The sequence below is a fragment of the Homo sapiens genome, chromosome 18, assembly GCF_000001405.40.
Source record: "Homo sapiens chromosome 18, GRCh38.p14 Primary Assembly".
In the NCBI taxonomy this organism is placed as follows: Eukaryota; Metazoa; Chordata; class Mammalia; order Primates; family Hominidae; genus Homo; species Homo sapiens.
Genome location: NC_000018.10, coordinates 31,307,808 through 31,435,463, shown reverse-complemented (window position 1 = coordinate 31,435,463; position 127,656 = coordinate 31,307,808). Strand labels below are relative to the sequence as shown.

Here is a 127,656-nt window from a genome sequence, read left to right as displayed (position 1 = left end):
TACTAAGGAGTGTGATTGTTGGATCATATGGTAAGAGTATGTTTAGTTTTTTAAGAAACTGCCAATTGTCTTCTGAAGAAATTGTACCATTTTTCATTCGCATCGGAAATGAATAAGAGTTTCTGTTGTTCCACATCTTTGACAGCACTTGGTGTTGTCAGCATTTTGACTATTTTAATTGATATGTAGTATTATCTCATTGTTGTTTTAATTTGCATCTCCCTGATGACATATCATGTGAAGCATACCTATTTGCTATTTTTGTATCTTCTTTGGTGAGCTATCTATTAAGGTCTTCGGCTGATTTTTAAATCAAGTTTTTTGTTTTCTTATTGCTAAATTTTAAGAGTTCTTTCTATATTTTAAATAACAGTCTTTTATCAAGATTTGTCTTTTACAAATATTTTCTTCCAGTCTGTGGTTTGTCTTCTCATTCTCTTGACATTGTCTTCGCAGAGCAGACATTTTTAATTTTAATGAAATCTGGCTTACCAATTATTTCCTTTATGGGTCATGCCTTTTGTGATCTAAAACATCATTGCCATATTCAAGGTCATCTAGGTTTTCTCCTATGCTATCTTCTAGAAGTTTCATAGTTTTGCATTTTACATTTTAGATCTATGATCCATTTTAGTTAATTTGTGAAAGGTATAACATTTGGGTCTAGCAATAGCAAAGACTTGGAACCAATCCAAATGTCCATCAGTGATAGACTGGATTAAGAAAATGTGGCACATATACACCATGAAATACTATGCAGGCATAAAAAAGGATGAGTTCATGTCCTTTGTAGGGACATGGATGAAGCTAGAAACCATCATTCTGAGCAAACTATTGCAAGGACAGAAAACCAAACACCACATGTTCTCACTCATAGGTGGGAATTGAATAATGAGAACACTTGGAGACAGGGTGGGGAGCATCACACACCGGGGCCTGTTGTGGGGTGGGGAGAGGGGGGAGGGATAGCATTAGGAGATATACCTAACGTAAATGACGAGTTAATGGGTGCAGCACACCAACAGGGCACATGTATACATAAGTAACAAACCTGCACGTTGTGCACATGTATCCTAGAACTTAAAGTATAAAAAAAAAATGGTTTGTGTCTAGATTCACCTCTCTGCATGTGGATGTCCAGTTCCAGCACTAGTTGATGAAAAGACTATCATTTCTCCATTGCATCTTTGTTGCTCTTTTGTCAAAGATCAGTTGACTATATTTATGTGGGTCTATTTCTGGGCTCTCTATTCTGTTCCACTGATTTAATTGGCTAGTCTTTAGCCAATATCACACTGTCTTGATTACTGAAGGTTCATAGCAAGTTCTGAAGTCAAGTAGTGCCGGTCCTCCAACTTTTTCCTTCTCTAATATTGTACTGGCTATTCTGGATCTTTTGCCTTTCTGCATAAACTTTATTTTGTTTGTTTGTATTTTTTTTTTTTTTTTGGAGATGTAGTCTCACTCTGTTGCCCAGGCTAGAGTGCAATGGCACAATCTTGGCTCACTGTAACTTCTGCCTCCTGGGTTCTAGCGATTCTCCTGCCTTAGCCTCCCAAGTAGTTGGAATTAGAGGCATGCACCACCACACCCAGCTAATTTTTTTTTTTTTTTTTGAGTAGAGATGGAGTTTCGCCATGTTGGCCAGGCTGGTCTTGAACTCCTGGCATCAAGTCATCTGCCCACCTCACCTCAGCCTCCCAAAGTGCTGGGATTACATGTGTGAGCCACTGTGCCCAGGCCTTTCTACATAAACTTTCAAATCAGCTTGTTGATATCAACAAAATAACTTTCTGGGATTTTGATTGGGATTGCATTAAGTCTATAGGACATGTTGGGAAGAACTGTCATCTTGACAATATTGAGCCTTCCTATCCATGGACTTGGAATAACTTTCCATTTTATTTAGTTCTTATTTGATTTCTTTCAAAGTTTTGTAGTATTCCTCAGATATATCTTAAACGTATTTTGTTAAATTTATACCTAAGTTCTGAATTTTGGAGGATGATAATATAAATGATATCATGTTTTAAACCCCAAATTGTACTTGTTCATTGCTGGTATATGGGAAAGCAATTGAGTTTTTTATTTTAACTTGTATCCTGCAACCTTCCTGTAATTGCTTATTAGTTCCAGAAATTTTTTGGTTGATTCTTTCAGATTCTTTACATAGACAAAACAGTTTTTTTTCCTTCTCAATCTATATTCCTTTTATGTCATTGTCTTGTCTTATTGCATTAACTAGTGCAGTATGATGTTAAAAAGGAGTGGCAAGAGGAAACATTCTTGCCTTTTTTCTGATCTTACTGAGAAAATCTTAGAGTTTCTTATTAAGTACGATGTTAGCTGTAGGTTTTTTGTAGACATTCTTTATCAAGTTGAGACAGTTTCCCTCTATTTTTAGTTTACTGAGATTTTTTTTTAAATCATGAATGTGTGTTGGATTTTTTTTTTAGCCTGTTGATGTGATGGATTACATTAATTGACTTCTAAAGGTTGAACCAGTTTTGCATACTGGGATAAATCCCATTTGGTTTTGGTGTATTTTTAAAAATATGTTGATGGATTTTATTTGCTAATTTTTTTTTGAGGATTTTTGTATCTATGTTCATGAGAGAGATACTGGTCTGTAGTTTTCTTTTTTTTTTTGGCAATATTTTTGTCCAGTTTTGGTATAGGATAATGCTGGCCTCATAGAATGAGTTAGGAAGTATTCCACTTTAGAGAATTGGTATAATTTATTCCTTAAATATTGATAGAATTCACCAGTGAATCCATCTGAGCCTGTTGCTTTCTGTTTGGAAAGGTTATCAATTATTTATTCAATTTCTTTAACAGATATAGGCCTATTCAGACAGTCTATTTCTTCTTGTGTTAGTTTTGGCAGATCGTGCCTTTCAAAGAATAGGTTTATTTCATCTAGACTATCTAATTTGTGGGTATAGAGTCATTCATATTTTCTTGACTATGCATTTAATGTCCATGGGATCTGTAGTGATGCCCCTTTTTCATTTCTGATATTAGTAATTTGTGTCATCTCTCTTTTTTTCTTACTCAGACTAGCTAGAATTTTATTGATTTTTTGATCTTTTCAAAGCACCACCTTTTGGTTTCATTGATTTTTCTCTATTGTTTTCCTTGGTTTCAGTTTCATTGATTTCTGCTCTAAGTTTTGTTATTTCTTTCCTTCTGCTTACTTTGAATTTAATTTGCCTTTTTTTTTGTACTTTCCAATGGTGGAACTTAAATGGTTGATTTTAGATTTTTAGTTTTTCTAGTGTATAAATTTAATGCTATAAATTTTCCTCTAACCACTGCTTTCTCTGCATCCCACAAATTTGATAAGTTGTGTTTTCATTTTTGTTTAGTTTAAAACATTTTAAAATTATCTTGAGATTTCTTCTTTGACCCATGTATTATTTAGAAGTGTCTTCATAATTTAAAAAAACCCGTTTTTAGTATTACAAAAGTAGTAAATATGCATTGCAGAAAGTTAGAACACCCAGTCCAAAAAGAAATTAAAGTCACCAAATTCTGACCACCAGAGAGTATTTTTATTAAAATCTTAAAGTACATGTCTTGTTTGTAAAATGGGGTAAATTGCATCTTCTTTGCAAGAAGTATTTGGGAGAATTAAATAATTAAACAAGTGATGTTAAAAAAATACTTAGCATAACATTTAAGTACATACAGCGTGCTCAATAAATATTAGTTCCCTTTCCTGATTGAAATTCTTCCAGTTACTTTTCTATTCACATTTATTTGTCTTTTTATACCAAGATAAGATTCTACTGTAAGTGCTATTTTGTTACATGCTTTTTGCGTGAATGAGCTCTACCTTTTAGAGCTCATTAAATATTCATCTTCTTAATGTCTGTAAATATTCACCTTCTCTAATACTCAGTCCATATTCAAATTTCCTCAAATAAACAAAACATGATTTTTATAGTTCATTTGTCTAAATCAAGATCTGACTCAGAAACACAATTTTTTCCTCAAATTTCTTTTACTTTAGCAGTGTCCTTTTATTTAATTATTGTTTTTAATATCAACTTGTTGAAAAAAACTGAAGCAGTTATCCAACAAAAGGTTCCACTTTTGCATTGGTCTTGAGATGTTGTTTAACTTGTTCCTCTATCCTCGGATTTCTAATCCCTTGTGTTTTACTCTTATATTTAAAGATTTGTCAAATTCTAATTAAATATTTTTGTCCAGAATGCATCCTAAATACTTCATATTGCATGTTATCAGAAGGCATCATAACATATGATTAACCCACTTGTTCCTTTTTTTTTTTGAAATAAGGTTGGATGGGGTCTTGCTATGTTGCCCAGGCTAATCTCAAACTCCTTGGCTCAAGCTTTCCTCCTGCCTTGGCCTCTTAAAGTGCTGGGATTTCAGGCATGAGCTACCATACCTGGCCTTTTTTTTTTTTTTTTTTTTTGTCTGAATGCTGCTAATTACTTCAGGTTAAAATGGGAGTGAAGACCCCAAGGGAGATTCTAGAGATCTGAAGTGATGGTCTATTTAACCTGTGAAACAAGTTCCAAAATATTTCAACAGTTGCAAAAATACACCAAATATTAAAGATATTAAACTAGCTCATTGGTAATACCCTTCAGGGTCCAAAGACAAAGCAGCTTATCTGTGCAGCTGCCTTCAGTGGTACCCAATAGGTCCAGACTGTTACAGGTCTAGACGGGCTGAGAAATAAAGAACTGAAAGCTGGACCAGCCCAATTTCCTCCTTTCATCTAAACTTACTCTCCACAAATAATGAGAGTAAGTTTAAGTAAGGGAAATTTAAGTAAGGGAAACATATGTTCAGGTTTGCATTTCAGATGTGTCTTTTCAGTGCCAGCACCAAACAGGCACTAAAAATACACATCTGGAATGCAAACCTGAGCATGTATTTCCCTTACCTAAGTTTTTTCAATGTCTTCCCAAATACTGTAAGATAAACTTCCAGCTATTTTGAGTGACACGTGGTTTTCCAATGCTTGGTCAATGACATTTTCAGTCTAATTTCCTGTCCTTCCCTGGCATGACTTTATGTTCTTTATGTGTGTGACATACCAGACTGCTGGTGGTTGTCCCCCCACCACCGCTGGAACAGGACTCCCCCACCCCTTTCCTAGCTGCTTCCCTAGCACTAAGCTCAGGATCCGTCTTCTCCAGGTACCCAGCTCTGAGCTCGCATACTAGCCTGTGCTCTGTGTCTGCATGCCCACAGCACCTGGGTAGTTTTCTTGAAGGTTATACGGAAATGTTTGCTTAAAAGTTAATCTCTCTTGTTAGCCTATGATTCCCCCAAGGGTGGGATTCTCTTTGTACCCCCAGTGCCTAGTCTGTTCATAGCAGATAATGCATAAATATTTGTTGAGTTGAAGTGAACTCAGTGGATTAAAAGCCTGAGCAAAATATGAGCTAGATATCAATCCTCTGAGGGTTACATAGAAGAATAGAGTTGGGGGGTCCTGGGAGGAAATTTAAGATCAGGGTCAGTGACATCAATTCAGACAGTAGTATATGGGCAAGTTTCAGTGTCTGAAACTTAAGGAATCAGAAGAGGCAGCTATTTAGTGCATCCAACTCCAAACCAGGAAATGACTGTATTCTAGAAGGCGGACTCTCCCTCTGCTCTGCCTTGGGCTGGGTGGGAGGGGCTGGCTTCTAATCACCTTTCAGGGTGTGCCCTTCTTCCTGTCTTTCTGGACCCAGCCTACTCTTTCCCGGCTTTCTACTGTCTCTTGTTCCCTCATTTTTCCTTCCTGCTGTTTCATTTTTTTCCCTCTCTGCCTATCTATTCTTCTCTTTCTGTGTTTTTTCCATTACCTTCCTCCTTTGCCTTTTCACTCTTTCTCATTACCTCTGGGCAGAATGAGGATCTGAAGCTTATATCAATCTTTTTATCAGAGGAAAATTTTGTGTTTTGTATTTTCTCTTAAAAATGTAAATGTCTCCAAATAACTTTTTCTCACTCTTAAAAAATCAGCTAATTAAATTGCTTGATGTTCATTTAGATTTAATTCAAATCCGCTGTGCACGAGCTTGAAGAAAAGCAAACTACTGTGTGTTGGGGGGAAACGTGACCACCGCCTGATCCATCTATCATCCCCCTGATCCATCTATCATCTATCATCATCCATCGATCAGGGGGATGGATGTCCTGACAAAGATGTGAGCATCCCCTTCTCTTTCAGCCCATCAAGAAGGGCAGCACAGGGAAAGAGGTGAGGTTAACACAAAATCCCAAAGAATTCTGGAGTTCCTTTTAGAAAAGTTGTCCCTCAGGGAACAATTGTTCATTGCTGTCCAAGGGGCTTTGTCCAGTTTTCTCAATTGACTACAAAACATTCTGGGTATTGCATACCTGTGGCTTTACTCACAAAGAGGATCCTTTAGGACTGATTTCTTCTTGAACAAAATGCCTGGAATCCTCAGGTCCCTCTCATTTAGGAAAGATATTTTATCCAACAGGGATTATCTTGCTAAATAGGAATAGGTGACAACTGGGCAATTTAACACCCAGAGATTATGTTGCCCAAGAAACTCACTTTTTGAAGGTGATGACCATGAAGTCCAGAGGGATAAGGGACTGGTCTACCCTTGCATGGCCTGCCAGTGTTGAGGACAAAGTGCTAGTAGATAAGGGGCACATGTATCAACATCTACAAGATGCGGTCTAGTTTTATATTTCAAAAGTTGAAGATCAAAGCAAAGACAGTCAAAAGTGGGGTTTTCTAGGCTTCATTTAAATGAATGAAGAAATATAATGCACCTACAACCACAGCCTTCTTTCTATGTAGATAAACTGCCTCTCCTTAGTAACGATTACAATGGGCCTAGAGTAGGTGAGGATCATTGAGTACTCATTTTTACAAATTCTTCTCTTGCAATCTAGGGATTTAATGACTTTCTTATTTTCCCAGTGCTTTTCCGGAAGAGGTGTTCTGTAGAAAGGACCTACCCAGTGCTTATCTTCCTGTGATGTGAATAATATGGAGTGTACTGATGGTATCTCTCACATGCACAGCATTTTTTCTGCTCCAGGGGATACTGCCTTGTGTCTATTGCTCTAGTTTCCCTCTTCCTAGCACTAAAACCCTTCCTATATCTCTCTCAACTTACTCATAGAATTCAAGCATTTGAGAGCCTGAGGAAACTTAAAATGAACTAGTCTAGTGGCTTTCAAATTTCTTTTAACCACAACTCATGGTCAAAAACATAGTTATGCCACCAACCAGTACACACACACATACACAGACACATGTACAGAAACGAAACAAATTTTTTAAGGCAATACTTACTCTTACTTTGTGTGATGTATTCTGATTTTTAAATATTTTATTTAATTTCATTAAAAATGTCTAGATAGGCATACTAAATTGACTTTATGACCCATCATTGGAGGTGTGACTAACAGTTTGAAAAACACAGATTTGGTCAAATTCTTTAATTTTATAAATAAGAAAAGAAATGAGAACAGATTTTATGTGTCTTATGCAAGAATTGGACCCAAATATGAATAGAATTCTCAATCCAGTCATGCAAAGCTGCAAGCCTTGTTTGCAAGAAGCTGAAGCATCTAATATTTTACCCCTGAAAGGTTAAAAACATATCTCTTTATAATTTCTTTTTTTAAAAGATAGATTTTTTCCCATAATCTACAGCTAATAGAAGAGATGATTTTGGTAAAAGTGTTAAGAAGTGACTGAAGAAGGATAACTCAACAAATATTCATTTTATAGGCATGTATTAGTGCCTAACATGTACTGAGCACAGTCTGACCTAGAGACATAGAGATAGATGAGATAATGGTATAATTTTGGATCAGGGTGTGCCAACAGGCATAGAAAGAAAGGAACTAATTCGATTCATGCTGTGAAGGATTATACATGACTGATTGGTTATGCAAAATTGACAAATATTTAATGAATGCCCATTACGGTGATTGTATTTTCTAAAACTCAATTTAATGTAACAAGAATGTATACATAAGAGGACAACAGGTAGATGATTTTAAGTTAAGCCTGAGAGGGGTGGTGATAATAATTATGAACCTGCCCTGAAAATTCAGGAGGTATGGTTGCTATTAATCACGCACCCAACCCTTAGAGTCACCAATTGTTTCAAATTTCAGGACTCACGAGAAAGCATTTCCTTATTTTGACCAGATTTTCTTGTTGGCAAATTGATGGATGTTTTCTCTTTCAAGTAGTCACTGCTAATCTGTCTGCCTGTCATGGAGCTTAGTGGTTTCAACTTCAGATTTCATTTCTCAGCCTTTTTTCTTGTTAAGCTACATGCTTTTCTGTCTTAGCTAAGGATGCTTGACAAGTACTTTGCCAAAACATGCAGTGAAATGAACACACCCTCATCTTCAGAGAAAGAACACTCCTTTTTATTCCACGGAAACCATAATTCCCAAGCCAGTGAGATTATCTGTGGTCTTTTCTCTTTATCCCCTCCTTTTGCCCTTTAGGGGAGAGAAGAGTGTGGAGGGAGGAATCGGGGAAGCCCAGTGCCGTACTGATGCTCTGGACTTTGTTTTTGGAGGTAGCCTGTGATGCAGGGCAGAAAAGAGCTGATGCCTTGGAGAGAGACTGGGAGAGGCTGGAGTTAATAGAGGGTAGGTGTACTGTTCTGTCTTATTCTGCTAGCGAATTGCTCACTTTTTCAGATTCTCTGGCTTGCTTTCTCCTTGTAGAGAGCCTCTCGAGCCTTTTGAGCCTCCCCTCAGAAAATCTGAAAATTGAGGAAGGAAGACACTAACTTCCTAAATTAAAATAGATCAGTTACCTAGTTGACACCAAGTTACCTATGTGATAAATAATTTTTCTTTACTTTTTTTTTCTTTAGATAATTGTTTTTTTTTACTGATACATTTTATGAAATTGGGGTGCGTGAAAAAGTGGTAAGGTTCTAGTTAACTTTTTTTTTAGCGCTTGCTCTGTGGCTTGGTCCTCAAGTACTACTAGATTTCAGTAGTTGGTGGAGGCATTCTGAGTCTTTGGTAAAGGATTCTAATCATGCTGTGAAGATTATGCTGCTGTATGAATAGATAACAGCCATCAGAAAAAGTTAGTGACTCTTATTAGCTTGCGACATTTGTTTGGGGGAGTTTGCATCCAGCTTGTAACTGTTATGAAAGTGATTACTATATAAACGGAATGTTCCCTCACATGTCCAGGTCTTCCATCCTGTCCAAGGGATAAAACAAGACATTTTATCTGAGTTAAAATGTCAGTTGTCACAGTACCTTCTTTCTTGCCAACATCACAGTGCAGGTGAGGCAGAGCATATACATTCCCTAAATTAAGGGAGGCAAAGAGAGGGGTGGAAATAGAAACTATGGAAATAGAAAATAACAAGGAGCAGGCTAGTACATGAAATCCACAAATTGTGAAAGATTAGTCATAGTGTAATGTATTCTGGACAGTGTAAAAATCTTCAGTTGTTTGAAATTAGGAATGAAGATAAGTAATAAGTGCCATCTCAGGATAAGATCCACCATTATCATGTCAGATCATGTCCTCTTTGCTGGGAATATATATATTTTTCTTTTTTTCTTGTTCTCATTTGCACTGAAGGACTAAGCTGGGAATATTTTTTTCCTCTAAAACGTGTATTTAAATCTAAGGATACTTATTGATAGCTGTCTTCCGAGTTCTATCAATCAGCCCACAGGTAATACCTGGGAGATTCTGTTGTGGCATTGTGGTTCAGGCCTTCTCATGCCTATTTTCTTGGAGGAGAGAGTTCTTCAGTGTTCAAATTGTTAGATGTAATATGGTTCTTTCTTAGAAAATTATGTCCTATAACTTTGGTTCTAGGACTATACTATATATAGATAGGGGCTGGACACATTGTAGATAGCAAAGCCTATATTGTCTTCAGTCCAAAAACCAAGTAAGTTTTATGGCCATCAAAAACAACTGGCACAACCTAACCCCTGATAGCAGAGGTTATCTATTTAAATATGCCTTTATAATGCTGGCATCCTTATAAACAAATGTAAGTTTCATAATGATATCTATTGGACTCACAGACTCAGAACTGGGAGGAAAACTAGAACTCCAGAGATATAAAAAAATTTATAGCTATGATTATTGTACTTTGGTGTATAAGGTGTCTTCACTAACATCAAGGACTGTCTTGTTAACAGTGTGTTGTAATATACAGATTTTAAAACATGTGCATAGTCATTGACCCCAAAACTTCAATTCTAATGGAAATAATGTAAAGTGCATGTTAAGCTCTATGCACAAAGATATTAATCACACAATCACTTATAATATTAAAGGAGTAGAGGAAACCTCAGTGTCATTTCATGGGATGAAATATCTCTTTAATTATTTTATGAAGAATATTAAGCGTAAAATGCAGGTACAGGCTTTTATATAGGATAATCTCAACTAAAAAAATAATGTATGCAATGAATATGGGTATTAGAGAAAGACTAAATTTCAGTCACAGATTTGGGTTTCTAGGCCTTACCTATCAGTTGAAGGGTAGAGCTGTGTTAGCATTAGTCGAGGAGAATTATCATGGTGTTAGTTGTTGTCTCTGGGTAATGGGAAATTATTTTCATTTTCTTTTATATTTTTACATTTTCTAAATTTTCTACAATGAGCACATGTTAATTTTATACTGGGAAAATAATCATCCTGCACTAAGAGCAAAAAAAAAAAAAAAACCTTGACATCTTAACACTGAGTTTTTCTTTTCATTTTATTTCTATTCCTTATAAATGTAGAAGGCATATTTTTCTTGAGGTGGAGGACTATGTCTGAGTCAGCTCCTTCAGCACATAGTCCTACAGAGAGACCCTTAGAGTTTGCAGGGCATTTCCTGGGCTCCGTGCTTTTAGGTTACAGCGCCACCTTTGGGATATAGCCGGCATCACTCGTTACCACCATTTGCTGATGATGTGAAATGCACAATTATACTACGATTTTGTGATGTGGGCAGCTAATTATTCAGTTATCCCAAGGGTTAAGATGTGTAGATGGAACGCATGTTATTTCTTCACTGCCTTGGTTCATTGAAACAACTCCTTGCTGGTCTTCTCATCAACTGCTTCATTCTCCTCCTATGCATGCCAAGGCAAACTTCACGAGCGATTTCAAATTCACTGTTCTCCTTTAGGCATATTCAATGGTTCTCTTTCAGATTTAACTTTCAGATTAAAATGGAAATTCCTTAACATGTCATTGATTTCCAGGTTTCTGACTCCTTCCTGTCTTGTGATGATCTGCCTTTATTCTTCAGCGTTACCAGCTGCTTCCAGCTGTCAGAGGAGCCAGTCTTTCTCCATCTTCCCTGTTTCTCTCCTTGTCTCCAATTCCATCCTATTGGCCTGGAATGCTCTTCTCATTTCTTCATCTGGCTGTTTCCTGTGGTTCCTTCCAGGCTTGGCTCAAAGTTCATTTCTTATGGGAAGCCTTTCCCAGCTCATTAATGCTAGGCCCCTCTTCTCTTCTCCCTTAACACTCATTCATACCCCCTTGTATAACTGTATCTCATACTGTATTTCAACCCTTTACTTCTTCCTGAATCTGACTGAGGTCCTTGATGGTAAGGACCCTAATTCACGTTTCTATACCTAGCCCTTAGCTCATATGCAAATAATGAAAATGCTCAAAAAACATTTAATGAATAAATGAATGAGCACTGGAATTGGTTCACGGTGATTTCCTTATAGTTTTTCTTTTCAATTTTCTTCAACTATAAAAGAAAGATCATAAGATGCATTAAATAAGAAAAATTTTGAGAAACAATTAGCCTAGTGCTAGACACATACTAGTAAATACTTGTTTTTTACTCTTTTTTTTTTTTTTAATAATTCCTATCTAGTTTCATGTTCTCTACATATGGTGGCTCATGCCACACTGATATCAAAGTCATCACCCAGTCAGTGCCTCCTTGTTAAATACATAATGTGTATTTAACAAGACTTCCTAGTCAATCAATATTTATTCTGATCACATGCATGCATGGTGACTTTTGTGCCAACACCTCACCATCACTCACCACACAAACTTGCTGCCTCCCTATCAAACACACATTCAGCCTCTCTCTTACTTTTAACTCGGTAATCTTATCAGTCTCAGAAAACCTTAGCTCTGTGAATTTCTAACGAAAGTATGGTCCTTTTTTGTTTCCCTCTCTCTTTTTTTTTCATTTTTTTAAAAGTTGTATTTTAGAATCAGGGAGTACATGTGCAGGTTTGTTACAAAGGTATATTACGTGATGCTGAGGTTTAGGATATGACTGTCACCCAGGTAGTGAGCACAGTACCAGATAGGTAGTTTTTCAGTCCTTGTCCCACACCCACCTCCACTCTAGTAAGCCCTATGTCTATTTTTCCCATCTTTATGTCCATGGGAACCCAATGTTTAGCTCCCACTTATAACTGAGAACATGCGGTACTTGGATTTCTGTTTTTGCATTAGTTCCCTTAGGGTAATCACTCCAGCTGCATCCACCTTGCTGCAAAGGACATGATTTTCTTCCTTTTTATGGCTGCATAGTATTCCATGGTGTATATGTACCACATTCCCTTTATCCAGTCCATCACTGATGGGCACATGGGTTGATTCCATGTTTTTGCTATTGTGAATAGTGCTATGATGAATATATGGGTGCATGTGTCCTTTTGGTAGAGCAATTTATTTTCCTTTGGGTATATACTCAGTAATGGGATTGCTGGGTGGAATGGTAGTTCAATTCTTAGTTTTTTGACAAATCTCCTAACTACTCTCCACAGTAGCTGGAGGAATTTACATTCCCACAAACAGTGTATCAGTGTCCACTTTTCTATGCAGCCTTCCCAACATCTGCTATTTTTTGACTTTTTAACAAAAGCCATTCTGACTGGAGTGAGATGCTGTCTTATTGTGGTTTTAATTTATATTTTGTGGTCCGCTTTTTAAGAAAAGTTTTCTTGATGCTTAGGGTCAATCTTTTATGCCAACAACAGTAAATACAGGTAGTCTTCAATTTTCATTTGTTCCCCTTTCATTTAACTCACTTTATCTACTTTATATATTGGCACCCTGACACTACCTTTCTTATGCACAGTTCAGCTAGTGAACAAACACTTTGTGCTAGCACATGCTACCTGCATGCCAACACTTCAGTAACCAGACAATACACATAGTTATCTGTAAAATGGATTTATATAATTTTATTTATGAAAATTTATATATAAATATATAAATGGATGTATATAATTTATATAAAATAATGTATATAATTGTTTGAATAGTTTTATTGATTTTTACCTTATTATTTTCAAAAATGATAAGACATCTCACAATCTTTTTTATTTATTTGCTTTCTTAATCCATAAAAGCATTGGCAAAATTGCTGCCAGTAATTCCTTCTCATTATCAACTGGGTTTCTTCAGCCTACTGTTATTTCAAGTAAGCTAAAATAGAATTTAAAGAAATTGTCTTTGCAAATTAATTTTCATGATCTGTATTTGATATTTAGTCTATGTTTAAAATATTGCAGCAATCATTCACATATTTCAAAATTTATGATAAAGTTGAAAATTATTTCATATTTACTGATATTAAGTTGGCTTTCTGCAAGTGGGATTTTTCCATGTGACATGTAAGTTTAAAGTTTAGGATTCATTTATTTGGCTTTTATGTTGCTTTGGAAAATATGATTAAAATAAATAACTTTCATCTGGTTCTTAATATTGAGAGCTCTATTTTGCTGCCTGTCATATAATTTTTTTTGTTACCGAATTTATACATAAGAAATAACTTCAAAAGAAAAGAAAAACTATTAATCAACTAAAGGCTATAATGAAAGCAATCTTATTATCAACGGCCTCTGTCAATGATCAGCAAATTTCCAGAAGTTTTAACATTCTTCTAAATCATTTATCCTGTGTAAATGTCATAATGGAACAGGCAAAGTTACAAATTAATGCTGGAGTTTTGAAGATATCAAAGTTATTAATGTATAATTCAATTTAATTTTAATTAATTCTAAACATATCCTTCAAAATTTTTTTAACTTGAATGTATTAGAAGTGCCAAGATAATAATAATAAAAAAAGAGCCAATGGGTGGGGATTGTACCTGTCAGATAGTAAACACACTGAAAACAGTATACTACAGCTGTAACAATGGTCAGAATTATCAGCATACCCAATAATATATCAATCTAATAGAAGAGAGACTAGAAATGTATTTAAGTATATATGGTAATTTAAAATATTGATTGATTAATTTATTCTTTTATTGTCAACTAATATTTACTGAATGCCAAATTCTGTATAATGATGAGTAATATCAAATAATTATAATTTTTATTAGATTATTAAACATTAAAAAGCTGATAACATCAATTATTATTAGGTCTATGGCTAAGCAAGCCCTGTCAAGAACAGCTGGCAGAAGTGTAAATGGACATTCTTGTTGACAGAAAAATTTGGGAAAATGCAATAAAAATTATTTGTCCATATGCTTTGATACGGCTTCCCTCTTTAAAGAGTCTATCCTATACAAATATTTCAACTTCCATGTGTTTGTTCTTATATGTACATCTGTATCATGCCTATATTAGATATGTAAATATTCATTGTAGCATTATTTGTAATAGCAAAAACTGAAATCAACCTAATTTTCTGGTAATAAGAGAATGGTTAAAAAAGTGTGGTGCAAATTTATGAATATTATGCAGATTTTCGAATGAATGAGGTTGATAAATATGTGCCGACACAGCATGATGTTCATGGTAATGTGAGAAAATCAAGCTACAGAAAAGTATACTAGAAAAAATTCAGTGACAAACTCTTGACACTAAATTCACATTCAAATGTGTCTGTTTGGCTAACTGTAGGAAAAGCAAATCTGCTGTCACTGCTTTAAAAACTGTCTGTGTTGGGTATCTGTGCTGGGTTGACAATTACCAATCGTCAATTTTGCTCTACCATCACACACTTTTAAGGCCTTTGTGGAACTACATTTCCCAGCTTCACTTTCTCTGTAGCATTTTTAGAATTTAGTTTATCCATCTATACCACAATTTCTTTCAAAAAGCACGCGAAGTTATTTTCCGTGACTTTATTTTAGTACTCTTTGTGCAAAAGATCGATTTCTCCGGAAATGTGATTGTCCTGTTAGTTAATATGCTTGCATCTTCTCCTTAAGGGTGACATTGACACAAGCTTTTTGGAGATCATTCAGAAGGCTGCTATCTAGAGGCGACACTGTTGAACTGTAGACACTTACTTTTAGGTGCTTGAGAGAACTTGACTATATTTTTCACTTCTACAATTAAATGAATGCATGCTATATACTAGACATTCCAACACCACAGATACAGGAAAGAGAAATGCATTGTCTGTATTCTTAAGGGGCTCACAGGCTAGCAGGCACAGGGAAGTAGTGTGGTAATTTCTGAAGGGAATAAAGGAGAGCTAGCTATAACAATAGTCAGAATCATCAGCATACCTAATCATATATCAACCTAATAGAAGAGAGACTATTAGCAGTACCCCAGCAGGCTGGGGTGGTGGAAGAGATAACAAGAAATGTTTCTGAGAAGTGGCAATGCTTGAGGTGAGTAAGTAAGGAAAAGCTAAACAGATGAGGGGAGTGGAGAGGGCTCCAGATTAAGAAACTAGGGTGGAGCAGCGTGACAGAGGTATGAGAAAGCAGGCCCTGTTCTAGGAACTACAATTAGTCCAAACACCTCACTTAAAGTGATCAAAACGGGAAGGGCATTCAATGTGCAAATACTTTGACTAACAAGTAGGATGATTAATTGGAGTCGCTTTAGAAACATCACGGACCTGCTCACCTCAGTGGTGACCTAAAGGATTTCCTAGGCTTGGAATGGTGACTTATCAGAAGATCGTGACTTCCACAGAGACAAACACTAGGCTCTCCACCTCAGTGAACGAGCCACCTGGTGTCTCAACAGAACACAGACAGACTATCATGAGGATTCCTGAGGGCCGTCCCAGTGCCACCTCATAAAATTGGGCCTGCCCATTGGCCGGCACAAAAAAATTTCACTGGTTCTCCATTTCCTACCAAGTTAAATCCAACCTCCTAATTGGATTCAAGATCCTTCTACAGGCTGCCTCTCACATATCCTTCCAGAATTAAATAAAATAATTTGGTGAATAGCAGTAAGAGTTTTGGAGTGAGTCCTGGGTTTGAATTTTAATTTTGCTACCCACTTAAGCTCTAACAAAAATGATTTCTGGCCGTGTGTGGTGATTTACGCCTGTAATCCCAGCACTTTGAGAGGCCGAGGCTGGCGGATCACTTGAGATCTGGACTTTCAGACCAGCCTGGTTTAGTAGAAACCCTTTCTCTACTAAAAATACGAAAATTAGCCGTGTGTGGTGGCACGCACCTGTAATCCCAACTGCTCGTGAGGCTGAGACAGAAGAATCGCTCGAACCCCGGAGGTGGAGGTTGCAGTGAGCCGAGATCGCGCCACTGCACTCCAGCCTGGGACACAGAGCGAGACTCCATCTCGAAAAATAAAAGAGCATTTCTCTTAGCTTAGCTTTTGTGTCTTCATCTATGACATGGGTATAAATCATACCTCATAGTGTTATTTTGATATTTCAATAGGATAGTATATTTTGAGTAATTAATGCAGTAACCATCATCTTAAAATGGCTGACTATAAGATAATTTTAAAATTCTTATTTTGTTTCAGACATTTTTAAGTATGTTTAATTTGGCTACTTAATAGTCTTTGGGTATAGCCTGTGTTTTAGCTTTTATATCTTTGTAATTTCCGTCAGACAAAATTCTACATCATCTTCAAGGATCCTTCCTCAATTCCCCTGATTGAAAATAATTATTCTTTCCTTATTCTACATAAATTGGTACCTCTGGCACAGAAACAATAGTAATAATTTTGTTGAATAGAGAATTGGTGAAAAAAAATTGTACAGGAAAATTTTCTTACCCTTTTCACAAGTACTGTTTTCACCTTTCTAAAATTTTAATTTGTTAGTTAAATGCTTGGTACTACTTTATTTTAAATTCATATCTTAAATCTCATGCCCCAAGATTGAATCCAGTGGGAAGAGATAATTTTCTTTTAAACTTTTATTTTAAGTTCAGGGGTACATGTATATGTTTGTTATATGGGTAAACTTGTGTCATGGGGATTTGTTGTACAGATTATTTTGTCACCCAAGTATTAAGCCTAGTACCTATTAGTTATTTTTCCTGATCCTCTCCCTTCTCCCACTCTGCACCCTCCAAGAGGTCCCATTGTCTGTTGTTCCCCCTATGTATCCATGTGCTGTCATCATTTAGCTTCCATTTATAAGTGAGAACAAGTGGTATTTGGTTTTCTGTTCCTGCATGAGTTTGCTAAGGATAATAGCTTTCATCTCCATCCATGTTCCTGCAAAAGACATGATGTCATTCTTTTTTATGGCTGCATAGTATTCCATGGTGATACTTAATTTTTTAATTGCAGTGTCTACAATAATTTATGGAGTTTATTAAATTTATTTGTTATTTTATATGAGCATTTACTAATAAAATAATAATTCTGTTGATAAATTTTATCATTAAAAACAAATGAATTATTCTAAATTTTAATTTACAAGTGAATTCATGCCCCTGTACTGTGCACATAATAATAAAGATGATTATCAATAAAATGGGAAAAGATTTTCTGAATTTGTCTGTTTACATATGAAATACTACATTCACCAAAGAGAAAATAAAACATTGTTTTATCATATATATTTTTTAAATAAATACATAAAAAATTATTACATTTAGTAATTAATACACCATGATCAGAAATAACTAGTTCAAAAGAAGAATTTTTTTAGAAAATAATTTTTTTCTTGAACAAGTTTATTAACTCTATGTTCTTAATGTTTTCCTTTCTCTTCACCTGTAAGACTTTCCCAAGATAACCCATTTATTCATGTAATGATGCTACCCCCTCAAGTAATTTCACAGGGCAGGAAATATGATTCAGACTATATGTTATATTTATTTATAAAATATAATTTCTTGAGCTTTTGGGTTCATTTTCAAACCTTAACATAAACACGATATCATTTTTACTTCTTAGACAAATTAATACCCTGAGTCTTAAGCAGTAAAGAGAATATTGGTTTATGCTATTTCGTTTGAGATGACATTTAAAAAGTATGTCAATTTTGGAAGCTTGAGTTGCATCTGAATGATACTGATCACCTTGGAATGGTGGAAGAGTTCCTCCTTACTAACAATGTTGAGAGAAAATTACATTGTTCAGCTCTTATTTCCACAGATAGTATGGAGGAGGGCATCTATTAGAGGTAAGTCTTTTCTTTGGAAGCAGCTTTAAGTCTTTGTGTATTGATAAAGAGAAGAAAAAGCTCACAGGAACATTATCTTATCCTTTTCACAAGTGGTGTTTTAACCTCCTTTTAAAATTGTAAGCAGGGCCAGGCATGGTGGCTCACGCCTGTAATCCCAGCACTTTGGGAGGCCAAGGTGGGTGGATTGATTGAGGCCAGAAGTTTGAGACCAGCCTGGCCAACAGGGCAAAAATCCGCCTCTACTAAAAATACAAAAAATTTAGCTGGGCTTGGTGGTGCACGCCTATTGTTCCAGCTACTCGGGAGGCTGAGGCACAAGAATCGCTTGAATCTGGGAGGTGGAGGTTGCAGTGAGTCAAAATCATGCCACTGAACTCCAGCCTGGGCAACAGAGCAAGACTGTCTCAAAAAAAAAAAAAAAAAAAAAAAAAGAGTAATCTATTAGTTAAATGTTTGGTATTATTCTTCATTTCTAAAATCTCATAGTGTTTTGACTATTTTATAATTCTTAGAATGATTGGCCTAATAGAATGCAAACTCTATTTTTGCAGGTCGATTTCCACTTTTTTGGTCAGTTTAAAATATTAAAAAAAGACCCAAATTTAAAATAATCACTATATTCTAGACGAGAAAACTTACTGAGTTCATTTTTATAATTTTTTAACATGTTTTAAATGTTAAATGATAACAGTAATTTAAAATACACTCAAAAAATTTCTCTGACAACAACATGTATTTCTATATACCAAGAGTATGATCCTACTTATCCATTTGTAGTTAAAAAAATTCAAACAGTATGGAGATTTTGCAAAGAACTAAAAATAGAACTACCATTCAACCCAGAAATCTCACCACTGGGCATCTACCCAAAAGAATAGAAATCATTATATATAAAAATACCTGTTTTTAAAATTTTTTATTTTGTTATTTTTCTTTTTCAACTTTTATTTTAGAATCAAGGAATACATGCGCAGGTTTGTTACAAAGCTATATCACATGATGCTGAGGTTTGAGGTATGACCGAACTCGTCACTTAGGTAGTGAGCGTAGTACCCAATAGACAGTTTTTCAGCCCTTGCCCTTCTCCTTCTCTCCTTCCCCTAATAGCCTCCATTGTCTATTATGTCCATCTTTATGTCCATGTGAACCCAATGTTTTGCTCCCACTTATAAGTGAGAACATAAGGTATTTGGTTTTCTGTTCCTGCATTAATTTGCTCAGCATAATGGCCTTCAGCTGCATCCATGTTGCTGCAAAGGACGTGATTTCATTCTTCAGTCTTCATTCTTTTTTATGGCTGCATAGTAGTCCACGGTGTATATGTACCACATTTGCTTTGTCCAGTCCACTGTTGATGGGCACCTGGATTGATTCCATGTTTTTGCTATTGTGAATAGCACTGCAGTGAACACATGGGTACACGTGTCCTGTTGGTAGAACAGTTTATTTTTCTTTGGGTTTATACCCAGTAATGGGATTGCTAGGTCAAATGGCTATTCAACTCCCAGTTCCTTGAGAATTCTCCAAACTATTTTCCACAGTAGCTAGACTAATTTGCAATCCCACCAACACTGTATTAGTGTCCGCTTTTCTCCGCAGTCTCACCAATGTGTTAGTTTTTGACTTAACAAAAGCCATCCAATGCAAACTTTAAGCGAGAAATATCCATGTCAGGATTTGCCACGGAATGGAGTGTGTGCCAGATGCTATGTGGCTGGTTGTTGCTTGAGTGTTTAATCACCATGAGACCAATGCTCCTTAGCTACCCCATGGATTTCATCAATTATAGAGTAGTAAAATTTACTAAAGTGAGAAATGGATGTAGCAGCTGGCAGTACACATAATTTGGAAAATATTAGGAAATATGTAAGTAACTTTCTAGCATTACAATGTTTTAGCTGGTCTGCGCTTACACTTTAAAACTTAATTTTTTGAGAGAGAGTTTTTCTTCCAATTAGGGAATAGCAAAGAGTATGCAACAGGCAGGTTTGGATCCTCTTCAGATCTGGTGAAGTTATAGTATAAAAAAGCATACTGGCTAGCGTATCTGAACAATGGGTTCAAGGCTTTGTACCACAACTAGCTGGTTGTGGTCATTTAACCTCTCTATTTCTAGATTCATTGTCCAGAAAATGAGAGAACTAGGTAAGAGGTTATCTGAGATGACTTAAATTCTACAATAGTTTTATTCATAAAGGAGCAAAAGATAGGCAAGAAACACTACAATTATTTCCTTTCAAAAGGATTAAGCCTTGAAAATAAGTTTATTTCATTTACATTATCTCAGTCACATTATTGCTGCTACTGTATACATATTTTACAGAATTAAGTAAAATTACCTGGCTAGAGATTCTTTTTCTCAAGTCAGCTTTATGCCTACGAAAAGTAAGCAATGTGTTTCCATTTTATTTATTCAACATAAACAGTAGTGTTGCAAAGAGAAACACAACTTGGTAATGGACTTAAGTAGTTGGTTAATTATTGTTGTTAGGAACTTAAAGCCATATCCCAGAGTTTTATTTTAAGTCTAGAAATGAATAGAAGCTCTATGAAGGCAGAAACCATGTCTGTCTTCTTTACCTGTATATTCACAGAGCCAAGACTAGCACCCAACACCTAGTTGCTTCTAAGTAAATATTGTAGAATATATGAATAACTACAGAGTGCTTTTGGAGAATATCTGGTTGCCAATTGAAAGCTCTACGATTCAGGTCAATGAAATTGGTTAAGCCATATTTCATGTATTTTTCTGACATAATTGGCAACAGTAGGGAAAAAATTCCCTGTAAGTGGGGAAAACTCTAATATTTCCCCAATAACTCTTTCTACTTTAGGATTGTCATTTTTTTTTGCTATTCTAGATTAATTTACAGTTAATCATATAAATCAATAAAGTTCAATAAAAATATATATTTTTCTTTGATGAACCATTTCCAGCCATGCTTTCAGTTGGCAAACTCTTTTCTTATTATATTAAGCATCTCCTATTGCTTAATAGCGCATAATATTGAAAAATCTTTTGAAGAGACAAATGACTTCAGATATCTAAAGATATTGACAGATACTCTACGTTCCTTTTCAATTTCCTTTCAGAATGTACATTTCATTCAACTTTTCAATTAAAAATTTTAATATAAATATTTCCCTAACGAAAAATATGGCTGGTGGATGTAGACAGGGCTTCTTTTGTAACTTCCAAGAACAAGGCATCTTGGTTTACAAGATTGGTTCTACAGGCCTCAAGACCCATAGGATTCACAATATGAGTTATGTGCTATTCGTTAGACAGTATCAAGGGATGCAATACATTTTCTGCACATTTTTTGACGCATTATTTAAAATCAGAAAGAATTTTAAAAAGGCTTATCTAAAGTGCCTAGCCATATTCACCCTCAAAATGGTATAATCAAATAATGGCATTGACCTTAGAATATCTGAGTATTTGTTGACTATTAATATATATGGTACATTATATATTTTTGGTGGATGTATTGATGATTACAAGGTGCAAGGTCTCCACATAGAATACTGACCATAAAGCACTTACTGTTGGGTGTAATGTATGTTACTGTATCGTGTTACTCTGTGTCGAGATGTCATGGGGGATGTGGAGCCAACGGTTTGGCCTATGGGAAGGTCTGGACTCATCATTTGCATCACTTGAATTTCTGGCCCTACTAAAATATTGCCGCTCATCACAGGTCCCATACAACCCTCAGTCGTGCTACTATTGCTCATGTCAGGCACACCAGGACTAGCCAGTACTCTCTCAGCATAGATTACATTGTTGTAATCTGCTAACTCAGCAGGTACACAAATATTCCCTTGAATATCATAGACAGGTGCCATTACTGCTTCGGTTACTACAACATTGGGTGCAAGCTGAGGATCAAAAATAATTGTAGTGGGTTGCACACATGGATCAGCATTACCGTAAGTCTCAGTCACAATAATATCCCCATGGACCACGGGTTCAGATGCTGCCATTTCTTCTTGGAATTCAACTTCTGAGGGAGTCAATCCTGAAGATTCATTAACAAAGTAATTAGGTCCGAGCAAAGGGAGGTCAGTACTGATTGGTATACAAGCCTGGTGTGAAGGAAATGGTTCAATTTCTGTGTTTAAGCAGATCTCAGCAAGAGTCCTAAATTTTGGATCTAAAGTTTCCATGCAGCTTTCATCTAAGTCATCCACAATCCAACTGCAACAACCAATAGAGCCTACGGGAGACCCGACTCCCTCGTGGTCATAAATGAGCAAGCAGTCATTGGCTGGTCGACCTTCATCTTCATCTGCATAAGCATACGCTTTCTAAAATTAAAAGGAAATACAGAATTAGAAATTTCTTTTTCCCTAAAATAAGGAAGAATAACAGCAATCCCTCAGAGAGACTTCTGAGTTAAGTTGTTACGGAATAAACTGAATAATGGTATCAATCACTCATTAAAATAATTGATACTATCCATGCACATTCTGTGATAGCATTTGTAACTACCAATTTTAAGATATAGTTTACAATTGCAACAACATCTTCAGCATTTGTTTGGTAAAGAATCATGGTGAAATTCATGTATGAACAGATGGAGAATAAAGCAGGCCGACTGAAATATGAGATAAAATTCTAGTTCTATTTTAGTTCTTTTAAAATGTGTAATAAATTATTGTTAACTATAGCAATCCTGTTGTGCTACCAAATACTAGATCTTCTTCATTCTAACAGTATTTTTGCACCTATTAACCATCCCACTGTTTCCCCTCCCTACTACCCTTGTCAGCCTCTAGTAACCATCATTCTACTCTCTATCTCCATGAGTTCGGTTTTTCCTTTTAGCTTCCACAGATGAGTGAGAACATGTCAAATTAGTCTTTCTGTGCCTGGCATATTTCACTTAACAGTGTCCTCCAGTTCCATCCATGTTGTTGCAAAATGACAAAATTTCATTTTTTATGGCTGAATAATATTCCATTGGGTATATGAATCACATTTTAGAAGTCCAATCATCAGTTGATGGACACAGGTTGATTCCATGTATTGGCTACGTGACTAGTGCTGCAATAAACATGGGGGTGCATATATTTCTTTGATATACTGATTTCCTTTCTTTTGGATATATACCCAGCAGTGCTATTGCTGGACCCCTTTTCGTAGTGAAGGTCAGTTGGTGGATAAGTCACTGGACTGAGAATAGGAGAGCTATCTTCTAGGTCTTAATCTAGCACGAGTTGTGGTGATGCTGCGTTCCTGAGTTTTAACTCCTTTCGTTCCCAATTCTTTTTATTTTCTCTTTTCTGTTGGAGGCTCCGGGAGAACATGAAGGACATCAAAAACAGAGGTCATAAATGCACCTTTTTTCCCCTTGATGAGCATTTTCCTGCTTTGCTACTGCTGTGGGAAACAAGGTGAGGAATCAAGGAAACAAAAGATAGAAAAATGGAAAAGGGAAGTGGAGAATGATGAGGGGTGTGGCCTTGTTCACGGTACTAAGATGCGCTATGGCAGTTGAATATGAAATCCTGTGGCAAATTAGCATTTTGTGTTTTAAGGAGACGTGAAATACTTTTTATTCAGGTTTGGGATAGGGTTGAGAATAACAGCATATTTCCGAAGAGGCCTACTACCATTGTGAGTATTTTACTATTATTATTATTCAATCTCAAGACGATTTTATGTGTGACTGTGAGGGCATTACCTCCGAGAAGTAGCTGTCCAAGAAAGCCATGTTGATGTCTGCGTCAGCGTAGTCCCGCAGGGTTCCCATGGTAGAGCTCCTCTTCCTTGCGGCCCCTGAGGCTCCTGCGGCCCCTGCGGCCATGAGGCCAACGGCTGTCCCCATACCTGTGTTGAGCTCCACTCCCGATACACCTCCTTCCACCGTGCCCCCGGCTGCATAGGTGTTGGTGTAGATTTCTGAAAAGGGAGGATGTTGGTTTAACAGCGCTGGAGTTGCCTGCAGCGCGCATCTGCCTAAAACGCTGCCGCCGCCGTCTGCGGTGCCACCACCACCCGGCAAGGCGTAGGCGCTAAAAAGCTGACAAAGAGAGATACAAGTTACACCGATACATCTCCAGGCTTGTTGACCAAATAAAAGTAAATTAATTACACAGAGGGAGTCAGTGGTGGGACGTGGCCTTCCCACATTTGCACAGACTTCGCCCTAGACTTAAAGGTGTAGAACTAGCCAAGAGAACTACAAGCAGGCGCCCGTTCCCGCCGTGGCTGCTGCGGGCTTGATCCAGCCGGGAGCCCTCCAAAGCAAGGCCAGCGGCGTGATTGCAGAAACTGAGCTCATAGTCCTCCTTCACTCCGGAACAGGATGGAGCTGGGCTCACAGGGATGTTCAGTCACGGAGTTTCTTTGCATACAAAGGGCCAAGCTTGGGATACTAAGGAACCATCAGAGAAAGCTCACGTGCACTGCAGAATTAAGCACCCTCTCTGTTTGGTGCAATCATTGCCATATAGCTAAGTAGTGTGTTCAGTATTGTTAGATATGCGTGGGGCTGGTAAGATAGGAGAGTTTACGACACTCTTTTGAGGCAAAAGCTTGTCTGAAGTTAAGAAAAGTTATTCAGTGTATTATTAGAGTACATTTACTGCCTTTTCTTTAGCTCTTTAAAAAAAAACAGCTTGTATTATAAATAATTACTACAGTGCCAGGCACTACTCTAACGTATATTTTGTGATATATGTATATATACACACTTATATATGTGTGTGTGTATATATATAGACACACATACACATGTATGTTATATATAATAAAATAATCTATACAATATATGTATGTATTATATATTACATATGTAATATGTATTATTTACTCCTCACAGCAACACTTTAAAGTAGGTACTATCATAAGCTCAATTTTAAAGATAAGGAAACTGAGGCCCAGTGAGGTTAAATGTCTTGACTAAGGACTTATTACTACAGGTTGAGCATCCCAAATCCAATAATCAAGAATCCAAAATGCTCCTAAGTCTGAAACTTTTTGATCATCATGGTACAAAAAGTTTGAGCCAAACTCAAACTCATGGTCCTATGCATTTCGGATAAAAGATATGCAACCCTTAAGCAAGTGGCAGAGCTGGGAATCAAACCCAAGCATTCTGCTTCCAGAGTTTGCTCTTTTAACTGCTGTGTCATACTTCACTGTCTGTAGTTTCAGATAGAAAAAAAAAGTGGCTACTTCAAACAGGTCACATTCCCTCTAATTATACTGTCACCCAAAGAGACTGACAGACTTTTCCATAAGGTACTTTTACATGAAGTTGGTCTGGTTGAATAATTTTGAAAAATTTAAAAGGAAAAACAGATTTTGGTGTCTACTGACCAGAGGAATCCATCCGATCCTGGGTATTTGAGGCTGTCATGGGTGCACATATATTTGACACATCCTGAAAAGAAAAATAAACATTTTAAAAACAAACGCTTTATGTTAAACATTTAAAAACTGACATCTGTTCATTTTTGTGCAGCATGTAATTGTTAAGACATGCTCAATTTCCACTGAAACTCCACACTTCTCTGGAGAGTGACAGTCCACTTACCCTGTCCTCGGGATGGGCCCCTTCAATTCTCCAAGACTGCATCACTCCTTCTCCGCCCTCAGGCACAGGAGCAAATCTTGTTCCCAGGCCTTCTGGCTGTCTCTGTTTGCAGCAACACAGGAGCAGCAAGAGTGGAGCCACTGCCCAAGAAAGTGACAATGTCGAGTTAACACACATTGCTCGGTTTAGGAAGTCACTGGATGAATCATTCTGGGGAGCATTTGGTGGCAGTATATTTAGAACAAAAATACAAATATATGTAAGAAAATCTCATTTTTTTCCTTTAGGGGATTGAGTATACATATCCAAGTTTATAAATACAGCACCACCAAATCACATAGAACTTTAGCGCTAGATGGCAAGGAGTTTGCGATCAGGTAATTGAATTTCTTTGCTGACAGATTAGGAAAGTAAGGTCGTCTTTAGTCTAAGACTCTTGAACTGGTTGGGGCAGATGCACACATACATGTAAGTTAAACGCATCATGAATATATGTTATCAAGAGGATTGAATACAGGATTCAGCTATAGGACCTGGAGATAGGACCTATCTTCAATCCTTATTACAGTTACACTTAAAATAGAAGTCAAATAATACTCACTAAATTTAATGGAGATATTTACAATTATTTTAAGACTTTGTTTATAGACTATAATGAAAAATTAAAGCTATCAAAAATGTTTAGCTATCCAAGTGTTTCTTAAGAGGAAATTTCCTATTTGTTACCCTAATAATCACCTCAATTCTGTATTTTAATCCATAAATATAGACACTGCTTAAGTTTTCTAAGATTCTAGAATACACTCTGTTTAGTTCTTTGGGCCCACTCTGGTTGCTTTTCATACTTTCCTAATTCTCTAGCATGGCATGCATTTTACTAAGTGGGTTAATTAAAGATAAAGAATAGAAGGATAAATGCTTGAGGGGATGGATGCCCCATTCTCCAGGATGTGATTATTTCACATTGCATGCCTGTATCAAAGCAGCTAATGTACCCCATAAATATGTACACCTATTATGTACCCACAAAAATTAAAAATTAAAAACAGATACAAAAGAAGAGACTATCAAAGTTGCAAAATCAGCTTTAGTCTTATTACAACAATTAATTTGGCAATTTTGCCATCTGCACTATGAACAGTGAAAGGTCAAGTTATACATTTCCATAGCATTTTCTGGAAAAGGACTAAAACTAAAATTGGTAGCCCCTAGGCCATGGTTCTGCCTATTCTATATTTCTGTGAATTTAAATGTGAGCTGGATCATGTACCATTGCAGGCCTGAACTCTAACAAAGGCACTATCTAATAAATGAAATGAAGTGTTTTTAGCACATACCCAATACAATTACTGTATGTGTAATCTCATTTGGAGCTAACATCAAAAGTGTCAATTTGAGGCCCTTTGGGAACATAGGTTTGGGCTCAGATCCCTCCCACTACCATCACACTGCCCCCTCTCTCCTAAAATAGACCATGGGCTTCTCCATTGAAAACAAGTGTCCATAGGGGTATTCCTCTCCTATTCTACAATCCATCAGTTGAACAACTCTCATGCTTTCTTTGTCTGGGTCAGGAAAAAGTCTTGAAATTCTTAGTGCTAACGTTCTGGAAATGCAGCTGGCACTGGGTTTTTAGCCCTGAACTGCACATTAGTCTCACCAAAGGGCTTGAACATGCTGATGCTTGGTCTCATCTTGAGTATGACTCTAGTATGAGTAATTTTGGAAGACCTTTAACTAATTCTTATGTACAACTAGGGTTGAGAACCGCTAACTCAAAGCTTACCCGAAACCACTACTCAATTGCTGTAGAGTTATATTCTGGGAAAATGTGTCTAATATCATTGTGAGAATCACTCATGATCTTTGCATAGCTTTGAAACCTCACAGATTATTTCAAAAAAGAAATCCTCACCAAAAGTCAGCTGTTATTTTTTATGCCTTGAAATGATTACATTTTAATTAGTGCTCATCCCTGAAAACAGCAACAATACAGTTTGACAAATTTACTTCTCTTTAATTTTAGAACCCAGCTTTTGATCCCCATGAAACCTAAATATTGCAAGGGCAACCTAAAATGTATGAAGTATTCTTCCTCTGAGGATCTATATGTTTAAAAAAACTCTATGGGGAAAGGAGGGCCCTTTTTGGGAAATTTTTGTTTGGTGATCTTTCCACTTCTGTGACCAGTCTTAGTTTAGGCACTCACCCAGAGCCCAGAGGCTAATTCTCTGTTCTAGTCTCTTCTACTTGCTTCCTACCGCAGGGTCACCTGCGCTCATCAGCCCTCATCAACTCTTCTGTGCCATTGTACTGAAGCCCAGAATGCCTGGTGTGTCATGAACATGCCTCCATGCTGGCTCCCAGACTCCCTTTTGCCTCTCTGCTTCCTAGGTGTGCTATGCTCTTCCATATCTTGCTCCCTTTTGTTTGTGTGTGTGGTTTTTTTTTGTGTGTGTGTGTTTGATTACCTTTCAAATTTCCTTAGACATCATCCTCCTTTAAAAGAAATCCTCAGCAGGGTGCAGTGGCTCATGCCTGTAATCCCAGCACTTTGGGAGCCCAAGGCAGGTGGACCACGAGGTCAGGAGTTCAAGACCATCCTGGCTATCATGGTGAAACCCCGTCTCTACTAAAAGTACAAAAATTAGCCAGTCGTGGTGGTGGGCGCCTGTAGTCCCAGCTACTCGGGAGGCTGAGGCAGGAGAATCATTTGAACCTGGGAGGCAGAAGTTGCAGTGAGCCGAGGTTGCGCCACTGCACTCCAGCCTGGGCAATAGAGCAAGATTCCATCTCAAAAAAAAGAAAAAGAAAAAAAGAAAAAAAAAATCCTCAGCTTTTCAGGCTCACCTCAAAATCCACTTTTCCAAAAGATTGTCCTAACTTTTCCACATGGACTTAATTGCTTCTGCCTCTCTACTCTTAAAGCATTTTAAGGAAATTTCCATGATGGGATTTGTTTTGTGCTTTTAGGTAGTATATGTAGTGATTTGCATGTGTTTCCCATTTTTAGGACTGTCACTCACCCTAGGCTTTCTTAGTTATCATTGTGGATTAAGCGCATATATTTGTCAGTCCCATTGTTTATTTCTAAGGCACTCAAAAATTGCTAGAGATACCAAAAAGAAATGGCTCCATGAACCTAACCATCCCAGCGAGCCTCGTAACAGCCCTATTTTGAAGAACTATTGAAAAGAAGGATTTAATTGAGTACTTACAAATCAGTAGCAGGATGCCCAGAACCATCATGCCAATCCCTGCTGGTCCAAGACCAACATTTGAAACTCCAGCTTGGTCTTCAGTGACAGGCCCATACGTGTCACCAGTTATGTCCTCTGTGTAGATGCCCGCGGCACCAGAGTCCAGGCACATGTGGTTGTCATCGCAATCACAGGCATATAACTGCACCATTTGTGCCAATTCACATGCTCTGTTATAGCTGTCCTTCACCAGGATTGGGATTTCATAAAATCCTGGAGATAAAACCTGCTTAGCCGTAAGGATTGCCGAGGTAGCTGAAATGGAAGAGAGGAAACAGAAAATAAATGGAAATTCCTTGGTGGGCTAGGGGGGTGGTTAACTCTCCCTAATACCAAATATTGACTTAAAACACTAGATTTTTCATGCTTTCTTAGTCATAAAGCACCTTGTACTTTTTTTTAACATTTATTTAATTTATTATTATTATTATTATTCTTGTTATTTTTGAGACAGAGTCTCATTCCTATTGCCCAGGCTGGAGTGCAGTGGCACGAACATGACTCACTGCAGCCTTGGATTCCTAGGTTTAAGTGATTCTCCCACCTCAGTCTCCTGAGAAGCTGGGACTACAGGTGTGTGGCACCATGCCTGGCTAATATATATACATTTAGTAGAGACAGGGTTTTGCCATATTGCCCAGGGTGGTCTTGAACTCCTGGGCTCCAGCAATCCACCTGCCTTGGCCTCTTAAAGTGCTTGGATTACAAGCATGAGCCATTCTGCCTGGCCTTTTTTACTTTTCTTTCTTTCTTTTTTTTTTTAACATTTATAACTAATTTTTAAATAAGTATTGCTTACTGCTGGATTGCTACTTCTATAATGCAGGCAAGGACCTTGCTGCATCTTTCCAGAGCAACAGTAATTGGCATATAATATACATTCAATAAATATTTGCCCAATGAATAAATAATATTGAGCTGAAAGAAAATATTAGAAGTCTTCTATTTAGGATTACAGTTTACACAATACCCTCCTTAAGACTGTTTATATGTATCTTACTCAAAATTGTTGCCCTTTCATTTAAAATTGTTCACATTCTCCTAATTCTTTGTGCTATCATTGCCTATGAATTTTCATAAAACATATTGTCTAAAATATTCATTGGAATTTATTTATTAATACAAGGAGTGTTGAGATGATTAAATTTACAGCTAAACCATGAATAGTAACTGATTGATCCATAGCACACAATATTTTTTATTATGATGGTTTATTATCCTCAGTTAGCTAGATGGCAAGCCAGCTATGTCCACCAAAATCTAACCTGTGCACAAGGTAAAAATGAGATAAGGCAATGCCACAGCACATTAAGTGAAATTCATTCTGTTCTAAAACACCAGCAAGCATTGAAACAGGTCTCTAGGAATATCATCTCCAGTGTGGTTATATTTTTTATTGGCAAACCTGTAATAGCTATAATATTATACCTCCATGCAGAACATTTTTTCTTACATGTGTAATCATAATATCTAGGATCCGAATGAGGAAAAAAGTGGTTAGCAATTATTATTGTTTATGAATGGGCTATTGAGCTTTATAGGAGATGGTGAATTCAGAGTTGACTTGATATTAATGGAATTGCTTTAACATGATTAACTTTAAAAAATATTAAAGTGGTTTTGTTGAAAAGAGCTAAAGGTTTGATGGTAAAAACAAATTGCCTAATTTCTTACTTTATTGGTGGTATTTTCCCCACCTTATTTTAGGGTTTCTCCATTCTGTAAATAGAGGGGCTTGGTGACCTTAAAGAGGTGGGAAGTATTTCCTCTCACCCTGGGCTCTGTAGTCTGATGGCCACCGACTAGCCCATGAAATTTTCCCTGTAGCCCCAAATGAATATGAGATTGGGGAGCTATCTTAGCCCATATGAGATCCTCTCATAGCATTTTCTTTTTTATTATGCACTTAACGTTTTAGGAAAAAGAACGCAAGGTAGATAAAATGTTATGTTATCTGAAATTTATTCTTAATTTTTATCGATGTCAGCCATTCAATTGTATGTAGTTATAGTCAAGATACATACATATACAACTTCGTGATCTGTTTTTCACTTTACTTTCTTTGGTTTATGCATTCTTTTGTATCTACATACTTTGCATAATTCTAATTTTAATGGCTGTATATTAACACATCTTAATAATATGTACTCTGTTTAATCATTCCTCTAATACTGAGCAATTTGGATTTAAATTTTTACCCTTAAAAATAAGTCTGAACTCATAGTTACTGTAAAAAACAATTTAATTGATTTTATGTGCTCCTAAGTGAGTAGTAAATGTTTAAATGTATCTATGGGATATATGAGTTTCAGAGACATTTATGTGATTTGTCTGAATTTATTCAGAATAGGGAATTGTGACATTCTTAATTTATGAGTTTGTTAAGGGTTCTGTTTATTTTAAACTGAATAAATATTGGTTCAACGTTTTACCTACTCAAAATGATGGGTAAACTGGTATTTATCCACTACTATTTGTAAATTAAATATTAATGAAACATTTTGACTCATTTCATTTCAGTTCAAAATTTTATCAAATATCCTCTGTGTACATGAAATATTTTTTTCATTTAATGTTAATATGGCAAGAACTGTGGAAACAGAAGTAGAATGTTTTATTAAGTGACTTGCCACATTTTTTGGTAATTGTTTTGCTTTTGGACTTAAAGTCCAAAAAACAAGCTTACGTTTCACTTACCATTTGTTGATCTGACATCCCACATGTCAGCTATTCCTGGTGGCTCATCAACAACACAGAAAGTAAACGGAGACCCATAAGAATGTTCATTAACAGAGATAAGGACTGATGGAGAGTCAATGCAGATGGTTCTTCTTTCAGGAAAAATGTTTGGACAATAATCATTGATATCAGGAACCTCAATACATATGGTTCCTGTAGCTGTTTTTCCAGAGCCATCTGAAAGAGTAAGGGTCATTGGTGTTGAGGTAAATGGTGTTAGGGAGAAAACTCTTTCTCATATCCCCTGATGATGCCATGGAACTTGTAGGAAACATATACGTGACTTGGGAGGCTTGACAGGTTCCTGCCCGCTTCAGTGACCCAAAGTCACTCTTCCCTTTGTGTGCTACCTTCCAGCCACACTGCTTCTTTTGAGTTCTTTAAACAAGTTTCTTTTTTACTCTGGACTCTGGCACATTCTTTTCACCCTTCCTAAAATGTTTTCCACCCTCATTTCATTTTGCTAATTCTGACACATCCTAAGGCGCAAAATCAAATGTTCTTCCTCCGAGAAGGTTTACTGGTTTCTAATCTCACCCTGTTCCCATAAATTAGACCCCCAGGTCAGTTATGAACCTCCATTCAGGATGCTCACTGAGTCCTGTGTTTGTAGAAATAACCACAGCTGAAATAAATACTTGTTTGTGTTTTTCTTGTGTGCTCACTGTTTATTTTAATTGCATCTGTTACATGCTATTTCTTTCTGAAATGGCATTTCTGAAAACAAATATAAGTCTATTAGATTTTTCCCTAATCCACTTGAAACAAGTTTTTGGATAGTATAATTAATCAGAAAGGGCCAAAGACTAAAGATTAGGAGTCCAGGAGCTTTTTAGTCCACTTTTCTACTCTATGTTCTGTTACAGCGAATACGGAATTTTTTTTGCTTCTTTTTAACTTGAAAAGAATCTTAGCTTTCTCGCTTTTAAACTAGAACGTTGTCGTCTCTGGGGTACCTTACTAGGTCCTTTTCTGAGAAAGCAATAAATTCCTTTTACAGATGTTTTCTGTGTGCCTAAGTAGTAGTCATTGAGGTAACTGAATGAGAATAAACTGAGAGCCTACCTATAGTCTATATGATTTTGTATAATATGTTTATATACCCTATTCAGCATTGGACTTGTTTTTACTAGATGAAGGATGTCGATTTCACTTAGCTTCTCATTCGAGAGGCATCAGATTATTCCACAGATTGTTTTATTTGTCATTCTTTGATCTTTGGTAGCTCTTCTATTACCTTGTGATTGGCAACCAAAGCTCAAGCTATTGCTTATAGTGTTTGCTTCCCAGTAAAGTTTGCTCTGCATAGAGGTCTGTCTCTTCACCTGATGATGGTGTGTGCTGAAGCAAACTTATTCCAACCATTCAGATAGCTCTGTGCCAGTGCAGACACTCTGCTTAGGTGAATAAACAATCAGCTTTGTTTCTGGGTTTCTCTTGGTACATTTTGACAGCACTTTCTCTCTCTTTATTTGCTTGGAATGACTAATTATTTATTCTAGCATTTGAAGATTTTTCACATATGACCAATATGCAAACATAGGGTGCAATCAACATGGTTAGAATCCATTTTCAAATTAGAGCTTCCAGAATACTGATAATGAATAAGACAATGTTATTTATAAAACTGACCCAGGCGTTAAAATTTACCCGCCACAGGATGAAGCCCAGGATGTACAGATGATAGTTGGTTTGGTTTTATCATGGTTTCTTTTTGAATTTTATGCTGCTTCTTTATCTTTATTTTTGTTTTGATACTGGAAAGGTCAGCTATAAACTCAATGCAAACCTACAGTATCTGTCTTACATTAGGCATGTATCTTGGACGCCTGTCTTTCCCCTTCCTTCGTGGTTCCTGACCTTTGTCTCTTGTTTGGTTCTACAGCAGCTGGTTTCCTAGGCACTGCTTCATAGAATCATTAACTATTGATAAATAAACAAATCCTGTTGCTGCTCACCAAGAGGACTGCTTAACAGATTTACCCATGTGAGAGGTGGCTCGCTTACAAGTTAAGTCAGTGCATCTGTATTTATGACTTTTAATATGGATCTTATATTTGGAATAATCTGTGCTTTCTTGGTCCATAGCATCTTACTATGGAAATATGTCTAATCAAGCAACACTCACACAAGCTTCTCACTGTAGTTCAGTTTTAATGGATCTAAAATAATTGTATTCTTGGAGACATTGCTTTCCCACAAGGTGATCCCCAAATGAACTTTGTAGAGCACGTAGCCCTTACTTTAAGTAAACATTCCCAACATACCCTACAAGTGAGATTAGCCATACTCAAGAGACAAAGTCATAATCAGAAGATGAATTATATTTTAACTTTTATGCTGTAAGCCATATACAACTCAGTTTTGGAAGTAGATGAAATAAACTATGGCTTCAGTGTAAATTATGATTTTAATTGACTTCAATTCTTGATTTAAGGTGTTTAGGGCTTTCCATAAGTCTTGCATACACCATTAAAAATGTCTGAGTCACTCAAATATCAGCATTAGAATAACATAATATTTAATATAATAGTACTAGTTTTCTTAAAATACTGAAAATAAATTTTCTTACCATCTATAGCCAGGATCTCTGCTGTGTATATCCCATTGATAATATATTTTGACTTCTTATCAAATTCTCTAGAAAATTGTATCTCACCAGTTCTTGAATCAATTTTTAACCAGCTGCCTGCATCATGCCCTATGATATATCTGTTTTTAAATAAAAAAGTTCGTTATCATGCTTTTATGAAAGTTAGTACTTTTAAATCATGTAACAGCTACAATGTGGCAAACTTTAATATTGTGTTTTTATGTTTTATAGTGATGATTGCCTTGGTTTATAAAAAGTACATATATATCAATAAAAATTCAATGATATATACATTAATATACAGGTCTGCAAGTTTTAAAATTTCATCATTTTTACTCTTCTGGCTCCTAGGATAATTGTTAATAAAATGTATGAGTTTATTTCAGCTCTATTTATTAAATCATAGCAATGTAAAACATCCTTTATTCATTTTCAGAAACACATATTGCTTATTTATTTTTGTATGTGGTATACTTAGGATTTTTTTTGTGGCTTTTCAGCTATGTTGATTTCAGAGCACCTCACTGATAGCCTGTTGGGGGCTTGTGATATCCTCTGTTCAGTGTGACTATCTGGATCTTGTTACAGATGATAGATTTAAAGTGCTTGACCTCACTGGAAGAAGATCTGGTCTCTACCAGGCACAATTTCAAGTCTTCAGTTCCTTTATCTGAACTGCTTTTACCTCCACCCATCCTGGCAGACTTCACAGGTTTTTTTGCGTCTGTCAATTTGTTAACTGATTTAATAACTAAAACTGTGAACATCAAGGTAACTTATAAGTCAGTAGACTTCGTTTACTCTAAGAATATTGGAAGAAGAAAAGGAGATAGAGAAGGGCAGGATATAGAGAAGATCTGTGTACTTCACTGTGGTTATTTCCAGAATATTTTACACTGTTCTAATTCACATATAATCTAGGTACCTAGTGCCCCAATACTATCTTTTTATTTCTCCTCTTCTGACTCTCCCTATGCCTATCAATTTTCTAAAACACTGTTTTTCGCTTCTATGATTGTGGTTTTTCTCTTAGATTAAGCAGAGGATTGAAATTAGTCTCTAAGTCATAGTAACACAGGTTTAAGAAAACAAGCAGTGACTCAACTTTTATGGTGACTTATTGCCCACAATATGGCTTAATCAGCCCCGGTCCAGGGTAGAACAAACTGGCCACAAAAGATCAAAAAGACTTATGGAGTAATTTAGGAGGCTCTTTGATCTTACAATTACTCACTGGACACAATTACTTTTATAACTAGTTGGAGCCCTTACATTATTGAAGCCTCTAAAACACTTAAAATTCTAAGATTTCAAATGCTCTAATAGTCTTTTAAATCAAAGGAATAATAAAAGCAAAAAAGCCCTCCAAAAGTATTACAACCAACATATATTAGCGCATGCTACATGAATTAACACTGGATAGAACCATAGAACATGAAGAAAATAGTTGCAGTACCTGACATCTGTTGCAGGGTTTCCTGTGTCCAAATCTATGGCTGTATATGTGCCAAGCACATAATTCAATAAGGAACTTCCTTTTATTCCTTCCCGCACACTAAAAGCCATAGTACTTGGATGAAATGCAGGTCCTTCTCTCACATCAACAACTTGAATTCTCACAGGGGTTGGGTGCATTTGGAATTGAGAAGCAACGGAGTAGTGAAAATCAGCTTGGTTTTTAACTCCGATACTAAGCTGAATGTTAGGTGCTTGTTCATAATCCAGCATCTGAAATGAAAGAAAATAAAAAACTCTGAAACAGCAAAGAACTCTCTTTCGATAAAGTAAGAAGCCATGGTAAAGCAAACCACACACTAGAATAAGGTCCAGGAGATACGCTGTTTAGATTTTGAATTGAAAAAAATTTTACTTATTACTGCATTAGGTATCTTAGATATGTTTTTCTGTTCATCTTTTAGCATAATCAGCTATGTAGATTATTTAAGGCTGTGATTTTAAATTGGAATAAAATTTTGGAGTTTTGGACTTTTTATACAAAAATGCTGAAATGAAAAACGATTATTTTCCAAATGAGGTGTTTATGAAAAAAAGCTTTAGAATAAAATAAAAACTGTTCACACTATTGAATGAATAAATAAATAGTACCCAGATTTCCTTTATAGAACTCACATCTGAGAATCTTTTGAAAGTATAATCAGCAGAATAAAGGTGCTAATATATATGATGTCACTGAACACGTAATTTTTTTTTAATGGTGTACACAACTTACAAAGAATTTATGATGATTATAGTCGCCGGGTCTGGTGGACAGGAAGACTCCTTTATGGGGCATATTCAAATAAGTAAATGCCATGCCCAGAGAAAAGTCACCTTTGAAATGGGTATTCTGGATAAAAAATAGAATCTTTTGATCCAGAATGATTGATGTGGTGACATGAAAAGTCACAATGAAAAAGTAGTTGCAAAGAAAGAATTGCTGAACAATGTCTGCTTAGAAGGGTTCTGGAAGCTAAGCATCACTTGCAATGCATTTCCAACAGCAGAAGTCAAGATATCAGCAAGGCTTGCCATCAGCAGAACTCTGTGAGGTAAATCTCTGCTTCTCAGGGAAACTCCCTGACATCATGAATGTTTCCTTAGGTTTTAGAGTTACATCTTTTTAGAAGAGCTGATAAGAAAAACATTCACAGAAATTTACTTGGGTTCTTCTTTGGAGATGGCTCAGCATGCCGTGCTTGAATTTCAGCCAAAACCCTTGAGGTTTGAGATTTTGATTCCTTTTGCACATCTGTTTACAGATCCACATAATACCTAGTCCACTGGTCCACGTAATAGACCACCCCACATGATACTTAGCACAGAACTGAATATAAATTATGTACTCAAAAATCACTTTTCAATTGGAAGAGATCTTTCTTCTACAAATCATTTTTTTATTTAATAGAATTCCATGCTATCTTCAAATAAATGAAAAATCGAGAACCTCAAGTTTTTTTTTTTTTTTTTTTTTTTGAGACAGGGTCTCATTCTGTCGCTCAGGCTGGAGTGCAGTGGCACAATCTCAGCTCATTGCAACCTCTGCCTCCTGGATTCAAGCAATTCTCCTGCCTCAGCCTCCCAAGTAGCTGGGACTATAAGCATGCGCCACCACACCGGGCTAATTTTTACATTTTTAGTAGAGACGGGGGTTTTGCCTGTTGGCCAGGCTGGTCTTGAACTCCTGACCTTGGGTGATCCACCTGCCTTGGCCTCTCAAAGAGCTGGGATTACAGGCATGAGCCCCTGTGCCCGGCCTGATAACCTCTATTCTGATAGAGAAATCTCTTGTGCTTTTCTTATGTATATACACAAATGCACTTTTGCTTGTAAGAATATTAATAGTTCTCTCCCCATTGAACAGAGTGTGATGAAAATATACCAACATGTGTCTAAAGTTGTATAATTAAAGATCTTCACATAATCTAGGAACAGGAAATTGTTCTGGGGTCAACCTTTCCTCTTGGAGGAAAGCCAAATAGAGGAAAGGCATAAAATTGTTTACTCATTCTTCGCAAGTGGGGCCCTTTAGTCAGGATTTTCTGATTGTGTCCAGAGGTCAAGGATTGTAAAGAGCAATGGAAACAATGGTTTACTCTGGAGTCTCTTCATAAAGTAAAGGGAGAGGCTGGGGAAACTCAGTCTCTGCAGTTTAAGGAACAAATGAGGAATAACCACTTAACAAGGTACACAGGCGTGTGTTAGAGTGGCTGGGGGTTTGACCTGCAGTGACCAGGAGTGAGGCTCTGGAAGGGCTCAGGATGAAGATAACACATCCAGAAATGTATTTGGCTTCTGGCAGGCTTTTGGCTGCTGTAAATTGTAGTATAGAAGCTACGCTTAGATTCTCACATCCAATTTTTTTGTTCTAATTTAATATGACACTGCTAATTCTAGTGGGGACACTGATTCATTTTAGAATTAAGTATGAAAAAGGGAGAAAGTTAGAAGTCTCCATCCAAAAGAGAATGTGATAGCAGTTTTTCAACAGCAGGGGACTGGGGAAATGGTCAAATATCTGCCTGAGTGTGTATGTTCTGTTTCCAGGAAGGCTCATTTCCTGGTACAAATGTGTCTGGAAGAGAGAAGCAGGGCACACACAGCTGGGAAGGAGTTTATAGTGGTACACAGACTTGGAAGAAAAGTCTCGGCATGCTAGTTCTTTCCTAAAATCGGTTTTACTGGCCCCCAATTACGCAGTGAGACACGAAGGTGGCAGTTAAATATGACTTTGGGACCAGAAAGTTCCAGTTGGTTCTTGTCTTTGCCATTCACCACCTGGGTAAATTGAGACTAGCTATTTGTCTTCTTCAATTTTGTTTCACTTTCTCTAAAAATGGAATTACTGGCTGGGTGCGGTGGCTCACACATGTAATCCCAGCACTGTGCGAAGCTGAGGTGGGCAGATCACTTGAGGTCAGGAGTTTGAGACCAGCCTGGCCAGCAATGGTGAAACCCCGTCTCTACTGAAAATACAAACATTAGCCGGGTGTGGTGGCGCATGCCTGTAATCCCAGCTACTCCGGAGGCTGATGCGTGAAATTGCTTGAACTTGGGAGGAGGAGTTGCAATGATCACACCACTGCACTCCAGCCTGAGTGACAGAGTGAGACTCTGTCTCAAAAAAAAAAAAAAAAAAAAAAAAAAAGCAATGACCCTATTTTCTTCCGAGAGTTGTGAGGATTAAATGAGATAATATATGTGAACCCTCTGGATACACCTTATAACAGAATAGTTGGTGTTTAGTAATTGCTTAATAAATGTTAGAATTATTATAAAAATAGAGAATCAATTTTTTTGTTAGAATTCCAATTGGGTAGCATTTTGCTTTGCTTTTTTCTCAGTGTTGAAGTCAAATATGTATATATATATACACACACACTTTTTTATTGCTTGCGTTTTCATATACACTTATCAATAAATACCAAGGAGAGGCTGTTATTGACAGAGAGACTTTCATTTTTCTGAGATCTTTCTCTTGTTAAACTGTAAATTCCTTGAGAACAGGGACCATATCTTATTTGCCTTCATGTCCTTAACACATAGCAATTCTCAATAAATCCTTATTTTTCTTCTGCCTCCCTGGTCCGCGTTCAAGTGATTTTCATGCCTCAGCCCTCCCAAGTAACTGGAATTACAGGTGACCGCCCCACACCCATCTTTCGCTAGAGACTTGGTTTCACCCCGTTGTCCAGGCTGGTCTCGAACTCCTGGACTCAAGTGACCCTCCCGCCTTGGCCTCCCAAAGTGCTGGGATTACAGGCACGAGCCACCTTAAATCCTTTGAATTGAGTCTTTGTAATTTCCTCAGACTAAGAGAAGGGTTATATAAAGCTTAGTCAAAAGTCCAGTTTCCTCAGGGTTAAGGGGTATCCCGAATGAAAATGGAGAAGGTGTAAGAGGACATTAGTAACCTCATTCCAGATGTATCTGGAATGAGAGGCTGACCACCAGCTGTTGAAAATGTCAAACATGGGAAAATTACGCTTATGTTCTCTAAAATAGTTCTTTTGGCTAGGTAGTAATACAAACATCAAGGTTTAAAATTTCATTTTAATTAGCCTTTCTCCATTACTTTGGTATTTTTAAGCACATTTTTTCTTACTCTTTTTAAGAGATTTGGAAAGTTATCATTCAGAAAAAAATAGATAGGGCTTTGTATATACAGCATCCAAATTACCTTGACAAATTTTTCATGAAATTGATATTTCAATAGCTTTTTTTTTTTTTTAGCAATTAAGTATATCTTTAAAAAAGTTGTTATCACAGAAGGCACATTACATAAGTCAGATAGTACATTGCCTGCATTGTTAATTTTTTTCATATTTATAATTGTATGCAGAAGTTACGAATGATGCAATCAAGTCCAGTGACTTCTGTTTGGATGATATCTATGCCATTAGTTTCAGGTAAATAGTATCATCAATACTATTCTCAAATTTTGTGAGTCTCTACTATCTTTTGGACACTGGACCAGGTGCTGGGGGTAGAAAGATATTTAGATCAGGTTCTTTATGCACAAAATTCTTCTATTATTTTAGTAGGTTGGGAGACAGAACAAAAGCAAAGAGCAGTTACATATTATGAGATAATATACAAAGTTAGTCACTAAGATGATAAGAACATAGGTAAGAATTGCATGTTATGTCTAGCTCTTGATTTTTAACCAGGATGCAAGGTTTAACAAATTCTGATCCCTGGAAGAAAAACTTGACTAAATATTCAGAATTTGATATGGTGGGAGGTGACCTCTTGTTCCTCTATTCCTCTTTGTATTGTATTTGGCAATGTCTCCTATACCCATTCCTTTTTTTTTTTTTTTCCATTTTTACTGCCATTGCCTTAGATCAGATGCTTAGTACCTCAGAACTTAATTAATATCATAATAATTTTTATAACTGTGGTCTTTTCAGAGTTGAACTCATGTTGTTAAGTTTCACTTTTGTTGCCGAGGCTGGAGTGCAATGGCACAATCTCAGCTCACTGCAACCTCCGCCTCCCGGGTTCAAGCGATTCTCCTGCCTCAGCCTCCCGAGTAGTTGGGATTACAGACATGTGTCACCACACCTGGCTAATTTTGTATTTTTAGTAGAGATGGGGTTTCTCCATGTTGGTCAGGCTGGTCTCAAACTCCCGACTTCAGGTGATCTGCCCGCCTTGGCCTCCCAAAGTGCTGGGATTACAGACGTGAGCCACTTTGCCAGGCCGGTGTTATTGTTATTTTAGAAAATATCCCAAAGCTTTCCTTGGTCTATAAGTAGGAATTGAAAAACTTTTGGTTAAGGGCCAGATAGTAAATGTTCTAGGTTTTAGGGGTCATATCATACAGAGTTTCTATCTCAAGTATTCATATCAGCAACTTGAGTGTGGAAACAGCCACAGAAAATACGTAAATGAATGTATGTGGTTGTATTCCAATAAAACTATTTATGAAACAGGGGACAGGTGAGGACCTCTGGATCATAGTTTGCTGACCTCTGGCCCAAAGCAATGTTTTCCAAACAGAAAGTCCATGATATACTCTTTGAGTCCTTGTGTTCACTTAAGAAATTATAAAATTGTGTGTATTCATTTGGATGACAATCTTATATATAAATATTTTTCATAATTTTGGTGGCCAGCTCTTAAGTTAATATACCATATGATTTCAGTGTGTATGGTTGTGCTTTGGTGGTAAAGTAGTAATACTAAAATTGCTCAGATACTTGAGAAAGAAAAGCGAAAGACCCAATGAATAAACGATATGTTTGCTTCCAGAAGGCTAAATGGCTTCCTAATATGCTATCTGAAAAAACTTCACAGTAACTTGATGATATGGTTTGGATGTCTGTCACCCACAAATCTCATCTTTAAATGTGATTCCCAAAGTTGGAGGTGGGGCCTGGTGAGGGGTGATCGGGCAGATCCCTCACGAATGGTTTACCACCATAGCCTTGGTGATAAATGAGTTTTTGCGAGATCTGGTTGTTTACAGGAGTCTAGGACCTCCCCCTTCTCTCTTCTGCTACTGCCCTTGTCATGTGATGCACTGGCTCCCCCTTTGCCTTCCACAATGATTGTAAGATTCCTGAGGCCCTCACTGGAAGGACATGTTGGCACTTTGCTTCCTGTATGGCCTGCAAAATGGTGATTCAACTGAACCTCTTTTCTTTATAAATTACCCAGTCTCAGCTATTACTTTATGGTAACACAAAAAGAGCCTTATGTGCTTGAATAGAGAAAAATAGTAACAGAACTGAATAATCACACTGTAAATTCCACAATCACACTGTGTAGTAAGCTAAAAATATGTGTGTACATATATGTCTTAATATATATTTTCCTGGCTATAAGTGTTGTTTATGTTGTTAGCAGCAATTTCCTTTGTTAAAAAATAACAATTTCCCTCATTACAGTAATGTTAATCTGAATCTTATTGGTTTGTGGTTTTATTCGTTTCTAATTATAAATTTTTCAGTTTTATCATTGTCTGTGAATTAAAAGCAAGTAATTAAAGAAAAATTAATCTATAGAAAAAAATCAAAGCCGGTATTTCAGTATGCAAGGTTCTCAGCAGATCGATTTCAGCTTCACTTCTCTGATCTGACTTCTGATTACTTCCCTACTTGATGCCCCACTACAGCCCCACGGGGTTGCTCACCATGCCCTGAACTTGCTTCATGTTTTCTCACTCTGTGTTTGTTTATTTTATTACCCACATTAGCAATCTTAGCTATAACATCTTGCTTAAGCCTTATTTCCTGCATGAAATCTTTTCAGACAAATCTAGCTCAGAAGGATCTCACCATTTCTTATCTCTTTCATTATTTCATATTCCACTCCCTTGGCAATTAATTATGTTTTATATCATGACATCTGTATTATTTATTGCACTGTGAACTCCCATATATCTTCTAATTTGGGGTTGCTTACCTTATCTTCACAACTAGATATTGGACACTGTCAGAACAAAACAGTCTTCATATTTTTCTTGGTAATAAGTTTTGTGTTGCTAGCTAGGAGACTCAGACTGACATAGCAGTTACTTAGGACCCTTGATATAAACAATATTCAAAGTTATGAAGTACTTTTTTTTAAAGGCAGATTCTGTCTCTAAGGTCATTTAAAACTTCTTTGGAATAAAATATTTTGGAAGAAAATATTGCAGATCCTTATACTGTACCTTGACAACTTTCAAAATGCCTTCATTGGTTTGTGGATCTGTTTGAATATCGAACCAATTCCCATCATTTCCAGAGAGAATTAAATATTGAGCCAACCAGTTATCAGTGCCTTCTTCATCAAGATCAATTGCTTGTAATCGTATCAGTTCCGAACTTAAACAATTCTCTTCAATACTGGCTGAGTACTAAAATGCAAGGATCAATTTTGTAGTCAATGAATTTTCAAAAGAAGAAACGTACTTAAAACACATTATTATTATTTAAAATACTAACAACAAACTATGTCGATGATTTTTGCACCATTATTAAATGCCCATAGTCCAATCAGGAGAATAAGAATAAAATGATTATAAGATAATAAAACTGACATTCATGTGCTGTATGTAAAATCAAGGTCAAATTAGCACTTTGTTCCTTTCTCTTTTATTTATTTATTTATTTTTGCTTATTGTTAATTTTCTTTATTTATTCTTTTCTTTTAGATAGAGGACCAGATTTTTTTCTGTAAAGGGCTGAATAGTAAATATATTAGATATTGTGGGCCAGAGAATTGGTGTTGCAACCCCTCACGTCTGCTGTTGCAGCACAAAGCCCCCATAGACAATATGTAAAGGCATGAGGACAGCTATGCTCTCCAATAACACGTTTTTTGTTTTGTTTTTTTGTTTTTTTTTTTAAACCGAAACAGACAGCAAGCCAGATTTGGCCCTGCTAGTGTGGATTTTATGCTTCTTTATGCTTAGAGATGAAAATGGAAGTTGAGACTGTCTGGGACTCTAGTAGAATTCATTCAGCAAATCATGAGGCATATACAAAAACATTAATGTTGCTATGTTATTCCCAGAGTTAGATCAACAGATTTCTGTGTTTCTGTGAATAGAGTATACAGAATAGATAGTTCGTTGCTTTCACAGAGAAGGCTTGTTTGGAGTAGTGAGTCAAAGACAAACATACAATTTGAAGGTATATTAGTATACATAAGAAATTCCAAAGTTTCTATAACAAAGTTGAGTATGTCCACACATAGGACAGAACCAGGCTCATGAGCCAGCATGATTGATTATTGACACTTATGCAAATTGATTATTGACACTTATGGAAAAAGGAAGATAAGAATACAAACTTACTGAAGTTTTCTCTAAGGTGGGGAAATTATCGTTGACGTCTAAAACCTTGATTCTACAGTCACACTCAGAAGACAGTCCATCTGCAGCTCCATCCCGATCTGAGCCTCTCACAACCAGGTTGTACATACTGTGTTGCTTAATCAAGATGAAAAAGAACGTAAGACTTAGGTTTTGTCTTGAATAGAATCCAATGCATTCAATGCCATTATTTCTCTACTCTTTTATTTACATATCCAATGAAATTTATATAATTGAGCTTTTAATTTTTATTAAAAATGGATTATTTTTCTTCCCTCCTTTATATTGGAGTAAGGGTACACATGGATCATTTTATCTTTGTCTTTTCAAAATTGAATTTTTTAGTTCTTGTTCATTCACAGAAGGCTTTACCTCTCTGTCCAAGAAACTGGACATGGTGCAGACTTCTCCAGTGTACCTATTCAGAATGAACATGGGTGCACCTGATGGCTCCTGAGAGACGATCTTGTAGGCAATTTTAGAATTCAGATGATTTTCTTCATCTGCATCTGTGGCACATAACTTTACTACCAATGTATCTAGAAATAGAAATGGAGGTGGAGAATGGTTGGGACTCTTAGAATAAATTCAGCAAATCATTAGGCATAAGAAGACAGAGTGGTTGGCCTTCTCCTGAATTCTCTCTGTTTGAGTTTTCCATGGGAATATAGTACCATAACTTTCAGCTCTACCAGTGATTAAAAAAAATGTGGTTTGCTTTATAAAACCCTTTACTGTTTTAAAAGTACTTGCACTCCTTAAATGATTAAATACTAAATTAGTGGCTAAACATAGTTCTCTTTAAAGTACGAAAAAGAAGTTCAATAGATTCTTTATCATATAGCTGAATAAACAGATTTTTATCTGTTTTATTTTTTGCCATGGTCTTGTGAAATCATTTAAAAATGCTTAATTAAGGAAAATTATAGTTTAATTAAATGCAACATTATAATTATGTATTGAACACCTATATTCTTAATTGCCACTTTTCCAGAAAGCAGATAATTACTCTTGGTTGCATTGGAAGATAGCATTTTACCAAACAGTCACAAATTTATAATTATTGAAAAGAAGACTTGTCCATAGCAATATAAGAAGTTCCTAATTACTCATAGGTAGAAAGAACAGGTATCTTAGGCAAATCCCCAAGGATGTCAATCTACAGGACAGACTTTTCAGAATTGTCAGGTCCCTGATGTTCTTTTGCTTCCTAGGCAGGGAGACTTGGTTGTGGGTTTCACCTTCTCTTCCTTCACCAGTGTTGTTTTGAGGTGTGTTGATGAGGAAGCAAAGATGGACTTCGGAGTCTCTCTTTGTGTTGGCTCTCCTAGGCAAAATCTCTTTGCCTCTCTATGGGAGGACTATCCTAGTTCAAAAAAAAATTTTGTGTTTATCTGCCTTTTTTCCTGAAATTTATTTTTCCTATTATTTCCCCCCAAATTTGTTTAGAGGTATATGGGCAGACATAGATTTGAAAGGGAAAGGGACAACAGGGGTTTGGGGAACAAACTGATATTCATGTGCTGTATGTAAAATCAAGGTCAGAAGGCAAAGGGAGAGGAGAGATAGGAAAGTAGCCATATAAGAAAAGCATAAGAGTAGGAAGGAAAGAAGTTCAGGAGAATTAATATAAAGGAAAGACAGAGGGTATTAGAACTGGAAATGGAATTAAGTGGAATGGAAAGAAATGAAAGAAAATGAGAGAATAGAATGTAGTTTGCTATGTAGTCTGTGAAGATCAATGATTACCCTTAGTGATTGATCTGATGGGTACAATTGCGTGTGCTTCCACCATCACGCTCTACCTGGTGTGGGTCAGCCAAACATTTTGAGTAAGAGACCAGAACAGAGCCTTCTTAAACATTCCTGGTTTATTCCTCAGTTTGCTCGCTTGGATTTAGTTCTTCATGAGCCCAGTAGCAATCTTTAAGCAAGGTGCTAAGCACCTGCTAAATCCCTGTAGGGACCTTCCGCAAGTAAGAAGATATTTTATTTTATCATTTTAGACATGATTTCTTTTTCTAGCTCAGTTATAAATTAAAATATGTGGGGTTTATTCAAAATACAAGTGTGGCTTTTTCTGTCCTTTACATTTCCTGTATGTCAGTCCTCTAAAGCTTTTGACCAAGAGAAGTAGATATGCTGTGACGTAGAGAAGGAATGTCATTCTACTTACTGGCATCACTATTTTCTTCAATGCTGGCTGTGTATACACTTTGCGAAAAGACTGGAGCGTTATCATTTATGTCCATAACTTTGACTCTAAGCTCAAGAGGCCTTTCTAAATCTTCACCCCGTGAATTCAGAGCCCGGCAATAGATCTGTGGAAAATTGGAAAAAAGCCATCTTTTTCCACCAAAGGAATTTTAGTAACATGCTTGAAAATATATCAGAAAATAGGCAAAGAAACAATTTTTTCCAGTGAATTCAGACTGTAGTACAGTCAAATAATTTAAATATGATCAGGACACTTGACTACATGTACATGCAACATACCAGAGAATCCTGAACTATAAACTTTTATTTTCACACTCTTTCCATTCCTTCAAGTCTTCTATTTGGGTTCAGTCTGCCATGTTTTATCAAAAGTAATCCATTATCTTAAGATAATATTTTTTGAAAAAGGGAAGAAAACTAATATGAACAAATCAAAACATATGGCTATGACTTACCAAGAAAAGTGGAGTTATTTCTCTGTCTACCACTGAAGTGATGTTAATTTCCCCAGTGCGAGGATTAATGGTGAATACCCCATATGGTGGTCGATCAATCCCTACTCCAGAAATCCGGTATGTTATCTTCTGGTTCGATTCGCAGTCTGATCGAATCTATAAGAAAAATAGCTAGGATTGTGATCCAGTTTAGAGCAGATAATGCTTAAGAGTGTAGTGGAATAAGAAGGGAGTGGGTTTCTTTACCAAATGGGCTTTGGATTGAAACCTGACACCATGACTTAGTCCTGTGTGACCCTGGAAAATTTACTTAACTTTGCCCAGATCAGCTTACAGTGGGGATAATATCACACAGATTTGTTGTGGGAATTACATGAGGTAATGTGTATAACATACACACTTGGTGCTAGGTTTGTTGTTAATAACACATTGTTCAATTCTCTGATTTTTTAGCATACGCAGAAATAGCTTCACAAAAGAAATTACAACATTTACTATTTTTTAAAAATAACTTGTGTCATATTAATAAGTATCCTACCTAAGCTGGAGTCTGAGATTTAGTCAAAATGGTAGATAAGTTGAGAATATCAGAAAACTATAATGGTTAGAGATATTTGTAATAATTTTATAAATGTAAACATACTGCATCACTTTTCTGCCAAATAGATTTTATGGCAAATATTCTGCCACACAGATTTTGCTTTAGTAGCTTTATTACCTATTGCTGATAAATTTAAACTGAAACAATTTTGAAATCTCACCTATATACTAACGATAAGAGCATTCAGTAAAATAGTAAGATTTTTTACCCACACATTCACAGTCAAATAAAGACTGCTGGAAATAGAACTTTGGTTAGCTTAACTCTAATCCAAAGGCCCTTTTTACATAGAAGAAAACTCAAGAACCTCCCAAAATGCAGAGAAAAAGAAAAGAATATGCAATATAAGTGGAATAACATAAAGCAATTACTGAGTTGAATGGAAATAATAATTTAAAAGCGTCCCTCCAATTTGAAAACATCTGAGAGAGAATACATCTGTTTTCTTGAGCTGAGGTTGTATCTGTAACACCACTGCTGATGCTTACTATGTTTTTAATATAAAGCTGGAAGGAGGGAATTCTGCAGATCACTTTACTGTTCAGGATCAAGATGTCCAGAAAGAGTGAATGAAGCTATTAATGTGGATCCCATCCTTCCTGGATCAATTTATTACACATTCTTTAACTCTCCTTCCTTTTCAGTAGGCATTATTTGTGAAAGTCTTATAAGACTCTCTTATTTTCTGGATGTAGAGATCTGGTGGGAACTTTTGATACTATCCTTACTTTCCTGGAGTTAATTCATCTAGTGCAGTAAACTTGGCTTGACTTTCTGGAGGGCCAGGCTTCAGACTGTCACTATGTGAATACGTTTCCTATGACATTGACAGGCAATAATGAGCAGTACACAAATGGATGAACAAAGCCCAGTTGTGCTGGAGATCCAGCCCTTTCTTCTAGAATCACTTGCCATTGACTGCCTGCCCCACGTCAGCCTCCCTGCACATGATATTCAAATCAGTGGCTCAGCAACTGGAGCAAATGACCACATTCTGTCTTCTTAAATAACTGTGGAGCAGTGAAGCCTGCAAATCTTGGAGATATTTGAAAGCTTCCCTGCTCTGCAAAAGCATTTGTCATCAGATTGCTTCATCACTTACTTTGGCAATGGGGTTCCTCTTCGAGTTGTCCTCTCCTTCTCGACAGGCTGCGGCAAACTTGATCCACTCCCGCTTTTGTCTTCTGACTGTTTGCCATTTTGTAGTGCCATTTTCAATGTCAAATTCCTTCACCTTAAGCAAAAATGGTTCAGGTGTCTTACAGTGTGAGAACAATTTTACTTAGAAAGGACATTTATTTAATATTGTAAGGTGCATTTAGAAGAAACAGTGATATTGAATTTGAAGAACAGAGAATGTTTTCACCAATTCACAACTCTGGATAGATAGATAGCTTGGTTACCCCTGGCTGCCACTTCTTTTGGAATCATCTTGGTTCCAATTATTTGATTCTAGTGAAACAAATTTAATTAGCTACTTGAGGAGCTCATGATGTGCCATACTGTATAAGTTGTGCAGTTTTCCTTTTCTCAATCTATCTTCACCATATAGGAGCCTTGCCTATCTCACCCTTCATTGAGCTTTCACCAGAATTTACAGACTGCAGAGTTTAAAGATTATCATTGTTCCATGTATGCACATCCCATATAACATAAAAGTTGTGCTGGTGAGTCGTGCTCACCTAAAAGAGAGAAGAGCATTTTTCTCTTCTGTTGATAAGGACACCACTGTGGCTAAGCACCCAAGTATATTTTTGCAGAATTAGAAACATATTATTAATATTGGAGGAATTGATGATTCCTCCAATAATCCCATGGACACCTATAAGGCTTTGCAATGCTGTCATTTGTATCTGTGCTTGCTATATGGTTTTTCTTTCGTAGCCTTAAGTTGCTGCTATTGATGTATACTTAAGAATTTCATACTATTAATGAGATTAGAAATGTCACTACATGTGCAAGCCTATTTGTATACATGCATAAACTATATATATGCACGTATTTATTTTTGTAAGTCCTAATGTACCCCCTGAAACACAGGTGATTATAAGTTTACTTAGGCTAAGCTTCATTTAATTACCACTTTGGGGGAAGGAGGTGTTCCACTGAATGAAGCATATATTACAACCAGAGTATTTACATTATTTCTCCATTTTGATACGACTTACTGAAATGTACCACCTATTCCCTATTTCACCAAAAAGATGAGAAAACTTTATTTTTTCCAATGATTTGAGGGGATCATAAGGAAAATTTAACTATTATAATAAAATAAAGCTCTGCCAGAGATAGAGGACAGCAGCTCTATTTCCTGAGTTCTACTCTAAATGGCACTAGATTATATGTTTTCCATTTAGTTGGGATTATACAATTTGAATGTTTGTCCTTTTTCTCATTGATGAACCATTAATTGTCTTTCTGTCTAATGTGTCTAAACAGTCTCTTCCCACTCTAAAGTGTCACTTTGCTGCTTTTGCTTTGCTGTGGATTGGAAAACATAAATAAACTACTCATATAGTTTGATAAACAGGAGTTACTAAGACACTAAGCTGTTGCAAACACATGCCCTAAATGCATAGAGATTTGGGAGCATGGATTTTACCATCGCTATTTCAGTTCACTAGTTCTTTCTCTTAACTTTTACCTGGATAATTACAATTTCAAATATTCTGATTTTTATATATAATACATTACAAAATTCAGTTTTTGTTTTAATTTTAAATTGAGAAAATAATTTTATTTTACATTACCTCAACAATAAATTCACTGTTTACTTCCATCACCACCTGTTTTGATAGAAGATACCACATTAGCATAAATTTGCATAATTTAGAGGAAGCCATGTCATAAAAACATTGACAATATTCTTTTATTAATTCATTTTTAAATATACATTTTGTTGATGATGTGAAATAAACATGGCTAACACAAATGAATAATAGACTTTTTGCCCTCCAAAGTATTTACATTTTAGAGAAGACAAACACATAAGTCTACAGCAGGTTGGGATACCTCAGTGGGCTCAATGGAGGATAGAGAAGGAAACTCAAGTTATCCAAGTGAATTTCAAGAGGACTTCCTAGGAGAGTAGGGATTTGAAAGGGCTCTGCAGAATGAAGCTAGTTTGATAAGAGGAATTGATGAGGAAGAGCATTTCACCCAGGGTGAAACAAGAACACAGTTGTAAAGGCTCTAAGTCAGCGGATGTTCCAGAAACGGTCAATAATATTTTTGCTGGAAGGTAAGGGAACGTATGAGGAGCTGTGGGAGATGCAAGAATCTACATGCTGTTGCCCTGATGCTCAGTTTCATCCATTAGAAAAATAGATGAATAAGTTCTTTGTCAGTTGGAATTTATTTTACTCCTATTACTCCTTGAACTCTTATACCACATTTCTATTGATGAATTATCCCTTCCATAGGTTCATCCTACTGGAATATATTTTCAAGCTTCACACATATTTTAATGTATTTTAAGGTTTTTATTGAGCAGCCTAGCATACTTGTCTGTAATGAAATATACATATGAATAGAAATTTTATTTTATTGGAATTTCTATCATTGTGAAGCTCTAAGTGTAAACAAACATTTTTCTCTGAATTAGATTAGTTTTACAATTATACTTAGCATCACAATTGAGCAAACAAAATGCAAATATTGAAATTTCAATGCAATATAATTAAATATGAAAAGTAAAACTTTATTGGAAATGCATTGAAAACACAGGGATGAAATTTTAAAAAAATTAGTTCTTAAATAAATATTACTTATTATTAGAATTAAACAAGCTTCAGAACCAATTCTGTTTTGTCTGGTTTTGTCTTTCAGTTGTAAGTACTGGGAAAACTTGTTCATATTAATAGATGACATTGGAATTTTTTTTCTGGTAGCAGAGTCATTAAATTCTTAAAACTTATTCTGAATTACATGACCTAAATCTATAAGGCAATTTATCATCAAAATGATTTTTAATGATGTATAAGTTGACAACTCCTTTAGGTCCTCTTTTAATTTTGTTGAAAACAAATAATTGAAAAGCAGGACTTGCAAAAGGATTTGTTAAGTGCCTTGAAATTAACTCTCTTTCTCAATATTGACGTCAATATTTTCCATTATTCCTTAGTTTAGTGCCCCAGATAATTTCACAATCTATTAGAGTGCAACAGAATAACGTTTGCCATGGCTGAAAGGTGTGACTTTTTAAGGGGGATTTGGGAGAGAAGAACCAGCTTGATACCTCAAGTTCAGGTGCACGCTGAGGTAGATTGACTTGAGGAAAGACCAGAAGCTGGGGATCTGGAAAATGATTCCTTTAAAACTCTAGTTTTAAAACTCTAGTATTTTAAACTTGAGTTTTAAAGGAATATGCTAGAATAAAACTAGAGTTTTAAAACTAGATAAAAAACTCTAGTTTTAAACTAGAGTTTTAAAGGAATATACTAGAATAAAGCTAGAGTTTTAAAACTAGAGTTTTAAAGGAATATGTATTCAGCAAAATACGTGTCCCAATTTGAAGACTCTTATAGGAACAATTAAGCCGATATCAAGTGTACATTTGGAAGTCATTGATTTACAGTCCATAGTGGATATGTAGCCTTAAATTATAATTTGGCTTTATAAAAACAATGTGATTTATCACAAATTTCTTGAGACAGGCAGGCACAAGAACTGAGTAGTGTGGCTTTGGACAAATCCCCTGGCTTCTTCCTGTTTCAGACTCTGATCCAAATAGAATGACCAAGGTGGAAGTGATAGGCACAGCAAATGCTCAGTACATTTGTAAAGACGAAGGAAGAAAGAAAGAAGCGTTTTCTTCTGTGCTTTCAAGGGCGCATTCATAGTGCCCCGTGGCATCTAAAAGTACTAGCCAATCATTTTTAAGGACTTGAAAGTAGCCACATCAAGCAGACTTGTCTGTAGTTTAAACGGATGAGGAGTTTTGAGTTCATTTTACCTTGGTCTTATCCTTTCTACAGAGCCCAGCTCAACTGAAGTAACTCTGAGAATGTTTGAGTATAAGCCCCTTTTCATCCTTTTGCTGTCCCTGAATTTTTTATTTTTCATTATTTTCAGGCCAGGGAAGTGGAATACTAGGACCCAGGGTTTTCATCTAGCAGAACCTATGCTGTGCTGATGGAGGCTTCCATAGTATATTTGTGGTATTTCTGCTCCCTGCTCAGCTGGCTCTAAGGATGAGGGTAACAGAAGCCAAACCCTCCAAATCCTGTCACTTTATGTACAGGTCTCCCGGAAGGAACTTGCCAGGTATTACTCCCAGGCCCTATGAAATCATAAGCCCCATCAGGAGCCCTCACTTTCTAGGAAACACCTGTTAATGAGTGTTTTGGAAGAAGCATGGAATGACATCAGCCTCCTAAAGTGCACAACATAACTGTATGAACCTCAGTTAGACCGTGAAAAGTAGTCATGGACTCCTAGGTAATGGTGGAAATTCCTTGCCTACAAAAGCCTTTTTAAAAATTTTTCTTTTTTAAGACTAGTCAAGTGCAGTAGTGAGACAGGGGGGAAAGAATAGAACAAGGAGCTTGACCTGCAAGTGGCTGTGAGCAATCAGTTGAGATAACTCACTACCTTTGGACCAGCCCAAAAGTCACATTTTCAGAGCAATATGTGGGCCAAGCATCATCCACTGATGTGGCTTGACCTGAGGCCCCGAGTAAAAGACACACACACAGAATAGAAATGGCTGAGCCAGTTATCACGATGGTAGAGTACTAGAAAAGGGAGTTGGAGGCATGTGCTGTTGAGGGAGCAAACATAACCTGGAGAGATGTGTGGTATCCTAAATGTATTACAGTCTCTGTGGGCCTGGTTGATGACGGTTCCCTGTCTGCCTTTATTTTTGGATGTCCTTTTGATAGGTTGCATTAATGGCAAAAACTTGAACAGGACTTTTACTGGAAATATAAAAATGCTTAAGATACTACTATTTGGCTGGGCGTGGTGGCTTATGCCTGTAATCCCAGCACTTTGGGAGGCTGATGTGGGCAGATCACGAGGTTAGGAGTTTGAGACCAGCCTAGCCAACATAGTGAAACCCCATCTCTACTAAAAATACAAAAAAAAAAAAAAATTAGCTGGGCGTGGTGGCGGGTGCCTGTAATCCCAAGCTACCAGTGAGGCTGAGGCAGGAGAATTGCCTGAACCTGGGAGGGGGACGTTGCAGTGAGCTGAGATCGCACCATTGCACTCCAGCCTGGGCAACATTGCAAGACTCCAACTCAAAAAAGAAAAAAAAGGAAACTAAAATTTATGTCTCTGCTAATTTCTGAGAAAGAAATGAAGAGTAAGACACAGGCCTAGAAAGAGTGACATGTTAAAACAGGAGGGAAGCAGGAAAATAAAAAAAGATATTGGGATGAATTAGGCAATGTAAAGGAAGAATGTATAGGGTTGGTCATTGGTCCAAAGGGAGAAGGGAGTCAATGCTGGCAGAGTTGAAGAGTTTTAGGTTCACATCCTGACTGTCCCAGTTGTGAGCTGTCTGACTAATTTATCCCATGAACATTTTTTTTTTTAATTTGCAAAATTTACCTTTCGAGACTTTTGTAATCTCTTCAAATGGTTTTGTTAACTGTGAAATGTTTTGTTAGTGTCAGGTGTTGGAATGGCAATGTAGTGGCTGGCAGCTTCAGAGAACCAATACCTCGTCTCAATATGAAACACTCCAGCTCTTTTTAAAGCTCACTGACCATGTTAAAGTTGCTCATCAACATGTGGGTGGGAAATATATGATTAAGTGACTTGGTAAGAAAGATAAGTTAGAAACTAAATCCATTCATTCATTGAAACATTTTCATTGACAAAGCATGTGACAGACACTGTTCTCTATGTGCAAGACAAGTTTCGACCTGTAATAATGTATGTATTCCAGAGAGGAATAACAGGATACACCACACTCTATTGTCATCTAACTTTTAGAAAACTGTAGAAATTTTTCTGGGTCTTGTTTTCTCTTTTAATCCTTACTTCTAGAGAGAACATGATGATTTTATATAAGATATGTAGACTCTAAGCATATAATATATGCTTCTTGCAATACTGGAATAGATATTATTCTCTTACATTCTGAGTGTATTTAAAGTAGTAGCTACAGAACAAGGCTACTGTTTCATCTCTATGACTTACCCTTTTGAAGTAAGTAGTCAGTTTGGAAGTCATCCGCATATGTAGGACCAACTTATTAATAAGCAGTTCTTTCCTGAATAACGCTTATAATAATAATTGAGTAAAGCAGTTACTATCCCACCAGGTCTATGGTAGAGTTGCCAAGTTCAAGCCTAATTATACCACTTTTGCTTATAATGGAAGGTGTATCAATAATGGCATCTTAGTTTGTAAGCCATGTAATTTTCTGCGTAGAAAAGAAGGGCAAACATTTCTCATGCAAGTTATGTCTGAAGGTTTCCCTCCAGGCACTGTTGTCACACACCCTGTAGTCAGAGCTGCTTTCCATGAGTGAGGAATTCCAACTGTGCTCCCACTTGGGGAAGGGAAGGAAACATTACTGCAGCTTAAACAACGGTTTCATTGCTCTATACGGAACTCCTTCCTGGATACTTAAGAACTAGAAAAGAGTCAGACTACGTACTCAGGATCCAGAAGCTCTGTCCCCAACAAAAAAAGTATCTTTCAAAAAGGAAAAGGGTCATAGAATCCCAAGGGCCATGAAATCTTTTTAGGGCAGGATTTTTATCCTACAAGTCAATAGGTAGATATTCTTGAGAAAACTATACTAAGTTATAGGTCATGGTAATACTAGATATCTCTTGGGATATAAAGCTTTTTTTATATGAGGTTCTCCCCATGGACTCTGCAGGAATTTGAAGGCAAAAAATATAAACTTATCCACTGATTTAAAATACATTTAGTAATTCCTTAGCCACTTATATCAACAAAACAATCATAGAGGTGAGATTTGCTTCGATGTAACCTTTGCGGTGATGAGTACATTCTTTCTGTAATAAGCAGTACTGAAACCAATCATTTAAAGCAATCTAGGGTATTCTGTTTAGTACAAATATCAAGCCAAATAGGATAAGGTGTTTTTCTCTCTGTCATATTTCTGGAAATCTGCCTGACAAGTAAATAGAAACAAATTTCTGTTCCATGTTTCAGAATAACATATTTGAGTGCATGTGAGAACTAAATTGATAAGTGGCTAAGTTAATTTTAAATATGTTTTCAAATTTTGATGCCTGCTCTCAACTTGCAATGAGATAACAGCTATATTTAGCCACCTACCTTTTTAACTTCCAAGAATTAGACTATTTAATGGAAGTGCTTACATCTTATATGTAGCATGAATGGTCATCACACATAGAGAAAAATTCTTATCTGATAAATGGTTGTCTTTTATGACCTTATCCACTTGATATAATATAGGCCTCTTCCAGCTAATAACTGTCCTGCCGTAAGTGATTCCTTCCTTATAAAATTTATACAATCCATAGAATTGCCTAAATCCTCAGATTCTCCAGCCAAATTTATGAAAACTATTTATGAGCCAGAAATGAACTTCTACTATGTAAGTATTCAGTGGAGATAATTTTAGAATTGCAGTTTCTACAGTGGAAGCAACTTAATAACATCATGTCTAACCATACATTCTCACATGAGGTCAAAGGAAGCCCTGAGAAGTTGGGTGCTTTTGCCAAAGTTACACAGCCACTTTGAAGAGGAGCTGTAATTCAAACCCGGGACTTCTGAATCTCGATTCACTGTTGAATGTCCCTCACCACCCCTGTCTGTTTTATAGAAGAACATGATAAGCATCCTTAGGAAGAAAATGCCAAATGACTCGTGATAAAATCAGTGCCCTATTGTAATCTAGAGTTTTGAGTACCTTTTGCTGGTTAGCCAGTCAGAACTTTGTTTACAGTGCTCTTTGCGGTTGAGATGTAGCTGACACAAAGTACCTGTGAGTCTCTGAGAGGCTGCCACACCCTCATTAGTGTAAGCTGCAATGATGCCCCAGAGAGTCTTTGATTTAGTTAATGAAGAAGGGGCAGAGTTCAAGTTCAGGAAATTAAAGAGAAGTAGGCATGTCTACTTTCCTATAATATCTATAACATCTCATTGATTCTCCTTAAACAATTCTTGTATTTGTTTCAATTTTGAAATATGCCAGAAGTCTCTACCTCCCAATTCCAGACACTATTAATTGATATGGTAAGGGATCTTTTAGACAAGCATAAAGAAAAAAAATACTTAAAGAACTTTTTCACAATTACCGTGAAATGTCAAACACAAAGACTTCAATATCAATGAGGAGTAGGAGGAATTAAGTATTAAAAACGCTAGTATTACCAAGGAAAATAAATAAATACTACCAAAAAAAGATCCTGAGAGTCTGAAGTATAATACTCTTTCAAGATCAAGGAGAAGAATCAACTCTTCAATTAAATAATATTATCATAAATCATGCCTGTGCAGAAGGCAATGGGAGGCAAGATTTAGTGCTCAGAAGTGGCCTCTAAAATCTTGACACATACAATTTTCCTTACAGAAAACCAAAAGTTTATCTGAGTCAAAGCATGAATATACTCGGTAGAAGAGTAACAAGAGGTATATCCTCATAACTTACTATTTCAATTGAAGACCAAGTCCGATTCTTGCCTCTTCTTTTAGTAACATTTATTTTATTTAGTAAATAAATAATGATCATTGTAACAGAATATTGCCCTTCGTCTTATGTTTTTAAGTTTAAAAATATTTTTCAAAAATGGTATTGTTTAATAATCTGTCTCCTAAACTCAGAGGATGCAATATTCTACCACTGTTGTCACGTTCCCTTTTGAGCTTGGGGTTGTGTGCCCTTTGGCAGTGTTCGGCTCCCGCACTGCTCTTGAAGTTTAGAAATGTGAATTCCAGAAGAGTAGCTCTCACTGTGCCTCTTGGACAATGACGTGCTCCCATCTCTCCCAGCCCTAGCTACTCTCTGTCTCTTACAACTGATGTTCAGAGGAGTCTGGTATAATTGCCACTTGCCTAAGAATAGGATGGGAATCACTTTCTAAGCTTAGGTTGTAGCGCTAACCTGGATACTCCTGGGAGATTGAAGTGTGGCCAACTATAATGCATTTGTCTTAATTTACTTTGAAAAATTTGTACAGTTCCTAATAATCCTGTCCTCTTACCCTCCCAGAATTGGCAATAGTTTGTTGATTGGCCAACTGGAACTTTGTTCTTCTTTGGAGTTGGAATTATCTCTTTCTAGGGTAGGATATTTGCTATGCATGCTGCCTGTCTGGAAATCATGTCACACCTTGGGCACCCAAAGGTTAGAGGAAAGAAATATAATATCCAAGATGCCATGTTTACTGTAAAGAAATAAGTCATTTAAATATTTCTTTGCTGGTCTGTAGGAATGCATTCATAATTCCAGAAAAGTTTTGTCTTGATGGCTGGGCTTCATTTTTCTTTAGCAATATCTGACTGGAAAAAGTTCTCATGACTTTAGTATGTCATCATTAGTTGCAATGTAATTTCAACATGGCTATCATTCCTCCACTTTGAAAGAAACTCATAGGGAAATAACTATTGAAAAGAAATGGGTTTGATTAACTTCCCTTCAAATTTAGAACCCATTTGCACTGGCAGTTTTCACAGCAATCTATCTGATTTATTTATATGATCATAGAATATGAATTTTATTTCCAATTTAAAATTTTAGAATAGTCCTAACACTCAAAGTGAAGTAGATTATGTCTCTGAGGGCATATAAATTTAATTCAGCCAGATTCTCACCCCGCTTCTCTATGGCATTTTGTTCCTCAAGGCGGAGAGAGTTGTTTGAAATTAACAGAGGCTGGACTTCTAGAACTCTCTTTGCAGGAAGGAGATTAAAAATGGAATAAATCCCATGTAGAAAGCCCGACAGTTGACAGAGACAAGACCTTGAGGCTGCATTTCCTTCCCACCTCTTTAAATTCTACTTACCATTAGAATGATCAAAAGGCAAATGTTTCTGAAGAAGAGCCAATCCATTCCTTTGGGTTTCTCTTGCACGCAAATCCTGTGAGATTCAATTTGAGCCCTCGTCTTCTCAGTTCCGAATTCTGCTCTACAGAAAGATATGCTTTGAGACACCCTTTTAGGAGGGCATGGGTGATAACTGTGGTGATCTCTGGGCAGAGAGATGAAGATATTCTATAATGACTGTTTCCCCACCCCAAACTCCCAGGCTGGTCTGGAAGACTGGCATTGTTTGGGCTCTGGGTAAGAATTTAGACACACCTTGATTCTTATTGCAATGAAACCCTTTGTTGGACACCAAAGAAAAACCTTACAGAGCGAGGACAAGATTTACAGGGAAGATAGCCAGTGAATAATAAATTACTCACAACATAAAAAATAATTAAAATGCTAGGGCCTATCATCATGCTGAATAAAATTAGAAGGCTTCTTCTTACTGCCAACATTGTAAAAGCAAAATTACATATACTGACAACACATACACACACATGTCCACTGCAGAACCCACTTCAAGGAATGATACTTTTAGCAGAGGCCATTGTTGAAAGTCATCAGGACTCAAGTATGGTATAGGAAGAAAGATAGAATAATGACGCTCATTTCAATTCAGTTGAGTCCTGCTTCTCTCTTTAAAATGTCTTGTGGTTGAACCGCACTCTCAATTTTAAAGATTTTCTGAAATAACAAAGTTAAGATGAAGGAACTCTGATTTAACTAGTACCAGTATGTTTGTTTCCATACTTTGGCATTTTCTTTCTTGATTATTCAGTCAAACCTCTACAATATGATATTTACAAAATCATTTTAAAGTAACTACAATACAACATTCTCACTTCTCATAGTATTACCACTGATAAAAAGTACATAATGTGGGTGAGGAACACATTTTACACCACCACAAATATTTATTAAGGAGAAACTGAAGTTGGAAACGTGAGAATTTAATGAAAAAAAGCCCAGAGTGGGATCTGGATATTTTTGAATATTATTTCCCTTTTTCGTGTCTCCCTTTTCCTTTGTTAGTATGGGTTTGAAACAGGGTATAGAGTGTCCTGATGCAAACATTGCAGGCTGGCAGCAACATCAATAAACTTAAAAGAAAATGCAGTTAACTGTTCTCTGATTGATAGATAATACATGTTGGTTGGAGAATTTCAAAGGGAGACTGCCTCCTGTCTTCACTATCCCATCACTGTAATTCAGAAACAAGGTTGACCCTGGTAATAGAATGTATTCTAAGTATTGCTTAGTTTCTTGAGAAAAGTAGTTTTAGTATTTTTGGAAGCCAGATAAAGTAATTTACTTTTGCATTATTTCATGTCATGTTGAATTAGATAATTTAATTTGCCTAAGAGAATTAATGAAACAACTCCAGGTCTTTAAGTGACATTGCTTTTTACAAGGGAAAAACAACATTCTTCTCTATTGTTGTGTTTGAAGGAGATATTTCACAAAGGTCTCTATCTTTTGTTTACACTATAGATGATTTCTTCTACATATAAGATTTTTCTTATATTTTCTTCTAAATATAAGATTTTCTATCTACTTGAATGCTATTTATAGGATGAGTTTTAAAGAAAAGAAACAGGAAGCAATAGAAATAGGTACTAGATCATTTATGTGGGTACCTCTAGCTTTCTCCATTTGAAACTCCTGATTTCAATGGTATCCAGAATTTGAATCCAGATTATAATTATGAACATATTTAAAAGATTCTTCAGTAACTAAGGAGGAACTACCTGAAGCCCCATCATTTCATTTCTGTTTACTCCTTGGAGATTTGTGGGAATGATCTTTTGCTTTAAAGTTTTTTTTGGAGACAGAGTCTTGCTCTGCTTCTCAGGCTGGAGTGCAGTAGTGGTCTGAGTGCAGCTCACGGCAACCTCTGCCTCCTGAGTTCAAGTGATCCTCCCACCTCAGCCTCTCAAGTACTTGGGTTTACAGGTGCATGTCACCACACTTGGTTAATTTTAAAAATATTTTGTAGAGACAAGGTCCTGCTATATTGTCCAGGCTGGTCTCAAACTCGTGGGCTTAAGTGATCCTCCTGCCTTGGTCTCCTAAAGTACTGAGATTACAGGTGTGAGCTACTGTTTCCCACAGGGGATGGATGATTTTACAGTGGAATTCCCAAAGACAAAACTTGGTTATGGTTCTGAGCTTGTGTAGATAAAGAGTAGCTACTTCCGTTTCTCTTGAAGAGTATCAGTCATTGTAGAAACAGAGCATAAAACATTAATGCTTAAAGATACCACAGAGATCATATAATCCAATCTCTCCTATCTTGCCTCTCTCCTACCCATGTGATAGTGATAGTCTAGGGAGGCTGTATGGTTTATTAGGGTCAAAGATAGGCAAGAGTTCCATCTCCTCATTCATAGTCAGTTTATATAAATACCAAGCCACTTTTCATTATTAGCTACGTATGTGAAGGCAAAATAGTGGATGGTTAAACACTATTAGCTTTAAAAGACTTTCCCATACTTTAGAGTTTACTGAACTGTTGGTTCTATGAGCAGAATTTTTAGCAAGTTTTTTATAGTATTTATTTTTGATGTCAAACCAGTGACATTTCATTTGCTCAGATGAAACCATACATTGGCTTTTAGGGATGCTACTGATATTTAATTATTGTACTTATGCTTCTATAATATTGTATAAAGTAGCAAGACACCTTTATTCTCCACATCACATCTGTGTAGAACACAGTGAGAGCTTTAACACCTGTACTTTTCAAATCAATGCCACAAAAGGCAAGGAATTCAATACATGCCAATACAAGTCCTCTTTGAAAAACAGAAATGTAATTTATACAGACAAAGATATTGTGGAAATGACATTAGGGCAAACTTTTCCATCAAATTATTCTAGTCTAGGGTTACTACTGGATATTATTCAAATATCCAAGGACAATTCTATTTCTTGAAAGCAAGAGTTAGGGGGAAGGAAATTTAAAAAATAATTATGGTCCTAAAGTATGGTGGTCAAATGCAGCACAAGTTGTTTCCAGAGCTGACGCAAGCAAAAGGTTTTCATCTGCCTGGGCCTGGGGAGGCGGGGACAAAAGGTAAACAAGGCTTGTCAGGGTTTTGACCTAGAGTCATTGCTGTGAACACATGTCTGTTCACCTACCACACTGAAGATAAACATCCTGTCCCCTCATTAAAGGCAACTTATGTATGGCAACAAGGGGCCGGCCAACCAGGTTATTTAGTGGGTGTTAGAAATCATAGAGATTAAACATCAGTTTCGTAAAGAGTTATGTTATTTCCATAAAGATGATGTTAGTTTACACCCTAAAATCATGCTTACATCCTGACAGAGATGCCTTGTTGATTATCTCTGTGAATTCACAGGTATAGGATGTATTCCAAATAAGTGGAGACAGAAGAGCGTGGCTTCTAGCTGTATGTTAAATAAAGCGTATTACTTACATACTTATTGCATACTTGCTACATACTTATCTAGGAAATATCATCTTAGTTTGCCTCCTGCCTCCCGATGACTACAGTGGCAACCATTCTACAGTGTGATAATTATTTAGATGTCACTCTGGTTTCTTCAGTGACACTGGCAGTGTCCCTCTTATGACAAAGTTGTATCATGTACATGGTTAACCTTTGATGCTGTTAGTTATATATCTGGCAACCTCGACTATGGAATCTGGTCAGCTCAGGATGTCTGAGGAAGAAATCCAGCAATAGGAAGGTCAAAAGGTAGGCAGTGTTTTTTGAAATATATTTCTTAGGCCATTATGTAGAAAATGCAGGTTCCCTGGCCCCAAATTTAGTGAATCAGAAGCTTTGGGGATGAGATCTAGAATTATTCATTCTTAACATACTCTTTAGGTAATTCTCGGGAGGCAGGCTGAAGTTGAAGAATTATTGAATCAGGGTAATCACGTGGCCCTATGGGTGGCCCAGGGAGAAATGGCACCAGGTAAAAAAGAACATTTTTCTTTTTTCTTTTTTTGAGACAGAGTCTCCCTCTGTCACTCAGGCTAGAGTGCAGTGGCACAATCTCAGCTCACTGCAACCTCCACCTCCTGGGTTCAAGCGATTCTGCCTCAGCCTCTTGAGTAGCTGGGATTACAGGTGCCCGCCACCACATCTGGCTAATTTTTTGTATTTTTAGTAAAGACGTGGTTTCACCATGTTGGTCAGGCTGGTCTTGAACTCCTGACTTCAAGTGATCTGCCTGCCTCTGCCTCCCAAAGTGCTGGGATTACAGGCGTGAGCCATGGCACCCAGTCAAAAACATTTTTCTAGTGTGAATAAGATTAGCATCTCTTCATGGGGTGGGCCAGGGGCCGGGGAGAGATACTGGCCATTTATATTTCTTTTTATTTGAAATATTTATTTCCTTTTTCCTGGTTTTCCACTGGGCTGCTGATGTCTTTAATACTGGTTCTTTCATGTACTTTTGTATATGAGAGAAAACAGCCTCTGTCATACGTGTCACAATTCACGTAATTTGCATTTTTTGAATTTGTTTTGATTTTTTTTTGCAATTGATAATGATTATGTTTTCGCATAGGATAGGTTTTTATAAACAATTCTGCTTTCTGTATTAGTTTGTTGTTGTAAACTACAAACTTTCTGTATTTGTTGTTGTAAGTAAGTTATCACAAACTTAGTGACTTAAAACAACACAAATTTATTATCTTACTGTTCTGGAGGTCTGAAGTCCACAGTGAATCTTGGGCAAGGTTAGTTCCTGCTAGGGGTTCTTAGGAATAGATGTATTTCCCTGCTATTTCCTGCTTGTGGAGGCTGCTTTCATTCTTTGGCTTATGTCCTCCTTCCAGCAATCACATCATCTCTGCTTCCTTCCTCATGTCTCCTTTATGTCAGCAAATGTACATGAATTCCCTAGGTTGTATCAAGGTGTGGAATTTCTGGGTCATAAGTTAACATTTTTTAACCTGCTAGAGAATACCAACTGAGCTCCCATCAGCAGTTTAAGGAGAGTTTTATTTACTCACCAACATCAATATCAAAAGCATTATTAGACTTTTAAATTTTAGCCAATTTGTAGGATGAGTATTATATCTTGTTTGCATTTCTCTGATTATTGCTGTGTTGGGCATCTTTGCATATGTCTATTGGCCATTTGCATTTTTCTTTGTTATTAGTATTAATTGTTAATATTAATATTAAATTAATGTCATTAATATTAAATATTAATATAAACATTTAATATTTGCATATTAAAGCATTTCCCCCTTTTTAAACTGCATTGTTCTCTTTGCTAAAAATAATTTTTAGTGCTCTAAGTTATGCATATCTATGTATTATTTGTTGGTTACATGCATTACAAATATTTTGAACTCATTCTGTGGTTCATCTTTTAAATTTTTTAATGAGTTCTTATCGTGACTGGAAACTCTTATTTTCAGTCCTCATTTATCAATTCTTTCTTTTATAGTTAATGCTCTTATGTCTTGTTTAAGAAAGCTTTTTATGTACCTATAATATATTGCCTTACACGTTTACATCTCTAAATTACCTGGAGATGATTTTTGTAAATGGTACAGGGTCAATTTCATCTTTGTTTTTGTATGGATACCTTAATGTCCTAGCACATTCATTGAAAACAGTGTGTTTTTTTGCACTGCTTACAATACCAGCTATAATAAGTCAAAATCTGTGCATAAAATAAATAATATACAAATAACGATAATAAAATATTAAAAATTTAAATAAAAATAAGTGTTCATAAAAGTGTGTATCTTTTTAAACTGCATACTCTTTTTTCCTTTTACTTACTTGTCTATTCTTATGTCATTGCTAATTTCATTTTAATTGCATAGTTTTGTAGTAAATCTTAATATCTGATGGAGAAAGTTCTCCCACTTTGCTCCATTCGAGTGTTTTGGCTATTCTTGGACAATTGTATTTCCTGTACATTTTAAAATCAGCTATCTATTTCACAGGTGAACTAGAATTTTGATTAGGATTGCAAAATATGTTTAAGTAAATTGGAAAGAATCAAATTTCAATTTTGGCTCAAGTATTAGAATACATAAACAGAGAACATATCTCTTTTTAAAAGTTTATTTAATACAGTTTAATTATGTTTCCCTGTCAAGGTCTCACAGAGGCATTTAAAATACTTATTGTTTGGTACTTGAGATTCCTTTGATGCTAGTATAAATGTTATATTTCTTTAATTACATTTTCTTGCAGATAGAAATACAATTGATTTCAGCCTTTTGATTTTTGTGTTCAGTAATTTTGTTAAATACATATTTAAAATTGGAATGATATATCCAAAGATTCTTTTGGAGTTTTGACTACACGATCTTTTAATCTGACAATAATGATAGTTTTCTTCTTCTTCCAGTCCCTATAACCTTTTCCTCCTACTTTTTGAACCATCAATGCCATGTTAAATGAAGCTGTGATAGTGAACATCATTGTTATTTCTTTATTTCAAAGAGAAAACTTTTAATATTCCACTATCAGGTATAATATTTGTTTCATTGATTTTATAGAAATTGTGTATAAGGTTAAGAAAATCTCCTGCTCATAATTTGCTAGGAATATTTAATCATAAGAACATGCTGGATTTTAGCAAACATGTCATATATATTGGGAAGATGATATGTTTTCTTCTCAATCTATTAATGTGTATATTACATGGATTGATTTTCTAATGTTAACCTAATCTTGCATTGTTGGTAACAAATTCAAATTTGGTCACTAGTACTTTTGGTATATTCCTGGATTCAGTCTGTGACTATTTTGTTTAGGAATTTTCCATCCATGTTCATCACAACCAAGATAAGGGACGTATCCATTTTCCCTAAAAGTTTCCCCATGCAACTTTATAATTCTTCCTTCCCACCCTACCCAGCTACCGTATTCCCAGGCAACACTAATATGTTTTCTATCACTAGAGATTAATTTACTTTTTATGAAATTATATGTTATGTTATATATTTATTAAGGTATAGTTTATTTTTTATATATGGGGCTACACAGTGTGTTCATTTTTTGCTTGACATTTGTCACTCAGCACAATTATTTTGCGATTCATACTCAGAGTTTTGTGCATCAATAGTTCATTCTTTTTTTAAATTGCTGAGTAGTATTTAACTGTATAAGTATAGTACAATTGTTTAAACTTTGTTCATCTGTTGATGAACATTTGCATTGTTATCATTTGGGACTATCTGAAATAGAGTTGCTATAAAAATTTGTGTACACATCTTTGTACAGATTTATAGACATTCATTTCTCTTGGGTAAATATCTGGGAGTAGAATGTCTGGGTCATGGTGTAGATGCATGTTTAACATTTTAAGAAACTGCCAAACTGCTTTCCAAACTTGAGGTATCATTTTGCTTTCCCACCAGCACTTGGTATGGCAGACTTTTTAATTTTAGCCCTTCTAATAAGCACATAGTGGTATCTTATTGTAATTTAAATCTGTATTTTCTTTTTTTTAAAACAACTTCAACTTTAATTTTAGATTTAGAGGGTACATGTTGTTACATGGGTACCTTGTGTGATGCTAAGGTTTGGAGTGTGATTGATTCCATCACCCAGGTCTGAGCATAGTACTCAATAGTTAGTTGTTTTTTTTTTTTTTTGGAGACGGAGTCTCGCTGTATTGCCTAGGCTGGAGTGCAGTGGCTCAATCTCGGCTCACTGCAATCTCTGCCTCCCAGGTTCAAGCGATTCTCCTGCCTCAACCTCCAGAGTAGCTGGTATTACAGATGCCCGCCACCATGCCCAGCTAATTTTTGTATTTTTGGTAGAGACAGGGTTTCACTATGTTGGCCAAGCTGGTCTTGAACTCCTGACCTTGTGATCTGCCTGCCTTGGCTCCTCAAAGTGCTGGGATTACAGGTGAGCCACCGTGCCGGGCCCAATAGTTAGTTTTTCAACCCTTGCCCTTTGCCTCCCTCCCTACTCTAGTAGTCTCAGTGTCTATTGTTGCTATCTTTATGTCTATTAGTACCAATGCTTAGCTCTCACTTGTAAGTGAGAACATGTAGTATTTGGTTTTCTGTTCCTGAATTAATTCACTTAGCATAATCGCCTCCAGCTGCATCCATATTGCGGCAAAGGACACAATTTCATTCTTTTTTAGGGCTGTGTATATTTCATGGTGTATATGTACCTCGTTTTGTTTATCCAGTCCACCATTAATGGGCACCTAGGTTGATTCTATGTTTTGCTATTGTGAGTAGTGCTGTGATGAACATACACATGCATGTATCTTTTTGGTAGAATGAGTTATTTTCTTTTGGATATATATCTAGTAACGGGATTGCTGGGTTGAATGGTAGTTCTGTTTTAAATTCTTTGAGAAATCTCTAAACTGTTTTTCACAGTGGCTGAACTAATTTACATTCCCACTAACTGTGTATAAGCTTTCCCTTCAGTCTGCAGCCTCGCCAGCATCTGTTTTTTTTTTCCTAAACTTTTTAATAATAGTCATTCCGACTGGTTTGGGGTGGTATCTCATTGTGATTTTAATTAGCATTTCTCTGATGATTAGTGATGTTGGAGAATTTATTCATGTATTTGTTGGCTGCTTATATGTCTTCTTTTAAGTAGTGTCCATTCATGTCTTTTGCCCACTTTTTAATGTGATTATTTGTTTATTGCTTGTTCAACTGTTTAAGTTCCTTACAGATTCTGAATATTAGACATCGTTGGATAAATAGTTGCAAATATTTTCTCCCATTCTGTAGGTCGCCTGTTTACTCTGTTGATAGTTCTTTTTGCTGTACAGAAGCTCTTTAGTTTAGTTAGGCCCCACTTGTCAATTTTTGTTTTTGTTGCAATTGCTTTTGAAGACTTAGCCATAAATTTTTTGCCAAGGCCAATGTCCAGGATGGTATTTCCTAGGTTTTCTTCTAGTATTCTTACAGTTTGAGGTCTTACATTTAAGTCTTTAATTCATCTTGAGTTGATTTTTGTATATGATGAAAGGTAGGGGTCCAGTTTCATTCATCTGCATATGGCTAGCCAGCTATCCCAGCATCATTTATTGAATAGAAAACCCTTTCCCCATTTGATTATTTTTATCAATTTCGTCAAAGAGCAGATGGCTGTAGGTGTGTGGCTTTATTTCTGAGTTCTCTATTCTGTTCCATTGGTCTATGTATCTATTTCTGTACCAGTACCATGCTGTTTTGGTTGCTGTAGCCTTATAGTATAGTTTAAAGTCAGGTAATGTGATGCAGCAAGCTTACTCTATATGGGCATTAATAACATTCATGAGGGCTCCACCTTCATGAGCTAATCACCTCTCAAAGGTCCCACCTCCTAATACCATCACCTTGGGGATTAGGAACCCAACATATTAACTTTGAGAGGACATGAACATTTAGGCAATAGCAACTCTGAAAGAGATCTGAAGGAAAATTAACTAGTTCTAAATGTTATTAATTTGAATACAAATTTTACTGTATTTAGTAGACATTATTTGTGTTATGTGTTTGTTTGCGGCAGAAGGGTTAATAGCCATTTTTAGGTTCTTTTTGAAGTTGGATTATTTTCTCTTTTTATTTATTATTTATTGGTTTCATAGAGCTGAGTGGAGTAAGAATGTCTTAACTCTGATATCATTTACTGCACATTCTCGATGTCTTCATTTTTATCATCTTTGTCAGTTTTTATTTTGTAGAAGTTGAAATGTACATATTTTTAGCTTATTTATTCTTAATTATGGTTCTAGTTTGTCAATAGTTATATAATTATATCCCTATTTATAGTTTAGGTAAATGTACTATGTCACTGAGGCATATTGAGACATGTACAGATTTAGATCTGCTTCAAATTCCAAAACTTCTGTTAACTTGGTTTGTTTCTGTAAGCGAGTTAATTTAGCTCTCTAAATTACAGTTTCCTTATCTATTTCCCTTCCTGGTGAATTTTAGGAGATTAAATTAGATAGTTTTATGTAAAGAAAATAACATGTAATTTATCCTCTTTGAGTGTGTTCTGTCTTTCAGAATTTCTAGCGTTTATATCTTTCACTTGTTCATTAAAACCTATAGTATGAGGTATAGATCTGACTTGATTTTTTCTATATATTAAGATCTAATTTTTAGTGATAGTTATTAAATAAAATTTTTCTTTTTTGTTTGCTACTCTGCTTTATAACACATAATTTGTGATAATTGTCTACCTGTATTTAAAATTTTATATTAATTTTTAATTTTTATTTTGGTTTTAATGACTATTAAATATATTATTCATCTTAAAAATAGAATTCATTATCCTCACTTCACAAACCATAATGTTGTAAAAGGAAGGCTTTTAGGCTTTTGATAAAAGTGTTGGTTAAAGAAGACCAGCCAGAAGGCTTCCAGGATTTTTCTAAGGAGGACTGAGCTCCATTACTAATGAAGCCTATTAATTATGTCACTTGTCTTGAGTTTCCCCACTGCAAGGCTTATATTCCAGTTTTCCAGTCTCATGTTTATTTTTGTCTTTATACTGAAATCAGATTAGTTTTCTTGGTGATGAATTCTCAGTAGCCAAGTTTATATAAGATGATGTATAAGGCAAAATATTAATTTATCAATTTGCAGTGAGTAATAGCTCTTTTCATGGGCAATAACTTTGAAGTTCATATGCTCTCTGCAAAGAATGCCCTCTGCTTGCCATAGCAATCAAGGTAGCAGTCCAAAAATTATTCACTGGTCATGAACGGAGAGCAAAGATGAGTAGATATTTTGACATACCCTTCACCTAAGCTGTAGGAATATTTGATAAAATATTCTTTCTCCATGAGATAGAAAAATCACATTTATTCTCCCAGAGAACAACACTTGTTCTTGAGTTTAGCAGGTTCAGAATCTTTCCATGTGTTTGATTTCATCTATCAGGTGATCTTTTATATGTTGTTTTATTTATCAGTCTCACAGAGTTCTAGGAGTACATTTCTACTACCACTATGATTTTTTTTTATGTGAAGAAAGACATATTCTTGTTCCAATTTTAGAATCCCTTTTTTTGGACTTTATTTTTCAAATATTTGAAAAATATTTGGTAAAAAGCAAACTATTTTTTCTTTACCCTACAGCTCTAACTAAAAACTAGTGAAGTCTAAATTTTTACATAACTAATCTTTTCCTAAAATGCATGTAAGACAATTGGCCAAGACACATGTTACAATCTCACAAAACATAGCCATATTGTCATTCAGTTTAAACAGGTGCCATCACACCAATGAGCAATTTGGAAAAAGTAGTTCTGTTTGGAGTGGTGAGAATTTGATAAGCAATATGAAGTAATTGACGGTCTCAGTTCTTTTATAGACTGTCAATGCAAGGATGGCTTTTAGAACCATGTGAGTATAAATGGACTGCATTTATTCATGTGCTCAACAAGTTATCTGTTTGTTGCTGTGCTGACCTCTGTGCATCACACATTAATTCAACATTTGTTATTTAATTATTTGCATACCCAACTAATGGCAATATAACGTTTTTGTTGTGCCTTTTTTTTTTTTTTTTTTTGAGACGGAGTTTTGCCCTTATCGCCTAGGCCGGAGTGCAATGGCGTGATCTCAGTTCACTGCAACCTCTGCCTCCTGGGTTCAAGCGATTCTCCTGCCTCAGCCTCCCAAGTAGCTGGGACTACAGGCGCCTGCCACCACACCCGGCTAATTTTTGTGTTTTTAGTAGCGACGGGGTTTCACCACGTTAGCCAGGCTGGTCTCGAATTCCTAACCTCAAGTGATCTGCCTGCCTCAGCCTCCCAAAGTGCTGGGATTACAGGTGTGAGCCACCGCACCTGGCCTGTTACACCTTTTAAAATAAGCTAGGTGCGAGAACATCTCTCAGAGACTGGGTAGATTGGTATGATGTTATTAGTAACAACTTATTAAAATGTTGGGGTTATGTTTACAAAAAAGTGATAACTTTAATGAACTCACAGCCTTTCCTTCTGGCAGCAAATAGATATTAAAACCAATTATTTGGCAGGGCGTGGTGGCTCATGCCTGTAATTCCGGCATTTTAGGAGGCCGAGGCTGGTGGAGCACGAGGTCAGGAGATTGAGACCATACTGGCTAACAGGGTGAAACCCCGTCTCTACTAAAAAAAAAAAAAAAAAATTAACTGGGCGTAGTGGCGGGTGCCTGTAGTCCCAGCTACTCGGGAGGCTGAGGCAGGAGAATGGCATGAACCGAGTAGGCGGAGCTTGCAGTGAGCAGAGATCGCACCACTGCACTCCAGCCTGGGCCACAGAGCAAGACTTCATCTCAAAAAAAAAAAAAAAAAAAAAAAAAAACCACCAATTTTTCAGGCCATACCTAAGTTGTAATGGTAAAGCCAAGTCATGTATTATAGAAAAATGGTTATATGTGTAACCATGTATGGGAGGCAAGCATCTAATTAACATAAATGATATAAAACCATGAAGGCACAAGTTAATGACATGGGGGACCTGAAGACTTTTCTATTTCACGCCACTGGGTTTTGTTACCTAATCTATCAATATGGTAGCATCTGACCCATTCTTATTTACAGGGAAATGTTCAAGAAAGGCCTGTCATGTCAGCAAATTCTGAGGTTTCTCATGTCATCTATTACCAGAGTGCTGCAATATCCCAATAGCTGTAACAGACCTTGACAAAGCTTTCTCCATATTTTTCTCCTATCATTTCAGTGCCCACGCACCCAAAGGGCCAGCTCCTGCATTTTTTCACTTCACCGATGCCAAAGCCACTTTGCCCACCTTTGCAGCAGACGCAGGGAATTAACTATCTCAAGAAGTGGCCCTTAGTTATTAACTGATGGCAGCTGGTATGTATAAATACACTATCTCCCTTATTTCTCCGATGGCTTAACCGCAGGGCATGTACTACACTGGCTCCCAGTGTTTTCCCCAGGAGGACTAAGCTTCTATTGCCCATGGTTTTAATTGGCTTGATAGGTACAATTTATTGGTAGATTTCCCTTGCATGTTGCATCTCCCTGTTATCTACCAGTGGTTCCTCTACCTCCTTCCAAAATTGCTCTCTAATCCTGTCTCAGAGTTTGCATTTGGATGAGCCCAATATAAGGCAGTGGTCAAAACAAGCTGAGAATCACATGTCTATAATTTATTAAGCTGAAACTGGCATATACTTTGAGACAGACAGTTAATAAACTGAATGGATCAAAACATTTTTCTTTGAAAAAATGTGACAAATCATATTCTGGGTCCAACCAGATACAAACTTTGGTACGAATCAGAGCCTGATATTCTGAGTAGTTTTGAGAAAGTTCTGGAGGCAGAAATTCTTCCTCCTAGGTTTTATGTAAGAGCTGAAGAAAGAAGAGATATGACTGAGAAACAGGCACAGACTGGGATACACCAAGTTGCTCAGCTTTCTTTATAAAACTAGGAAAAGCAAGTCTCTCAGGGTCAGCCGGAATTTGTCTTATATGAACTCAATAGCCAAGTAGATGACTAGAAACTGGCATCATTTCTAAACTTTTTGACCAACCTAACATTCTCCATTTGTACTTACTATGTTTGAGTTTTTTCAAGGCAATTCATGGTGAGATTTAAATTTAATCTGTTGCTCAGTGAACTTTTTTCCTTTTTTTTTTTTTTTTTCTGTATGGTACTTTATTGATCTGTCCAGGGCTTTTGTTTTGTTTTTGTCACTTGTTTTGCTACCTGCTATGGTTGTATCACTCACTCACTTGGATTATTGCAGTAGCTCTTTAACATATCTTCTTGATTCTGTGACTTCCTTCCTAAAGTGTCACCACTGTAGGTAGAATGTTCTTTTAAAAATACAAATCTAGGCTGGGCACAGTGACTCATGCCTATAATCTCAGCAATTTGGGAGGGCAAAGCAGGAGGATTGCTTGATCCCAGGAGTTCGAAACTAGCCTGGACAACATTACAAAACTGTGTCTCTACCAAAAATACAAAAATTAGGAGGAGATGGTGGCTCATGTCTGTAGTCCCAGTTACTCTGGAGGCTGAGGTGGAAGGATCTCTTGAGCTCAGGATGTTGAGCTGCAGCGAGTCATGATCATGCTACTGCACTCCAGCCTGGATGACAGATCAAGAGCCCATCTCAAAACAAACAAACAACCCCAAACCTCAACAAAGCACTCCTCAGCCCCAACTCTCAAGTAGCTCTCCATTACATTCAGAATAAGTCTGTTAGAATGGCCTGCAAGGCCAAACTCAATCTCAACCCTTTCCTCTGGGATCCTACCTCCTGCTGCTTTCCTTCTTTTAATCTCTCCACACACAGAGATCTTGCTCTTCCATGAATATCCCTCTGTCTGAAATGTCCTGTATCCAGATAGCCACATGGCTTGCTCCTTAATGTTCTTCAAATCTCTGTTCAAATATTACTTTCTAATAGAACCTTGCCTCAATTACCCTATATAAAAGTGCATCCCTCATGCCCTGCAATCCCTTTCCTGAATTATCCTGCTTTATTTTTCCCTTGATCATTTACTGTCATCTAACATATCATATATTTACTTGTTTGTTCTTTATTGTCAGACTTCCCCCATCTCCATTCTATCTTGATCATAAACTCCACGAGGAGAAGGACTTTATCTTTCACTGTCATGTCACCACTGCTTGGTATAACTATTTGGAATTCAATAAATATCCATAGAGTAAATGAATGAATACGTGAAAACATTGACGAAGGAAAGAATATATGAGGAAATAGTATTTAAATTGCTACTGAAGGAGGAAAGGATGCTGCCATATAAAAGTGAGGAGGACTCATGCAGAGTGAATACCATTTGCAAAAGCCAAAACGTTTCCTTAATTCATTTCTTTTCAACTTTTCCATTACAACAATCATAGTGCAAATTACTGTCATCCACTGTGGACCAGTACTACATCAGGCAGCTCCCTGCAGGCTTTTCTGGGACATTCACTGGAAATCCATTGAAATTTTTAAAATAGGGGGTTGACTCAACCTAATTAATATTTTAAAAGGTCACCTAGGTTCATCTATAGAAAATTATTTGAAGAAGGCTGATGTGGAAGCAGAGAGACTACCTAGGAGGCAGTTGCCCGTAGGATGGTGACAGATAAGGATTAAAACTATTAAATGGTTTGGCTCTGTGTCCCCACCCAAATCTCATCTTGGATTATAATCCCCATGTGTCAAGGGAGGGAAGTGATTTGATCATGGGGGTGGTTTCCCCCATGCTGTTCTCATGATAGTGAGTGAGTTCTCATGACATCTGATGGTTTTATTAGCATCTGGCATTTCCCTTGCTTATGCTTCTCTCTCCTGCTGGCATGTGAAGAAGGTTCTTGCTTTCCCTTCGCCTTCCAGCATGATTGTAAGTTTCCTGAGGCCTCCCCAGCCATGCAGAAGTGTGAGTCAATTAAACCTCTTTCCTTTCAAAATTACCCAGTCTCAGGTAGTATCTTTATAGCAGTGTGATAATGGACTAATACAAACTATTAAATGGCTTACTATATATTTTGGTTATAAAATAAACAGAACTTCCGAATGGATAAAATTTCGGTAGTGAGAGAAAGAATGAGATGAAGGAGTACTTAGTTTCTGGTTTGAGTAATGGGTAGACAGGGTAATAATGATTGGAATGGGGAAACTCTGGAGGTAAAATTATAAGTTTAATTTTGAACATTTAAAAAGGGGTACTGATGAGGTCTCACAGAGTCAGTGTAAATTGTTAAGAGAAGAGGGCTTGGGATCAAACTTTGGATTGGATAAATGAGGAACAAGGGAAATAGAATGAGCGAGACTGGCTGATGAAATACAAGGGATATCAGGAGAGAATGGTGTTACACAAGCCAAGACACAAGAGTGTTTCAAGGAAGAGAGAAGGGTTACTTTTTAGATATTTTTCCCAGAGGTTAAGAAAGAGGGAAAAGAGAAAAGTAGGCCTTGTTCTTGCAATGCATAGATCTTAGACAAGCTTGGTAAGGACCATTATGATAATCTGATGGGAGGACTTTGAAGTCTGATGGGACATGGAAAAGAAAAGACAGCATGTGTACGTGAACCTCAAGAAGCTTGATGAAACAAGCAAACAAATGAGGCATTAGCTACAAGGAGGGGTGCAGATGAAAATTTTCTAGGGAGAGGAAGGAAAGGGAAGGAAGAGAGGAGAGAGAGATAGTAGAGGAGACAGGAAGAGAATGAGAGAGAGGAGATAAAATGAGAGAGTGGAGAGAGAAAAAAGACAGGAGAAAGAGAGAGGAAAGAGAGAGAGAAGATAAAAAGAGAGAAGAGAGAGAGAAGGAGAGGAAACAGAAAGAGAGAGAGAGAGGAAAAAGAATAGGAAAGAGACTATTAGGGAAGGAGCAAAGTCCTTGATTTGAGCAGAACTGGAGGACTGTGTTTTTGTATGAGTAGGCCACAAATGCATGGAATAAGCCCATGGGAGGGAGGAGAAGATGGGTGCAAGTACAGGTGGATATGGAGGTTTCGCAGAGGAAGTTGAATGCATTTGAAATGGATGACTTTTGAACAACAGGATTAGATCATCAACAAAGAATGAGAAGGGAAGAGGGTGTGTGGGAGGTTTGAGGACAGAGAAGATGCAGAGTAGCAATCTAGTATGATGAGATGGGACATCTATAAGAGAAGCAGATAGAATTTCAGGGAAGTATCTGATGTTATGCTGAGATTTGAGACTGAGTGATTAATATTTAAAAAGTCAGCTCACTTGGATAATTTGTTTGGCTGTTTGTGTGCAGACAGAGATGGAGGGCAAAAGGTCTGGGGTGAGGGAGAGAGAGCAGGGCAAGTAGGTTGAAGGCATTCACAAAGAGGTGACTCTAGTTGGACTCATGAAGCTAGATTAGACAGAGAGTTGAAGCTGACAGTGAGAAAGTGGTGGGAGTCAACACATTGAAGCTTTGATGAAATGGAGTAATGACAACAATGTGAGCCCATGAGCTGGAAGGATGAGAAGGAAATGGTCAGAGGCTGTAGAGACAGAAACTGAGGCATTCCAGGTACCAATATGCCAGGTTATGAAAAGAAATGACAGCTGAGTGGAGGGGGGAAATGGAGGTCTAGAAATGAGAATCTGGGCCTTGGGTGATTCATCCACGTGGATGTTTAAGTTACTATGAACACTCTCAGAAGTTAAGAAAGTCACAAAAGACTTTAGGCCAGGATATTGGAGCCTTCATTAAAAGTAGAGACATTATGAAGAAGAGAAGAGAGGGAAAGGATCATACAAGTCTGAAAGAGGTAAGATTTTGTGCAAGATGAAGTTGATAATAGTCTGGAAGTGGCATTGGAGAACAAAAGGAGATGCATCCCAGTAAAGATGAAAGGGTATGATTTAAAGGGCAAAAAAGAAGAAAAGTCATTTTAAAAGAAATAAAATGCTGGTGTAGGCAAAAATAAAAATGCAGAGTATGAAAGAAAGAAAGGTAAAAGTATAAAGATGCTACAAGTATTAAATAAGAACTAAAAATGCAGCTTTTTATCATCTGTTCATTTGTGGGGCTAACCACCTGGTCAAGGCTGGGCTCTAGCATCTATAATTAGTGGTCCAGAGAGTAGGTTCCTCAGTACACATTAAAAAAAGATAGCTAGGAAATGGAGAATGAAAACATATTTTAACATTGTGAAAATAAAAGAATTGTATCTCCTCCAATACAGGATGATAATAACTAGATTTGATAACTTTGGTTTTACAGTCTAAAACCTCCCCCTTGCTTACAATTCAGAAAAGATAAGGGAGGCATATTAATAATTTTATTGCTGTATGCATAACTCTTTGGAAATTACAAATCAACTTAAAAAAACGAACAGATAACCAAGCAAGAAACTAGCACCCAAATAATCCAAAAACTTTTATATTGAAACTTGAATAAGAGAACCTTGTGTTAAACACCACCAGAGATGAATATTAGAATTTTAAAATGCTTGTAAAACGACAGCAAAAGAAAAATAAGTTAGACTAGGTACAGTTTGACGATAAAGCATTTAGTAATTCAAATACAGCTAAACTGGGGAGAGAATGTAGACAAACAAGATTACACATTGTTTTAAAATTATCTGATGGAAAACAGGTTGATCTAGTCAAGATTTGTCCTAACATAAATTGAATAATCCGGAAGTGGAAGACAGATTTGATTTCAAGGAGAGTAGCACTCTACTGTGGACTGCTGTATCCTAGTGCAATGTGAAATGGGTCTTAAAAATCCAGAAATTGTAAAAAAAAAAGTTGGAATTTATGAAATAGGCATGGGAAAATGTGGCAAATACTTTTAAAAGTTTGCTTTGGGTCTTAAATGTCTTTCCAAAATAGTCATGGCCATTTATGCTAAAGATTATAATGCCTTTCAACTCCAGCAAAAGTTAAAGGGTGTCATATATTTTGTACCATGACAATCAAACATTGGTATAAATTCAGAAATAAATTGCCAGATAACTAAAAACATCTACTTACTAGAGTAAAAAATGTAATTTTTGAAGACATATAATTAAAATTTTGTCAGAACATTTTCTTGAATAAAAATTATGATGCTAAAAACTTTATACACAAATGTAGAACAGATGTCTAGATGAAGATATATAAATAACCCTAAATATGTACTTTTTCTTTTAATTTTTCAGTGCAAATGCAATTACATCAGACAACATGCTTAGAAGTAAATAATATGTAGCAGATATATCTGTAATTCAGTGTCAAAATTAGCTTGAGATGGTATTTTGGTTGATATTAAATGGTAAAGTATTTATAATACACTGATTTTTGCTCCTAAAGATTACCTCTTTAGACAGTCAGATAGATATTTTATAAACATTGTGGTTTGTTTTCAAACCATACATACATAGTATTAAATTACTATTTCTTTTTCCTTTTGTTAAGAGCAAGTTGATCTGAAACTCAGCTTGAATCCTAATTATAGTATTCACTTATAAAATAATTTCCATATCTCTTCTTGGTCTATGACATGATGTATATGATCTAGAGTAAACATCTAAGAAGAAGAATGAAGTTCTGCCCAAAACTTCTTCATTGAAAAATGACATGCCTTTAAATAACTACTAAAATCGTTGATGTCTTGAAAAGGGAATTTTAAAATTTAGGACTAAATGGAAAATCAGTGTGCAATCCTGGAAGAAAAAATTAGTTGGAAAGTATCTTCCCAGAAAGATAGGTGACTAATACTTCAGTTTTTCTTGTTTTTCCCATCAATTTGCAATCCTGGAAGAAAAGTTTGGTTAGAAAGTATCTTCCTAGAAAGATAGATGACTCAATGACTCAAATGGCCATGTTTTTTCTTGTTTTTCCCATCGTTTAACAGTGTTTAGGAGTTCAGATGTAACTAAATTGGGGGGATCTTAACAACCAATGGATTTTGACAGCAACAGTTATTAAAGACAGTGATTTTGTTGTTTGCAAGACAACCTAAAAAATATCTCTGGAAGATATCAGATGTCTTAAGAAAAGCTTGTGATGATATTTCATATCAAAACAGTAAGCAAGTTTCCTGTGGTCAGCTACCATTCCCTTTAATAAATTACTTAATTAATTCATTAATACTTATTTCTATTCCTTAAAACTCCTGGACCCAGGCATACTCAAGTATGTCTTAATAAATACCTTTTGACTTTATTCCTGGAAAGATTACCCATCCTTAATGTGGCCCCCTAAGTGTCAGAAAAAGAAAAGACTCCCTTTGAATGACTTTATTTATACTTCTGCATTTAGCATACTACAGACTATCAAAATTTTACATATTCTACAGAGTTAAAAGAAGATGTATACTGTGGCTTTTAAAATATTAGCCTTATCTGTTGTTACAGAGCAAAATAGCTCTAGGTTCAGTAATTCACTCCTATCCTCTTTTGACCAGTGGAGGAAGTTGAATATTCTTTGGCTTTGTAATTTCCTGGGAAATTTGAGTAATTGGGGTAAATTCTTTAAAAGTTGTATATAATTCACAACTCCAGGGCAAATTTTTTTCTAATTTTATTTTGTCATATAGAGTTTCATTTTAGTGAGCTTATAGTAACATTGTATTTAAGAAAGAAAAAATTTCTGTACCATGCAATAGTAAATTTACCTTTTTCTTAGAATGCTTTAATTCTTTTTAGAGATTTTTAATTGGGTAATACTACATAGCAAACACACAGAAATGATATATCATAAATAGGACATTACTAAATTTTGAAACTAGAAAAATATGTTATACTATATAATTTGGACACTACCTATAAATCAGCATATATAAGCCAAGATCTTATTGACAAATCAAATCAGGAATTTAAAATTTATGCTAGTGAGAAAAATTAGAGGGTGAGATAAACTAGCAGAATAGGTTTCTATTATTATTTCATGCTTATCAACACCATATTGTCAATTCTGCTAAAGGTTCCTGGTTGATTCCTGCAAAATGGCAGCAGAGGTTTGCTAAAGCAACCACTACTTTACTTACTAAAAGCGAATAATTAGCATGGTATTACTTTACAGAAGAATTCTTTTCCAACTTTCACCATTAAACATTTTACATGTTCTAAAAACATTTTTTTAGATCCCCTTAAAAAAAAATTCCCCAAAGCTTAAGCATACTACAAGCTGCTGCTTCTTTTTTTTTTGTCCACAGCTCGGCCTATGTAAATCATTTTAACTTCAGAGCTATGTAATAAAGAGCTGGATACGAATGAATATCACCTACTAAAAACAAAACCTGAAAACACAATTCAGTTCCCATCTGCTTACTTGGAAGGTCATTTGCCACTAGTGATGACAACCATGTCAGGCCTCACTTGCTTCAATTCGAGAAGTAAACTTAGTGAGTTTTGCTTTCTTAAGTCAAAACCACAGTGGTAAAGGGAAAGACGAGTGTGATATTCCTCAACCTCACCAGTAAGCAATATTCGTCAAGACTACATCTATCACTAAACACACACTAGAATCAGAAGAATCCTTGACTCCACAGGAGATTTAACTGAGGCCCCACATTAAGGTTCAGGCTCAGGCATTGCTAGTTTACCCTGAAGAAACCTCATCCTATTGCCACTCTCTAATGGAATTTTCCTCCTAGGAAACACTTCCTAATTTGGAATTTATTTTCTCTAGTGCAATAATTAAGGTAGGAGTGCTTGATGGCTTGTGGACTTGACTATGTAGTCAAACTTAAAAAAAATGGTTAACCCTTGTATAAATCTGTGGTTGAATTTTTATTTATGTTATCTGTGAAACCAACAGGGCATCTGGCACACATTTTAGATTTTTCCCATAGATATGAACATATATTGCATATTTAGTTCTTTTTGAATTTTGCTCGAGCTATATGGAAAAGCAAAACAGAGCAAGGAGAATGATGCCAATTGCCATCGTAAGGCCAGTTACATGCTGGAGATGGACTACAGGCCACTCAGGCACAAAGAAGACTCTGCCTCAAGTTTTAGTTCCTTAGTCCTAATATAAGAGAAAAGTTTATGAATGCTAAGGAGAGCTCTCCCCTAGCAGTGGTGTTTCCATTTATTTTTCTCATTGTGATTTCTCACCTTGCTCCTAGATGACCTGAGCACGAAGTTGTGCGTTATAAATCACATTGTTGGTTTTTTAGTGGTGGGAATTGGATCTAAACCACAATGACTATGAAAAAGTGAGCTGGGGTCCTGACTACTTGCTATATTGCACGGTACTATACTTTGTGATTCGACTTCGAGCTGTGCTAGGGGAGGCGGACCCAATGGTTTGGTTAAAGTGATGGTCAGAGGAACTCCTCATGTGGCCAATGCTGGCTGTCCCTCCCAAGCTGCTCAGGCCAATGCCACCACCACTTATGCCAGCTCCACTCAGGGCACCGCTCCCAGCACCCATGCTGGTGCCAACCAGGCCACTGCTGCCTATGCCACCGCTGATCCCAGTGGTGCCACTAATTCCAGTTACGCCAGCACCAGAAACAACCCTCTCTGTCACAATGACATTGTGGGCATTGGCTAACTCGGGGTGCATACTCAGACTACCTATCATGCCGGAAGTTGGTTGGATTACTCTTTCTGTCACTACCACATTTGAAGACTCTCTAGGATGATGGATAGTCAGAGAGGTGGGTAGACTAGAGCTTGGTGCTATTACCCTTTCTGTCACTATAACATTCGACCCATCTCGCAAGTCAGGCATCTCTAACATTCCATGCAAATCAGCGCCAGAGATTGGGCCGACCACTCTCTCTGTCACTACCACGTTTGATGCTGGTCGGTTATCGTGAACGTGCACAGAGGGCTTCAGAGTGTCAGAGGTGGTGTAAGACTCGGTCACAGTGACATTACCATAGCCCAGAGGATCGAGAATAGGCTTAGGATGCAGTACACCAGGTCCCGAGGGATAGGTGCTCTCAGAAATTACTGTGGTAGTGCCGAAATGTGGGGAGATTGGTGGGTGTCCACTAACAACGGGCTCTGTTTCCTGAGGAAGGCAAACTGGTTCAGTGCTTTGTGGTGGCCAAGAAGGATCAAGGTCTGGATATGATTCTTTTCCTAGGCTGATGTCTGCCAACTTCTTAAATTTAGGTCCCAGGGTATCCAAGAAGCTGTCATCCAGGTCTTCTCCAATGAAGCTACAACAACCCACAGAGCCAGCAGGGGAACCTACACCTTCGATGTCATATATGAGCAAACAGTCATTAGATGGGCGTCCTTCATCTTCATCTGCGTAAGCATATGCTTTCTGAATTTATAGGAGAAAGAGAAAATGAAATTATGAATGCATATTTAACAATAATAGAACAGCCTTTATCATTAGTTTTTCTTCCAGAGCATTTCCAAAGAGGAATGAAATAAAACAAGATTTTAACATACTAGAGATGCTCTAAAAATCATTTTATAATTATTTGAAATAATTTGGTTAGAAATCATTTTAAGTATAATTCTAATACTATGATTTTAAAAATTTACTTAGATGGACTTATTTATAATTGTGTACTTTGGACATAAAACCATACACAAAAAAATCACATGAATTGGTTTCGAGGAGGAGCCAAGATGGCCGAATAGGAACAGCTCTGGTCTACAGCTCCCAGCGTGAGCGACGCAGAAGACGGGTGATTTCTGCATTTCCATCTGAGGTACCGGGTTCATCTCACTAGGGAGTGCCAGACAGTGGGTGCAGGTCAGTGGGTGCGTCCACTGTGCGCGAGCCGAAGCAGGGCGAGGCATTGCCTCACTTGGGAAGCGCAAGGGGTCAGGGAGTTCCCTTTCTGAGTCAAAGAAAGGGGTGACGGACGGCACCTGGAAAATCGGGTCACTCCCACCCGAATACTGCGCTTTTCCGACGGGCTTAAAAAACGGCGCACCACGAGATTATATCCTGCACCTGGCTCGGAGGGTCCTACGCCCACGGAGTCTCGCTGATTGCTAGCACAGCAGTCTGAGATCAAACTGCAAAGCGGCAGTGAGGCTGGGGGAGGGGCGCCCGCCATTGCCCAGGCTTGATTAGGTAAACAAAGCAGACAGGAAGCTCGAACTGGGTGGAGCCCACCACAGCTCAAGGAGGCCTGCCTGCCTCTGTAGGCTCCACCTCTGGGGGCAGGGCACAGACAAACAAAAAGACAGCAGTAACCTCTGCAGACTTAAATGTCCCTGTCTGACAGCTTTGAAGAGAGCAGTGGTTCTCCCAGCACGCAGCTGGAGAACTGAGAACGGGCAGACTGCCTCCTCAAGTGGGTCCCTGACCCCTGACCCCCGAGCAGCCTAACTGGGAGGCACCCCCCAGCAGGGGCACACTGACACCTCACACGGCAGGGTACTCCAACAGACCTGCAGCTGAGGGTCCTCTCTGTTAGAAGGAAAACTAACAAACAGAAAGGACATCCACACCAAAAACCCATCTGTACATCACCATCATCAAAGACCAAAAGTAGATAAAACCACAAAGATGGGGAAAAAACAGAACAGAAAAACTGGAAACTCTAAAAAGCAGAGCACCTCTCCTCCTCCAAAGGAACGCAGTTCCTCACCAGCAACGGAACAAAGCTGGATGGAGAATGACTTTGACAAGCTGAGAGAAGAAGGCTTCAGACGATCAAATTACTCTGAGCTATGGGAGGACATTCAAACCAAAGGCAAAGAAGTTGAAAACTTTGAAAAAAATTTAGAAGAATGTATAACAAGAATAACCAATACAGAGAAGTGCTTAAAGGAGCTGATGGAGCTGAAAACCAAGGCTCGAGAACTACGTGAAGAATGCAGAAGCCTCAGGAGCTGATGTGATCAACCGGAAGAAAGGGTATCAGCAATGGAAGATGAAATGAATGAAATGAAGCGAGAAGGGAAGTTTAGAGAAAAAAGAATAAAAAGAAATGAGCAAAGCCTCCAAGAAATATGGGACTATGTGAAAAGACCAAATCTACGTCTGATTGGTGTACCTAAAAGTGATGGGGAGAATGGAACCAAGTTGGAAAACACTCTGTAGGATATTATCCAGGAGAACTTCCCCAATCTAGCAAGGCAGGCCAACGTTCAGATTCAGAAAATACAGAGAATGCCACAAAGATACTCCTCGAGAAGAGCAACTCCAAGACACATAATTGTCAGATTCACCAAAGTTGAAATGAAGGAAAAAATGTTAAGGGCAGCCAGAGAGAAAGGTCGGGTTACCCTCAAAGGGAAGCCCATCAGACTAACAGCAGATCTCTCAGCAGAAACCCTACAAGCCAGAAGAGAGTGGGGGCCAATATTCAACATTCTTAAAGGAAAGAATTTTCAACCCAGAATTTCATATCCAGCCAAACTAAGCTTCATAAGTGAAGGAGAAATAAAATCCTTTACAGACAAGCAAATGCTGAGAGATTTTGTCACCACCAGGCCTGCCTTACAAGAGCTCCTGAAGGAAGCACTAAACATGGAAAGGAACAACCGGTACCAGCTGCTGCAAAATCATGCCAAAATGTAAAGACCATCGAGACTAGGAAGAAACTGCATCAACTAACGAGCAAAATAACCAGCTAACATCATCATGACAGGATCAAATTCACACATAGCAATATTAACTTTAAATGTAAATGGACTAAATGCTCCAATTAAAAGACACAGACTGGCAAATTGGATAAAGAGTCAAGACCCATCAGTGTGCTGTATTCAGGAAACCCATCTCACGTGCAGAGACACACATAGGCTCAAAATAAAAGGGTGGAGGAAGATCTACCCAGCCAATGGAAAACAAAAAAAGGCAGGGGTTGCAATCCTAGTCTCTGATAAAACAGACTTTAAACCAACAAAGATCAAAAGAGACAAAGAAGGCCATTACATAATGGTAAAGGGATCAATTCAACAAGAAGAGCTAACTATCCTAAATATATATGCACCCAATACAGGAGCACCAAGATTCATAAAGCAAATCCTGAGTGACCTACAAAGAGACTTAGACTCCCACACATTAATAATGGGAGACTTTAACACCCCACTGTCAACATTAGACAGATCAACGAGACAGAAAGTCAACAAGGATACCCAGGAATTGAACTCAGCTCTGCACCAGGCGGACCTAATAGACATCTACAGAACTCTCCACCCCAAATCAACAGAATATACATTTTTTTCAGCACCACACCACACCTATTCCAAAATTGACCACATACTGGGAAGTAAAGCTCTCCTCAGCAAATGTAAAAGAACGGAAATTATAACAAACTATCTCTCAGACCACAGTGCAATCAAACTAGAACTCAGGATTAAGAATCTCACTTAAAACCGCTCAACTACATGGAAACTGAACAACCTGCTCCTGAATGACTACTGGGTACATAACGAAATGAAGGCAGAAATAAAGATGTTCTTTGAAACCAACGAGAACAAAGACACAACATACCAGAATCTCTGGGACGCATTCAAAGCAGTGTGTAGAGGGAAATTTATAGCACTAAATGCCCACAAGAGAAAGCAGGAAAGATCCCAAATTGACACCCTAACATCACAATTAAAAGAACTAGAAAAGCAAGAGCAAACACATTCAAAAGCTAGCAGAAGGCAAGAAATAACTAAGATCAGAGCAGAACTGAAGGAAATAGAGACACAAAAAACCCTTCAAAAAATTAATGAATCCAGGAACTGGTTTTTTGAAAGGGTCAACAAAATTGATAGACTGCTAGCAAGACTAATAAAGAAAAAAAGAGAGAAGAATCAAATAGATGCAATAAAAAATGATAAAGGGGATATCACCACTGATCCCACAGAAATACAAACTACCATCAGAGAATACTACAAACACCTCTACGCAAATAAACTAGAAAATCTAGAAGAAATGGATAAATTCTTGGACACATACACTCTCCCAAGACTAAACCAGGTAGAAGTTGAATCTCTGAATAGACCAATAACAGGAGCTGAAATTGTGGCAATAATCAATAGCTTACCAATCAAAAAGAGTCCAGGACCAGATGGATTCACAGCCGAATTCTACCAGAGGTACAAGGAGGAACTGGTACCATTCCTTCTGAAACTATTCCAATCAATAGAAAAAGAGAGAATCCTCCCTAACTCATTTTATGAGGCCAGCATCATTCTGATACCAAAGCCAGGCAGAGACACAACAAAAAAAGAGAATTTTAGACCAATATCCTTGATGAACATTGATGCAAAAATCCTCAATAAAATACTGGCAAAACGAATCCAGCAGCACATCAAAAAGCTTATCCACCATGATCAAGTGGGCTTCATCCCTGGGATGCAAGGCTGGTTCAATATACGCAAATCAATAAATGTAATCCAGCATATAAATAGAGCCAAAGACAAAAACCACATGATTATCTCAATAGATGCAGAAAAAGCCTTTGACAAAATTCAACAACCCTTCATGCTAAAAACTCTCAATAAATTAGGTATTGATGGGACGTATTTCAAAATAATAAGAGCTATCTATGACAAACCCACAGCCAGTATCATACTGAATGGGCAAAAACTGGAAGCATTCCCTTTGAAAACTGGCACAAGACAGGGATGCCCTCTCTCACCACTCCTATTCAACATAGTGTTGGAAGTTCTGGCCAGGGCAATTAGGCAGGAGAAGGAAATAAAGGGTATTCAATTAGGAAAAGAGGAAGTCAAATTGTCCCTGTTTGCAGACGACATGATTGTATATCTAGAAAACCCCATTGTCTCAGCCCAAAATCTCCTTAAGCTGATAAGCAACTTCAGCAAAGTCTCAGGATACAAAATCAATGTATAAAAATCACAAGCATTCTTATACACCAACAACAGACAAACAGAGAGACAAATCATGAGTGAACTCCCATTCACAATTGCTTCAAAGAGAATAAAATACCTAGGAATCCAACTTACAAGGGATGTGAAGGACCTCTTCAAGGAGAACTACAAACCACTGCTCAAGGAAATAAAAGAGGACACAAACAAATGGAAGAACATTCCATGCTCATGGGTAGGAAGAATCAATATCGTGAAAATGGCCATACTGCCCAAGGTAATTTACAGATTCAATGCCATCCCCATCAAGCTACCAATGACTTTCTTCACAGAATTGGAAAAAACTACTTTAAAGTTCATATGGAACCAAAAAAGGAGCCCGCATCGCCACGTCAATCCTAAGCCAAAAGAACAAAGCTGGAGGCATCACACTACCTGACTTCAAACTATACTATAAGGCTACAGTAACCAAAACAGCATGGTACTGGTACCAAAACAGAGATATAGATCAATGGAACAGAACAGAGCCCTCAGAAATAACACCGCATATCTACAACTATCTGATCTTTGACAAACCTGAGAAAAACAAGCAATGGGGAAAGGATTCCCTATTTAATAAATGGTGCTGGGAAAACTGGCTAGCCATATGTAGAAAGGTGAAACTGGATCCCTTCCTTACACCTTATACAAAAATCAATTCAAGATGGATTAAAGACTTAAACGTTAGACCTAAAACCATAAAAACCCTAGAAGAAAACCTAGGCATTACCATTCAGGACATAGGCATGGGCAAGGACTTCATGTCTAAAACACCAAAAGCAATGGCAACAAAAGACAAAATTGACAAATGGGATCTAATTAAACTAAAGAGCTTCTGCACAGCAAAAGAAACTACCATCAGAGTGAACAGGCAACCTACAAAATGGGAGAAAATTTTTGCAACCTACTCATCTGACAAAGGGCTAATATCCAGAATCTACAATGAACTCAAACAAATTTACAAGAAAAAAACAACCCCATCAAAAAGTGGGCGAAGGACATGAACAGACACTTCTCAAAAGAAGACATTTATGCAGCCAAAAAACACATGAAAAAATGCTCATCATCACTGGCCATCAGAGAAATGCAAATCAAAACCACAATGAGATACCATCTCACACCAGTTAGAATGGCAATCATTAAAAAGTCAGGAAACAACAGGTGCTGGGGAGGACGTGGAGAAATAGGAACACTTTTACACTGTTGGTGGGACTGTAAACTAGTTCAACCATGGTGGAAGTCAGTGTGGCAATTCCTCAGGGATCTAGAACTAGAAATACCATTTGACCCAGCCATCCTATTACTGGGTATATACCCAAAGGAGAATAAATCATGCTGCTATAAAGACACATGCACACGTATGTTTATTGCGGCATTATTCACAATAGCAAAGACTTGGAACCAACCCAAATGTCCATCTATGGTAGACTGGATTAAGAAAATGTGGCACATATACGCCATGGAATACTATGCAGCCATAAAAAATGATGAGTTCATGTCCTTTGTAGGGACATGGATGAAATTGGAAATCATCATTCTCAGTAAACTATCACAAGAACAAAAAACCAAACACCGCATATTCTCACTCATAGGTGGGAATTGAACAATGAGATCACATGGACACAGGAAGGGGAATATCACACTCTGGGGACTGTTGTGGGGTGGGGGGAGGGGGGCGGGATAGCATCGGGAGATATACCTAATGCTAGATGACGAGTTAGTGGGTGCAGCGCACCAGCATGGCACATGTATACATATGTAACTAACCTGCACAATGTGCACATGTACCCTAAAACTTAAAGTATAATAATAAAAAAAAATCACATGAATTATTTATAACAAAGTTAGAGGGAGGTATATAAAAATACTGAGCTTGAAGGACATAAAAATGTGTTGTTTTGTTTTTTGTCTGGAAAAGTAGTTCATAGTTGAGTTGGGTTCACTCAGGATTTTGTTTCTTTCCTTCAGATGGAGTGAATATGATGATTCTGTGAAGGTTTATTGCAACATGACTTTTTCAGCACAGCAACAGGAAAATTTGACTCTGGGTCTGTTCTACAAAATTAAAGGTGATCAAAGACACTTTTAAAAAATATAATCTCTCTAAATTCAAAGTAAAAGCCCAAAGACATATACACTTTCGTTTCATCTTTGTTGTTCGTAATAGTGGATTGTAAACTTTCAGGTTAACAGAAATACCTTATAGGAAACCAACTCATTGTGCCATTCATATAAAAAAATGATTGAGCCTTTGCTATTTGCCAGACCCTCTGTGTTTGGAACTTAGCTATGCATAATGAACAATACCAGATACAGCTGTTCTCTCACAGAGCTTACATTTTGGGTGAGTGAGACAGACAACACAGAAGCATATGGTCAGGAGGTGGCAGATGCAGGGTAAAGAAAAAGAAAGTGATGGGTGCTGTTCTTTTAGATAGGGTAATCAAGGAAGGGGTCTCTGATAAAGTGATATTTGATCAGAGATTGGAAGGAAGATATTTCTATGTTATTAAAATATAACAAAATATTTTGTTGTATATATGAATAAGTATTCCTATGGTTTTCAACAAGCCTCATTACTATCTATTGCTATTTGAATGCTTTTACCAATATTTTATTTAAAAATATCAGCCACTCTTTAAACCAACCACTAGGTTAGTTAATGAAACCACTTTAGGCCAGAATGTAGAAGGACAGAAATGTTTTTCTAGTCGATGTCAGGGACAGGAACTTCCTTAAGATTGGGTATCACATGATGTGTAACCATGGACAATTGCATCTCTTCCTGGGGATGGCAAAGTTAAATTCTCCTGCAGCTGCTTCTCCAGGCTTCATGCTCTTCCCACCACCTACAGCTCGTTCTTACAATGTTTTGGAAGTAGACTATGGCTCTTGACCCCACTCTCATTAACTATTGCCTCTATGTCTAGAACTGAGCTATGTACTGGCAATACAACGTAGAGAATATATGGATGAGACACTAAAAGTGGTGGTAGACATATAAACGGACAGATTTTAGCAATGATAGGTTCTATAAATGTGTAAACAAAGTACTGCAGAAATACAGATGAGAAAACATTAATCCTATTTTGGATGAGAGGGTTAACTGTAAAAACTTCGGAGGGAGAGTGATATTTGGACTGGGTCTTGAAGGATGGGTAGGAGTTTGTGAGAGACATAGTGGGATGCAAGCATTCCAGGAGGGGCACAGGATAAGCAAACACATGGAGGTGAAAGGTGTGTGGCAAAGGTGCTCAGCAAGTGGAGTTGATGGCAAGGAGTAATTGGAGATAAGAGGGAGGGTTCATTTTGTGAACAATCTTAGTTAACATGTTAAGGACTTTGGATTGCATGCCATGAACAAAAGAGAGCTGGGAGCCATTGGCTGTTCTTACGTTGGGGAGTAAAGTGCTCAGGTCAGAGCTTTAGATATATAATTCATTAACAGCATGGATTGTTGGGCACAAAAACTAAAGGCTGAGAATCTAGTTAGGAGACTCCTGCCAAAGCCCCTTTAGGAATTAGTGAAAGCTTGGTGAAGAGCAGCAGGCACATGGATGGCGAGAAAGGCATGTGGCTAGGGACCTTACCTGACAGAAGTAGCTTTCCATGAAATTCATATTCAGACCTCCTTCTCTACATTCCCTCATAGAATTTCTTCTTAATGTTCCAGAGTATTCTTGACATATCTCAGGCATTCCTGAAGTTTTAACTCCCTCTGTTAGTTCAAATCCTGTCATTCTCTCTCCTCCTCCCAGATCTTGCATTTCTCTGCCACCATACTCATTTGTATAAACTCCTAAAAGTGTTGATCAAATTAAATTTATTTTCTTTAGTCTATCATAAACTAAAAAGTAACAACTTGCCTTGTAATATGTGATTTTTTCATTTAGGTATGCATTTGTGAACAAAGAAATAAAAAGATAATACATAAAGAAAGGAGATATAAATACAATATTGAACTCAAAATAATATTATTAATTTGTTAATTTGATAATTATCTGTTGAGAGATTACTATATTCTCTGCTGGAAGTGAAGGCTGCAGAGGACTTAAAAAAAATCTATGTCCTAAAGCATTTGATTTCAACCTGTAGGAAATTGGAGAAAAAATACTCAAATTCTGAAAGTTAAAAAAACAGTGTATAACTAGAAGCCCCAGTGTATAACTAGAAGCACAGGACATCCAGAAAAAGACATGAGAACCACTGGCTTTCAGAGAGGAGGCCATGGCTATGTGAGGAGAAAGGTTTTCATGAAGAATCTTGGGTTTGCACTTGGATGTGAGGAGTAAGTGGAAGCCTGTTACTATATTTGAGGTAGGTACTCGCTTCAGTAGCACGTATACTAAAATTAGAACTATATAGAGAACATTAGGATTGCCCCTGCACAGGATGATACGCAAATTGGTCAAGTGTTTCATCTTTTTTAAATTAAAAAAAAAAGAAATATTTGAGGTAGGTGAGATAAAATGATGGCCGGGACCGTGGAACTGCTGTGGAATGAAGAATGTTGTCAGTGGGATATGTATCCACTGGCTTTAGTATGTGAAGGATCTTGAGTTTGGGAACAGTCTGTTTTTCATGCTTCAGTTTTCCTTGGTGCCTCTTATGGTGCTTTGTTCAAAATTTGTGCAAAAGTTTGTAGATTTAATGGGAACAAATGTGTAAATAAATACTGATGGATTTGATGATTTGATAAATGTCTTGAGAACTGATTTGGTGTCAGTGAATACGACGAGTCAACAATGAGATTCTGCTTTTGAGGTGAGAAGACATTGGGGTTATTAATGAAAATGGACAAATCAGGTGGAGAAATAGATTTAAAGACTACTGTGTCGAGTTCTTTGAATAAGGTCCAGTTCTACAAGTTATACACATTTCTATGCCTGTTAGTTTAAAGTAGAAAACAATGGTTACTGTTTAAAAAGACTATGAGAAAAATAAGCTAACCAATAGTATTTATTTACCTTGAGAAAAGTAATGTGATACAACTATTTTCACAGATATGAGATGTTATTTTAATTGTTCTTTTATTATAATGGTAGTTATCCACTCACTGTGAAATTCTAATTATTCCCTGGGTTCTGCCTGTGAACTGGTCTAGATTCCTGTTTTAAGGCAAGTTGTATTTATACAGTCTTACCCACGTGCTGGAAAAAACTCCACCATGTGCACACAATCTCAGTTGAGAGCTTAGAAAGATTTTGATAGTGTTTCATCTACTTGCTTTCAATTAAAGAAATTGGACAAATATTTTTTAGGTAATATTTGTGATGATACTGAAAATGGATGCAGTTTTTTTCTTTGTTATAATAAGCAGCTAAAGTCAAAGCAATTTTGAATCCTTAAATTAATTGTGTATAAAGATTTTAGCCTCAATAAATGAGCACGGCTCTATTTTAGTTGGGTTGTACTTTAATTTTAATTAGTGTATATATGTGTATGAAATATGTGTGTGTATGTATGTTAATGAAATTTGCTCTATTAAATTAAAAATCTTGACTAAAACTTACTCATGGTTACAATTCAGTACTTCTGCATATATAGAGATCCTAATTTGGACATCTTCTAAGTACTCTTTGATGGTTGAGGAAAATTTTTAAAATGAAGCATATAACAATAATAATTACCATAGGTTTTTCCTTGCCATTTAATTTACAAGTTAGTCATTTAAAAAAGAATGATATAAACACTTTTGAAGAAAAATAAGATAATTAAAAAACAATAATCAAAGAGAGAAAATAGACTTCCTACTTAAGCATTTGAGATGTTAAACAAATTCTTTTTTCTTACCTGAGTTGTCAATGCATTCAATTATATTTGCGTTATCAGGTGGTATTTGTGGTATGACAGTGGTTATATCCTAAAAGACAGGAAACAACATTTCCATTTGTAGTGACCAATGACTATAATCTTTCTGCAGTCATACATTTGGTTTATTCTTAAATTACCTCAGATTTCCTAAAAAAAAAATACTATTTAGGAAATTCTGAAATCCATTTAAAATTTGAACTTCACTTAGAAAATCTTCCCTGGTTACTTCCATCTAATTTTGTTGTGTTTCTGATTCCTCTTCATTTTCTCCATTAGCTTTCTCAGCACAAAAAACAGCATAGACTGTGAGTGATGGCGGCCATCTTGGTTCATGTGTAAAGACTGAATTTCAGTGACTACCAACGGCTATTTCTTAGAATGTGGCACTTACCCTGGGTTCAGGCTGTGGTCCTTCTACTGCCCATGAATGAATTGCTCCATCTGAACATTCGGGAACAGGCTCAAAGCCAGCTGCACTACGAGGAGCACCTCCACAATCACAACAGATCATCAAAAATGGGACCACTGGTGGTGGAGGGATAGTAATACTAGAGTTAGCACTGGGTGCAAATAAAAAACAAAACAACCTGATTTTTTATGGTTAAATTTGAATTCGTAATATAATTCTGGTTGGTTCTAAAATTATGAAAGTTTCAGAATACAAGCTGAATGATGGTCAGACCCCAAAGTAAATGGGAGCTTCTGTATATTAGACTGCAGTCAATTTTAGTTTATTTTATAGTATTAAAAATTACAAATAGTGGGCCTGGCATGGTGGCTCACACCTGTAATTCCAGCACTTTGGGAGGTGGAAGTGGGTGGATCACTAGAGCCCAGGAGCTTGAGACAAGCCTGAGCAACATGGTGAAACCCTATCTCTACCAAAAAATACAAAAATTAGGCGTGTATGGGGGCTTTTGCCTGCAGTCTTAGCTACTCTGGAGGCTGAGGTGGGAGGATGGCTTGAGCCAGGGAGGTTGAGGCTGCTCAACCAGGGAGGTGGGCGGTGGTTGTGCCACTGCACTCCAGCCTGAGTGACAGAGTGAGACCCTCTCTCAAAAAAAAAAAAAAAAAAATCACAGATAGTATTACATTATTAAAACCGATTAATCTTTCCATGTCATTATTTAGGAAAATATTAAAGGAGAGAACAAGGAAAGATGAAAAGGTCAGGCAATATATTTGATCCTTTGTGTTCTCTCCTCCATGTCTTTATTGTCTTCCTTTAACATATGCTTGCCTTTATTTCAACAGTAAAATCTTATTCATGCTTCCAACAATTCTCTGTGAGGCTATTTCCCCCTATGCAAGTGTCTTTTCTTTCAATAACTCTTATACAAATAGAAAACATCACACTGCTTAGCACTGTCTTTTGCTGTTAAGTGGAGTTTTCTTATTTATCTATTTATTATCAGCCTCTTATATAATCTAATCTTGGTAAATGGTTTTGAATAAATGGATGAAAGAAAGAATGTGTAAATTAAAATTGTGAAGAAGGAGGAAAGGAAAAAAGAAGGAAGTAAATTAGGGAAGAAGGAAGGTAGTAAGGATAGACATAAGGGAGAGAGGGAGAGAAGAAAAAAGAAAAAAAGAGGAAAAGAAGCCCATGTATTGGTTTTCTGAAAATCTACTAGAGGAAACTTTGGGTCTACAGGTAGTGATGACTAAGGCCCATATATAATTTATAAATCTTTTATTTACTACAGTACCCAGAGGTAGTCCGCAATGTAAAAAAACAACTCAGGACGGGCGCGGTGGCTCACGCCTGTAATTCCAGCACTTTGAGAGGCCAAAGCGGGTGGATCACGAGGTCAGGAGATCGAGATCATCCTGGCCAATATGGTGAAACCCCATCTTTACTAAAAATACAAAAATTAGCCGGGTGTGGTGGTGCACATGGGTAGTCCCAGCTACTCAGGAGGCTGAGGCAGGAGAATCGCTTGAACCTGGGAGGCAAAGGTTACAGTGAGACGAGATTGCACCACTGTACTCCAGCCTGGGTGAGAGTGAGACTCCATCTCAAAAAAAAACAAAAAAACAAAAAAACAAAAGAACAAAAAAAACCCAGAAAACAAACAAACAAAACTCAACATGAAAGTTAGGTATTATTTACAGTAGTGATAATGAGCACTTGGGTAATTACGTTACTCTTATGAAGTATTAAATTTAAACATTTTACAATGTTAGTTGGTAATAAATAACAGAGAGAATGAACTCTTTTCATATGTATTTTATGTTATATTCTGCAACTTCACTAGCATTTTTGCCTTTATCTTGTCTTGGTTCATTTTGATGAGAATGCTTTTTTCTTTCTCTCTTTCCCTTTTCTCTGTTTCATAGAACTTTTCCTGGTTATTACTTCAATTAATTATGAGCCAGTAAGAATAAACTCTTATTTGTTAATGTAAAAATTTCATTTTTTGGAAATACGTTTTAAATTTTGGAAAAAGAACTCCAGCTCTAAGCTGTGTTATCACCATGGCCAGACTCGTTGTTTAGATGAGCCCAATGTTGATGAAAACTTCAAAAACATGAGTTATTTAAAATCAGAGAAAACCCAGTTCACAAATAAATGTAGCAAAACATATCTGCCACTGTTCACGTGCCAAGAAAAATGAAAGTAGAAAAGATATTTTATACATAAGCGCTCTGACTTCACATTTTGTGTGAGCGTTTGATTTAAATATCTGAGGTACCTTCTGACATTAAGATTTTATGATTCCACATTTGAAAATGACAATGTTTGCATTAATTTAATTGTAATGTGCAGACTGCAACCTACTTACTTTAGAGCTCCTGTTCTCATTTCCCGAAGACTGTGCCATGTGGTTTATCTTGCTCTAATTTCTATCATCATTCGAGGTAATGTTAACAGCCACCTGGAGAGTCCACTGGATTCTACCTTTATAGCTAGACCCTTGACTAGTGCTACCCTAGTGGCCATAGAACATGCTAAATGCTTCATGTGTGGTACTTCTTTTTCATCATCAAAGCACTGTTTTAAGGTAAGTATTATTTCATACATGGCAAAAGCAAGGCTCAGAAAGGTTAGGTGACCTTCGGAAGACTCAGACGATTAGGCTTAGAAACCAGAGTTTAACCCTCGGTCTATTTGACTATCCTTTTATTAATACTATGCAGTGTTAGTATAAATAAAATCTCTTTGAGACCTGGCCCCTGCCTATCTTTTAGTCTAAACTTTCACCATGCTGTCATGCGCATCTTTTATTTCTTGCACACTGGAGTTCTTCATCGCAGTACTTTGCACTCTCATTCTTTTAGGTTTTTGCACATAGATTTTTTTCCCCTTGTATTGTGTTCCCTTTCTCTTGTCCATCAGGCTAATTCTTATTCATCTTTTAAAATGCAACTCAGAGTTTACTCTTTCTCTGTAGCCTTTTCTTTTCTTTTTTTTTTTTTTGAGACTGAACCCCCGCCTCCTGGGTTCAAGCACTTCTCCTGCCTCGGCCTCTTTAGTAGCTGGGATTAGAGGCACCTACCACCATGCCCGGATCATTTTTGTATTTTTAGTAGAGACGTGGGCTTCACCATATTGGCCAGGCTGGTCTTGAACTTCTGACCTCAAGTGATCTGCCAGCCTTGGCCTCTCAAAGTTCTGGGATTACAGGCATGAGCCACCACACCCCGCCCTCTGTAGCCTCTTCTGATTGTCTTCTTCACTGAAATAGCAATTTGAGCCTGCTTGTTATGGCACTTTCCCATTACATTGAGACTTACTGCAAATAAATTTTTATCCTCCACAGTCTTAGAAGGGGTCAAAAAGTTTAATTTTTTCATCTTATAAACCCAGTGCCAAACACAGAAGTTTCTTTATAATTGCACAAAATGAGAATTTGTAAAATACGTTTTATCAAAGAATCAGAAAACTTAACTCCTCCCCCAGCATTTTTTGGGGGACACATATACATAGGATTGCTAAAGTACTTACATCCTAAGACCAAGAATCCCATGATGAGGAGTCCAATGCCAGCAGGACCAAAATGTACATTGTCTGATAACAAATCTTTGGCTCCGTTTCCGGGTTCAGAAGAATATACTTGGCTAGAGTCAGTAGAAGTTGTGCTGGTATCATAGTTAGTGGAAGAAGTACTTTCTTGTCTGCCAGTATTGGTAGTAATTTTAGTGTTCGGCTCTGTATTAGTCCTGTCGTCATTACCAAAACTTTGAATGTTAATATTAATTGTACCAGTGCAAGTTCTTTGAAGATTATCTGTAATAACGTTCAAAATGGAAGAAATATTTTAGACATTTAGTGTAGGAATGGTTGGACAACACAGAATTATTTTTTACATTAACATTTATTTCAGTGTCTTTATTCCCATAATTTCTCCTAACTTGAAAATCATCCCTTGTTTTTGACTCGGTTTTAAAAATCAGTTAAATTATTATATTATTATTTATAACTAACATTATTAGTCATAGTAATACTATTTATTGGATTATTTCTTTACATTACCAATAGTTGGATATTATATATAATTTGAAAAGTATAGAATTACAGAAAGAAGCAAAACAAAACCAGAAACCAAATTCATGGTAGCAGCACCCAAGGACGACACCTGCTGATATTTTTAAAAATGATCTTTTGTCCTTAATTATAATGCCGAATGGTTGCTTATTATTTATGTTACATTGATGTGATCATATGGTTCATTCCATTTTTTTTACTTTAAACTATAAGTATTCTTTTGTATTTTAATAAACTTTGTATTAACATAGTTCCTGATGGTTATATAATTTTATATCAAATGGACCATGGTTTACTTACCCTGTTGCCTATTATTGATGTGGTTTTCAATATTTAATTATTAGTGCTGTAATTAACATCTTGTGCATTCATCTTGTTATATTTAAACTTTTCCTAATATTATTGAAAGTGGAATTATTCAGCAAAAATATGGGAATAATTTGTTTGAGGTTATTTTTGTAATCTTTATTACATAGATGTGAGCTCAGTTGTCTGACTTTATTAATCGATGTAACCCTAGAATCTGGCACAATGGCTGACATTTAGTTAGGACTCAATTATACACTTTCTAAATAAATGAATAAAAACATTCTGGAAGTATATAACAGAAATATGTTTAAATCTAGTCTATATGATATCAAAGCCCATGTCCTTTCAGCTCAACTATGCTAATCCTGTTGTTTTGTTTTTGTTGCTATTTTTATCATTATCATCACATCCTTCTAAACATATATTGTTATTGTTCCATTTTAAAAAAGAGACAACAGCTATAGATGGATTAAATAACTTCTCTAAGATTCTATAGCTAGTAAGTGATGGTGGAAGACACAAATCTAGTCTCATTTCAGGACTCATGGTCTTAGCTACTAAATTATACTGCCTCAAGTTGTTAAAGATATGAGTCTATAATGCCCAGTGTGACAACTTTTGTTGGAAAGGGGTTACTTCAAAATGTGATAGTTAAAATGTTAATATCTTAAGGTATATACAGCTTTCTCTAGAAAAGATAAAAATGTAAATTAATTTCTTACCATCTATAGAGAGAATCGTTCCTTGGTATTTTCCTCCGAGCATATTGTACTGTTCCTTGGTAACTTTATTTTTCAAAGTGAGTTTGCCTGTTCTTGAATCAACAGCTAGCAGGTCAGCTGGATTATTTCCCATTACATACCTGTATTTGAAAGAAAATGATACAAATTAATGTCAGCTATCTAAAAAAAGAAATTTTAATTTAAAATGTATTGTTTTTTTCAGTGAGTAATTATAATCCCTAGATACAGTTTTCAATTACTAGAGACTTTATTTTTTTTCAGGGCAGTCTTAGCAATATGGAGCCACTCAGGGATATATCAAGATTTACATTTAAGAAAAAAAAATTACTGAGCACCCATTTCTGATGGAATGTCTTTTTATGCCCACTTGGATGTCAGAATAATCCTTTGATGCTTGCAGTCTCATTTTCATTTGATTTAAGTAGCAGCAGAACTATTACAGAAGACCCAGATCCTAGGATTTCCCAGGCTGCTCCTAATTCTAAACTATTCTTTTACAAAGAAGTTACTTCATCAGCTTGGCCTGAACTTCCCCCCTGTTTCTGCTCCTCCTTCTCACATGCACTGGAACTTGACAAGACCTCTTTTGAATTCCAAACTAAGGCCTTGCCTTGAGCCTCTATTCTATTCTTTTCTCATCTTTGACTTCGGTGTTTTTCTTCTCATCTATTATTTGTGAAACAAACACTGGTTAGGTAATTCTCTCTCTCTCTCTCTGGCATTCTGCTAAGCTCTGGGTTGCGTCTACCTTCAGTGAACTCACTCCTGTGGGGTACAAGAGCGCTCATCAGCAACATGGTACAGTGTGACAGGACTTCTAACAGAACTACTCACACTATGTGAGGAGAACACCAAGAAAGAACTTATAAAACACATGGGTGGGCTGAGTGCGGTGGCTTAAGCCTGTAATCCCAGCACTTTGGGAGGCTGAGGAGGGTGGATCACCTGAGCTCTGGAGTTCGAGACTGACCTGGCCAACATGGTGAAACCCCTTCTCTACTAAAACAAAAATAGCTGGGCGTGGTAGCAGGTGCCTGTAATCCCAGCTACTTGGGAGGCTGAGGGAGGAGAATCGCGTGAACCCGGGAGGCAGAGGTGGCAGTGAACCGGGATCGTGCCACTGCACTCCAGCCTGGGTGACAGAGTGAAACTCTGTCTCAAAAAACAAACAAACAACAAACAAACAAACAAAAAACCCCCAAACAACAAAAAATGCATGGGTAAAGTGCTTCTCCCATTCTTCTTGTCACAGTCACATGTGCAAATACAGGTACATGTGCACGCACAGATTTTTTTGTGACTTGGTAGAAATATCTGCATATATAGAGTTTTAAAAAATTACATGGTGTAGTTTTCCTTAATATAACCGAATTTTCACACCAGCGTTATTGACCAATATTAAATGCTGAATAAAGTGAAGAATATAATTGAAATGAGCTAATAAAATCTAATTGATTTCAAGCTGAGCAGATTTGCCATCGGAAAATCATTCCTTAAACTCTTCTGAGAGACGAATCACGGCCTGTGGTAATCAGCTAATTGATCAATAAGACATAGAAATACAGGAGTGTCGATACTTTTGAGACATATTATTTTCACATATCACATCTTTACAGTTTAACATCTTACATCTTGCATGAATTTTTATGTTTTCTTAAGTTAAACATTTTAAATGCACAGTTTATAGTACTTTTTACAATTAAATGATAGTTTCAAAAATAATGAAAAGTATTTTAACTCAGATACTTATAATCTATAAAAAGAACATATGTACTTAAGTTCAATATGTAAGGAAAATTAGTTGAAAATCTCATTCTTACCTAACAGTCGTTGAAGGTCTACCTGTGTCCAGGTCAGTAGCTACAAAGTCTCCCACTTTATCATTTGATCCCATATTACCAGTTACAACATATGTCTTTGAACCTGGACGAAACACTGGGCCTTCAATTACATTTAACACAGTCACAGAAATTGCAGATGCTTTCAGTTTATATTGAGACATAATTGAATGATGAAATTCAGCTTTATTTCTGACACCAATACTGAGTTGCAGACTCTGCATAGCTTCATAATCTAAGGGCTAGAAAATACAGAGTAAAATAGTTTCATTATAAGAAAATAAAACGTTCCAGGTGAAAGAAAATCCTTTGATAATAGCAAAAAAAACTTATTATCTTTCTTTTATGAAACACAAATGCACACAAATACACAATCCATTCTTAAATTTTTAATCTTTAATTGATGTAAATTTGTGCAAATAAAGTAAGAAACAATTCAATTCCCCTAGATTCATTGTTAAAAAGTTGAAAACATATGACGTGAGCTCTGATTGTTCACCAAACAAATTAAAAACTTAGAATAATACAGATAGTCAAATGTATGTATTTTTTAGTGCAAAGACAATTTATCCTACCTTCAATCATTTTATGTTTTTCAGAAAGTAGCTATTTATTACACAGTATGGGTCAAATATACTAGAGTTTCAATCATTTGAGTGGTTTTATCCATAAGAACTATTTACAAGAAATTTCACATCTGTAAGTGTGACTCTTTGAATAAATCAGATAATATAATGTAATATATATATAATATAAATAAATCTATTTTCTTCAACATGTTCTAGGAAATATTTATTTCATAAAATAATAAAGTAGTGATTTTCTTTATGAAAAATGATATTAATATCCACAACACATAAAATCCACAAACAATTATGCCATTAGGCCCATACACACCAAATATATTTTTCTAAAATTTCACAAGAGTAATTTAGATAAAAATAGAATTTCACGCATTGAACTCCCCTATTTAGCTAAAATTTTGAATCTTTGTTCTAATATTGGTTTTATTTGCAATTCAAAGAATGGATGTAAAATCAAAAGTATATATACATTACACACACATAATATATATATATGTATATAGCTATAACAAAGGATTTAATATATGATATGTCTGGGCAAACAATTATCATTCCCATTTTACAGATAGAGATATTGAGGACAGATAGGTTGAATAATTTTCTAAAGTAATATAATAGTTTGGGGCAAAATAGATTAGACTCCAATTTCCCCAGTATTGAATCCTAAATAGTATCATGGAAAGAATGTGAACTTCATATCTAGAGAAAACTAGGTTTAAATGTTGGCTGCACTACTTACTAGCTATGAGAACTTATGCAGGTTCTGTGCTCTCTTGGAGCCTCAATGTCTTTATCTGCAATATGGAAATAATATAACCTAATTTGCAGGGATGCTGTGAGGGATAAACTAAAGCACCTGCGTACTGTCTCAAATTAAATACAAGCTGTAGGCATGGTGACACTTTAAGAAGACACAGGAGGCAAAAAGCCACACATTCGTATGGGGACAGAGTCGTTTGAGAGTCTGTTTTCCAGACCTAGTCTGAAAAAAGAAATAGTTAAATAGGGATTATATTTTACCATGAAACTATATATTGCATGCAACATATACAATCCATAAACAGCTGTTGTAGATTTTAAAAATCGACTGTGTAAGTTGTGTAGCACAGGGCGAAACTTTGACTATCAGCTCCCTAGGAGGCAAATTTTTTTTCTCACATCTCAGATGAAATTTTACTGCAGGTAAATGTGGACCATTAATATGGGGAGGACATAAGAGAACGGCATCCAGTTGTTCTGGACCGGTTGACTTGGACCAAATTTCCAGTATATCTGTGTTCCTAATAAGCCTTGATCAGCAGCCACAGTGAGATGGGAGTGTGATAATTCTACATTTATAGTAATTTAACTTAAATTTTATGAAAACACGCGGGAGGAATAAATACATTTTTATTTACATGATGAATATTCTACATGTGTAATAATTGACTTACAATGTTGACATGGACACAGTTTTAAAGCCTCTATTAAATATGCTTTAAAAAGTTCTTAAGACATTAACCTTAAGGATTAATTATACTTTGTTGTAAGCATAAAATATATTTTTAAGTGTTTTCAATTTATATGATCTATTTGGGAGTACTGTATTGACAAACTGTCTCCAGTTAAAATTCAATACCTGTTTTTCTAAAATGATTATAAGCAGAAAGACTATATTAAAAAGCTCTATGTTATATATATATTTAAAACACAGTAATTTTTATTCTTTCACTAAGCCAAGTTTGTGAAATGTTAGCATCATTTTATTTTAAGTTTAACATTTTGAAAAAAGATTAAGAAAACAAAATATTTAGGATAATTATACCATACCTTAACAACCTTTAAAATTCCCACATTTGTTCTTTCATTCATTTCTATCTCAAACCAATTTCCTTCATTTCCAGAGATAAAGAAAATTACTGCCATCCAGTTAGCTGAGAACTCTTCATCCAAATCAATTACTCTAATCTCGAGCAAATTTGAATTTAGAGTATTTTCTTGAATTTCTATGGTATACTGAAACAAGAAGTGAAAACTCTTAGCACAAACTGTGTGAAAGAGAGAGAACTACAGTAGGCTTATACTGGAATGTTGATAACTTCATTATTTAGAAAAGATATCTGTGGTTTTCATCTCATTTTTCATTGCTTAACTCCATTTATTCTTGCATAAACACAAGAAAAAAGTATGTGTCTACATTTGGGTTGTATGTCAATAAACATAACATGTGCCTCTGTAAGCAGAATTGTTCGTATATGTTTTAGAATATAGCGAATTTAGATTTATTAATTCCAAGAACAAATACTTACTGAAGACTGTTCCATGTAAGGGATATTATCATTGACATCGAGGATTTTAATGTTGCACTCACATTCCGCTGACATGCCATCTGCCCCGCCATCTCGGTCAGAGCCTCTTACAGCAAGAGCATACTGGCCGTATTGCTAAAAATACATATTACAGGCAATATCACACTTGACGTAGACAGCCTTTACTTTGTCTTATGTAAAGTTCTTTGAAAAGTTGGCTCAACGTTTACATAAATCTATGATAGAGGTAGGGTTAACACAGAATATGGGAAATCCACAAGTTTCACATGATTATTCCCAATAATACTTATCACGCATTATTTAAAAGATGCAACACGTTTTAAAAGGCTTCATTTCTTATTAATAATAATATGTCCAGAGGTTGAAAAAGTTTATAAAGGGTAAAACAAACCAGAATGATCTCAAGGAGAGAGATTAAGTTTACCAAAAATTTATGGCATGAATATTCCATAACCTAAATAATCAGCCCCCGAGTGTGCAAGAAGCATATAAACAGATAACAAAGCTTTGTGTTTTGAGAGGTAGTGGGTTATGGCAGTGGAATTATTGGTGATGTATCTATTCTTGACTCTATTCAATGGTGCTTATATTTCTAGAAGCTGGTAAAATCTATGGAGGCTTTCCTTGACTCATGCAAAAATGCACACTCATTCAAAATGGTGGATATAATTTAGGGGGTTTTATAGAGACATCTTGAGGTCTCTCCATTGACCCCAGGTTGAGAATATCTGCCCTGGTGGCTTCCCAATGGCTGCAGAGTCCCTTTCCTTCTGACAGCCCTTTCTTACAGTGCTTTACCACGAAAGCTCTTTTGACATGAAAGAAACCTCATTGGGCTGTTTAAGACAGTTTGAGAGAGAAAAGTGTAAACATTCAATTTCTTCTAATGTTGATTTTCAAACATGTATAAAAGGAGACTTAGGTAACATAGAAACTTGTAACATTTAGATAATTAAAGAGTATTAAAATAATATGAATTATCCTAAACCTAAAAGTCATCAGCAAGAAGATTGTCATTTTTAATAATTAAAACAAAATTAATTGAATACCATCAGAAAATAAAGCTTCCTCACTTATGCTCCTAATGTACATTTAGGTTGCAACATTCTATTAAAAGACAATTTTTTTTAAATAATGAAAAAGCACTTATTTTAAAACTAAATCATAAAATCACAAGGCATGCTAGAAACCTCATAATGCTGATTTTACTCTGTTAACATCACTAGTTATTTTCTTATTTGTAAATAAAAAGATTGGTCAGTCTGTCATTTAATTCCTATCCATCATTCTTATCCTGTGGTTCATTTCCCAAAGTAAATGAATGGGTGAGCTATCAATAGATGTTACATAGGAAAAACAAGAATTCTGTTGTCAATGGAGCTTAGATATGCTAGGTTAAAGAAAGAGAACTTAGTGTATCAATATTCCTGGAGCCTCCAGCATACTCGCATGCACTGTAACTCACCAAAACGTGGACATATAGCAAGTCATTCCTAAATTCATTTTATTATAGAACACACTTTTTAGAGAAATGGAGCTTTTGATTCTACCTTAGATTCTACCTTAGGCATATTTTCATGTACTTTCACAATATAGTTTTCTTAAATTGAAGTAAATTTTAATCAATTAATTATATGAAAAATAGTACAAAACGTAATTGAAAAATCCTCCCTTTTTCATTTAAAAAATATTTCTTACATGAAAGAATTATGTGAAAAAGTTATACAAGTAAAAATTTAAACCATCATTTTCTTCATCTCTTTGTCTCTTCAGTATCCTTGCTTTTAGAATCAGTTCCTTTGAGACCAAAAACCCACTTAAAGAAAAAGAATTACCTCTCTGTCTAGAAAATTATTCATCGTTCGAATTTCTCCAGTATTTCTGTTGATAATAAACATTGGTGAATCTGAAGGTTCTTGTCTTATAATCTTGAAGGCTATTTTTGAGTTCAAATTGTTCGGTTCATCTGCGTCAGTAGCATTGAGTATCATCACCAGTGTATCTAGAAATTAAGGAAAATTGATTGCAAATGGGTGATTTACATTTTTGTTACAGTAGAGTATATCACCTTTCCAAAAAAGTGTTAGAGTTAGTTGATCCTTATGATGTGGACTTCACTGTCTTCCCTTTCTACTCCTTCAACATATGGATATCTTAGCTCTTTTCTATATCTTTGCCTAACAAGAAGATCACATTTTACTAGGAATCTAGACATTGTTGATAACTGGGAAACAAAGGAAATGTGTTATTCTGGCTTTCTATTTCTTCTTCTAGCATATTTTCTTCTTTTTTAAAGGATGCTGTGGCGAAACAAAATGATAATAAGGCCAGACCAACATTTTCCCAACTTTCTCAACACTTTCTAGCTATATGATCTTGGCCTCAATTTTTATATCTATAAATGGGGATGATATTACTGCCATCCTTACTGAATTCATGTGAGAATTAAATCATTAATAAGAGAAAACTATATAAAGTTCCTAATGAATAATGCACGTTTGATAAATATACATTACTACTGTTTTGTTTTGGGTGATCCTTCGTCAAGTGCAAGGTAATTAGTAGATCTAAAGAAATGCTTGCTTAACTACACATATTGTCCTGTCTCTTATCTTTTCATTAATTTTATAAGTAGTTTTGATGAAGATTATTAGATTATTGGAGAATGTGGAAAACTGCCAGTGCTCATTCATAACTTTGGAATTGTTCTCTACTCTCCAACTCCATTTTAAATACAATTTTCCTACAAATGCTTCATGGCATCTGTCATCCCCCACCTGTATTTATTGTAGCATAACCTTTAAAATGTTTTCACTAGATAATTAACATTTATATACACTTATGTAATTTATATAATTAAATTCCATGCAACTATTGAAAGCAGTGAAACAATTATGTGTCCTGATATGGAAATATGTTCAAAATATATTTATATAAAAATTCATGTTGTGGATTAGCATGTAACAGATGATACCATTTATGTTAAAAAACATGTGATTTATGTTTACATAATTATGGAGCGCATGTACACAGTGCATACCTCTGAAGAATGGTACTAGGAAATGCAGACAGCAGATTTTTGTTCCCTTTTACTTTCCATATTACATAAATTTAATGAGCATTTTATAATAACACTTTTAAAAGTTGAAAGTATAGGTACAGTATTTTAATGAATAAAAGTAAAGTGTAGGGATTTTTGGAATTCACAAGAAATTTTATCACTTAAAGGTTAAATCACAAAAAGAAGTTTTGTGTGGAAGTGATTTCTATAAGTGATTTTAAAGTAGCTAACTTTAAAAAAGGGGAAAAAACGCAGTAAGAGCAGAAAAGGGTGGGATTGTCCTTCTACACAGTTAGACTGGGAGGCTAAATTCACATCCCGATGCCTCTGCCACCATTGTGCAAAATGCCTTTAAAATTTCTTGTTAGGACTCTTCTACAGGGCTGGCCTGCGAGTTATGTGAGAAAAATCCTCCTCATTGCTTTGGAATCACGCCTTGTGTCCCTCAGTTTGGAGCTGCTTCCGTAGTTGAAAGGAAAGACTTGCTATTCTGCATCTTTTCTATAGTTTATCTCTTACATTCATGATGTGTACTTTGACATAGTTTAGTCTCCAGTTAGGTGCCTGGCTGTTAGGAGTGATTTGGAAGCCACTACATTACTTACTTGCATTAGAATTTTCTTCTATTTGTCCTGCAAATGTAGCCATTGAAAACACTGGAGGGTTGTCATTTATATCCAAAACCCTGACTCTGAGCTCTAGAGGCCTCTCTAAATCTTGGCCCATTGAGTTCAGAGCTCGGCAGTAGATCTGGGAGAGAAAAGATAAATAATTATACAGTGAAACACAGATTTATTAAGTTCTTACTTTGAGCATTATGCTAGCACTGTGGCGAATTAAAAGAATTATTATGTCTACTTAGAACATAGGCACAAGCCCTACTTACAGTCACTAAGGGAAAGCAAATGTGGCATTCTTAAGCTAGGTAGTAGCTACATGGGGGTTTATATTATTATTATGATTATTATTATTACTATTATTATTTGTATTTGAAGCGTCCCTAAGTGTAATGTGTACTATTTTACAAAATGGCATATTTCATATATAAAGGCATTATGATACTAGCCTGGGCAATATAATGAGACCCTGTCTCTAAAAAAAAATAAAGACGTAAAAAAATGCATTATGCCCCAAGAAAAGCTAACAGGGTAGCATGCCTTTTTAAAGTTTGTGGGGGATCATTGTGGGACAGAAGGGAGAAATAGAGATTTGGAATTGAAGGCTAAAGAATTAAAGTTGTGTGAGGAATACAGGCAGGCGGTGTGAGTGAAAACTGCAAATATCGATTATTATTTGAAGGTATTTTGGGATACGGACTGGTGGGGTTTTAATAGAAGAGGTAACAGGAGCAAAATAGGGTTTCTTTATTTCTATTTTTAATATTAAGAAGTGTTGGCCATGACGATAGAGAGAAATGGGAGTAGCCAAGGAGCCAGCAGAAGGGAGACAGAAAACAGAGGTGATGGAATGATTCTCCAAGTAAGTGGCAATTATAGGACCATGGAAATGTCTTGGAATATGCTGTGAGAAAAAGCAAACAATTGATCCTGCTTTTGATTTAATGAAGAACATTTCTGAGCTGGGCGAGTGAGAAATAATTATGGGAGTTTGTGATGGATGGCCTCAGCCTTTTTCATAAAGTTGGTCACAAGGTCAACTGCTTAAAGTGGAAATGAGGTTGAGGGTTTGAAGAGATAGGATACTTAAGCTATGTGACAGCTCCTGTAAAGAATGGAGTGAGATTCACTTAAGAATGGATGCATTTTCAAGGTGCATTTGGAGCTCAGGTGAGCTTGAGGAATATGAATTTATAGTAAAGTATATTTGCTCAGAAAACAGTCCTGCAGTAGCTCTAGAATCATTTACTTGTCATTAGACCTAAAATAAGGTAACATTCTTTACTGAATTTATAATAAAGTATATTTGCTCAGAAAACAGTCCTGCAGTAGCTCTAGAATCATTACTTGACATTAGACTTAAAATAAGGTAACATTCTTTACTGAATTTTTTAAAAAAGGAAAAATTAAAAAGTTAGGTAATTGTCCTTCCAAACAAATACTCTAGTTTGCCAATGAGGACAGTATAGAGGTTAGCATTTTTGCTGACACTTAAGTGAAACATTTCCTTCTCTCTTAATCTTTGCATTTCTTTTCAGTCGTGGGATGCTCGTGAATTAAGAAACAACCAAAAATGCCAAATATTGAGACTCTTGAAATCAAATTAAGTATGATCTGAGATTAAGAACTTCTGAGAAGAATTTAAGCATGAACATATATATTGACATGAAGTCCACTTACAATGAAGAAAGGAGTGACCTCTCGATCAACTATGGATGTTATATTAATTTCACCAGTTTTCTGATTAATGACAAAGATCCCATATGGTGGCTGATCAATTCCTACTCCAGAGATGCGGTATGTAACTTGCTGGTTTGCAGCACAATCTGAGTGAATCTGCAGAAGGAACACAAGTAAAAATATTAGAGGGAGCAAATAGAGTTCTATATTTGATATACGACAGCTTTCTTGAGAGTTGTTGCATGTGATGACCTTGTTATTTAGGAAATGTTGTCAATGGAGATTATTTTCCTAGATAAGAGTAACAATTACAGCTCTAATATTTTCAATGGTAACTGACAATGTAATCAAAGAAATTCGGTTTCTGCTTCTATGAAACATGAAAAAATGCGAAATATCACCCTACTATATCTAAGTCTATGCAATCATCATGCATGACTTCATTCATTCAACAGTTAAAATTTGATCTTGTATTATTTGCAGGGTCTGTGCTTGCACTGGAGCTACAGAAGGAAACTCTTTGCCCTCTTAAGGAGTTTATCAATGTTGTCATCATGCAACTTTAATCTTCAATTTGTTTTAAATGTAAAGTTTTCGAAGAAAGTAGATTTATTTAGGTGACAAGAGTTATCTGGGTTTGAGTGGAAGCTCTGAATTCTGAAAATGGGAAGGGTGTATTAGCAGAAAAGGAAGGAGACCACGCGAATAAATGGTTATAGAAACCAGAACTCTTTCTTTGAAATAAAATATTGTTTGGCTGTAAACAAATCCTAGTGGGGAGTATTTGTGAGTGTCTGTGTGGATGAATGTGTATATTCGTGTGTGTATCTGTGGACGTGTACATCTGTATGTTCATGAATTTGTGGGGGGTGTTTCTGAGTGTGTGTGTATGTAGAAAGGAAGATATGGAAAAATGAATAGAAAAGGGGTATGAGAGAGGGCACCTTGTGAATGTTAATAAACAAACAAAAAAGTAGGAATTCAATTCTAATACATTGTGAGGCAAAAAGAGCACACATTGAAGTAATTCCTTTGAATGTGCTGAAAGCCAAATTCTTTATTAAAATAATGATCTTTTTTCATCTGGAGTTTGGGATAACACATGATCATGTGTATGCATTTCACCAATGAGGTGAGTCAACGTTTGCCTGTTTCTCTGAGCACCTGCATTTCTTAATTTCTCCTTATGAGTTTCAGTTTTCATCATCTAGGTGACTATAGTTCTGTTCTGTATCGTAGCTTCTCGGTGAGACATGTTCATGAAATATTTAGCAGACAGTTTCTTTTGAAACTTTATCCATTCTGATTTTCAATGTTATGCTTTGGAGTTGATACCTACTTTGGCGATTGGGTTCCTCTTTGAGTTGTCTTCACCTTCACGACAGGCTGCTGCGAACTTGATCCATTCACGTTTCTGCCTTCGGATTGAATGCCATTTGATGGTGCCATTTTTAGTGTTATAATCTCTTACCTTAAATGACAGCAATAAAGAAATGGTATATATTAATTTGAATTCGTAATTCAAATTCCACTGAGATTTTTGGAAGAGGTTATAATCTCAGAAATAGAGGATGTTTAATTGGGAAAATTGGTAATTTTGGTAATCTATTAATTTTAGCATTATATGAACTTGACTTATGAGAATACATTTTCTTCAGAAAACATATTGTTATTCTCAAATTATTTTCTTGTTTAAAAATTTGGAAAAATGGATTTGTTATATATTACCTGGATTCGGAATTCACTGTTAACTTCTACCACCACCTGTAAAAAATAAGATAATCACACTAGTTATTTTTTAATTAAATGCTTTAAAATTTATATTATCCAGTTACTTTAAAAACAACATGAAACCATAGGCTTGTGAGTCATTAAAATTATTTTATCAGCCAAATAGCAGGTGGATTTGGTTTATGTCTTGGGTCTGATGATGATGCTAAGAATTTTTGTTTTTACCTTTCAATTTACTCTTCTTTTTATTACTATTATTTTGTACTTGTATTTCTCCCTAAATAAGAAATTTTTAACTTTTAATTGAATTTATTCAGAATTGCAAAGTATGAAAACTTTATTTGTATAACTGATATAAGAAAATTATAGTTTACATTTAAAAATACTAACAGTAGTAATTTAAAAATATAAAAAAGTTCTTTTTATAGTTAATTTTAATTGTAGCATTAAAGAAAATATGAACTTAATGTCTCTAAGTATCTACTTTAAAAAAATTGCCACAATAGATAATTCAGAAAATAAGTATTTATGATCAATATGAGAAGTATAAAAAGATAATGTTTTTATTATGAGAATTACATATCCATTGTGTATCTAATATTAATAATTATGATTGTTATTACTCTTATAATTTGTTAAATAATAGCTAGGTATTAGGTTATGTATTTATGTAAATCTATGCACTTAATCTTTACAACAAATACATGTGGTCACCACTAATACTATCTCCATTTTACAGATGAGGAAATTGAGTCTTGGATATTAACCTATGGCTAAATATAATTCAATACAATTTAGCATAAATTTTCACTTGAGCTGTGGGTTTTACAATAAAATATGAGATAGCCTATTCCCTCAAGTAAATTACTACTAAGAAAAGCATGCTACAAAGAATTTATATTGCAACTTCAAGAACTCAAAAAATTCTGATTTTAAACTAACCTATTATCCTTGTGATTGGTGATATTTACATACGACAATAGGAATACAGCATGAAGAAAAAAAAAAGAAAAGTAAATGGCCCAAATTTTAAAACATGTAACTGAAATGTTATCTGTAGAGCCCATCTTGGGTGCAGAACTGAAATGATGAAATGGTGTTCATGTAAATGCATGCTCCTTGCTGCCTGTGAATTTATGAACACTTTTCCCTCTCTCTTGTTTGTGAGTGTGGGATGGGAGATGGGCATACCTTATTTGTGTGTTTGAAAGCCATTTCTTCATAGCTACAGAATTGTGCATGGATCTGTTATCTGTTATTGCGCTTCCCTTACTGCATTGGAGCGCCAGTGCTTGCTGTTTGTTTTGGAAAGCTATGCAGATGACTAAGAAATCTTTCCAGCTTTATGAAGCTGGGTCACTCTTTTTCCCATGAGAGACAATTTGGGCAGAAGACCAAGTAGCTTTCACCATACAGTCAGACTCTCAACTGGATTTGTAATCTAAAAACCGCCAAGTCTGCTTAAAAATGTGGTGGGTTGGTGTAAGCTTATTTTCTGTTGCTCAGAGTCTAGAATAAACTCTGATACAAAGTCACTCTTGGACTTTCAAAGGCAAAATAGTGAAATCTGACTCTTGATAGAGTTGGAAAATCTTCAACGTATTTCCCCAATTCTCTGAACTTTAGTTTTCTCACTTGTAAAATGACAAGAGTAGACTAAATTTTATACAGGTAACTTTCCAGCTGTAATATTAAATGCCTGTGTGCAGTAGGAAAATATTGAAGTATTTAGATGTGAGAAGAGCATGATAAAATTGTGGTTTTAAAGCTAACTCTGACAACAGTTGGTAGGACTAGTGGGAAGAGGCAGTGATTACAGACGGTGAGCAGTTGAGGGTCTCTGTATCAAAGCAGACTGGAGGTGAGAAGGAGGTACGCTGGAGCAGAGACAGAGGGAATGGATGGGGAAAGATCAAGGGATACTGCAGCATAGCATTGGCAGGGCTTGAGAACAAATGGGATGGGGGTGTTCGAGAGAGGGAGGAAGCTCAGGGGATGGCAGTTTTAAACTGTGGGATTGGGAACAAGACAGTAATAGAATTTAGCAGATTAGAACACATTGAGTTTGAGATGCCAGATAATGCCTGGGTGAAGATGATCAGCAATTGGAAACATGGATCAAAACTTGAGCAAAAGTTCAAGCTGGATATGTAGATTTGAGGTAGATCTGCTCAGGCAGGATAGTTGAAATCGTGAGAATTTGAAATTTCCAAAGTAGAGGATACAGTCAAGAATCAGCCTGCAATTGAGGATAAAACTAGAAGAGTTCCTACATTTATAGAACTAGGAACAACGACAACAAACAAACAAAAAAAAAAAAAAGGAAGGAGAGGGCCGGGCGCTGTGGCTCACGCCTGTAATCCCAGCACTTTGGGAGGCCGAGGCGGGTGGATCACGAGGTCAGGAGACTGAGAACATCCTGGCCAACATGGTGAAACCCCGTCTCCACTAAAAATACAAAAATTAGCTGGGCGTCGTGGTGCGTGCCTGTAGTCCCAGCTACTTGGGAGGCTGAGGCAGGAGAATCAATGGAACCCAGGAGGCGGAGGTTGCAGTGAGCCGAGATTGCACCACTGCACTCCTGGGGACAGAGCAAGACTTTGTCTCAAAAAAAGAAAAAAAAAAAAAAAAAAAAAAGGAAGGAGAGAAGGAGTGGCGAAAGAGAGAAGGAATGGCGAAAGAAACAATAGGAAAATATAATGCATTATAATGGAGGTCAGAGGAAAAGGAAAACGGAAAGACAGATGGGGTTGAAAGAGATGAGGTAAAAAAGTTGAGCAGAGTGAATTCTGAGGAAATCCTGAGGTTCTGAGGGACCTTCAAGAGAATATTTTTAGCTGGATGGAACATGCACTTGCTTGACAGCAAGGGATTAGGAAATGAGAGGAGGAGAGGAGGACATAAAGATGGTCACTTTTTCAAGACATTGGTGATAAAAGGGAACAGAGGGACAAGATAGTAGCATTTTTTTTTGAGAGAGGGTAACCTAAGGATTTTTGAAAGTTAAGATAGAAGCTAGGAGGAGATTTTGATTTAAAAGAAGAGATGTTCAGCAGGAAGATTCTCATAGAAGTGTTGTGATAGGGAGAGCAGGAGAGAATGGGCAGAAAAAGAAAGGACCTCAAAGACAAAGGCAAGGAAAGATAGAGATTAAAATCGATCAATTAGGAAAGGGAAATTGGAAGACATTGTACTAAATGACCTAGACTTTGTCCCTGGAGTAAGGGTGAGGTGGATGGAGATTAAAATCAATAAACTGGGGAAGGGAAATTGGAGGACACTCTCCTAAATGACCTAGACCTTGTCCCTGGAGTAAGGGTGAGGTTATTTTCTGACAATTAGGGGAGAAGTTTGGATTCCCAAATGAGTTTGGAGTCTGTGCTATGGAGGCTGTGATGGAGATTTACCTAGAGATGAACACAGAGGTTATCAGGCTGACTGAGTATATCTCAGCTGTTTTGCCCAGTGGATAGGGACTTTGGGGTAAGTCATTAAATCAATCTGTGCTCAGTTTCCTCAGCTGTATATGAGACTAAAAGTCCCCTCTAGTCCTAAAATTCTATGAAAACAGTAAATAATTCACCTGAAATACATCCTCAATGAGTTTCCCCTTCATTTCTGTTTTAGGAACCAATCCATTTATGTACTTTTTAAAAGCTACAGGAGACAAAATCACAGGCTAATTTTAATAAATCCCCAATTACAGTAATTTTTAATGTTTTCCTTTTTAATATTGAAGTTCATGCTTCCTTGCACATAATAAAAATGGGTTTGAGAGTAACAAGCTATTTTTATTTAAAAAATCTCTTGCATTTAATAATTGTGAGATGGTCTTCCAAGTCACTTTTTGCTAAGCGTTGAATTCTAACATAATTGTTACGTTTTTGTTAAGCATTCAATTCTAATGTAATTGTTAACTTTTATATACATCGCAAGGATGCACTTGAAACAAAGCTAAAATATCACAATTTGCTTTATTTAAAAACCTCCTCTTATCTTTCCTTTGTACTGCTCTGACAAAGGGTATCAGTCTGAGGTTGACAGCACCTTAATGGGTTGAATTCTCTAATTTATTCTTTTCGTTTGTGTATTTTACAAGTACATACTGAATGTGTATTATGTGGATCCAACACTAGATTAAGACTTTTAAAGGCCTGAAAATATTATAGTAAGTCTCAGGTGAAATGTAAAATGAATTTAATACTACACCATTAAAATGTTGGGGAAATCCAGTATTATTATTTCTATGTTTAATAGCGTGATAATTTTTTGGAGTGTGTGGGGGAAGAGCTGTATAAACTATCCAGAAACTTCCTTGTGGTACCTCTGCTGTGTGTGATTAGACATCTTTTGAGCAATCTTGCACTGGTGCAAGGCACCATAAGGGATACAAAGGCAAATCAGACACAGAACCTGCCTTCAAATAACTTACAGTCTTGCAGTTTTGAGAGCAACAGGCAACCATTAATTTGTAGAGATATGATTTCTCATTAGACGAGTATGAAAAACTGTGGCCTATTCTCATAGACCAATTAAGAGCATGGATCAGCAGCCAATGGCATTTAAAAAAATTTGATCTGTCTAAGTCTATTGAAGGAATTTGCATATCAAGCATAATCAGCAAGGGTGGCATGACCCAGCACTGGGCAAGGGTGTTCCCTGAGATGAGGGAGCATTATAAATCTAATTGCGGTGCCTGGCACAGCAGGCTTCCTGCTGATATGTTAGGCAATGTCTATTAGGACACAGGGATACTCAGCAACCAGGTCTTTGATGAATGTGTTGTGGAGAAAGAGTTACCAGAAATTAAGTGCTCTGGGTATAGATAAGATAATTTTCTAGATTGATGAGATTTGTTAAATAAGTGAATCTTATTCTAGGGTCAGCCTTTCAGATTTAAGACAGCATTCTTCAGTGCTTTAGTTTCTACTCTTTTCCTAAAACAGGGATGACAAAATGTTTTTACTTTGTGGCAACTCAAACCAATTGAGCGATGATAAATGTGTACTCCTTGTTTCTGTAAAGGTGATAGAAGATGCTAATCCTAAATCTACAGCGAAATAATAAAGCTTTTATGAACACCATATAACTGTTAATGATGACACTTGAATGCAATTTGTAAGTTTCACTGAATACGTGAACAGAAATATTCCTTCCATTTTCTACAAAATATTTTACTGAAACACTGATCTCTATACTACATATCACTATAATACACGCTCAAGAAAGCACAAAGAGCTCTCTCTTTTGCTTGTCTTCTGTTTGGTCTGTACTAATTTGTTAGTTCTTCTCTTGCTTTAGGCATCTGTGAACACAATTTTGGGGACTTAAGATGTCTTCAAGTAAGTTTAGGAACTATGTAATGAAATGTGTATTATTTTCTGTGTATTTTAGCCTGAGTGATGAAAGTACTCTTAAAAACTCCTGCTCATATTTTACAGAATTTCAGTTCGGTTCAAACTGTGGAGTTAGTTTATCAGGTGTCAGAGGGTTGGGTTTTTTTTTGTTTGTTTGTTTCGAAATGAAATATTAACCCATAGAAAGAGGGGGAAAATGGTTACTATAATGAACCAAAATAATCAGATCATTCATGGTCATAGATAAAAGTCATTTTCTCTGTTCTTTGAGCTTGAGCTGCAGAAATTTACCTTTTTAGAAAAAGACATCTTCAGATTTGTATTGACTTAAATGGACTAATTGGACCTGGCAAAGTTGCAAGTAATTTTCAGAAATCATTAAAACCATAGAGATCCCTCTGGCTCTGTTTTGCTTTCCCACAGTGACCATGCTGTACTTTTTACCATTGTCATATACATGCACATAGATTTCTTTTATTTGGTGCATAAGAAGCATTGTTCTCAGGCCTAGAGAAAATACATTCTAACTCCTTTCTCTACTCCATACACTGATTACATGGAAACAAAAAGAAGAATGAAAAATAGATGCAGAATTAACAAAATGTGTTTGACTTGCAGTGTTATAGCAGGTGTAATCTCTTGCCTGTCCAGGAGACTTGTCAGAACAATGGAATAGCCATAGAGCGATCTTGATTGCTGTAAGAGCAGCTCCTCCAGCTTTGTTCTCCCTGATTCAACCCACTCATTTGAACAAGGTTCACAACCTTCAGATGCATTGAGATGAATACACAGTATGCTTGCAAACAAATAGTTACCCAGTTCTCAGGTAGATTTGCTTAAAAGACACTACCAATTTAAATATCTTAAAGGCCTTAACAATTGTACAAATACGCTTCCTAATGCAGGTTCCCGCTTATTGACTTTGAGTAGAGACGAATATAAAGACTTTACATAAATTTTTTTTCATTTTTTGGTAAAAGCATGCATTTATAATGAGACTAGGAGAAAGATAACTGAAAGAATTTGCTATAGTGGTGGTTGTTTTATGAAGAAAAAAAGTATTTTAAAGAAAAATACAGATTAGGAAACTCCAAAGCACAATTACCAAAATTATCCCATGTGGTAAAATCTGTACTTAAAATAAATTTTGATCTTCCAAACCTTAGAAAGTGAAATGTTTTCCAAAAAAACCTATGATGTCAACGTGAAAATGAAACATTGTAATTCATGATAGTGTAAGTTCTTTGAGAAAAAATTTTCATAAGGCATGTGGGAGACTTGTGATTAATTTCAATATAAAATAAGGTAACCTCCTCTTCCCCCATTCCCAAAAAAACCCCCATAAGCCAACAAAAAAAAATCTAGGCACAGCTAGAGAAAGTTCAATAAAGATATATGATTTTGATGATGATACATTTTATTGAAGAATGACTAAATAGGAAGTGGCTGTTTAAAGAAATTTGATATGCTATAATTAATTTGAAATAAATAAATCAACAAATAAGGCACATCTTAGAGATTCTATGAAAGTTAGTGTACACCTATCTGAACAAGCTGATCAACTAAAACTATAATAGCTCTTAATGGATCAAATTTATTTGAAATTTTAAGTAAAAGTGCTTGATTACTGACAATATGAAACTCTCATATTTCAAATGACATACTGTATAATGATCAGTGATCCCTACCAAATCCTAAGTAATGAAATCAACTGATCCTAAATATCCACTGAAAAGAGCATGGGATAGGACTAATGTTTGAAGGAAAGCTTGGAACCAAAGCCACCAGCTTACTGATGCTCATTTATAACTAAATCCACTGATTATGTCCCGCCTTAGTTAATAAAACTGAATTCAAACTAACCAGCATACTTTGAATCAAAGATCTAACTTATTATACCAACCAACCCAACATTCCAGTTCAAAAATTAAGCAAGTAGAAACAAATGTGAACCACAGCACTATACATCCTGCCAAGCTGGAGGGCAATTTACTTGGCACCTGCCTTTTTGAATTACATTAACCTTACTATGAGAGAGATTACAATTTTCAAATTTTCACTGAAAGTGAAATTGACATAATACATTAGTGGTGCACTTAGTATTATCTCTACAGCAAGAAAACTAATTACATGTAAGGGGGCAATGATAAAGTATTTCATTACATTCGTCAGACGATCAAGTGCACAACTTTTATATCGCAGTCATCACTGACATTCCAGTAGTAAGATCGAGTGTAATAATAATTATACTTACTCTTTAATTATAGCCACTTCTTCACTTAATATGTCATTTATAAACCTCCTGTACTGCCGTTTTTTGAAATTAAAAATGTTTTAAATAAAATCATAGTTAAATAGTGCGGGGCTTTTTATAGTAGTGATACAGATTCTAACCAAATATGCAACTGATGACTTTATTTGGATAGCGAGACCAGCCACAAACTGCTACGATTTTAAATTATGTGGTGCTATTTTTATGTTTTAAAAATTAGAGTAATTCCACCACCAAACACACAAAAAAAATAAAAAAAAAAACAGGTTAAAAATCCAGACACACTTGTGATATTTAGTTTAAAAGCCCTCTTGCAGAAGAGATTTTGAACGACAAAGTGCTACTAACTAGCGATAGGAATTTCCTAAATTCAGTCTTTTCCCAGCATGACTTAGCAATGACTTCAGTGTCAGAGATGTAATACAATGAGTTGACACTGAGGCATTAACATGATCTTGAGTCTTCAATTAAAGAGAGAAATGCTATTGAAAAATCTAGTTCATAAAATCATCTTGTCATTAATATACATTTTCAATGGGTTTAGGTTAGAAATAATGCCCACTAACATTTTCTAAAAAGTTTTCACTTGTTTACAATGGGCACGATTATGAAGGACTTTTACCAGAATCCACTCACCAGAAAAATGAACAGCATTGCAACTACTCTGAAGAAACTCCAGTCCATCTCTGCTGGATTCTCTTACATCCAAGACCAAGGGAGTTTTGTTTGTTCTTCTCTGTTCTTTTTCTTTCTCCCACTCAGCTGGTGTCTGATTAAAATAATTTCTCAGTAGATGTTCTTACATGCAGGCTTTGAGGTGTTTCTGCCTTCCTCTGGGAGAAGGACTGAAGGTACGTATAACCAGTCTGGATCCCCACCCTAAAAACTTGGGCTGGTCTCACTGAAATGCTTGACAAGATCATCATTGCTCCCAGGTAAAAACTTGGGGACACACCCTTCCTCCAGCTGAAAAGCGACTCTTGATGGGGCAAGGAAGATTCACTCCTTTACTGAATGTTTTCAGTGGCAGGCTCTTAAAGTGAACAGAAATACCGAGGGTTATACAGGTGATGGGGGCTTCTCACCCCATGCTTTCTTTACAGGTGGTTTAGTTTCTCCCCATATTAAACAGGCAGGTATAACTTGAATGCTCATCTTATTCATTCCATTATCTGTTTGTAGCCAAACCCTCAGGTCATAGTAGAAAATGACAAACTTTCCATTTTAGTAGATGTTGGGAAAGTTTCAGTTATTTTCGGTTGTTAAGAGACAGAAAATATGCTAATGCAAGACTGAGATTTTTTAAAGTTATTAATTCAAACAAGTAAAACCATGATACTTACAATTATTAGATCCTCTGCATAAGTCACAATTCCCATTAACTGACCAGCCTTCAGTCTAAGGAATCCTCCATTTTCCCTCTAAAGAAATTATTTTCTCTCCCTAATTATTTTTCTTTCTTTATGATTCTTTTATTAAATGCAACAAAATAAAAATTTAAATATTACTAAACTTAAGGGTGAATAGTGAGAACCACCAATTAAAATCCTGATAATAACTTTAAAAATGAGATTCGGTGCCTGAAATACTAATGAAAACACAGAAAGCTGCTCAGCAGGTGAGGTGGGTTAAAAGTCAATGACAATTCCTAAGCACAGAGCCAAGAATCTGTACAGCGAGCCAATTAGAACATAGGGAATACACTGAAGAAATGGCTGCCTACACAGGTAGACGGGAAACTGAATGCAGCCCTGAGGTTTGTGAAAATAAATAGCAACCTTCACAGGGCAGCATTTGGACATATTTTTGGACTCTCTTCTCTTCCCCTGGCAACGTCTAGTATAAATATTGTGAGTGGCAGGAAGCTCATAGACACTGGACACCCTCAGAGTTTGAAACGGCTACTTAGAACAAGAGACCTACCTGATAAGATGTTGATTATGGTCAAAAAGATACTCAAAATGTCTCCAAAAGGAAGAAAATCTCTGAGGGTCAGAGGGTCTATAGAAGGCTGTCATTTCACTACAGATTTGTGGCAAAGAAGATGTGTGGTTTGAATTTCCATATTATCCATCATACAGTGTGGAGGGGAGGAGATAGGCTGCCCATGTTTATTTGCAGTGAATAAGAATGTTTATGATTGTAAATAGCAGATGTAAATAAATAAAATTTAGAAAGATGAGCTGGCCGATTTTCTCTAATGAGAAATGTCAAATAAAATAGACTGTATTAACCTATGACTTAGTCTGAGCAATATATTAGTATCATGTTGTCTGACCATGAATAGCAGAAGACTCACTGGGCACCAGAGACAACTGCACCTACTCTTGCAGCTTTCCAGTGGCGAGTCAATGTTTTATGCATCTCGGATTCTGGGCATGATGCTAGGGCATGCATGGGGGCCTCCTTCATCCATTAAATTACCTTTCCTTAAACCTAACCCTGGCTCCACCCCTAACTCAATGCCTTGCTCCAACAATCCTATATGACTAGGGGATTCATAAGGCAGCAATCTCTCAAACATCTTTCTGGAGAGGAGGTGTGATAGAACTCCAATACTGCAGAGCAGCGTCTGTCTTGGCAGTTACATGAGAGCCAATACGATGTTAAACACAGCGGGAGAGGGAATTTGTTAATCACTTTCTCTCCCTTGCCTCCTTCCCTGCCTTTTTCTCTTTCTTACTCATTTTAACGTCCTCAGAACAGTGCTATCCAGTAGAACTTTCTGCAATACGAACATATTCTCTATCTATGCTGTCAGATATGGTAGCCATTTATAATATGTGACTATTGAGGATTTAAAATATGGTTATTATGACTAAGGAAGAGAATATTTAACTTTGCTTAATTTAAATTTAAATAACCACATGTGGCTAGTGGCTACCATATTGGACAGTGCAGACATCATTGCTTTTGTTGTCTATCTTCTCTCTTACTCCAAACCTTAACTTCCGGTTTTTACAAACTCACCTCTCTCAATCTACCCTATGCCTTTTCTTAATTGAGAACCCCACCATTGTTCCAGCTTTCAATGAGCACATTTAATTAGTTTTCCTTCATGTACTCTTATCTCAGTTGGTCCTGTCCCTTTTCCTGACTTAGTGGTCCTCCTTCCTAATGCCAATGAGTTAAGATACTTTAAAACATAGGCAACACAAACCATTTCATTTCCGTATTCACAATGTTTTCAATTCTTTCTTCCAGCAACCTCATCTGTAACCTCACATCACACTGTTGCTTCTTCTCTCCCATCTCAGTGAACTCCTTTTCTTTACTCTGAACATTGTTTAGTATGTGTACCTGCACGTACATAGCAACAGTTCTCATTTCATAAAAATTTTGTGAAATTTGGGGTGATTTTTCTGTCTGGAATCTCCCTGGTGAGCTGACAAAGGTTTCCATAGGGACTAAAATTCTCTAGAGAAGAGGATTTTCCTCTTTTTCACAAGGCATTGAAAACTCCAGAATGTAACTTAAGTGTTTGCATTTCTACATTTGTTGTTAGCTTGAAATATTGCAATACCCTTTAAGAAAACAAAATAATCAGCCTCTAAAAAAATAATTTTGAAAAACAAAATAATCCGCATATTTAACTAAAGGTAACACATTTTATTGATCTAGAAGTTCTCAAGCCTAATAACAGTAACTGTTTTATCCACCTTCATTTACATAGCATCCATAGCATGGACTTATATTTCAGAGAAATTCTTTGGAATGTGCTTTTTTTTCCTTTTAGCAATAAAGTATTTTTAAATTGATATATAATAGCTGTACATATTTTTGGGGTGCATGTGATGTTTGCATACCTGTGCAATGTTATAATGATTAAATCAGGGCAACTGTGATATCCGTCACCTTAAACGTTTATTTTTTGTGTTGGGAAATTCTTCTCTTGTAGCTATATTGAAATATACAACAAATTATTGTTAACTATGTTTTAATGTTATATGTGAACCTCTAGTTTTATATGTTCTAAATTATCCTAATGAACTCTACACATTGTTTAAAAAATAGGTGAAAGATGAAAAACTTAAAACTCGAGGGGAAATTGAAGTAAATATGTTAGGCATTATATAAATAAAAATTTTCTGTTTGCCTCTATACTGTATTAATATTACCATGAGATATATTGATTGTAGATCTTGTTCACATTGTTTAAAATTAAACTATTCCTCAAAGAGTCAATGTCACACCCACATACATCTGGGAGATGGGGCCTGCATTTTAGATTAAAAGATACTTTTCTTTTTCATATATAGCAGTCACAGCAAAGTCTGATTGGTAAGTGGATTTTTGGTTTGGACAAAAGAGCTGTGGAAGTAATTTTGGGATATCCAATATCTGGGAAAATTTAAATAAGAACTGTAGAAAATTATGATATATTTTATCAGGTTATATTGTATTATGTCTTTTTTTTTTTTTTGAGATGCATCTAGCTCTCTTGCCTGGGCTGGAGCGCAGTAGCGTGATCTCAGCTCACTGCAAACTCTGTCTCCCAGAACAAGCAATTCTCATGCCTCAGCCTCCTGAGTAGCTGGGTCTACAGGTGTGAGCCACCACACCCAGCTAATTTTTTGTAGTTTTAGTAGAGATGGGGTTTCATCATGTTGCCAGGCTGATCTTGAACTCCTGACCTCAAGCGTTCTACCCGCCTTGCCCTCCCAAAGTGCTTGGATTACAGGTGTGAGCCACCATGCCTAGCCATATTATGTCTATTTTTAAAGATATGTGAATTACATTAGGAGTGAAATGTCATGATGATGGAAATTTTCTTCATAATAATTCAGCAATGAAACAGATAAAATAAATATGGCAAAATATTAACAACTGTTAAATCTAAATGATAGTATATGGTTTTCTTTGTTTTGTGTATATTTGAAAATTTTCCTAATAAAAGTAAAAATAATGAACTTAAGTAGACGTCAGCAAATTATTGCCATGGGTCAAATAGGGTCCACTGTGTGGTTTTTGTTCTTTTTTTAGTTGAACGCAGCCATAGTCATTTGCATATAAATTGTGGCTCCTTTCATTCCACAAGAGCAGGGCTAAGAAGTTATGACAGAGACCATGTTGGCGTAGAAAGCCTAAAATAATTACTTCCCTTGCCCTTTACAGAAAATGTTTGACAATCCCTTGACTAGATGAATAGATTATAGCTTGCAGTATGAAATATGACTTGTGAGTAGATTAGTTGATTTTAGGAGAAGTCACAAAATTGATCTCAAGGATGTGAACAGAAATCATGATGACTGAAAGTAGCCATTAAAATTTAAAAAACTAGGCCGGGCGTGGTAGCTCATGGCTGTAATCCCAGCACTTTGGGAGGCTGATGGGGGCGGATAACTTGAGGTCAGAAGTTCGAGAGCAGCCTGGCCAATGTGGTGAAACCCCATCTGTACTACAAAATACAAAAATTAGTTGGGCGTGGTGGCAGACCCCTGTAATCCCAGCTACTCGGGAGGCTGAAGCAGGAGAATTGCTTGAACTCGGGAGGGGGAGGTTGCAGTGAGCTGGGATGGTGCCACTGCACTACAGCTTGGGCAACAGAGGGAGACTTCATCTCAAATTAAAAAATAATAATAATAAATAAATAAAAAAACTGATCACTGAGAAAAATATATTTATAATAAAATTGTATTTTTAGTTTTCTATGCTTAGAGAGATTTTGTTTATAATTGACCAAAATAATCTACAGCCTAACTCTTCTTCCTTTTTTTTCCCCAGATCTAAGGGAAATCTTAATTATTTTTCTCTAGTAAATTCTAGAATGGGAATTCAACGGCAACACATCTTTATATGCTTTTCTCTATATAGAAACAATGTTTATGAACAAAGGGAAAATCTCAAATAATTTTGAGAACTGTGAACTCTATCTAATATGTAAGTATTTTATGATGAAATAAGAATAGTGAAAGAGACTGAGCTATTATTGCTTGTGCTTTAAAGAAGTTAAAAATATATGATAATTCTGAGTTTTGCTACATGTTCATCACTGTAGTAGGCACTGTGTTCAAAACAATTTTGAACTCTGCTCTTAAGGAGCTTACCTTATAGCTGCAAACACACTGACACAGAAGTAATACTACTTACTTCTGGAAGACTGTTCTACTCATACACCTACGTGGGTTAGCCACAGTCCCACTGTAGTGTTTGGATTTCATGTGCAACTTCAGGCTATTTTTTTTTTTTTTTACTTGTAATACATTATCCCCAGGCCAGTTCTATGGCATTTATTTCTTTGACCTACTATGTTCCTTGCACTATACTAAGGGACTGAGATTACAAAGATGGATAGAATATGGTTCTTGCCCTCATGTGGCTCCAGGCTGTGGAATGGGGAAAACAACATATTTTTTTTCCACTTGCTGAACAGAAGCATGCATAAGATGCTTTGGGAATCCATAGCCCAGTTTTACTGGAGGTGACATGAGAGAAATCTTATAATGTTAATGGCTACACATTTGTGGCATAATAGAACTGATTGCTAAAATACTTAATTTCTTTCTTTCTTTGTAGCTTACCTAAATCTCTCATCTTATACTTTAAATTTTATAGTGTTTAATTGAATACAGCCACAGTTAATTGCTTCTATTGTCTGCACTTTGCCTTTCGGTCTTCATTTCTGCTTTCATGGTTTCTCTCCAGGCACCCTTCACCTGGCATTGCTGTGCATACTTCTAATTATACATTTTGTATCAAAAGTCTTCATTTTAATCCATGTTATATTTCTTTTCCAGAATAGTGTTTCTAAAACATTGCTTTCTTTATGTCATGCCTCTTCTCAAGAAAGTGCTGTAGACTGGGCGCAGTAGCTACTGCCTGTAATTCCAGCACTTTGGGAAGCTGAGGCAGGAGGATGGCTTGAGCCTGGGAGCTCAAGACAAGCCTGGGCAACATGGAGAAACCCTGTCTCTACAAACGAATGCAAAAATTAGCTGGGTGTGGTGGTGCACGCCTGTAGTCCCAGCTACTCAGGAGGCTCAGGTGGGAGGATTGCTTGAGGTCGGGAGGCAGAGGATTTACTGAGCCAAGATCATGCCACCACACTGCAGCTTGGGTCACATTGAGACCCTGTCAAAAAAAAAAAAAAAAGTAAAGAAAAGAAAATGCAGTAACTCCATATTTCCTCTCAGGTGAAAATGACTTCATATTGTAAAAACATTATGGCAAATTTATGTCTCCAGGTTATTTATTGTTTATGATGGAAACAAAGTGCCATCACCCTCATGGTCTTAAGATTTTCCCACCATTGCCTTTCATTTTTGAAGACCCGGCTTTTGATAGTGATGATACCAATATGAAAGGTAACAGTCGTGATTGATGTTTGTCCAGGATATTTTCCATTTAGGTGTATGTGTATAGCCCATGGGCATTTAAGCAGCTTACTCTATCATTTTCAGAAACTGTTTTTTGACTGCAGTTTTAAAAATTCAATTGCACCAATGTTTCTTGACCCTGGTAGGGACTGTGCTAGTTTCCAGGATAATTAATTTTTAAAAAAATTTTACTTTAAGTTCTGGGATACCTGTGCAGAACGTGCAGGTTCTGCATTACATAGTTAGAATGGCGATCATTAAAAAGTCAGGAAACAACAGATGCTGGAGAGGATGTGGAGAAATAGGAATGCTTTTACCCTGTTGGTGGGAGTGTAAATTAGTTCAACCATTGTGGAAGACAGTGTGGCAATCCCTCAAAGATCTAGAATGAGAAATACCATTTGACCCAGCAATCCCATTACTGGGTATATACCCAAAGGATTATAAATCATTCTACTATAAAGACACAGGCACAGGTATGTTTACTGCAGCACTGTTCACAATAGCAAAGACTTGGAACCAACCCAAATGCCCATCAATGATAGACTGGATAAAGAAAATGTGGCACATATACACCATAGAATACTATGCAGCCATAAAAAGGGATGAGTTCATGTCCTTTGCAGGCACATGGATAAAGCTGGAAACCATCATTCTCAGCAAGCCAGGAGAAATTTTTAAAAAATAGATACTAGAAATTCCAAAGTTTAAGAAGGCTATCATCTTGACTGGATCTCAAAGGTGTGATGAGGCAGGCTTGTTCCTTTTACCAAGCACACTGACGTATGTGGTATAGGAAAGATCTATAGTGTTTTATGAGCCCCTGCAAAAGGGAAATAATTTTCCCATTAAAGGAATTTGAGAGCACTTCATGGAAGAGGTAGATTTCAAAATTTTCAGGATGACTACATTCACAACAAATAAAGATGCGGATGGGAAAGAAGGCAGAAAGAAATACATATTTTTATGGCCCAAAAGGAGTCATGTTGGACTAAGTGTCTCACTTGTGAGAGTTAGCAGGGCTGATAATAGAATAGAATGAAAGCAGAATGTGACTGACTTTGAATGTTCTGCTGAGAAATTTGGACTATATTCAGTGGTAGAGAGAGAAACAGCGTGGGCTTTTGAGCAAGGTATTGACCTTAAAGTTGTGTTTTTGGAGTTTGTCCTGGAAGCTCTGTAATGCGTAGGTAGGCAAGAGACACTACAGGGAGAAAGATGAATTTGGAGGCTACCATAATAGTTTAGGTAAAGAACCTGAAATAGTGTGGTTTCAATGGGAAGGGGAAGAGATGGGAGCATGATGAAGTTACAATAGATAGTACTAGATGGCAGTTTCAAAGGGGGTGGAGGAATAGGGTGATGGAGGCTCAGGGGAAACACTTTCCTTCTTTTGAAATTAGGTGCAAAGAGAAGATACTTATCCTATTAATAACAAAAAAAGAATCTGTTAGAGGTTTTTGTAGAAGAACCAATCAGTTTTTAACATTTAGTTTGTTTGTGTTTTGTTTTTCCCTATTTTTGCTTAAAAATTCAAACCTTCATCCAGATTTACAATATGTTAACATTTTGCCCTATTAGCTCTTTCTATGTATAAACACATCTTTTGCTGAATAATTTAAAAGTGAGTTGTAGATATTGTGCCACTTAATTACCACAGCATATACCTTATAATAATACTTTTGCTACATAATCATAGTTTTAGTGTCTTTGCTGCAAAAAGTACTAAAAATTGATGCTAATGAGCTATTTGGCATGCTGAATGAAAAAGAATACATGAGTCCATAGTGTTCCTCAAAAGGGTGGTGGTGGTGATGAAGAGTAAACTTTTCTTTAGAGAAGATTGCTAGTAAATAGAGAAGAAAATGATAGAAGTAGAAAATTGAGATATTGCACCCAGCAACATAAATAATGGATTCAGATGAAGACCATCAATGGGTATTTATACTATTGAGTAAAAGTGTTGGAAAACTAGGAGTTTACATGATCTCCAAGTATCTCACCATCTTACTGACAGATAAAACCTAGTACTGTTAATAATGAGACAAACTGACAATAGGTACCTCCTTCCATGATGTAATGAAAACTATACAATGTCACACACAGTATTCTTGGCCAAAATATTTAAACTGAATTTGCGAAAGAGGAAACAATCCAAAAAACATCAATTTTAGAATTTCTAATAAAAATAAGCTGGATCTTTCAAAAATGTCATTGTTTATGACATACAAAATATAGTAGGGGATTGTACTAGACTAAAAGAGACAAAAGAGACAACTAAAGCATGTGGGGCTTAAAACCTAGATAATGGGTTGATAGGTACAGCAAACCACCATGGCACATGTAACACTACAAATCTGCATGTTCTGCACATGTATCCCAGAACTTAAAAAAACAAAACAAAACAAAACTAAACTAAACTAAATACGATGTTCGATCCCTAATTGGATCATAGAACATCCACCAACAATAAAGAATAGCAATAAAGGACATTTTATGGGACAAGGGACAATTTAAAATTTTGATTTTAGGCATTTTAGACTCTAGAAAAAAAATCACGTTTTTTAATGCTCATTTCTCTTAATATTTTTAATGTCATTGGTCTATGTGTCTGTTTTTATACCGGTACCATGCCATTTTTGTTTTTGAACCAGTACCATGCCATTTTGGTTACTGTAGCCTTATGGTATAGTTCGAAGTTGGACAATGTGATGTCTCCAACCTTGTTCTTTTTGCTTAGGATTGCTTTGGCTATTTGGGCTCTTTTTTGGTTTCATATGAATTTTAGAATAGTCTTTTTTTCTAGTTCTGTGAAAAATGACATTGGTAGCTCCGTAGGAATAGTATTGAATCTGTGGATTGCTTTGGGCAGTATGGCCATTTTAGCAATATTGATTCTTTGAATCCATGAACATGAAATGGTTTTTCATTTATGTCATCTGTAACTTCTTACAGTAATGTTTTGTAGTTTTCCTTGTAGATATCTTTCACCTCCTTGGTTAGATGTATTCCTAGGTATTTTATTTTCTTGTGTGGCTATTATGAATCAGATTGCATTCTTGACTTGGCTCTCAGCTTGAATGTTATTGGTGTATAAAAAATGCTGCTGACTTTTGTACATTGGTTTTGTATCCTGAAACTTTACTAAAATCATTTATAAGTTCTAGGAGACTTCTGGGATGGAGTCTTTAGGGTTTTCTAAATATACAGTTATATTCTCAGTGAAGAGAGAGAGTTTGACTTCTTCTTTTCCTGTTTGGATGAGGGAAATTAAAAAAAAAAATGAGACAACTAAATATGTAGATTGCAATACATGGTGAAGAGGTAATTGTTATAAATATTTTTGCATCAGGTGAAATAGCATAACATGATAAAAAAAAACCCACAGGCAAACTAGATAGGACAAAGAGGTTTTAATTTATATCTTTAGTCATTGACAGTTTATAAAAAATGATTCTGCAAACAAATTAGACAAAGACAACAAACACAAAATGCAACACAACAACAAGCCAAATGGAATAATCATATTCACTAATATAATTGCTAATGTTTGAAATAATACACCGATGTATAAATTTGGGGAGCACAGTAAAAGAATAAGTCATGACCAATTGAATTTTTTTCTAAAAATGCAAGGCGGTTTAATGTTTAAAAAGATCTATTACAGTAATTAATCATTATAATAACTCAAATTAAAAAATAACTTCTATGCATGTTTTGAAAAGCTTGATATAATTCATTTGTTTTTAAATGAAAAAACAAATATAAAGAAATAGGATGGTTTCTCACTTAATAAAAATGATGTATTATACAAAAATCTGTTATTCCTAGTGTCCAAATGGTAAACACAGTCTTACTAAA

The 127,656-nt window shown here is 36.3% G+C and overlaps 2 protein-coding genes, 1 long non-coding RNA gene and 1 pseudogene across 5 annotated transcripts, besides 6 other annotated features; 2 read left to right on the top strand and 2 right to left on the bottom strand.

The window, feature by feature from the left end:
* Positions 1 to 8,475: 8,475 nt before the first annotated feature.
* Positions 8,476 to 92,096, top strand: DSG1-AS1 (DSG1 antisense RNA 1). Of its 2 annotated transcripts, NR_110788.1 has the most exons (4): positions 8,476 to 8,631; positions 81,011 to 81,152; positions 87,644 to 87,744; positions 91,766 to 92,096. It is a non-coding gene; the product is annotated as a DSG1 antisense RNA 1 (long non-coding RNA). The 2 variants fall into 2 exon arrangements; NR_110789.1 differs by lacking the exons at positions 8,476 to 8,631; positions 81,011 to 81,152 and adding an exon at positions 81,528 to 81,564.
* DSG4 (desmoglein 4) lies at positions 20,555 to 58,687 on the bottom strand. 2 transcript variants are annotated; one of them, NM_177986.5, is made up of 16 exons: positions 58,505 to 58,687; positions 50,293 to 50,328; positions 48,645 to 48,776; positions 46,942 to 47,097; positions 46,446 to 46,590; positions 44,642 to 44,808; positions 44,252 to 44,386; positions 43,124 to 43,309; positions 35,921 to 36,192; positions 34,444 to 34,583; positions 31,830 to 32,048; positions 29,091 to 29,387; positions 25,873 to 26,012; positions 25,656 to 25,719; positions 24,016 to 24,233; positions 20,555 to 22,636 (listed from the first exon to the last, which is right to left on the bottom strand). In NM_177986.5, the coding sequence occupies exons 1-16, from the start codon at positions 58,550 to 58,552 to the stop codon at positions 21,869 to 21,871; spliced, it is 3,123 nt and encodes a 1,040-aa protein (NP_817123.1). In that variant the 5' UTR covers positions 58,553 to 58,687; the 3' UTR covers positions 20,555 to 21,868. The 2 variants fall into 2 exon arrangements, with proteins under 2 accessions (NP_817123.1, NP_001127925.1); NM_001134453.3 differs by lacking the exon at positions 25,656 to 25,719 and having other exon boundaries at positions 24,016 to 24,354.
* Positions 36,992 to 37,192: a silencer, noted in NCBI's record as "peak3094 fragment used in MPRA reporter construct". NCBI's record gives its function as "represses an SCP1 promoter by STARR-seq MPRAs in K562 erythroleukemia cells {active_cell/tissue: K562}" and the evidence as "EXISTENCE:reporter gene assay evidence [ECO:0000049][PMID:32103011]".
* On the bottom strand, positions 76,218 to 117,304 carry DSG1 (desmoglein 1). The gene is made up of 15 exons (NM_001942.4): positions 117,116 to 117,304; positions 108,848 to 108,883; positions 108,459 to 108,590; positions 107,120 to 107,275; positions 105,428 to 105,572; positions 103,597 to 103,763; positions 101,741 to 101,875; positions 101,262 to 101,447; positions 98,851 to 99,110; positions 97,010 to 97,149; positions 95,439 to 95,720; positions 91,881 to 92,014; positions 91,469 to 91,538; positions 89,266 to 89,474; positions 76,218 to 81,167 (listed from the first exon to the last, which is right to left on the bottom strand). The coding sequence occupies exons 1-15, from the start codon at positions 117,161 to 117,163 to the stop codon at positions 80,118 to 80,120; spliced, it is 3,150 nt and encodes a 1,049-aa protein (NP_001933.2). The 5' UTR covers positions 117,164 to 117,304; the 3' UTR covers positions 76,218 to 80,117.
* Positions 80,615 to 81,814: an enhancer, noted in NCBI's record as "MED14-independent group 3 enhancer chr18:28933613-28934812 (GRCh37/hg19 assembly coordinates)". NCBI's record gives its function as "activates an origin of replication core promoter dependent on BRD2, BRD4, P300/CBP and CDK7 cofactors, and independent of MED14, by STARR-seq in HCT116 cells {active_cell/tissue: HCT116}" and the evidence as "EXISTENCE:reporter gene assay evidence [ECO:0000049][PMID:35650434]".
* Positions 80,615 to 82,382: a biological region, named in NCBI's record as "MED14-independent group 3 enhancer GRCh37_chr18:28933613-28934812".
* Positions 81,146 to 81,763: an enhancer, noted in NCBI's record as "NANOG-H3K27ac-H3K4me1 hESC enhancer chr18:28933664-28934281 (GRCh37/hg19 assembly coordinates)". NCBI's record gives its function as "activates a minimal SCP1, AML or CMV promoter by ChIP-STARR-seq in primed H9 embryonic stem cells {active_cell/tissue: H9 hESC(primed)}" and the evidence as "EXISTENCE:reporter gene assay evidence [ECO:0000049][PMID:30033119]".
* Positions 81,764 to 82,382: an enhancer, noted in NCBI's record as "NANOG-H3K27ac-H3K4me1 hESC enhancer chr18:28933045-28933663 (GRCh37/hg19 assembly coordinates)". NCBI's record gives its function as "activates a minimal SCP1, AML or CMV promoter by ChIP-STARR-seq in naive and primed H9 embryonic stem cells {active_cell/tissue: H9 hESC(naive and primed)}" and the evidence as "EXISTENCE:reporter gene assay evidence [ECO:0000049][PMID:30033119]".
* On the top strand, positions 89,997 to 90,102 carry RNU6-167P (RNA, U6 small nuclear 167, pseudogene; annotated as a pseudogene).
* Positions 105,199 to 105,721: an enhancer, noted in NCBI's record as "NANOG hESC enhancer chr18:28909706-28910228 (GRCh37/hg19 assembly coordinates)". NCBI's record gives its function as "activates a minimal SCP1, AML or CMV promoter by ChIP-STARR-seq in primed H9 embryonic stem cells {active_cell/tissue: H9 hESC(primed)}" and the evidence as "EXISTENCE:reporter gene assay evidence [ECO:0000049][PMID:30033119]".

Bases quoted from the DNA above. Each gene is read 5' to 3' on its own strand.
- DSG4 (NM_001134453.3), bottom strand. From the start codon at position 58,552: ATGGATTGGCTCTTCTTCAGAAACATTTGCCTTTTGATCATTCTAATG. The intron at 50,329-58,504 runs GTAAGTAGAATT...CTATCAAAACAG, and splicing joins GCCTTTTGATCATTCTAATG to GTGGTGATGGAAGTAAACAG. The intron at 43,310-44,251 runs GTAAGTTTGTAT...CTTGCATTTTAG, and splicing joins CCACCTTAGAGAAAACTTCA to TACTCAGCCAGTATTGAAGA.
- DSG1 (NM_001942.4), bottom strand. From the start codon at position 117,163: ATGGACTGGAGTTTCTTCAGAGTAGTTGCAATGCTGTTCATTTTTCTG. The intron at 103,764-105,427 runs GTAAGTAATGTA...CTTAATTTCTAG, and splicing joins AGAAGAAAATTCTAATGCAA to ATACACTGGTGATGATACTC. The intron at 91,539-91,880 runs GTAAGTGCCACA...CCTGTCTTTTAG, and splicing joins GACCACAGCCTGAACCCAGG to GATATAACCACTGTCATACC.